Source organism: Aethalodelphis obliquidens, unplaced genomic scaffold (assembly GCF_003676395.1).
Source record: "Aethalodelphis obliquidens isolate GAN/ISIS:26980383/991018 unplaced genomic scaffold, ASM367639v1 scaffold48, whole genome shotgun sequence".
Taxonomy (NCBI): domain Eukaryota; kingdom Metazoa; phylum Chordata; class Mammalia; order Artiodactyla; family Delphinidae; genus Aethalodelphis; species Aethalodelphis obliquidens.
The window spans coordinates 210543-354721 of record NW_020837992.1 but is presented as its reverse complement, the minus strand read 5'-3'; the positions used below and the strand labels follow the sequence as shown (position 1 = coordinate 354721).

At 44.5% G+C, this 144179-nt stretch overlaps 3 protein-coding genes and 1 pseudogene across 11 annotated transcripts; 1 reads left to right on the top strand and 3 right to left on the bottom strand.

Annotated features, from left to right (window-relative positions):
* Nucleotides 1–26850: 26850 nt before the first annotated feature.
* LOC113607349 (annexin A2 pseudogene) lies at nucleotides 26851–27791 on the bottom strand (annotated as a pseudogene).
* Nucleotides 27792–69052: 41261 nt separating this feature from the next.
* On the top strand, nucleotides 69053–71965 carry MYOG (myogenin). The gene is made up of 3 exons (XM_027082628.1): nucleotides 69053–69594; nucleotides 70370–70451; nucleotides 71065–71965. The coding sequence occupies exons 1-3, from the start codon at nucleotides 69124–69126 to the stop codon at nucleotides 71184–71186; spliced, it is 675 nt and encodes a 224-aa protein (XP_026938429.1). The 5' UTR covers nucleotides 69053–69123; the 3' UTR covers nucleotides 71187–71965.
* Nucleotides 71966–79372: 7407 nt separating this feature from the next.
* Nucleotides 79373–113280, bottom strand: PPFIA4 (PPFI scaffold protein A4). The gene is made up of 28 exons (XM_027082645.1): nucleotides 112655–113280; nucleotides 110511–110612; nucleotides 109953–110117; nucleotides 109564–109638; nucleotides 109243–109332; nucleotides 108476–108667; nucleotides 108030–108176; nucleotides 107626–107760; nucleotides 105664–105747; nucleotides 105236–105367; nucleotides 104808–104870; nucleotides 104030–104121; nucleotides 101823–101931; nucleotides 100058–100266; nucleotides 98285–98525; nucleotides 97787–97822; nucleotides 97436–97569; nucleotides 96972–97138; nucleotides 94997–95090; nucleotides 94429–94510; nucleotides 93696–93896; nucleotides 92931–92993; nucleotides 92305–92331; nucleotides 90401–90576; nucleotides 86829–86926; nucleotides 85902–86077; nucleotides 83340–83408; nucleotides 79373–79843 (listed from the first exon to the last, which is right to left on the bottom strand). The coding sequence occupies exons 1-28, from the start codon at nucleotides 112886–112888 to the stop codon at nucleotides 79619–79621; spliced, it is 3618 nt and encodes a 1205-aa protein (XP_026938446.1). The 5' UTR covers nucleotides 112889–113280; the 3' UTR covers nucleotides 79373–79618.
* A 12811-nt stretch (nucleotides 113281–126091) lies between these two features.
* On the bottom strand, nucleotides 126092–141234 carry TMEM183A (transmembrane protein 183A). 9 transcript variants are annotated; one of them, XM_027082658.1, is made up of 8 exons: nucleotides 141012–141234; nucleotides 140728–140817; nucleotides 139742–139909; nucleotides 134750–134909; nucleotides 133687–133867; nucleotides 131193–131273; nucleotides 129433–129588; nucleotides 126092–128084 (listed from the first exon to the last, which is right to left on the bottom strand). In XM_027082658.1, the coding sequence occupies exons 1-8, from the start codon at nucleotides 141118–141120 to the stop codon at nucleotides 127899–127901; spliced, it is 1131 nt and encodes a 376-aa protein (XP_026938459.1). In that variant the 5' UTR covers nucleotides 141121–141234; the 3' UTR covers nucleotides 126092–127898. The 9 variants fall into 9 exon arrangements, with proteins under 9 accessions (XP_026938459.1, XP_026938456.1, XP_026938457.1 ...); XM_027082655.1 differs by having other exon boundaries at nucleotides 131161–131253; nucleotides 141012–141199; XM_027082656.1 differs by having other exon boundaries at nucleotides 131161–131253; nucleotides 134750–134906; nucleotides 141012–141199.
* Nucleotides 141235–144179: the final 2945 nt, after the last annotated feature.

The window sequence follows — 144179 nt, the reverse complement described above, 5'->3', positions numbered from 1 at the left end:
ACCTCTTTGTCCTGCTTCTGTCCTCCCAAGGCCCCTGTCCCGGGTTTCTCCACTGACCCTTCACACCTACAGTCTCTGCACTGGGGGAAAGGGTGGATAGGGGAGAGGGAGGGCTGATGTGGAAGCAACTCCTGAGGGGCAGCCCTGCATGTCTTCCTTCCTTGAGTTCTCCAAACTGGGCTAGGCACCCCACGTCAGGAAGGGGCCTGCCCATGGAGGCTGAAGCTCTCCCAGTCACCCCTCAGGACACCAGCAGGGAATGGGGGTGTCAAGGCTCGGCTCAGCTCCAGGTGGGTAAATGAGGTTTTAGGATTCTCCCCTTCCCAACAGCAGGAGGTTATTTTGGTCCTTGCCTTATTTTTCAGCATTGTTCTGGGCAGCATGTGTATGAGGAGAAGGAGGAAGAGGAGCAGGGCTGGGAAACGACAGGCAGTTTGAAAGGAAAAGATTTCTGGATGGCAGGGAAGCTCCTGGCCTTTCCCCAGCGGGGCCCACCCCAAGCCAAGTCTGCCTCTGCAGCGGCTTCCCTGAAGTTCCCTTCCTCTCCTTTTTTCCTCTACCCTTCCCGCTTCAGATTTGGAATCTAAGTCTCTCTGCCTCCTTCTCCCTCCCTTGTCCTCTCTCCCTTCTCCAGGATCAGGGGCTCCTATGGGGGGAGATGCTGGGTCCGTAGGAAGTAGTGTCGACTCAGGCTGAGTATTCCCTGTGGATCGGTGTGTTTGTGAGGTCAGGGGGCCATGGGATAAGTCAGGGCCAGTTAGTCCAAGTCCCTCCAGACAGCACGGAACTGTTCCTAAGTCCTGAGGATGTCACCTTCATTTCTTCTTAAACCCATTGTTCATTCATTCGTTAATCCATTCACTTATTCTATTCAACAGACATTTATTGAATGCCTTTTGGTGTATCAGACAGTGAGATGAGCACTGGGGATATAGAGATAAGAAAACCTCCCAGTCAGGTGGGGAACAGAAGGCATAAACGACCCCAAAACACAGTCCCTCCTGTGAGGATTGGGGAAGATGTTTTCTACTTCGAACCTCAGTCTTTCTACCCCCACTGATGAGTACTTCCTCCTATTGAATTTCAGCAGGCATGGAAAAGAGCTCATGCCAGTGCTAGAAGGATCTCTATGGTACGATAAACAGAGAATCCCCTCAGGGCTTGGCAAAGGAGCCTCCAAAGGCTGGGAAGGAGGGTCAGGTTTTAGGGGTTCATAGAGCTGCTCCTGTTTTGGCTGTTTTGACTTATATGACATATGGGTTGCTGGTATAAGATTTTATTAGCCATGTAACTTAAAAAAATCTGAAAATCTGAGCTTCAACTCAACCTGTCCATTGTATAAATAAGAGAACTGAGACCCAGAAAGGCAACAAACTTGTCCCAACCCATCCATGAGTTGGGAGGCAGAGCCTGGTGCCTGGGGAGATGTCTGGAGGTGAGCCATGCTCAGAGAATCCCTCAAGCACCAGTGCTTCAAACTCAGAACTTGGTTGAGTGAGGGTTTTGGCTTTCACACCCTCCCCATCTCACATGGGAGGGAGGCAGGCTGTGAACATACACAGGTGGACACACATTTCTACAATAATTAATCCCCCTCACAGTTGCACAGCACCTTAGTGTTCACACAAACACACATTATGCCTCACATAACAGCATCTCATTTAATGCTCACCACACACCTGGGAAATAGCAAAGGGTATGTTATTAGACCCCAATCATAGATGAGGAAACCAAGGCTGAGGGTAGTTAAAGGAGAGCCTTGCAGCAGAGATGAGACTGACCCAGATGTGATGTGCTTTACTCAGGGAGGTGTGTGTGAGGGTCAGGGGGTGATTAGAACCACTGAACCAATTGGTCTGAGAGGGGTTTCTGGAGGAGGAGAAACTCCAGCAGCCCCATCCATTCATTTACTTGCTCAGCTGGTTTTTATTACGGACCTCCTATGAAGATGACACTATTCTAAGGGGCCATCCAAGAGCTCAAAGCTTGGGGACTGGAGTGTCAAGTCTGCTCCAGAGTGTGTTCTGAGTGCCATAGACAAAAGAGAGAGCACATGGGGCCAGCAAGGGCTAGTAGCGACCTTGGAAGATGGGGAAGACGCTCTGTTTTTATGCAGAGGGGCTGGTGGCATGGAGGAGAGTAATCTGGGCAGACAGCAAGAGCAAACAGCCTGAGCAAGAGAGGTATGTTTTGGGCAAGGCCAGGGGCTTGGCGAGAGCACTGGTCTCCAGCTGGGCTGATGGGTAATAGTGAGGGGTTATGTTTCTGAAAGCTTCCCAGGGGAGGCTGAGAAGACTGCAGTGGGCAGTGCACCCACGTAAAGCTGGAAGGCCTCGGTGCCTGTCCCCGCTCCACACTTCAGCCCTGAGGGAACCCCCGCAATTCACCACATCTCTCTGAGCCTCAGTTCTCTTACACATAAAGGAGGGACAATCACACTACCTATTTTGTTTATTTGAAAGCATTTTTCAGGTTGTAAATCACTAGGCAGATATCATGGTCTATTCTATTGGTGATGGAAAGACTTTGTAGATTTTTGAGCAGGAGACTGAAGGATCTGAAAGAGGCTCTGGAAAGATCATTCTGTGACTCTGCAGAGTGAGATGGAAGAGGGAAAGGGTAAAAGCAGGGAGACCTGTCAGAGGTAACAGCAGTCTTGGTCAAAGAAGATTAAAAGCCAAACATAAGAGGAAGCAGTGGGAACAGAGGAGATGAACAAGAGAGATGTCGCATAGGATTCCCGGGCTCCTTGGCCAGTAGAGCAGAACAGCCAGGCAAAGATCACCCTTGGATTTCAAGCTTGAACTCCTGGGCAAATGCTGAGGCCTGTAAGGGAGATAGGGAGCAGCAGAAGCTGGTGGGGCCTGGAGAAGGATGGGAAGTCCACTCCTGGACAGGTTGGTGGGATGTGCCTATGGCAACATCCAGGCACAGGGTCCAGCAGGCTTGTGGAAATGGCGAAGGGGACAACTGGAACTCCCCTTGATGTCTGGGTCATCTCAAGTGTGTTCTGGGAGAGATGAGATCACTCAGGGAGAGGATGTAGAAGAGAAGTTGGAAAGAAGCAGGGCTGTGCCCATAGCACCAGGGAGGGAGAGCAGCCAAAGTGGGGAGCAGGCTAGCAGGTATTTCAGGAAGAAGGGTCCTGGGGGGGGTTCAGGGCTGGAGAGCAGCTGTGAATGATACGAGGGGGAAGTGGTAAGATTTTGTGACAAGAAGGGGGAAGAGTGGGGTAGAAGTACCATCTCACAGGTTAACACTGGAGCAGGCAGGAAAAGGTGTGGGTGTGGGTGTAGATGAGGCTTTGAAAGGGTTTGGCAGGGAAGAGAATAAAAGATGGACTGTTAGCTGCAAGAGAGTGGGGTCAAAAAGAGGTTGGTTTTAGATGGGGAGAACTGAGCATGCTCACAGCCTGAGGGAGGGATGCAGTGGCAAGGAAGAGATGAATCAGTGAGAAGAGAGACTGAGAAGAGACCCTGCTTGTCAAGGTCCTAAGTGCTTAATGACGGCTGTTGGGCACAGAGTTTTGGATGCTCAGAAACTTGGAAGTACTAGTGCTCCAAGCCCCTGCCCCCACTGAATCTTGAGGGGAGGCTCCCAGGTCTCCTGCCCCAGCCTAGTCTCTCCGAAAAGCCCCTCCACTCCCCTGCCCCCACCCACACCCGACCCTAAGCCAGCAGTCTGCCCTGCCATGTTGCACATCAGTTAAAGAACCAGCCTTCTCTCGGCATCGGTTCCTCTTCATCTGGGCCCCCGGCCCAGCCCCCACTCCTGACCCCAGCCCACAGGGTACTTGCTATGAATTTCTTGGCTTCTCTGGCCCTTGACGGCAGCCAAAAGGGCGCCTCTGGGCAATCCATCTGCCACCCCACCACAGGCTGGAAGACCTGGAGTTGACTACCATGAGAGCTCACACCTCCCGGCACAGCCCACCCCATCCTGGCCAGAATATTCATGCCCAATTTCCTGGACCCCTCAAACATCACCTCTAAGGGTGCAAGGCAAGGATTCTCTGCTTCCCCTTCCCTCAGTGGGCAGAAGGAAAAATCAAGGCTAGAGCCAGGAGTCAGGAGCCAGGAGTCAAAGCACTAGGCACTCACCCCATCACACTGAGGAGACAATATTCCTGGGAAACAGCTCTGGGAAAAGAATGGACAGGAGACTTTTATTCTGGCTTCAGCTCATTCTCTCAGCTCCAGTCTTGTCCTGGCCCTAATTCCCTGATCTTAAGCAGAGCTCTTAATATTCCATTCACATCTGCCTTGCCCCTCTGCCCTGAGCCTAAGACCCTTTCACCAAAGAGCACTGGGAGTGTGAAAAGACTGCGCTAAGTATATTTTCCTGAAGTCAGGATGGATGGAGAGGTAGGCTGTGCCCTGGGCTCCCTGGCCCCTCTGTGAGCCCACCCCAAAGTGCCAAATTCCAGGCCATGAGAACAAACAGGAGCTTGCCAGAGGTGTCCATCTATACCTAAGAGACATCCACTCCATCCAGCTGATCAGAAGAGCTCTCCAGGTGCTGGACTTTTCTATTTCAACCACTGTCCCTGGCCCAAGGGTTGGAGGGATTCCATCTAAGGCTTAAAATCACTCCTGGTACACAGTAGAGCTCAAGAAGCATTTATTGAATGCTGAATTTTCAGAATAATATAGTACAAGACTACAACAACAAGAAGTCTAGCAATGCTTTCTTGTTTATTTAGAACTCATTTAACTCACAGCATTGCTGGTGAAGTAAGTATAATTATTTTCTCTTTTCCAGAGCAGGAAACTGTGGTGCAGGGAGGTGTGTGGATATGCTCTGAGAAGGGATCCAGAGCCAGAAGAAGCCACCCAGCTCAGGACTGTTGCCTGGGGCTCAGGGTCCCCCTGCTGGCTGCCGGAAGCCTGGGTATGGGGTGAGGATCTTGGAAGGGCCGGCTTCCACTCCAGCAGCAGAGGCTCCCTCCCTGAGCCGGCTCTGGGCTGGGTTCCTGAGGCTGGGAGGAGGCTCAAGCCTAGGAGGACCATCAGATGCACTGTGAAAGGCTTCAGGTGGGATGCTCCCGGGTAGAATGGACAAGACCTGTGGGAGACAGACAGAGCTCATGCCCCCTAACCTTTCTAGGCTTTGCCCATCTCCTCTGGAGAGCCCACCCAGAGGGAATGCATAGACTGAGCTCTCCTGACGCCCAATCCAAAGTACTTTGTTCCCCTTTTTCTAGGCAAAGCCTTCTAAACCAGCCCAAAGCAATGGGATGGCTCCTATCCAGAGAAATCTCTAGAGAAGAGGATTTTCCAGCTTCCTTTACTTTTCACCACACCTCATCTAGCAGCTCTCAGTTCTGACAGTGAGAAAGGCTAGCTTAGACCCATCCACCTCTTGTTCCTTCTGGAGATGGTGGGTCTGCTGGCTTTCCACTGGATTTTTGTTAATTCAATCCTCCTCAAGGATTATGAGTTTAGTCTGTAGTGTCAAACAAATTTGGCATCAAATCTCACTTCTGTCCCTTCTTAGTGTCTGACTTTGAGCACAAAACCAAGAAACCTCATTTTTCTCACTTATAAAATGGGCTTAACTTTCATAATGGGTTGTTGGGAATATTCAGTGATATATCATAAAATCAATAGCACTCTGCATATAGCGTGTTCAGTAAATGTTATTAATAATTATTATTGGGCTTCCCTTGTGGCGCAGTGGTTGAGCGTCCGCCTGCCGATGCAGGGGATGCGGGTTCGTGCCCCGGTCTGGGAGGATCCCACATGCCGCGGAGTGGCTGGGCCCGTGAGCCATGGCCGCTGAGCCTGCGCGTCCGGAGCCTGTGCTCCACAATGGGAGAGGCCACAACAGTGAGAGGCCCGCGTACAGCAAAAAAAAAAAAAAATTATTATTATTTTCATAGTTCTTTTACCTTTCTTACTCTATCACTTAACTAAAGAGGAGTGGGATGAGGGGTACAGTAGTCAGGTAGGAGTTCTGGACAGAAAAGTGTGGCGCATCCTGTCATGTGCTTGAAATGTCCCCAACCTGGTCACCTCCTTTTGCTCCTACCCTTGTCTGCAAAGGGAGGGGTGACAGCTGCTCTCCCCACACCTGCCCAGGCCCTGACCCAGCCAAAGGACTGGCACAGCTGCTGGAACGGCTCAAATGCCTTGGATTTAGGGCTAGGTAGAGGACAGCTGAGGATGGGGGAAGAGGGTGAAGGGCCAGATAAGGAACACTCTTTTCTCTCATTATGTCCACTTACCCTGCAGCTTCCTAAGCCTTTCAGGTCAGCCTGGGACCTCTGACCTCATGCCTGCTCCACCCTGGGGGTTGGACAGGAGGTGCTCCCCCTCTTTCCCTCCCTTGTCCTCTGCCCTCTCATGCCTCCGCCCACATGGCTGAACTCGCCCACCCCACCCCCATGCCCCTGCTCCCTCCCCCACCCATGTGCTGCCCAGCTGTCACTGGCCCTGAGCTGGGCACTCTGCCTGCCTGTACCACTCATGAATTGCCACTATTCACACTCTGGCTCCAGGGTCTCCACCTGTTCCCCTTGGTTGGCACAGCAGGACAGTGTGGCCTCATCTGTTGTCCTCCATCCAGGACCCAGTGCAAGAGACTAAACTTAAAAATTCCCAACTTCCACCTGCCAGGACTGGGGTAGGGAGGACTGGCTGAGAGGCAGAGTCTGAGTAGGGGCACCCTCATCTCCTGGAAGACCAGGCCTGGTTCTTGCCTGTCCCCGACCCACCAGCACTGTCTGAAACAACCTGCAGTGCAGTGTGAAGAAAAAGCAAGAAGCCCACTTTTCCCAAAAGGACATTTGCATATTTCATAACATTCTCTTATTATGTTGCATTTATTCGTGGCCAGGGCCTGAATCAGGGGCTGGTCAGTGTACAATGTGAACAGAAAGAGACACAGTGGCAACATTTTAAAAATTAATTTCTTATTATACAAGCAATATGTGAATACACTTTCCTTGATTGGGAGAATGAAACCATTGCAGTTCAGGCTCACATTCCCTTTGATCAATCCTCTAAATCCAGACCATTTCCCCTAAACACAGAGGTGACCACTGTTACCAGCTTGTCTATATATTTGCATAATATATCCATAGAAAATATATAATTCTATCGTGTGGGTTTGGGTTTTGCTGTTATTTTTTACATAAATTGTAAACTACAAATATTTTGCAACTAAATTCACTAAAAAAGGTCTTATCTGGGCTTCCCTGGTGGTGCAGTGGTTGAGAGTCCGCCTGCCAAGGCAGGGGATACGGGTTGGTGCCCCAGTCTGGGAAGATCCCACATGCTGCGGAGCGGCTGGGCCCGTGAGCCATGGCCGCTGAGCCTGCGCGTCCGGAGCCTGTGCTCCGCAACGGGAGAGACCACAACAGTGAGAGACCCGTGTACCGCAAAAAAAAAGAAAAAAAAAAGGTCTTATCTAAGTCAGTACATATAGATTTACAACAATCTCTTTAAATGCTACATGATATTCCTAGCATAGACACATCACAGTTTATTTAGCCATCTCCCTATTGATAGACATCAGGTTCTGTCATTTTCTCCCATTATAAACATTGTGTTCTGTCACATGCTTGAGGCTTCTCCAACCTGGTCCTGCCTGGTCCTATGTTCCTACCCCTGTGAAGAGGAAAATTTATCATTTATACTGTTTTAAGGGTGCAGAAATGGCAAAAGTGTCCTTAGGAGTATTTTATAACAAATGTTTAGTAATTTAAAAAATCCTGGGTCCTATTAAGATGATCTCTACATCCACCTGAGGACAAATTACTGCTCTAGGAAAGAGAGTGCACCCAGTGAGGTAGAAGGAGAGGCAAAAGAGAGTGAAGAGAGTAGAAAGTGAAAGAAAAGTGAACAGAAAAGAGCAAGAAAGAGAAAGATGTAAAAGGGCACATATATGACAGTGCTCTCTGCAACAGGATAAAACTGGAAATGTCTACTGGAAAAGAAACAGTTAAGTAAAATTTGTCATATCCATTCAGCAGAATATTATGTAGCCATTAAAATGATAATTATGAAGACTATGTAGGAGTATGAAAAATGCTTCTGATATTAAGTTAAAGAGTAGAGTACAAAATTAAAACTGCATTATGATGGCAACCATGAAAAATGATGGGAAGGGAATATAGGCAAATAAAACAATTTGATTTGTTGTAGTAGCAGAATTGTGGGCATACTATTATTATTGCTTACTTACATTAATATTGTCATAATATTGTTTTGCAATATATGATTAACGTTAAAGTTAAATAGCAACAGGAAGAAGGAAGGAAAGGAAAATGAATTTTTAAAAAAGGAGAAGAAGAGAGGGAGGGGAGAAGGGCATGGAAGAAGAAATGAGAGGAGAAGAGAGATGAAAAGAGAAGGATTGGAGTAAAGCCCATGTTTTGAGGGCTGGGCCATCTTTAGCAGCCACCTCAGCCATAGTATTGACTCAGGCTCTTCTTCCAGGCTCTTTGGACTGAAAACAGTTTTCACTGTACACAGAAGATGTTCACCTCCCACCCTCTTCCCTTCAGTACTTTTTAAAGCCTATTAAGGAGTTAGGGATACCAAGCTCAGGATTTCAAGAAACTCAGATTCTAGTGGCTAGAGAGAGATAGGGGCATAGATGTGTGAGCAAACAATTACAGCCAATCAACAAAAGCTCAAATAGAGGTCTAAAACTCTGTAGGTGGAGGCCGTAGGCTCGCAGAAGGCTTCATGAGCAAGCGACATTTGAGCTGCGTTTCAAAAACTGGGCAGGAGATTATCAGACAGAGAAAGGGGGGGTAGCATCCTAACATCCTAGGGAGAAGGCACAAGTGCAAAGGCATCAGGGCCTAAACACACACACACACACACACACACACACACACACACACACACACACACCCCACATATACTACCATTTAGTATGGCTAAACATAGGATTCAGGAGGAACAGAGGCAAGAGATGAGGCCTTGAATTTATCCTAAGGGCAATGAGAAGGATTAAAGCGTTTAATCAGAGGAATAGCACACTCTAATTTGTGCTTTAGAGAGATGACTGTTGAGGCAATGAGGAAAGTGGGTGGTAGCAGGGCAAAGTGGAGAGAAGGAACATAAATTAGGAGGTTATTGTAAGAGTTCGATAAGGAGTAAGACCCTAAACTGGGGCAATTAATGGCATAAGGTAGAGGGATTAACTCAAGAAATCTTTATGTAGAAATAATAGAACTTTATTCATTAACTCATTTAGTGAACAACTTTTGAGCACCTCCTATGGCATTGGGTAGTCAGTGATCAAAGACAGTGTCTGTCTTAAGAGGGGAAGATAGACAGAGGGACAGCTGCTTACAGATCAGTGTGAAAAGTGCTATGATAGAGATAAGCCAGTGAGGGAGAGGCCTTGAGAGTTCAGGAATAAATGGGATATGGGAAGGGAGGGAGGAGGGGTCTAGATGACTTCCAGGTTTCCACCTCAGATGTTGAGTGGAGAGTTGAACCACTGGCTAAGGTGAGGAGCACAGGGTAAGTGTGTGTCTGGAGGCACATGGTCATTTTGATTTGGTTCTCTCAATTCTTCCTTTGCCACCACCCCATTGAGAAAGGCCAATTGTGGTTTAGGGAACCTGTTGTTGCCTTCCCAGTTGGAAGAATTGCATGGAAAACACCTAGTATAGTTCCTGGCACGTAGTAAGTGCTCAATAAATGTTAAGTAAAGAAAACTAGTAAAAAGTGCAGAAACTTAAAGCAAGATTCATACTTACCATGCTGCCTCTCTCCATAAAACCGTTGAGGGATGTGTGGCCCACTGGCCCTGAAAGGCAGTCCACCAGAGACTTTTGACAGAACCTCAGCCTCCCAAGAAGAGGTTGTTAAAGAGAGTACGGATATAAATATGCAAAAACTGAGCTCACTGTTGGTAGATTGGGCCCCCACAAAGAAAAGGATAGATGCGGCAGAGGGATCTCAGCAGTTTATTCCCATCAAAAGGCATCTGCATTGCATCATTTGTTTGAAGAATATGTACTGTGAACTTTGAAACCCACCTCATTGCATGATACCATGGAGGAAGTCAACAAAGTTGTGAATTTTCTTTGTTCTTGTGCTTTTACTATTGTCGCTTTACTGAAATTTTAGAAAAAGATGAAGCAGAGTATGGAGACCTTGTTTATGTCGATGCTGTTGGGTAGTAAAGTCATGGAAAACTTGTTGAAAGATTTACTGAACTGCTTCTCCACCACAGGGAATTAAAAGGCTTTGAGGGACCCAACTCATCAGACCTCAGGCAGCTCATGTCTTCCAGATGTGACAAGACTTGTAAACACTCTAATCTTGAAAGTGAAACACTGCTGATGCATTGGATGGAGGAAGTGCTCACGTTGAGCTTAAGCCGGACATGTGGACTAAGTGACTGACAACTAGAACCTGCTTTCATTTCTTATTGCTTCACTACATTAAGTGCAATGAAATCACCAACAGTGAAGAAATGCGGTGCTGTTTGATGGACATAAAGTCACTTTTTAAGAGAAATTCTCAGATCTGGGTAAGTATGAACCTTGCTTTAAGTTTTATATTTTTTTACCTTTTTGAAATTTACATGTATTGAGTGCTTATATGCTCCAGGGACTAGCCTAGGTGTTTTACATGTACTCATTCATTCCAGCCTCACAACAAACCTAAGAGGTAGTTTCTAGCATTATTCTCATTTCACAGATATTAACAGTGAGGTTAAGAAGAAAGACTTTTAAGTGGGGGAGCCTGGACTCTACCCTGGCAGTCTGACTTCTGTGCTCTTAACCACTCTGTGCAAACTTGAAGATGTGTCTAATCACCAAGCATCAGTCCTATCAATGGGGCTTCATTTCCAAGGAACTGATTATAGTGAAAGTGAATTATGCTCACCAAGAAGACTCAATTTTCCTAGAATTTTAGAAAGCACTGGATAAATCCCAGAGTCTAAAATATCCTACTCTGTGGTCTAGCTCTGGGAAACACTTGGGTCCATTTTCTTTTTCTCATGAAACCACTGAGGGCAGTGCTGAGAAACATCACTAGTAAGTAAATCTAGAGACTGTGTTGAGAGGTGCCCTGATGCAGCACCCTCCACAACTCCATTTGTTTAAATTCCTGTCCTCATGGACTTCATCAATGCTCTCAAATCAACCCACATCTAGCATAGGCCTATAAGAGTGCACTTTTGTATAAATTATGTTAATCTAACTGCTTTTATACTGCTTTTGTGTTGTTAAAAATCCATAAATTTGTTCATCCTGCTTCACTATTGTTATTAATTTTTAAGTTATGGACTTCATGTTCTGAGGTATAGCATCATACGTTGTTTTTAAAAATTTTTTTTATTGTAGTATAGTTGCTTTACAATATTGTGTTAATTTCTACTGTACAGCAAAGTGAATCAGCTACAGGTATACATGTATCCCCTCTTCTTTGGATTTCCTTCCCATTTAGGTCACCACAGACGACTGAGTAGAGTTTCCTGTGCTATACAGTAGGTTCTCATTAGTTACCTATTTTATACATAGTATCAATAGTGCATATATGTCAATCTCAATCTCCCAGTTCATCCCACCCACTCCCCTTCCCCCCTTGGCATCCATATGTTTGTTCTCTATATCTGTGTCTCTATTTCTGCTTTGTAAATAAGATTGTCTATACCAATTTTTTCAGATTCCACATATACGTGCGAATATACTTCTTTTTCTCTTTCTGACTTACTTCACTCTGTATGACAGTCTCTAGGTCCATCCACATCTCTACAAATGACCCAATTTCATTCCTTTTTATGACTCAGTAATATTCCATTGTATATATGTACCACATCTTCTTTATCCATTCCTCTGTTGATGGACATTTAGATTGTTTCCATGTCTTGGCTATTGTAAAGAGTGCTGCAATGAACATTGGGGTGCATGTGTCTTTTTGAATTATGGTTTTCCCTGGGTGGGAAATTCCAGTAGTGGGATTGCTGGATCACATGGTAGTTCTAGTTTTTTAAGGAACCTATATACTATTCTCCATAGTGGCTACATACTGTTCTCCATAGTGGCTGCATACTGTTCTCCATAATAGCTGTATCAATTTACATTCCCACCAACAGTGCAAGAGGGTTCCCTTTTCTCCACACCCTCTCCAGCACTTATTGTTTGTAGAAGGTTTGATGATGGCCTTCGGACCAGTGTGAGGTGATACCTCATTGTAGTTTTGATTTGCATTTCTCTAATAATTAGCAATGTTGAATATCATTACATATGTTTTTTTGCCAACTGTATGTCTTCTTTGCAGAAGTGTCTATTTAGGTCTTCTGCCCATTTTTTTGATTGGCTTGCTTGTTTTTTTGCTATTGAGCTGCATGAGCTGCTTGTACATTTTGGAGATTAATCCTTTGTCAGTTGCTTCATATTTTCTGCCATTCTGAGGGCTGTCTTTTTGTCTTGTTTATGGTTTCCTTTGCTGTGCAAAAGCTTTTAGTTTAATTAGGTCGCATTTGTTTATTTTTGTTTTTATTCTCATTACTCTGGGGGGCGGTCGTCAAAAAAGATCTTGCTAAAAAAACATCAGATTTATGTCAAAGAGTGTTCTGCTTATGTTTTCCTCTAAGAGTTTTATAGTGTCTGGCCTTACATTTAGGTCTTTAACCTATTTTGAGTTTATTTTTGTGCATGGTGTTAGGGAGTGTTCTAATTTCATTCTTTTACATGTAGCTGTCCAGTTTTCCCAGCACCACTTATTGAAGAGGCTCTCTTTGCTCAATTGTATATTCAGGCTTCCTTTGTCATAGATTAGGTGGCCATAGGTGCATGGGTTTATCTCTGAACTTTCTATCCTGTTCCATTGATCTATATTTCTGTTTTTGTGCCAGTACCATACTGTCTTGATTACTGTAGCTTTGTAGTAGAGTCTGAAGTCAGGGAGCCTGCTTCCACTGGCTCTGTTTTTATTTCTCAAGATTGCTTTGGCTATTCAGGGTCTTTTGTGCTTCCATAAAAATTGTAAAATTTTTTGTTCTAGTTCTGTGAAAAATGCCGTTGGTAATTTTATAGTGATAGCATTGAATCGGTAGATTGCTTTGGATAGTGTAGTCATTTTCACAGTATTAATTCTTCCAATCCAGGAACATGGTATAGCTCTCCACCTGTTGGTGTAGTCTTTGATTTCTTTCATCAGTATCTTATAGTTTTCTCATACAGGCCTTTGCCTCCTTATGTAGGTTTGTTCCTAGGTATTTTATTCCTTTTTGTTGCAATGGTAAATGGGATTGTTTCCTTAATTTCTCCTTCTGATCTTTTGTTATTAATGTATAGGAATGAAAGAGATTTCTCTGTATTAACAGCGTATCCTGTGACTTTATTAAATTTGTTGATTAGCTCTAGTAGTTGTCTGGTGGAATCTTTAGGATTTTCTATGTATAGTATCATGTCATCTGCAAACAGTGACAGTTTTACTTCTTCACTGCCAATTTGGATTCCTTTTATTTCTTTTCTTCTCTGATTGCCATGGTTAGGACTTCCAAAACTATGTTGAATAATAATGGTGAGAGTGGGCACCCTTGTCTTGTTCCTGATTTTAGAGGAAATGCTTTCAGCTTTTCACCATTGAGAATGATGTTGGCTGTGGGTTTGTCATATATGGCCTTTATTATGTTGAGGTAGTTTCCCTCTATGCCCACTTTCTGGAGAGTTTTCATCATAAATGGGTGTTGAATTTTGTCGAATGCTTTTTCTGCATCTATTGAGATGATCATATGGATTTTATTCTTCAATTTGTTAATATGGTGTATCACATTGATTGATTTGCATATATTGAAGAATCCTTGCATCTCTGGGATAAATCCCACTTGATCATGGTGTATGATCCTTTTAATGTGTTGTTGGATTTGGTTTGCTAGTATTTTGTTGAGGATTTTTCCGTCTATGTTCATCAATGATATTGGCCTGTCATTTTCTTTTTTTGTAATATCTTTGTCTGGTTTTGGTATCAGGGTGATGGTGGCCTCTAGAATGAGTTTGGGAGTGTTCCTCCCTCTGCAATTATTTGGAAGAGTTTGAGAAGGATAGGTGTTAGCTCTTCTCTGAATGTTTGATAGAATTTGCCTGTGAAGCCATCTGGCCCTGGACTTTTGTTTGGTGGAAGATTTTTAATCACAGTTTCAATTTCATTACTTGTGATTGGTCTATTCATGCTTTCTGTTATTTCCTTGTTCAGTCTTGGAAGGTTATATCCTTCTAAGAATTTTTCCACTTCTAGGTTGTTCATTTTGTTGACATATAGTTGCTTGTAGTAATCTCTTCTGACCCTTTGTATTTCTGTGGTGTCCATTGTAACTTCTCCTTTTTCCTTTCTCCTTTTATTGATTTGAATCCTCTCCCTTTTTTTCTTGATGAGTCTGGCTAAAGTTTTATCAATTTTGTTTATCTTCTCAAAGAACCAGCTTTTAATTTCATTGATCTTTGCTATTGTTTTCTTCATCTCTATTTCATTTGTTTCTGCTCTTCTTTATGATTTTTATTCTTCTGCTAACTTTGGGTTTTGTTTCTTCTTCTTTCTCTAGTTTCTTTAGGTGTAAGGATAGGTTGTTATTTGAGAGTTTTCCTGTTTCTTGAGGTAGGATTGTATTGCTATAAACTTCCCTCTTAGAACTGCTTTTGCTGCATCCCCTAGGTTTTGGATTGTCATGTTATTTGTCATTTGTGTCTAGGTATTTTTTGATTTCCTCTTTGATTTCTTCAGTGATCCATTGATTATTTAATAACATGTTTATCCTCCATGTGTTTGTGTTATAAATAGCTTTTATTATGTTGAGATATGTTCCCTCTATACCCTCTTTGGTAAGAGTTTTTATCATGAATGGATGTTGAATTTTGTCAAATCCTTTTTCTGCATCTATTGAGATGATCATGTGGTTTTTGTCTTTTCTTTTGTTTAAGTGGTATATCACATTGATTGATTTGTGTATGTTGAACCATCCTCATGAACTTGGGATGAATCCCATTTGGTCATGGTATATGATCGTTTTTATGTGTTGTTGGATTCAGCTTGCTAATATTTTATTGAGAATTTTTGCATCTATATTCATCAAAGATATTGGCCTGTAATTTTCTTTTTTGGTGGTATCTTTGTCTAGTTTTGGTGTCAGCATGATGGTTGAGTTTGAGTTTGGAAGAGATTGAGAAAGATTAGTATACATTCTTCTTTGTGTGTTTGGTAGAATTCCCCTGTGAAGACATCTGGTCCTGGACTTTTGTTTGTAAGGAGTTTTTAAATTACAGATTCTATTTCATTTCTAGTGGTTGGTCTGTTCAAATTATCTATTTCTTCCTGATTCAGTCTGGTGGGCTGTATGTTTCTAGAAAGTTGTCCATTTCTTCTAGGCTGTTGAATTTGTTGGCAAATAATTATTCATAATATCCTCTTATGGTGTTTTGTATTTCTGCAGTATCAGTTGATATTTCTCCATTTTCATTTCTCATTTTGTTTGTGTTCTCTGTCTTTTCTTCTTGGTGAGCCTAGCTAGAGGTTTGTCAATTTTTTCTACTCTTTCAAAGAACCAGCTCTTCGTTTTATTGATTTTTTCTTGAATCTCTATTTTATATATTTCCTCTCTTATCTTTATTATTTCTTTCATTCTGCTGACTTTAAGTTTTGTTTATTTTTCTTTTTCTAATTCTTTTAGGTGGTAGGTTAGGTCGTTTGAGATTTTTCTTGTTTTTTGAGGAAAGCCTGTATCTCTATGAACTTCCCTCTAATACCTGCTTTTGCTGCATCCCATAGATTTTTTTATGGTTGTGCTTTCATTGTCATTTGTCTCAAGGTATTTTTAAATTTCCTTTTTGCTTTCCTCATTGACCCATTGGTTTTTTAGTAGCATGTTATTTAGTTTCCAAGTAATCTTTTTTTTTCTCATTTCTTTTTCTGTGATTGATTTCTAGTTTCATGCCATTGTGCTCAGAAGAGATGCTTGAAATAATTTCTATACTCTTAAATTTGTTGAGGTTTGTTTTGTGCCCTAGTATGTGGTCAATCCTAGAGAATGTTCCATGTGCACTTGAAAAGAATGTGTATTCTGCTTTTTTTTTGACGTAATATCCTGAAAATATCAATTAAATCTAACTGTTCTATTGTATCATTTCGGATCTCTGTTGCCTTACTGATTTTCTGTCTCGAAGATCTGTCCATTGATGTGAGTGCGGTGTTAAATCTCCTACTATTATTGCATTCCTGTCATTTTCTTCTTTTATGTATGTTAGCATTTTTTTAAATGTACTTGGGCACTCCTATATTAGGTGCATATATGTTGATGAGTGTAAAATCCTCTTTTTGTATTGATCCTTTTATCAATATATAGTGTCCTTCTTTATCTTTCTTTATGGCCTTTGTTTTAAAGTCTATTTTGTCTAATATGTGTATTGTGAACCCTGCTTTCTTGTCATTTCTATTTCCATGAAATATCTTTTTTTATCCCCTCACTTTCAATCTATGTGTCTCCTTTGCCCTAAAGTGGGTCTCTTATAGGCAGCATAATGTAGGCTCTTGTTTTTCTTTCCAGTCTGCCAGTCCACGTCTTTTGATTAGAGTACTTAGTCTGTTGACATTTAAGGTAATTATTGACAAACATGTATTTATTGCCATTTTATTTTATTTATTTTTTAGCATCTTTATTGTAATATAATTGCTTTACAATGGTGTGTTAGTTTCTGCGTTATAACAAAGTGAATCAGTTATACATATACATATGTTCCCATATCTCTTCCCTCTTGTGTCTCCCTCCCTCACACCCTCCCTATCCCACCCCTCTAGGTGGTCACAAAGCACCGAGCTGATCTCCCTTTGCCATGCGGCTGCTTCCCACTAGCTATCCATTTTACGTTTGGTAGTGTATACTACCACTACCACTACCACAGTGTATATCCTCAAGTCCATTCTCTAGTAGGTCTGTGTCTTTATTCCCGTCTTACCCCTAGGTTCTTCATGACCTTTCTTTTTCTTCTTAGACGCCATATATATGTGTTAGCATATTTGTTTTTCTCTCTCTGACTTACTTCACTCTGTATGACAGACTCTAGGTCCATCCACGTCACTACAAATAACTCAATTTCGTTTCTTTTTATGGCTGAGTAATATTCCATTGTATGTATGTGCCACATCTTCCTTATCCATTCATCCGATGATGGACACTTATGTTGCTTCCATCTCCTTGCTATTGTAAATAGAGCTGCAATGAATATTTTGGTACATGACTCTTTTTGAATTACGGTTTTCTCAGGGTATATGCCCAGTAGTGGGATTGCTGGGTCGTATGGTAGTTCTATTTGTAGTTTTTTAAGGAACCTCCATACTGTTTTCCATAGTGGCTGTATCAATTTACATTCCCACCAGCAGTGCAACAGTGTTCCCTTTTCTCCACACCTCCAGCATTTATTGTTTCTATATTTTTTGATGATGGCCATTCTGACTGGTGTGAGATGATATCTCATTGTAGTTTTTATGTGCATTTGTCTAATGATTAATGATATTGAGCATTCTTTCATGTGTTTGTTGGCAATCTGCATATGTTCTTTGGAGAAATGTCTATTTAGGTCTTCTGCCCATTTTTGGATTGGGCTGCTTGTTTTTTTGTTATTGAGCTGCATGAGCTGCTTGTAAATTTTAGAGATTAATCCTTTGTCAGTTGCTTCATTTGCAAATATTTTCTCCCATTCTGAGGGTTTCTTTTGGTCTTGTTTATGGTTTCCTTTGCTGTACAAAAGCTTTGAAGTTTCATTAGGTCCCATTTGTTTATTTTTGTTTTTATTTCCATTAATCTAGGAGGTGGGCCAAAAAGGATCTTGCTGTGATTTATGTCATAGAGTGTTCTGCCTATGTTTTCCTCTAAGAGTTTAATAGTTTCTGGCCTTACATTTAGATCTTTAATCCATTTTGAGCTTATTTTTGTGTATAGAGTTAGGGAGTGTTCTAATCTCATACTTTTACATGTACCTGTCCAGTTTTCCCAGCACCACTTATTGAAGAGACTGTCTTTTCTCCACTGTATATTCTTGCCTCCTTTATCAAAGATAAGGTGACCATATGTGTGTGGGCTTATCTCTGGACTTTCTATCCTGTTCCATTGATCTATATTTCTGTTTTAGTGCCAATACCATACTGTCTAAATTACTGTAGCTTTGTAGTATAGTCTGAAGTCAGGGAGCCTGATTCCTCCAGCTCCATTTTTTGTTCTCAAGATTGCTTGGGCTATTCGGGGTCTTTTGTCTTTCCATACAAATTGTGAAATTTTTTGCTCTAGTTCTGTGAAAAATGCCAGGGGTAGTTTGATAAGGATTGCATTGCATCTGTAGATTGCTTTGGGTAGTAGAGTATTTTCACAATGTTGATTCTTCCAATCTAAGAACATGGTATATCTCTCCATCTATTTGTATCATCTTTAATTTCTTTCATCAGTGTCTTATAATTTTCTGCATACAGGTCTTTTGTCTCCTTAGGTAGGTTTATTCCTAGATATTTTATTCTTTTTTTTGCAATGGTAAATGGGAGTGTTTTCTTGATTTCTCTTTCAGATTTTTCATCATTAGTGTATAGGAAGGCCAGAGATTTCTGTGCATTAATTTTGTATCCTGCTACTTTACCAAATTCATTGATTAGCTCTCGTAGTTTTCTGGTAGCATCTTTGGGATTCTCTATGTATAGTATCATGTCATCTGCAGACAGTGACTGCTTTACTTCTTTTCCGATTTGGATTCCTTTTATTTCTTTTTCTTCTCTGATTGCTGTGGCTAAAACTTCCAAAACTATGTTGAATAAGAGTAGTGAGAGTGGGCAACCTTGTCTTGTTCCTGATCTTAGTGGAAATGGTTTCAGTTTTTCACCATTGAGGAAGATGTTGGCTGTGGGTTTGTCATATATGGCCTTTATTATGTTGAGGAAAGTTCCCTCTATGCCTACTTTCTGGAGGGTTTTTATCATAAATAGGTGTTGAATTTTGTCGAAAGCTTTCTCTGCATCTATTGAGATGATCATATGGTTTTTCTCCTTCAGTTTGTTAATATGGTGTATCACGTTGATTGATCTGTGTACATTGAAGAATCCTTGCATTCCTGGGATAAACCCCACTTGATCATGGTGTATGATCCTTTTAATGTGCTGTTGGATCCTGTTTGCTAGTATTTTGTTGAGGATTTTTGCATCTATGTTCATCAGTGATATTGGCCTGTAGTTTTCTTTCTTTGTGACATCTTTTTCTGGTTTTGTTATCAGGGTGATGGTGGCCTCCTAGAATGAGTATGGGAGTGTTCCTCCCTCTGCTATATTTTGGAAGTGTTTGAGAAGGATAGGTGTTAGCTCTTCTCTGAATGTTTGATAGAACTCGCCTGAGAAGCCATCTGGTCCTGGGCTTTTGTTTGTTGGAAGATTTTTAATCACAGTCTCAATTTCAATGCTTGTGATTGGTCTGTTCATATTTTCTATTTCTTCCTGGTTCAGTCTCGGCAGGTTGTGCATTTCTAAGAATTTGTGTGTTTCTTCCAGGTTGTCGATTTTATTGGCATAGAGTTGCTTGTAGTAATCTCTCATGATCTTTTGTATTTCTGCAGTGTCACTTGTTACCTCTCCTTTTTCATTTCTAATTCTATTGATTTGAGTCTTCTCCCTTTTTTTCATGATGAGTCTGGCTAATGGTTTACCGATTTTGTTTATCTTCTCAAAGAACCAGCTTTTAGTTTCATTGATCTTTGCTATCATTTCCTTCATTTCTTTTTCATTTATTTCTGATCTGATCTTTATGATTTCTTTCCTTCTGCTAACTTTGGGGGTATTTTGTTCTTCTTTCTCTAATTGCTTTAGGTCAAGGTTAGGTTGTTTATTCGAGATGTTTCCTGTTTCTTAAGGTAGGCTTGTATAGCTATAAACTTCCCTCTTAGAACAGCTTTTGCTGCATCCCATAGGTTTTGGGTCGTCGTGTCTCCATTGTCATTTGTTTCTAGGCATTTTTTTATTTCCTCTTTGATTTCTTCAGTGATCAATTCATTATTAAGTAGTGTATTGTTTAGCCTCCGTGTGTTTGTATTTTTTGCAGATCTTTTCCTGTAATTGATACCTAGTCTCATCGCGTTGTGGTTGGAAAAGATAGTTGATAAAATTTCAATTTTCTTAAATTTACCAAGGCTTGATTTGTGACCCAAGATATGATCTATCCTGGAGAATGTTCCATGAACACTCGAGAAAAATGTGTATTCTGTTGTTTTTGGATGGAATGTCCTATAAATATTAATTAAGTCCATCTTGTTTAATGTATCATTTAAAGCTTGTGTTTCCTTATTTATTTTCATTTTGGATGATCTGTCCATGGGTGAAAATGGGGTGTTAAAGTCCCCTACTATGAATGTGTTACTGTCGATTTCCCCTTTTATGGCTGTTAGTATTTGCCTTATGTATTGAGGTGCTCCTATGTTGGGTGCATAAATATTTATAATTGTTACATCTTCTTCTTGGATCGATCCTTTGATCATATGTAGTGTCCTTCTTTGTCTCTTCTAATAGTCTTTATTTTAAAGTCTATTTTATCTGATATGAGAATTGCTACTCCAGCTTTCTTTTGATTTCCATTTGCATGGAATATCTTTTTCCCTCCCCTCACTTTCAGTCTGTATGTGTCCCTATATCTGAAGTGGATCTCTTGTAGACAGCATATATATGGGTCTTGTTTTTGGATCCATTCAGCCAGTCTGTGTCTTTTGGTAGGAACACTTAATCCATTTACATTTAAGGTAATTATTGATATGTATGTTCCTATTCCCATTTTCTTAATTGTTTTGGGTTTGTTATTGTAGGTCTTTTCCTTCTCTTGTGTTTCCTTTAGCATTTGTTCTAAAGCTGGTTTAGTGGTGTTGAACTCTCTCAGCTTTTGCTTGTCTGTAAAGGTTTTAATTTCTCCATCAAATCTGAATGAGATCCTTGCTGGGTAGAGTAATCTTGGTTGTAGGTTTTTCTCCTTCATCACTTTAAATATGTCCTGCCACTCCCTTCTGGCTTGCAGAGTTTCTGCTGAAAGATCAGCTGTTAACCTTATGGGGATTCCCTTGTATGTTATTTGTTGTTTTTCCCTTGTTGCTTTTAATACGTTTTCTTTGTATTTAATTTTTGTCAGTTTAATATGTGTCTTGGTGTGTTTCTCCTTGGATTTATCCTGAATGGGACTCTCTGTGCTTCCTGGACTTGATTAACTCTTTCCTTTCCCATATTAGGGAAGTTTTCAACTATAATCTCTTCAAATATTTTCTCACTCCCTTTCTTTTTCTCTTCTTCTTCTGGAACCCCTATAATTCGAATATTGGTGCATTTAATGTTGTCCCAGAGGTCTCTGAGGCTGTCCTCAGTTCTTTTCATTCTTTTTTCTTTATTCTGCTCTGCAGTAGTTATTTCCACTATTTTATCTTCCAGGTCACTTATCTGTTCTTCTGCCTCAGTTATTCTGCTATTGATTCCTTCTAGAGTATTTTTAATTTCATTTATTGTGTTGTTCATCATTGCTTGTTTCCTCTTTAGTTCTTCTAGGTCCTTGTTAAATGTTTCTTGCATTTTCTCTATTCTATTTCCAAGCTTTTGGATCATCTTTATTATCATTATTCTGAAATCTTTTTCAGGTAGACTGCCTATTCCTCTTCATTTGTTAGGTCTGATGGGTTTTGATCTTGCTCCTTCATCTGCTGTGTGTTTTTCTGTTTTCTCATTTTGCTTATCTTACTGTGTTTGGGGCCTCCTTTTTGCAGGCTGCAGGTTCGTAGTTCCCATTGTTTTTGGTGTCTGTCCCCAGTGGCTAAAGTTGGTTCATTGGGTTGTGTAAGCTTCGTGGTGGGGGGAAGTAGTGCCTGTGTTCTGATGGATAAGGCTGGATCTTGTCTTTCTGGTGGGCAGGTCCACGTCTGGTGGTGTTTTGGGTTGTCTGTGGCCTTATTATGATTTTAGGCAGCCTCTCTGCTAATGCATGAGATTGTGTTCCTGTCTTGCTAGTTGTTTGGTGTAGGGTGTCCAGCACTGTAGCTTGCTGGTTGTTGAGTGAAGCTGGGTGTTGGTGTTGAGATGGAGATCTCTGGGAGATTTTCGCTGTTTGATATTACGTGGAGCTGGGAGGTTTCTTGTGGACCAGTGTCCTGAAGTTGGCTCTCCCACCTCAGAGGCACAGCACTGACTCCTGGCTGCAGCGCCAAGAGCCTTTCATCCACACGGCTCAGAATAAAAGGGAGAAAAAGTAGAAAGAATAAGGATAAAATAAAATAAAGTAAGATAAAATAAAATAAAATAATTAAAAAATAATTATTAAGAAAAAAAAATTTTTTAAGTAAAACAAACAAACAAAAAACAGATGGGCAGAACCCTAGGACAAATGGTGAAAGCAAAGCTATACAGACAAAATCTCACACAGAAGCATACATATGCATGCTCACAAAAAGAGGAAAGGGGGAAAAATAATATATCTTACTCTCAAAGTCCACCTCCTCAATTTGGGATGATTCATTGCCTATTCAGGTATTCCACTGATGCAGGGTACATCAAGTTGATTGTGGAGCTTTAATCCGCTACTTCTGAGGCTACTGGGAGAAATTTCCCTTTCTCTTCTTTGTTCACACAGCTCCCGGGGTTCAGCTTTGGATTTGGCCTCGCCTCTGCATGTAGGTCATGGAGGGCGTCTGTTCTTCGCTCAGACAGGACGGGGTTAAAGGAGCAGCTGATTCGGGGGCTCTGGCTCACTCAGGCCGGGGGAAGGGAGGGTAGAGATGTGGGGCGAGCCTGCGGAGGCAGAGGCCAGTGTGATGTTGCACCAGCCTCAGGCGCACCATGTGTTCTCCCAGGGAAGTTGTCCCTGGATCACAGGACCCTGGCAGTGGCGGGCTGCACAGGCTCCCGGGAGGGGAGGTGTGGATAGTGACCTGTGCTCACACAGAGGCTTCTTGGTGGCAGCAGCAGTGGCCTTAGCATCTCAGGCCTGTCTCTGGGGTCTGCGCTGATAGTCGCAGCTCACGCCCGTCTTTGGAGCTCTTTAAACAGCACTCTTAATCCCCTCTCCTCACGCACCAGGAAACAAAGAGGGAAGAAAAAGTCTCTTGCCTCTTTGGCAGGTCCAGACTTTTTCCTGGACTCCATCCCGGCTAGCCGTGGTGCACTAGCCCCTTCAGGCTGTGTTCACGCCGCCAGTCCTCTCCCTGCGATCCGACCAAAGTCCGAGCCTCAGCTCCCAGCCCCGCCTGTCGCGGCTGGTGAGCAGACAAGCCTCTCAGGCTGGTGAGTGCTGGTTGGCACCGATCCTCTGTGCGGGAATCTCTCTACTTAGCCCTCTGCACCCCTGTTGCTGTGCTCTCCTCTGCGGCTCCAAAGCTTCCCCCCTCCACCACCCACAGTCTCCGCCCACGAAGGGGCTTCCTAGTGTGTGGAAACCTTTCCTCCTTCACAGCTCCCTCCCACTGGTGCAGGTCCCATCCCTATTCTTTTGTCTCTGTTTATTATTTTTTCTTTTGCCCTACCCAGGTATGTGGGGAGTTTGTTGCCTTTTGGGAGGTCTGAGGTCTTCTGCCAGCGTTCAGTGGGTGTTCTGTAGGAGTTGTTCCACATGTAGATGTATTTCTGATGTGTCTGTGGGGAGGAAGGTGATCTCCGTGTCTTACTCTTCAGCCATCTTCCCACTCTCTCTTTTTTTTTGCGGTATGCGGGCCTCTCACTGTTGTGGCCTCTCCCGTTGCGGAGCACAGGCTCCAGACGCGCAGGCTCAGCGGCCATGGCTCACGGGCCCAGTCGCTCTGTGGCATGTGGGATCTTCCCGGACCAGGGCACGAACCCGTGTCCCCTGCATTGGCAGGCAGACTCTCAACCACTGTGCCACCAGGGAAGCCCTTCCCCCTCTCTTTATTGCCATTTTAAACCTATTTTCCTGTTGATTCTGTTTCTCCTTTGTTCCTTTCTTTTTCTTTTTGTAGTTTGATGATTTCCTTTTATTTTATGTTTGTGTTCTCTTCTTTCTGTTTTTTGTGCATCTATTTTATGTTTGTGATTACCCCTTTTTTCAAGTATGTTAACCCCTTCCTATATCTGCTTCCTTTAGACTGATAGTTATGTAGGCTCAAACAAATTCTAAAAAAAGATAATAAGAATCTACATTTTTTACTCTCCTCCCCCACACTTTATGATTTTGATGTCCTTTTTTACATCTTCATGTTTATCCTTTTGCTGTTCCTTGTGTTTATCATTGTTTTCACAGATGGATTTCTTTTTTCCTTTTTGATCTGTATACTGGCTTATTTAAGTGATTTACTTCCAATTGTGATTTCCTATTTCTTCTTCCTTCTTTTCTGTTTAGAGAAGACCTTTCACTATTTCTTGTAGGATAGGTTTAGTATTGCTGTATTCTTTTAGTTTTTGCTTGTCTGAGAAATTCTTTATCTCTCCTTCTATTCTAAATGATAATCTTGCTGGGTAGAGTATACTAGGTTGCAGATTATTCCCTTTCAAAGATTGTTAACTTTTGTCATTTTGAGTATAATGTGTCTTGGTGTAGGTCTCTTTGGGTTCATCTTGTTTGGGATTCTCTGTGCTTCTTGTATCTGGATATCTGTTTGCTTCTTTAGGTTTGGGAAATTTTCAACTATAATTTCTTCAAATACATTTTCAATCCCCTTTTCTCTTTCTTCTCCTTCTGGAATCCCTATTATGTGTAGATTGGCTTGTTATATTATCCCATAGGTCTCATATATGGCTTTCATATTTCTTCATTTGTCTTTCTGTCTGCTGTTTTGATTGGGTGATTTCCATTATTCTATCTTCCAGATCACTTCTTCATTCTTCTGCATTATTCTGCTATTCATTGCCTTTAGTTCAGCTTTTGTCTCAGCAAATGAATTTTCTAATTTTTCTTGCCTCCTCCTTATATTTTCTCATTCCTTTTTACAGTACTCTGCATTTCTGTTGATAGCCTTTATTAATTCCGTCAGTGTTTTCATTACCCCTTTTTGACTCTGGGTCTATTAGACTGAAGAGGTCTGTTTCATTGTTTGTTCCTTCAGGGAAATTCTCTTGGTATTTTAAGTGGTAGTGGTTTCTCTGCTTCTTCATTTTACTTCCGTTTCCCTTACTCCATGAGTTTAGGAGAAACAGTTATCTACTGTAGTCTTGGAAGGCTAGATATATGTGGGAGCATCCCTGTGTAACTTGTGTGGGTTTAATATTTTTGGCATGAGAGCTGCTTTTAGTTTGGATGCCTTCCACCTCCTTCCTCAGCATGTCCTGGCTGTTAGCCCCTTGATAGGGGGTGTGCAGATGTGGTGTCTCATGCATACTCCCAGGGGCTGCAACAGCAGGGGCAGCAATCAACTCTTGCTCATGGGTCTCTCAGCAGTGGCAGCAGTCTGAGCACACTCCCTGGGCCCATGACAGGGTGGGGACAGTGATTGGCACTCACTCTCGATTCTCTCGGAAGTGGCAGGGACCCACACCCACCTCCGAAGCCCATGATGGCAGAGGGGGCTCATGCCCACCCCCAGAGCTTGTACAGGCCGTCCTGTTACCTGACAACCTGAATGGGGAAAGAATTTCCTATGTGGTCCCACCCCTCTCCTTGAGCACCCCCCAACAATGGTGCCTTGCCACTCTGGCTGGCTCAGGCTTCTTCTGCATATACCCTCAGTTGCAGCCACACCCTGCTCCAGCCCCTTCAGGCTGTCTCCACTCAGCCAATCCCAGTTCTCTCCCCAAGTTGACCTCTGAAGCCCACGCTTTAGCACCCAGCCCCCGACCACACCGGGGACAAGTGTTTCAGGCTGGGGAGTGCACAGTGGTGGTATTGACCATCTGTGAAGGTCTCTCTCTGTTTTGCCTTCCACAGACTGGTTGTCATGCTCTCCTCGAAGGCTCCAAAGTTCCCCCTCTATCCTGGCTTGTCTCCCCGCCAGTGAGGGGACTTTCCAGGGTGTGGTAACATTTCTTCTTCCATGGCTCCTTCCCAGGGGCACAGGTCCTATTCCGATTCCTTTCTCTCTCTCTCTTTTTCTTTATTCTTTTGTCATACCTGGTTACATGGAGCTTTTCTTGCCCTTTCAGAAGTCTGAGGTCTTCTGCCTGTGTTCAGTAGATATTCTATGAGAATTGTTCCACACAGAGATGTATTTTTGATGTATTTGTGGGAGGAGGTGAGCTCCACGACCTACTCCTCCACCATATTGATCTCCCTTCTGTTTTATTTTCTAATATAAGCATTTAAGATTATAATTTTTCTCTAAAGTACCACTTTAATTGTATTTCACAAGTTTGACATGTAGTGTTTTGTCTCTAAGCCTTTCTAAATATTTTTAATTTCAATTACTCTTTACTCCATGAGTTATTTAATGTTTTTAGATCTCTTTCTTTCATGGATGTTATTTTCACTAAGTTTAATAATTCTAGGAATAGACTTATTTTTTCTTTAGCACATTAGGAATATTGTTGTACTGTTCTCTAGCTTTCACTATTGATGAAAAAAGGAGTTAATGTAATTGTCATTTACTTGAAGGTTATATATCTTTTCTCTCTGACTGCTTTTAATATCTTTTCTCTTAATTTTTAAAATAAAAATTTAGTTTATCATCTATTTATGACAAGGTACACAACAGGCAAAGTGTTTCACATCATAGATTGCACTTCCAACTCCTTGGAATATTCATTTCTTTGGCTGAAAGAGAGACTAGACAGGAAAGGCAGGCAATGTTTAGGCAACTAAAATAAGGTTGGGGCCAAGGGGAGCAATACTAACATCATCCTCGCAGGGAATGGGCACAAGGGGGCTGTTAGTAGCAAGCTGATTTTCTAGAACTGTTAGCTAGAAGCATAGAAGCACTACTTCTGGACATTCAGACAGTCTCAGGCTTCAGTCATCCCCACCACACAGGTACAGAGCACTTTCTGGTAGTCACTCTTGGTGTCTTGCTGGATGTAGTAGTACAGCAATTTGGAGACCATGATTCTAATCAACACCTTATAATGAGTCCCCTTGCCTTTCATGGAGCAAAATGCAGGGGCTTATTATGAATACACTAGGCCAGGTTCAGGAAAGCATTTTCCTGGTCTCCTTTGACCTCTTTCTTGATGCTCTTTAACATGTTATAAGGTCCATAATTCTTGTACCTTTCAAATACTTTCTGGAGGTGACACTTGATCATGATGCTGATCCATTTGAGAACCTCAGTTCCTCCCCTCTTCTCTTTAGTACAATAGAGATCCAAGGCATCTTGGTCAATCAATACAAAATCAATGACAGAGCCATCCTCTCCTCTTCTACCCTTTGCAGGGGCAACCGTCCGCTTGCAGAAGTCACCAGATATGTCAGAAACAATGTCCTTCTCCAGATCAATCTTATACACTTCCTTGTAGACTGTTAATTTCCTGTAGCCCCTGGTTGGTCCTTGAGCAAATGGTCTCAATGAGGCAGTCCTTATCAAACCCCAGCCCCTACATGGAGGCTTTCAGTTCAGAAGCATAATACTGAGCATGTGTTTTCAATGGGCCTCAAATCACCATCTTCAGGTGGCTGGACAAGGCTGACTTCAGTGTTGATGCAAGTTCCTTTTTGGTCTTTCTCTGGTAGGCAATATCCTGTCTCTGTTCATTGCTGCATTTGGTCAAGATGTTGATGATGGTAACTTCATCTATACCTTTGGTCCTGATGGCTGTTTCAATGTTCAAAGCATTCTACTCAGCATCAGAGTTGTACGCTTTGACTGACCTGTATGTACTTGAGGGTGTAATGTAATCACCCTTCAGGTTAGGTTTGTACAAAATTTCATAAGCAGTAGACATTTTGACAGAAGCTGGGCCACGTACCACGTACGTACAAAATTTCATAAGCAGTAGACATTTTGACAGAAGCTGGGCCACGTACCAAGAGCTATGAGCAGGCCATATGTGGACTTCTTAAAAAAATTTTAGACATTCTGAAAGTTTCACTATGATGTGTTATAGGTGTGGATTACTTTTTATTTAAACTGCTTGTGATTACTTGGGCTTCCCAATTTTGTCAGTTATCTATTCTTCAGTTCTGAGAAATTTTTAGCCATCAACCCCTTCAAATACTGCTCCTTTTTTGTCTCATGTCTTTTAGAATTCCAATGCAATCTTTCTTGCCTACTTTTTATCTCTTTGTCTCTCTGAACTGCATTCTGGACAATTTCTTTAGATCTGTCTTCCAATACAGTAATTCTCACTTCAGCTTCTTCTAAGCTGCTGTTAAACCTGTCCACTTCATTTTTTAAACTTTTTTTTTACATTGAGAATATGTAACACAATTCAGAAAAGTGCAAAAATATAAATGTATAGCTTAACAATTAATTATGAAACAAATACCAAATAATCACCCTATAAATGGAACATTATCAGTAGTCCAGAAGTCCCTTGTGTCTCTGTTTCTGATCCCCAACCACCACGGCTTCCACCAGAGATAATCATCACTGTGACTTTAGTGTAATCATTTCTTTGCTTTTCTTTATAGTTTACCAGCTATATATCAATTTTTGTTTGTTTTAATGTAACACTCTGTATTATGGGTCTTGCATCTTTTATTCAACATAATATTTAAAAATTAATCCACGTTTGTACCCGTGGTTCACTAATTTTCCCTGCTGGGAAGTAGTATAGTTCATGAGAATATTACAATTTTTTATTCTATTTTTGAAGAATATTTGGATTAGTTCTTTCCCCTTTTTGTGGAGACTATTTTCAACAATGCTGCTATGAACATCATTGTATATGTATATTGAAACATATGTGCATAAATTTCTTAAGGCTATGTATTAGGAGTGGAATTTTTGGGTCACAGGTTATGTATACCTTTAATTTTACTAGATAATTCCAAGCTATTTTTCAAAATGTTTGTTCCACTGAAATTTTTATTTCAATTGTTTTACTTAATTCATTTTTAGAAATTTTATTGCATTCTTCAAATCTGCTTGATAATATATTCCCTTGCTCTTTATGCATATTTTAAATTTCTCCTTTCATTTTCCTTAAGTTTATACTTATTATGTATGTTTTTTTCACATGATTCCAAAATAGAAGCTTTGCAGGCATGATTCTGATATCTCAGGGTTTCTCAGTGTTAGCACTATTGACATCTTGAGCCAGATAAGTCTTTATTGTAAGAGGCTGTCCTGCATATTAGAGGATGTTTGACAGCATCCCTGACCTCTACATACTAGATGCCAAGAGCACACACATTCCCCTCCCAATTGCGACAACCAAAAATGTCTCCTGGAGGGCAAAATTGCCCCAGCTTGTGAACGACTATATGTCCTCTACTTTTTCCCTTATGGGACCTCACTCATGGTGTCTTGTTTCCTTGTGTTTTGTGATTTTTTTTAGGTAAGCTCATGTTTCTTAAACCTATATCTGTGGGAATTCTCTGATGCCTAGATTGAAATGTTTTCCTTTGGGACTGTTTTCCATTTGCTACTGCCAGGCACCTCAGGACACTGACAGCTCAGGATCACACAAAAAATAAATATTTGGATGTAGGTTTTTTGAACCATCAAGATAGTGTGAATTTTGTGCAGCAAATCTGCACAAGGGCTAGCTGGTAGTTACTAATTCTCAAGAGAGATGTTTTTCTCCCTTCTATTCAGTGCCAGGTTTAAGGCAGGTTGGTAGAGCACAGACTTATTTTTAATTCATCCTTATGATGAATTGTAGCCTTTGGGTTCCAGGTTTATGGGATTATACTGGGAGTGTGGACTCCTGTTAGACTTTTTACATTTGACAAGTCCTCCATGCCTTGCAAGATTTGTGAAAATTGAAACTCATTATAAATGCTGAAATTAGTACAGGCTTATATTTCTGTTTTTATGTGATGTTAAGGCTTCTAAATTTACCTGTAATTTTTTCCCAGTCTATTGATGCATTTAAAAATAGGTTTTAATTATTTTGTCCAGCATTTTTAGGTTTCCTTAGTGAGAGGATCAATCACTAAAGTACTATGCTGGATTTCACCAAGATGGTGGAGGAGTAGGAGAATGTGGAGTTCATCTCTCTCCAAAAATGCATCAAGAATACATCTGCAGATGGAACAATTCTCACAGAACACCGGCTGAACACTAGCAGAAGACCTTGGACACTGGAAAGGACAAGAAAGATCCCCGCATAACTGGGTAGGACAAAAGAAAGAAGGGAAAAAGAAGAGGAGAGGAAATGGGATGGGATTTGTACCCCTGGGGGGGAACTGAGGCAGAGAAGAGGTTCCCTAATTCAGGGAAACCTCCTCACCAATGGGGAAATCAGTTGGGACAGAAGGGGAATATCTGTGGCTGTCAGAGGAGGGTGAAATGGACAGTCTCTGGCAGGCAGGACAGAGTGAGACCTACACAGACAGTCTGTGACACAGCCTTGCATGCCCCAGACTGGGACATGTGTCCACCAGTGCACACTGGGGCTGAGAGCTTGAACATGGGGACTAGAGAGAAAACCCAAGGGGAGAAAAGCTGTTGGCTGTGAGGAGACAGCCTGAGGGGACGGGAGGGAGGAAATCTACAACTGGAAATGCTTGTGGAAGAAACCCAGACTGCCATAGAAGCAAGGCGCCACTGTTGAGTGATGCACAGGGGGTGGAGCTGCCATTGCAGCCTCTCTCTCCCCACATGTCAGTCCCCTGCCCCACCAGGCACTAGGAAATGCTCCCACTAGGGCTGGCCTTCTTTCACTTGCTGCCAGGCACTAGGAAAAGCCCCCACCAGGGATGACCTTCTCGTGCTGGCTGCCAGGTGATAGGAAAGTCTTCCACTAGGGCCGGATCTCTCACATCCATGGCCGCCAGCTTTCCTGCATACCTGCTGCCACCAGGAACCCTATGACACAGGCAGTCATGCAATCTCCATGCCCTGTCCTCACTGGGGCAGACCAGAGTGTTCCAGGCAGCCTTGGGAGCAGACTCCTGTGTATGGCCCACATGCAGAGGTGGAGCTAAAACCACAGCTGAGTCCCAGGGGCAGGGCAACTAATGAAGAGGAATGAAAATCTTTCTGTGACACTGCACAAACTGCAGTTTAAAACCCCACAATCAGCTTGGTAAACCCTGCATCTATGGAATATCTGAATGGACAATGAGTGTTCCCACAACTGAAAGTGGTCTAGCTCTAGCAGCTGTGGACTTTGGGGATTAGTACCCATGAAAGTTGGGCCACGTCAGAGTCTGAGACGCACCCATAGTGCCCACAGAGGGACTAGAGACCTACCTAGAGGTTTTTGAGGGCCTCCTGGGGAGGTGGAAGTTAGCAGTGACTCACAGTTGGGTCAAGGACAGCTGCAACACCAGAAAAATGTAATTTTTACTATTTTTTTATGCTTTGTTCTGTTCTGCTGTTGTTTTTTTAATTATTATTTGTTTTTATTTAGTTTTTTAATTTTTTTATATTTCTATTTCTTTGTTAACTTTTTGTTCTGTGTTTTTTCCTTGTTTTTTTCTTTCCTTTGTTCTATTTTGTTTTTATCTTTTTTCCCCGTCTTCTATGTGTTATCTTTTTTAATCATTTTTGAGAGTTTTGCTTTCTTTCCTTTTACCTTCAGTTTGCATTCTGCTTTTCTTTGTTTTTATGTTTTGTTTTTAATTGATTTCATTTGGGGGTCCTTTTGTTTGTCTGGTTGTTCTCTTGTTTTTTTGTTTTCTCTGTTTTTGTTTATATTTCTTTTTTGTATGTGTGTGTTTTTTTGTTTTTGTTCAGTTTTGCTTTTACCATTTATCTGGGGTTTTGTTAGTTTGTTTTTAATTATTGTTGATGCTGTTTGCTTGTTTTGCTATTTGTCTTGGGTTTTGTTTTTCTGTTTGTTTTCATCCTGACCTTTTTCTCTTCTTTTTTCTTTTATTTTTTTCCCCTTTTTAACCAAGATGTGTGGCTTGCAGGGTTTTGGTTCCCAGGCCGGGGGTCAGTCCTGAGCCTTGGGTTGGAGTGCCAAGTCCAGGAAACTGGAAATCCAGAGAATTCCCAGCCCCAGGGAACCCCAGAGGTCTCCATCTCAACTCCAAGACCCGGCTCCACCCAACTGCCTGCAGGCACCTGTGCTGAATGCTTACACCAAACAACAAGCAAGACAGGAACACAAACCACCCAACAGCAGACAGGCTGCCTAAAGGCACACAAAGCCCACAGACACCCCAAAACATACCACCTGATGTGGGCCTGCCTATCAGAGGGACAAGCTCCAACTCCACCCACCAGAAGACAGGCACCAGTCCCACCCACCAGGAAGCTTACACAAGCGACTGGACAAACCACACCCACTGGGGTCAGACACCAGAAGCAAGAGTAACTACGACCCAAGCCTCATCCACCAGAGGGCAGACAGCAGAAGCAAGAACTACAATCCTGTAGCCTGTGGAACAAAAACCACATTCACAGAAAGATAAACAAGATGAAAAGGCAGAGAGCTATGTACCAGATGACAGAACAAGATAAAACCCCAGAAAAACAACTAAATGAAGTGGAGATACACAACCTTCCAGAAAAAGAATTCAGAATAATGATAGTGAAGATGATCCAGGACCTTGGAAGAAGAATGGAGGCAAAGATCGAGAAGATGTAAGAAATGTTTAACAAAGACCTAGAAGAATGAAAGAACAAACAAAAAGAGATGAACAATACAATAACTGAAATGAAAATTACACTAGAAGGAATCAATAGCAGAATAACTGAGGCAGAAGAACAGATAAGTGACCTGAAAGACAGAATGGTGGAATTCACTGCTGCAGAACAGAATAAAGAAAAAAGAATGAAAAGAAATGAAGACAGTCTAAGAGACCTCTGGGACAACATTAAATGCAGCAGCATTCGCGTTATAGGGGTCCCAGAAGGAGAAGAGAGAGAGAAAGGACCAGAGAAAATATTTGAAGAGATTATACTTGAAAACTTCCATAACATGAGAAAGGAAATAGGCACCCAAGTCCAGGAAGTGCAGCGAGTCCCACACAGGATAAACAGAAGAAGAAACACTCGGAGACACAGTAAATGAATTGGCAAAAATTAAAGACAAAGAAAAATTATTGAAAGTAGCAAGGTAAAAATGACAAATAACATAAAAGGGAACTCCCATAAGGTTAAGGTGATTTCTCAGTAGAAACTCTACAAGCGAGAAGGGAGTGGCATGATATACTTAAAGTGATGACAGGGAAAAACCTTCAACCAAGCTTACTCTACCCAGCAATGATTTGATGGAGAAATCAAAAGCTTTACAGACAAGCAAAAGCTAACAGAATTCAGCACAACCAGAACAGCTCTACAACAAATGCTAAAGGAACTTCTCTAAGAGGGAAACACAAGAGAAGAAAAGGACCTGAAAAAACAAACCCAAAACAATTAAGAAAATGGTCATAGGAACATACATATCGATAATTACCTTAAACGTGAATAGATTAAATGCTCCAACCAAGAGACAGGCTTGCTGAATGGATACAAAAATAAGACCCATCTATATGCTGTCTACAAGAGACCGACTTCAGACCTAGGGACACATACAGACTGAAAGTGAAGGGATGGAAAAAGATATTCCATGCAAATGGAAATCAAAAGAAAGCTGGAGTAGCAATACTCATATCAGGTAAAATAGACTTTAAAATAAAGAATGTTATAAGAGACAAGGAAGGACACTACCTAATGATCAAGGGATCAATCCAAGAAGAAGATATAACAATTATAAATATATATGCACCCAACATAGGGGCACCTCAATACATAAGGCAACTGCTAACAGCTATAAAAGAGGAAATCGACTGTAACACAATAATAGTGGGGGACTTTAACACCTCACTTACACCAATGGACAGATCATGCAAAATGAAAATAAATTAGGAAACAGAAGCTTTAAATGGCACAATAGACCAGATAGACTTAATTGATATTTATAGGAGACTCCATCCAAAAACAGCAGATTACACATTCTTCTCAAGTGAGCATGGAACACTGTCCAGGATAGATCACATCTTGGGTCACAAATAAAGCCTCAGTAAAGTTAAGAGAATTGAAATCATATCAAGCATCTTTTCTGACCACAACACTATGAGATTAGAAATCAATTATAGGGAAAAAAACGTAAAAAACACCAACACATGGAGGCTAAACAATAGGTTACTAAATAACCAAGAGATCACTGAAGAAATCAAAGAGTAAATCAGAAAATACCTAAAGACAAATGACAATGATAACACGATGATGCAAAACCTACGGGGTGCAGCAAAAGCAGTTCTAAGAGGGAAGTTTATAGCTATACAAGCCTACCTCAAGAAAAAAGAAAAATCTCAAATAAACAATCTAACCTAACACCTAAAGGAACTAGAGAAAGAAGAACAAACAAAACCCAAAGTTAGCAGAAGGAAAGAAATCATAAAGATAAGAGCAGAAATAAATGAAATAGAAACAAAGAAAACAATAGCAAAGATCAATAAAACTAAAAGCTGGTTCTTTGCGAAGATAAACAAAAAATTGATAAATCATTAGCCAGACTCACCAAGAAAAAGAGGGAGAGGACTCAAATCAATAAAATTAGAAATGAAAAAGGAGAACTTACAACAGACACTGCAGAAATTCAAAGCATCCTAAGAGACTACTACATGCAACTCTATGCCAATAAAATGGACAACCTGGAAGAAATGGACAAATGCTTAGAAAGGTATAACCTTTCAAGACTGAACCAGGAAGAAACAGAAAATATGAACAGACCAAACACAAGCAATGAAATTGAAATTGTGATTCAAAATACTCCAACAAACAAAGGTCCAGGACCAGATGGCTTCACAGGTGACTTCTATCAAACATTTAGAGAAGAGCTAACACCCATCCTTCTCAAACTCTTTCCAAAAAATTGTGGGGGAAGGAACACTCCCAAACTCATTCTAGGAGGTCACCATCACCCTGATACCAAAACCAGACAAAGATACTACAAAAAAAGAAAATTACACACCAATATCACTGATGAATATAGATGCAAAAATCCTCAACAAAATTCTAGCAAAGAGAATCCAACAAAACATTAAAAGGATCATACACCATGATCAATTGGGATTTATCCCAGAGGTGCAAGTATTCTTCAATATATGCAAATCAGTCAATGTGATACACCATATTAACAAATTGAAGGATAAAAACCATACGATCATCTCAATAGATGCAGCAAAAGCTTTTGACAAAATTCAACACACATTTGTGATAAAAACTCTCCAGAAAGTGGGCATAGAGGGAACCTACCTCAACATAATAAAGGCCATATACGACAAACCCACAGCAAACATCATTCTCAATGGTGAAAAATTGAAAGCATTTCCTCTAAGATCAGGAACAGACAAGGATGTCCACTCTCACCACTATTATTCAATGTAGTTTTGGAAGTCCTAGCCATGGCAATCAGCAAAGTAAAAGAAATAAAAGGAACACAAATTGGAAAAGAAGAAGTAAAACTGTCACTGTTTGCAGATGACATGATACTATACATAGAGACTCCTAAAGATGCCAACAGAAAACTACTAGAGCTAATCAATGAATTTGGTAAAGTTGCAGGATACAAAATTGATGCACAGAAATCTTTCATTCCTATACATTAATGATGAAAAATCTGAAAGAGAAATTAAGGAAACACTCCCATTTACCATTGCAACACAAAGAATAAAACACCTAGGAATAAACCTACCTAGGAAGACAAAAGACCTGTTTGCATAAAACTATAAGACACAGATGAAAGAAATTACAGATGATACCAACAGATAGAGAGATATTCCATGTTCTTGGATTGGAAGAATCAATATTGTGAAAATGACTATACTGCCCAAAGCAGTCTACAGATTCAATGCAATCCCTATCAAATTACCAATGGCATTTTTTATGGAACTAGAACAAAAAATCTTAAAATTTGTATGGAGACACAAAAGACCCCAAATAGTCAAAGCAGTCTTGAGGGAAAAAAAACGGAGCTGGAGGAATCAGACTCCCTGACTTCAGACTATACTAGAAAGCTACAGTAATCAAGACTATATGGTACTGGCACAAAAACAGAAACATAGATCAAAGGAACAAGATAGAAAGCCCAGAGATAAACCCATGCACCTATGGTCAACTAATCTATGAAAAAGGCGGCAAGGATATACAATGGAGAAAAGACAGTCTCTTCAATAAGTGGTGCTGGGAAAACTGGACAGCTACATGTAAATGAATGAAATTAGAATACTCCCTAACACCATACACAAAAATAAACTCAACATGGATTAGAGACCTAAATGTGAGACGAGACACTATATAACTCTTAGAGGAAAACATAGGAAGAAAACCCTTTGATATAAATCACAGCAAGATCTTTTTTGATCCACCTCCTAGAGTAATGGAAATGAAAACAAAAATAAACAAATGGGACCTTATGAAAATTCAAATCTTTTGCACAGCAAAGGAAACCAAAAACAAGAGAAAAGACAACCCTCAGAATAGGAGAAAATGTTTGCAAACGAATCAACGGACAAAGGATTAATGTCCAAAATATGTAAACAGCTCATTCAGCTCAATATTTAAAAAACAAACGACCCAATCCAAAAATGGGCAGAAGACCTAAATAGACATTTCTCAAAAGAAGACATACAGATGGCCAAGAAGCACATGAAAAGCTGCTCAACATCACTAATTATTAGAGAAATGCAAATCAAAACTGCAATGAAGTATCACCTCACACCAGTTAGAATGGGCATCATCAGAAAATCTACAAACAACAAATGCTGGAGGCGGTGTGGAGAAAAGGGAACCCTCTTGCACTGTTAGTGGGAATGTAAGTCGATACAGCCACTATGGAAAACAGTATGAGTATGGAGGTTCCTTAAAAAACTAAAAATAGAACTACCATATGATCCAGCAATCCCACTACTGGGCATAAAGCCAGAGAAAACAATAATTCAAAAAGACACATGCACCCCAATGTTCATTGCAGCACTATTTACAATAGCCGGATCATGGAAGCAACCTAAATGCCCATCGACAGATGAAGGGATAAAGAAGATGTGGTACATATATACAATGGAATATTATTCAGCCATAAAAAGGAACGAAATTGGGTCATTTGTTGAGACATGGAGGGATCTAGAGACTGTCATACAGAGTGAAGTACGTCAGAAAGAGAAAAACAAATATTGTATATTGATGCATATATGTGGAACCTAGAAAAATGGTACAGATGAACCGGTTTGCAGGGCAGAAATTGAGACACAGATGTAGAGAACAAACGTATGGACACCATGGTGGAAAACCATGGGGGGATGGGAGTGGTGGTGTGATGAATTGGGTGATTGGGATTGACATGTATACACTGATGTGTATAAAATTGATGACTAATAAGAACCTGCTGTATAAAAAAATAAATTAAATAAAATTAAAAAAAGCGTAACTACGACCCTGCAGCCTGTGGAAAGGAGACCTCAAACACAGTATTTTAGACAAAATGAGAAGACAGAGAAATATGTTGCAGACGAAGGAGCAAGGTAAAAACCCACAAGGTCAAAAAAATGAAGAGGAAATAGGCAATCTACCTGAAAAAGAATTCAGAGTAATGATAGTGAAGATGATCTAAAATCTCGGAAACAGAATGGAGAAAATACAAGAAACGTTTACAAGGATCTAGAAGAACTAAAGAAAAAAACAAACAGTGATGAACAACACAATAACTGAAATTAAAAATACACTAGAAGGAATTGATCTCAGAATAACTGAGACAGAAGAACAGATAAGTGAGCTGGAAGATAGAATGTTGGAAATAGCAGCCACAGAGAAGAATAAAGAAAAGGAATTAAAAGAATTGAGGACAGTCTCAGAAACCTCTGGGACAACATTAAACACACCAACATTCGAATTATAGGTGTCCCAGAAGAAGAAGAGAAATAGAAGGGTCTGAGAAAATATTTGAAGAGATTATAGTTGAAAACTTCCCTAACATGGGAAAAGAAATAGTCAGTCAAATCAAAGAGGCACAGAGAATCCCATATAGGATAAATGCAAGGAGAAACATGCTGAGACACATATTAATCAAACTAACAAAAATTAAATTCAAAGAAAAAATATTAAAAGCAGCAAGAGAAAATCAACAAATAACATACAAGGGAATCCCCATAAGCTTATCAGCTGATCTTTTCGCAGAAATTGTGCAGGCCACAAGGGAGTGGCAGGATACGTTTAAAGTGATGAAAGGGAAAAACCTACAACCAAGATTACTCTATCCAGCAAGGTTCTCATTCAGATTTGACTGAGAAATCAAAAGCTTTACAGACAAGCAAAAGCTAACAGAATTCAACACAACCAGAACAGCTTTGCAACAAATGCTAAAGGAATTTTTCTAGGCAGGAAACAGAAGAGAAGAAAAAGACCTACAAAAACAAACCCAAAGCAATTAAGAAAATGGTAATAGGAACATACATATTGATAATTGCCTTAAATGTAAATGGATTAAATGCGCCAACCAAAAGACACAGTCTGGCTGAATGGACACAAAAACAAGACCCATATGTGTGTTGTCTACAAGAGACCAACTTCAGACCTAGGGACACATACAGACTGAAAGTGAGGGGATGGAAAAAGATATTCCATGCAAATGGAAATCAAAAGAAAGCTGGAGTAGCAATTCTCATATCAGACAAAATAGACTTTAAAATAAAGACTGTCACAAGAGATAAGGAAAGACACTACATAATGATAAAGGGATCAACCCAAGAAGAAGGTATAACAATTGTAAATATTTATGCACCCAACATAGGAGCACATAAGGCAAATGCTGACAGCCATAAAAGGAGAAATTGACAGTAACACAATAATAGTGGGGAATTTAACACTCCACTTACACCAATGGATAGATCATCCAGACAGAAAATTAATAAGGAAACAGAAGCCTTAAGTGACATATTAGACCAGATAGACTTATTAGATATTTACAGGACATTCCATATGAAAGCAGAAGAATACACTTTCTTCTCAAGTGCACACAGAACATTCTGCAGGGTAGATCACATCTTGGGTCACAAATCAACCCTTGGTAAATTTAAGAAAATTGAAATCATATCAAGCATATTTTCCAACCATGATGCTATGAGATTAGAAATCAATTACAGGGGGAAAAAACTGTAAAAAACACAAAACATGGAGGCTGAACAATATGATACTAAATAACCAAGAGATCACTGAAGAAATCAAAGAGGAAATAAAAAATACCTAGAAACAAATGACAATGAAAACACGATGACCCAAAACCTATGGGATGCAGCAAAAGCAGTTCTAACAGGGAAATTTATAGCAATACAATCCTACCTCAAGAAACAAGAAAAATCTCAAATAAACAACCTAACCTTATGCCTCAGCAACAAGAGGAAGAACAAACAAAACCCAACATTAGTAGAAGGAAAGAAATCATAAAGATCAGAGCAGAAATAAATGAAATAGAAATGAAGAAAATGATAGAAAAGATCAAACTAAAAGCTGTTTCTTTGAGAGGCTAAACAAAAAATTGAAAAACCTTTAGCCAGACTCATCAAGAAAAAGAGGGAGAGGATTCATATCAATAAAATTGAGAAATGAAAAAGGAGAAGTTACAATGGACACCATAGAAATGCAAAGGGTAATAAGAGATTACTACAAGCAACTATAGGCCAATAAAATGAACAACCTAGAAGAAATGGAAAAATTCTTAGAAAGGTACAACCTTCCAAGACTGAACCAGAAAAAAATAGAAAATATGAACAGACTAATCACAAGTAATGAAATTGAAACTGTGATTAAAAATCTTCCACCAAACAACAGTCCAGGGCCAGACGGCTTCACAGGCAAATTCTATCAAACATTCAGAGAAGAGCTAATACCTATCCTTCTCAAACTCCTCCAAATAATTGCAGAGGGAGGAACACTCCCAAACTCATTCTAGGAGGCCACCATCACCCTGATACCAAAACCAGACAAAGATATTACAAAAAAAGAAAATCACAGGCCAATATCACTGATGAACATAGACGGAAAAATCCTCAACAAAATGTTAGCAAACCAAATCCAACAACACATTAAAAGGATCATACACCTAAGTCAAGTGGGATTAATCCCAGAGATGCAAGGATTCCTCAATATATGCAAATCAATCAATGTGATACATGATATTAACAAATTGAATAAAATCCATATGATCATCTCAATAGATGCAGAAAAAGTGTTTGACAAAATTCAACACCAATTTATGATAAAAAACTCTCCAGAAAGTGGTCATAGAGGGAACCTACCTCAACATAATAAAGGCCATATATGACAAACCCACAGCCAACATCATTCTCAATGGTGAAAAACTGAAAGCATTTCCTCTAAGATCAGGAACAAGACAAGGATGTCCAATCTTGCCACTTTTATTCAACACAATTTTGGAAGTCCTAGCTACGGCTATAAGTGAAGAAAAAGTAATAAAATATATCCAAATTGGAAAAGAAGAAATAAAACTGTCACTGTTTGCAGACGATATGATACTGTACATAAAATTTCTAAAGTTGTTACCAGATCAAACTAGCCCTGGAATTTTTCACAGAACTAGAACAAAAAATTTCACAATTTGTATGGAGACACAAAAGACCCTGAATAGCCAAACCAATCTTGAGAAAGAAAAACGGAGCAGGAGGGCTTCCCAGGTGGCGCAGTGGTTGAGAGTCCACCTGCCGATGCAGGGGACGTGGGTTCATGCCCCGGTCTGGGAAGATCCCACATGCCTTGGAGAGGCTGGGCTCATGAGCCATGGCCGCTGAGCCTGTGGGTCTGGAGCCTGTGCTCCGCAACAGGAGAGGCCACAACAGTGAGAGGACCACATACCACCAAAAAAACAAAAACAAAAACAAAAAACAGAGCAGGAGGAATCAGGCTCCCTGCCTTTAGAATATACTACAAAGCTACAGTAATCAAGACAGTATGGTACTGGCACAAAAACAGAAATATAGATCAATGGAACAGGATAGACGGCCCAGAGATAAACCCACACACATATGGTCACCTTATCTTTGATAAAGGAGGCAAGAATACACAGTGGAGAAAAGGCAGCCTCTTCAATAAGTGGTGCTGGGAAAACTGGACAGGTACATGTAAAAGTATGAAATTAGAACACTCCCTAACACCATACACAAAAATAAACTCAAAATGGATTAATGACCTAAATGTAAGACCAGACACTATCAAACTCTTAGAGGAAAACATAGGCAGAACACTCTATGACATAAATCACAGCAAGATCCTTTTTGACCCACCTCCTAGAGAAATGGAAATAAAAATAAACAAATGGGACCTAATGAAATTTCAAAGCTTTTGCACAACAAAGGAAACCATAAACAAGACCAAAAGACAACCCTCAGAATGGGAGAAAATATTTGCAAATGAAGCAACTGACAAAGGATTAATGTCCAAAATATGTAAATAGCTCATGCAGCTCAATATTAAAAAAACAAACAACCCAATCCAAAAATGGGCAAAAGACCTAAATAGACATTGCTCCAAAGAAGATATACAGATTACCAACAAACATATGAAAGAATGCTCAACATCATTAATCAGCAGAAAAATGCAAATCAAAACTACAATGAGATATCATCTCACACCAGTCAGAATGGCCATCATCAAAAAATCTAGAAACAATAAGTGCTGGAGAGAGTGTGGAGAAAGGGGAACACTCTTGCACTGTTGGTGGGAATGTAAATTGATACAGCCACTATGGAGAACAGTATGGAGGTTCCTTTAAAAACTAAAAATAGAACTACCATATGACCCAGCAATTCCACTACTGGGCATATACCCTGAGAAAACCATAATTCAAAAAGAGTCATGTGGGGCTTCCCTGGTGGCGCCGTGGTTGAGATTCCGCCTGCCAATGCAGGGGACGCGGGTTCGTTCCCCAGTCCAGGAGGATCCCACGTGCCACGGAGCAACTGGGCCCGTGAGCCGTGGCCACTGGGCCTGTGCGTCCAGAGTCTGTGCTCCGCAGCGGGAGAGGCCACAGCAGTGAGAGGCCCACGTACAGCAAGAAAAAAAAAAAAAAAAGAGTCATGTACCAAAATGTTCATTGCAGCTGTATTTACAATAGCCAGGACGTGGAACCAACGTAAGTGTCCATCAACAGATGAATGGATAAAGGAAATGTGGCACATATATACAATGGACTATTACTCAGCCATAAAAAGAAACAAAATTGAGTTATTTGTAGTGACGTGGATGGATCTAGAGTCTGTCATACAGAGTGAAGTAAGTCAGAAAGAGAAAAACAAATACCATATGCTAACAGATATACATGGAATCTAAGGAAAAAAATGGTCATGAAGTACCTAGGGGCAAGATGGGAATAAAGACACAGACCTAGTAGAGAATGGACTTGAGGATATGGGGAAGGGGAAGGGTAAGCTGTAATAAAGTGAGAGAGTGGCTCGGACATATATACACTTCCAAACGTAAAATAGATAGCTAGTGGGAAGCAGCCACATAGAACAGGGAGATCAGCTCGGTGCTTTGTGACCACCTAGAGGCGTGGGATAGGGAGGGGGGGGGGGAGGGGGATGCAAGAGGGAAGAGGTATGGGAACATAGGTATATGTGTAACTGATTCACTTTCTTATAAAGCAGAAACTAACACACCATTGTAAAGCAATTATACTCCAATAAAGATGTGAAAAATAACAAACAACAACAAACAAAGATGTTACCAGAAAACTACTAGAGCTCATCAATGAATTTGGTAAATCTCAGGATACAAAATTGATTCATAGAAATCTCTTGCATTCCTATACACTAACAACGAAAGATCAGAAAGAGATTAAGGAAACAATCCTTTTTACCATCGCATCAAAAAGAACAAAATACTTAGGAATAAACCTACCTAAGGAGGCAAAAGACCTGTACTCAGAAAACTGTAAGGTACTGATGAAAGAAAGCAAAGATGACACAAATAGAGGGAGAGATATACCACATTCTCGGACTGGAAGAATCAATATTATGACAATAACTATACTTCCCAAAGCAATCTACAGATTCAATGCAATCTCTATCAAATTGCCAAGGGCATTTTTCACAGAATTAGAACAAAAAAATTTTACCTTTTGTATGGAAACACAAAAGACCCCGAATAGTGAAAGTAATGTTGAGAAAGAAGAATGAAGCTGGAGAAATCAGGCTCCCTCACTTCAGACTACACTACAGAGCTATAGTAACCAAAACAGTATGCTACTGGCACAAAAATAGAAATATAGATCAATGGAACGGGATAGAAAGTTCAGAGATAAACCCATGCACCTATGGCCACCTAGTATATGACAAAGGAGGCAAGAATATACAATGGAGCAAAGACAGCCTCTTCAATAAGTGGTGCTGGGCAAACTGGACTTCTGCATGTAAAAGAATAAAATTAGAACACTCCCTAACACCATACACAAAAATAAACTCAAAACGTATTAAAGACCTAAATGTAAGGCTGGATACTGTAAAACTCTTAGAGGAAAATATAGGCAGAACACTCTTTGACATAAATCACAGGAAGATCTTTTTCAATCCACCACTAGAGTAATGAAAATAAAAACAAAAATAAAGAAAAGGGATCTAATTAAACTTAAGAGCTTTTGCACAGCCAAGAAAACCATAAACAAAATGAAAAGACAGCCCTCAGAATGGGAGACAGTATATGCAAATGAAGCAATTGACAAGGGATTAATTTCCAATACATACAAACAGTTTATGCAGCTCAGTGTCAAAAAAAAACGAACAACCCAATAAAAAATGGGTGGAAAACCTAAATAGACATTTCACCAAAGAAGACATACAGATGGCCAACAGGCACATGAAAAGATGCTTAACATCACTAGTTATTAGAGAAATGCCAATCAAAACTACAAAAGGTATCACCTCACACCAGTCAGAATGGCCATCATCATAAATCTACAAACAATAAATGCTAGAGAGGGTGTGGAGAAAAAGGAACTTTCTTACACTGTTGGTGTAAATGTAAATTGGTAGAGCCACTATGGAGAACAGTATGGAGGTTCCTTACAAAACTAGAACTAGAACTGCCATATGACCCAGCAATCCTACTCCTAGGCATATATCCATAAAGAAACATAATTTGAAAGGATGCATGCACCTTGATGTTCATTGCAGAACTATTCACAATAGCCTAGACATGAAAGCAACAAAAATGCCCATCAACAGAGGAATGGATAAAGAAATGTGGTACATATATACAATGCAATATTACTCAGCCATAAAAAGGAACAAAATAGTGCCATTTGCAGAGACATGGATGGACCCAGAGACTGTCATACAGAGTGAAGTAAGCCAAAAGGGAAAAATAAATATTGCATAATATCGCTTATATGTGGAATCTAGAAAAATGGTACAGATGAACTTATTTTCAAAGCACAAGTAGAGTCACAGATGTAGAGAACAACTTATGGTTACCAAGGCAGGGAAAGGGGGTGGGACGTATAGACAGATGGGGATTGACATATATATCGATGTAAAATAGATAACTAATGAGAATCTACTGTATAGTACAAGGAATTCTACTCAATGCCCTGTGGTGACCTGAATGGGAAGGAAATCTAAAAAAGAGTGGAGATACGTATACGTACATCTGATTCACTTTGCTGCACAGCAGAAACTAACACAACATTGTAAATCAACTATACTCCAATAAAAAATCAAAATAAAATAAAATAAAAGCTATTTATGACAAACCCACAGCCAATATCATACTCAACAGTAAAAACCTGAAAGCCCTCCTGCTAAAATCTAGAACAAGACAGTGATGCCCACTCTCACCACTTATTTTCAACGTAGTATTGGAAGTCCTAGACACAGCCAACAGACAAGAAAAAGAAATAAAATGTATCTAGGGCTTCCCTGGTGGCACAGTGGTTGAGAGTCCGCCTGCCAAGGCAGGGGACACGGGTTCGTGCCCCAGTCCAGGAAGATCCCACATGCCGTGGAGCGGCTGGGCCCGTGAGCCATGGCCGCTGGGCCTGCGCGTCCGGAGCCTGTGCTCTGCAGCGGGAGAGGCCACAACAGTGAGAGGCCCGCGTACCGCAAAAAAAAAAAAATGTATCCAAATTGGAAGGAAAGAGGTAAAATTGTCATTATATGCAGGTGACATGATACTATATATAGAAAACCCTAAAGATTCCACACAAAAACTACTAGAATTGATCAATGAATTCAGGAAGGTAGCAGGATACAAGATTAACATGCAGAAATCAGTTCCATTTCTTTACAGTAACAGTGAAATATCAGAAAGAGAACGTTAAAAAAAAAAAACCTTTTAAGATTGCACTAAAAAAAATACTTAGGAATAAACCTGACCAAGGAGGTGAAAGAGTTATATGCTGAGAACTGTAAAACATTAATAAAGGAAACTAAAGATGATTCAAAGAAATGGAAAGATATTCTGTGCTCTTGGATTGGAAAAATTAATATTGTTAAAATGGCCATACTAGCCAAAGCATTATACAGATTTAATGTGATCCCTATCAAATTACCCATGACATTTTTCACAGAACTAGAAAAAATAATCCTGAAATTTATATGGAACCACAGGAGACCCAGAACTACTAAAGCAATCCTGAGGAAAAAGAACAAAGCATAACCCTCCCAGACTTCAGACAATGCTACAAAGTTACAGTAATCAAAACAGTGTGGTATTGGCACTAAAACAGGTATACAGATCAATAGAACAGGATAGAGAGCTTAGAAATAAACCCACACCTATGGATAATTAATCTTTGACAAAATAGGCAAGAATATACAATAAGGAAAAGACAGTACCTTCAGCAAGTCATGCTGGGAAAGCTGGACAGTTGCATGTAAATTAATGAAGTGAGAATACACCCTCACACCATACACAAAATGGCTTAAAGACTTAAACATAAGATAAGACACCATAAAACTCCTAGAAGAGAACTTAGGCAAAACATTCTCTTATATAAATTGTACAAATGTTTTCTTAGGTCAGTCTGCCAAGGCAATAGAAATAAAAACAAAAATAAACAAATGGGACCTAATCAAATTTACAAGCTTTTGCACAGCAAAGGAAACTATAAACAAAACAAAAAGACGAGGTATGGAATGAGAGAAAACATTTGCAAACAATGCAATTGACAAGGGCTTAATTTCCAAAATATACAGACAGCTCATACAACTCAACAAAAACAAAAAAACAAACAACCTAATTGAACTATGAGCAGAAGACCTAAATAGACATTTCTCCAAACAAGACATACAGGTGGCCAACAGGCACATGAAAAGATGCTCAACATTGCTAATGATTAGAGAAACGCAAATCAAAACTACAATGAGGTATCACCTCATACCAGTCAAAATGGCCATTATTAAAAAGTCTACAAATAACAAATGCTAGAGAGGGTGTGGAGATAAGTAGTAGTATTGCCACCTACACCATTGGTGGCAATGTAAGTTGGTACAGCCACTATGGAAAACAGTATGGAAGTTCCTCAGAAAACTAAAAATAGATTCACTATATGATCCAGCAATCCCACTCCTGGATATATATCCAGACGAACCTATAATTTGAAAAGATACATGCACTATTCACAATAGCCAAGACATGGAAACAACCTAAATGTCCATCAATAGATGAATGGATAATGAAGCTGTGGTACATGTATATGAGTGAATACTACTCAGCCATGAAAAAGAATGAAATAATGCCATTTGCAGTAACATGGATGCAAGTAGAGGTTATCATACTAAGTGAAGTAAGTCAAAAAGAGAAAGACAAATACCGTATGATATCACTTATATGTGGAATCTAAAATATGACATAAATGAACTTATCTCCAAAGCAGAATCAGATTCACAGACATAGACAACAGACCTGTGGTTGCCAAGGGGGTGGGATGGAGGAGGGCTGGACTGGGAGCTTGGGGTTAGTAGATGTAAACAATTACATATAGAATAGATGGACAACAAGTTCCTACCATATAGCACAGGGAACTATGTTCAATGTCCTTGGATAAACCATAATGGAAAAGAATATAAAAAAGAACCTATATATGTATACATTAGTCACTGCTGTACAGCAGAAATTAACACAACATTGTAAATCAACTACACTTCAATAAAAAAAAACAGACTGAAAATCGATGTTTTAACCTTTGAACTTAAGAAATTCAAATCACCTCACACTCATACCTGTCAGAGTGGCTATCGTCAGAATGACCACAGATAACAAATACTGGCAAGGATGTGGAGAAAAGGGAACCTAGAATACTGTTAGTGGGAACGTAAATTTTTGCTGCCACTATGTAAAACAGTATAGAGGCTCCTCAAAAAACTACAAACAGAACTATCATATTATTCAGCAATTCTACTCTGGGTATGTGTCAGGAGAAAACAAACAAACAAAGAAAACAAATCTGAAAAGATGTATGTACTCCAAAGTTCACAGCAGCATTATTTACAATAGCCAAGATATGGAAGCAACTTAACTGTCCATCAGCAGATGAATGGATAAAAAATATGTCGTACATATATACAATGGAATATTACTCATTCATAAAAAAGAATGAAAATTTTGCCATTTGCAACAACATGAATGGTCCTGGAGGATATTATTCCTAAGCAAATAAGTCAGAAAAAGACAAATACTCTATGTTATCACTTATATGCAGGATCTAAAAAATGAAACAACGAATGAATATAACAAAACAGAAATAGACTCACAGATATAGAGAACAAACTAGTGGTTACCGGTGGGGGGAAGAAAGGGGGAGGGGCAAGAGAGGGGTAAGGGATTAAGAGGTACAAACTACTATGTATAAAACAAATAAGATACAAGGACACAGTGTACAGTACAGGGAATACAGCAAATTTTTACAATAACTTTAAATGGAGTATAAATTATAAAAATATTTAATCACTATGCTGTACACCCAAAACTAATATAATATTGTAAATCAATTATAATTAAAAAATAAATAAAAGAAATTCAAGAAAGAACAATAGATTAAACCCAAAGAAATTGAAGGAAGAAAATGATAAGAACCAGAATTAATAAAATAGAAAACAATATAGCGGATCAATAATATCAAATTTTGTTTCTTGAAAAGTCTAATAAAACTGCTGAAACTCTGGCAAGAATGATCAAGTGAAAAAAAGAAGACACAACTCAAAAATATCAGGAATATAAAGGGAGGACACAAATTTACATAGGCTACAAGGGCTTTAAGAAGATAATATTAAGAAAAATTTTGTGCCAAATATTTGAAAATTTAGTTGAAATGGAAAATTTTCTAAAAAAAAAAAAAACTTACCAAAACTAACTCAAGAAGAAAAAACTCTGAATAGTCTTTTAGCCAGTAAAGAAATTGAGTCAGTTCTACCAAAAATTCAAGAATTAAGTAATTCCAATCTTACAAAAACTCTTCCAGAAATATAAACAATGAAAAATTGTGTACTCATTTTATGAACCTAGAATAATCTTAATACCAAATCTAGATTTTAAAAAAGCATGAGAACAGAATTTTAGGCCATTTTGTTTATTAACACACATGCAAAATCTAAACAAAATATTAGCAACCAGATAGAGCAACATGTAAAAATGTACTACATCTTGACAGAGATAGGTTAATCCTAGAAATAAAAGTTGCCTTATAATTGTTTTAAAAAAATAATTAATACAATTCACCATATTAACAGACTAAAGGAGAAAAATCATCTTACTTGCTGCTTAAAAAGGCATTTGATTGATTCTCCATTCATGATAAAAACTCTCAGCAAACTAGAAGTAGAAGGAAATTGATAAAAGATAGCTTTTTAAAACTCACAGTGGGGCTTCCCTGGTGGCGCAGTGGTTGAGAGTCCGCCTGCCGATGCAGGGGACAATGGGTTCGTGTCCCGGTCCGGGAAGCTCCCACATGCTGCGGAGCGGCTGGGCCCATGAGCCATGGCCACTGAGCCTGCGCGTCCGGAGCCTGTGCTCCGCAACGGGAGAGGCCACAACAGTGAGAGGCCCACGTACCGCAAAAAAAAAAAAAAAAAAAACCTCACAGTGAACATTACTCTTAATGGTAAATACTTGAAATCTTCTCTACTAGACCAGGAACAAGAGGAGAATGTACATTATCACCCCACTGACCTAGAAGTTTTAAGCAAGACACAGAGGAGGGAAAGGAGAAAAGGAAGAGAGAGAGGAAAGTTATAAGAATTAATAAGGAGGAACCAAAATTGTTATTTTTCACAGGTGATAAGATCATCTATTGGCAAATCCTAAGAAATCCACAGGTAAATGATTAGTATAAATACAAGCGTTTTGCCAGGTTACTGGCCAAAACAATCAATATACGAAGATCAATTTCACTTAATTTTATTTCCATGAACCAGCAAAAACAGATAAAGAATGTAACCTTTAAAACTATAGCCATTTAAAATAACATCAAAATATAAGTAACTAGGAATAAATCTAACAAAAGACTGCAAGATTTTTATGAAGAAATATTTAAAACTTTATTGAAAAAAACATTAAAGGAAAATTATTATTTCATGTAACAAACACTTGTGCAGAACCCACTGCATGTCAAGTAATTCTAATGCTTTACAATTATTAACCTAATAAATCCTCATAACCACTCCTATGAGAAAGGGACTTTTATTATAATCATCCCATTTACAGTTAAGGAAACTAGAAAATATCACAAAGTTACAAATCCACTGAGTGACAGAGGTAGGATTTGAACCAAAGCAGCTTGGCTATAGAATCTTGTATTAGGTTGTCTTTCTTGGTGAAAAAAATAAAAAAATAAATGGAGAGAGACATCCTATTTATGGTTTAGAATACACAAAATATAAATATATCAGTTCTCCTCAAAATTATAAGGATGCCAAATTCTCCTCAAAATTATTTTATAGTTTCAATGCAATTCCAATAAAAATTCCAAGAGATGCCATTGTGGTTCAGGTGCAGCATCCAACAAGGTTTTGAAGTTCACCTGCAGTGCAGGGGGCAAATCAGATAACTGCTGTGACCCATGTAGAAGCCAAGGACTGGGCTGTCCCATTTATTAAGCACCTACTATATTCTAGTCACTGCTCTAGACACTAGGATACAGTGATGAACAAGATAGACAAGGTACTTGCTCTCATTGAGTTTTTCATCTAAGAGGGAATATATGTCTACCTCTGGAAAAATAACTGGCATCAGATTACTCCTCAAACTGAGAACTTTAAAAGCTGGATTAAAGTGTTTGAAGGCACAAAGCTGGCAGCCATGACTTGAAGAGCCAAGGTCCAAAGCAAAGGGAAATGTGCTCCTTTGAGCCCAACACTCTAAAGACAATTTTCTATCAAGACAAATGTGCCTAAGTTGCACACATGTGAGGAAAAGCTTCAAGAAAGCAAGTAGAAAACAATAAATGCTGGAGAGGGTGTGGATAAAAGGGAACCCTCTTGCACTGTTGGTGGGAATGTAAATTGATACAGCCACTATGGAGAACAGTATGGAGGTTCCTTAAAAAACTAAAAATAGAACTACCATACGACCCAGCAATCCCACTACTAGTCATATACCCTGAGAAAACCATAATTCAAAAAGAGTCATGTACCACAATGTTCATTGCAGCTCTATTTACAATAGCCAGGAGGTAGAACCAACCTAAGTGTCCATTGACAGATGAATGGATAAAGAAGATGTGGCACATATATACAATGGAATATTACTCAGCCACAAAAAGAAATGAAACTGAGTAATTTGTAGTGAGGTGGATGGACCTAGAGTCTGTCATACAGAGTGAAGTAAGTCAGAAAGAGAAAAACAAATACCATATGCTAACACATATATATGGAATCTAAAAAATAAAAGGTCATGAAGAACCTAGGGGCAAGACGGGAATAAAGATGCAGACCTACTAGAGAATGGTCTTGAGGATACGGGGAGGCAGAAGGGACAAAGTGAGAGAGTGGCATGTACATATATACACTCCCAAATGTAAAATAGATAGCTAGTGGGAAGCAGCCACATAGCACAGGGAGATCAGCTCGGTGACCACCTAGAGGGGTGGGATAGGGAGGGTAGGAGGGAGGGAGATGCAAGAGGGAAAAGATATGGGGATATATGTATATGTATAGCTGATTCACTTAGTTATAAAGCAGAAACTAACACACCATTGTAAAGCAATTATACTCCAATAAAGATGTTAAAAATAAAATAAAATAAAAAGCAAAAAAAAAAAAAAAGAAAGCAAGTAGAAACTTTTGGTAATGCTTGTGGATCAGGGGAGACAAAATTAGAGTTCAGGGCCCCAGGCTTTCAGTTTAGCCACCAGATAGCCTAGAATTAAGGATAACATGGAAACAGATAAGTCTCAATTGGATCAAGTTAATCTGATCATAACCTACCACAAGACAATTAAAGCCTTACTTGGAGGAAGTTAACATCATTGAGTGCTTCTACAGTTTCTGAGAAAAACAATATCCAGCAAATAATTGAAAACTGACAAAATAAGAAAGATTAAAATCCAAGAAAAAGACCCCTCCCTCCAAAAGAAAACACAGACACATAGGTGATTCAGATTTTTTATTTACCAGATACAGACTTTAAAATAATTATGATTAATGTATTTAAGAAAATAATTTGAATTGAATGGAAGTTCTGGGACTGAAAAATACAATACCATAAATTAAGAATTAATTTGATGAGTTTAACAGCAGATTAGACAAAGCAAAAGAGAGTATTGGTAAATTGGAAGATGAAGCAATAGAAAATATTCAGATTAAAATACATACCCCCAAAAGGGTGGAAAATGTGCGAGACATATAGTACATAGTTAAAATCCCAACATAACATGTAATTGGAGTGCCAGAGGAAAGGGAAAAGAATAAGACAGATGCAGTATATGAAGAGATACTTCACATAGAAGTATTCCAAATCTTAGAATATTTCAAAATGAAACCACAGACTGAAGAACATCCATAAAACCACCCTCCCCCCCAAATCTAAATATATCATAGTAAACTAGAGAAAACAAAACCAAAGAGAATATGTTAAAAGGAGGCAGAGTAAAAACAAACATTGTTGCAAAGGAGCAACTATAGTACAATTAGTGAACTTTTCAAGAGAAACAATGAAAGCCAGATGACAATGGAATGACATCTTTAAAGTGTGGAAAACAAATAACCATATGTAGCATTTTACAAACAGCAAAAATAACCTTGGAGTGACATCAGCAAGATGGCAGAGTAAGAGATAGCAGCACTTTTCTCCCAACAAATAACAGACAGCTATCTACAAACAAAAATAGCTCTGGGAGGGCCCAAGAGTCCAGTTAAGAACTACAGCAACACCATGGAACAAAAAACAAAGATAATCTTCCACACCAGATTATTAGGGAGATTATTAGGGAGATTGGCTTGACTGAGATGTCTGGAGATGACTAGGAATAAAGGAGAAGGGAAGGAGCTATAAGTATCAGTGTCATCACAGTTCCCAGTGGCCTGCTCTGTGGAGAACTCTGGAAGACTTTGTCACTAAGGACCTCAACAGCTCCCATGACAGCTGCAGGCTCCCCACAACTTTCACAACAGAGGACCCTGTAGTGTTCATTGTCACAGATCTCAGAGGCCTGCTCCACAGAAGACATGGACAGCTTTCATCACTGAGGTAACCAACAGCTTCACATCACACACAAAACTCAGTTCCAGACAAAGAGACCTAATGTAAAGGTTAAACAATAAAATTTCTGGAAGAAAACAGAAAAGAGTACTTTCATGACCTTGCAGTAGGCAAATATTTCTTAAATAGGAACTAAAAGCATTAACTCTAAAGCAAAAGAAGTGGAAAGGCATCTTAAGAGAGTGAAAAGGCAAACCAGAGTGGGAAAAGATATTTGTAATACATATATCTGACAAAGGACTCCTACTGAGAATATATGAGGAGCCCTTAAACACCTACAATCAATAAGAAAATGACAAACAATCCAATGGAAACATGGGCAAAATACTTGAAGAGGAATTTCACAAATGAAGAAATCTGAATAGCCAAAGAAAAATCTCAAAAAATATTCATTAGTCATCAGGGATATGCAGATTTTAACCACAAGAGATGCCATTTTGTTCCCTCCAGATAAACAAACAAACAAACAAAAATTAAGTCGGAAAATATCATCATTAGTGGAAGTATAAATTGGTGCAAATACCTTGGAAAACAGTTTTTACATTATCTATCAAGGTTTAAGATGCATATACTCTGCGAGCCAGCAATTCTATTTCTATGTATATAGCCTAGAGCAACTCTTCCACATATGCATCAGCAGACATGAAGAAGAATATTCGTTGTAGCATAGTATTCAGTACTCTCAAACTGGGAAACAATTAGTTTCTATCAGCAATAGAATTGAGAAGTTAGTTGTGATGTATTCACACAATGGAATTCTGCACTACAAAGAAAAGAAAATGAATTGCAGTACACATAACACAGATGAAAGAAGTTAGTCACAAGAGAAGATGTACACTTTGACTCCACTGATAAAGTATTCAGAAACACATAAAATCAAATATTATGCCAGTTAGGGATTAAAAACATGATAAAACTGTAAAGAAAACCAAAAGAATTATAAGCACAAAATTAATGATGAGGGTTACCTCAGATTAAGGAGGGAATGGATGAGATCAGGGAGGCATTCAAAGGCAATGCTGTCATGTTTTCTTTTTTAAACTGGATGGTGGGAATACAAGTGTTTGTTAAATTGTTTTTATACTGTATACCTTATAAATAAATAATAATTTATAATTAGTAAATTTTGATACAATTAAAACTTTGTCTTTTATGTGAATATATGTAAATTATATATTTACATATAAATATATATAAAATATAAATCTTTAATACAGATTTCTCATCATGTGGCTCATGATGGAAAAAACATGGCTGCCTCTGTATCAGGTTTCACTAAGGAGCAGACCACAGTTGTTGACATTGTCTCCAGGAAGGCCCTGTTGAAATGCTCTTCCTAAGAAGAGGGAATGTTCTAACCATTCTGTTTATATAGAATATAACACTGGCTCAGGCTGCCATAACAAAATACCATAGACTGGGTGGCTTAAATAGCAGAAATTTATTTTCTCACAGTTCTGGAAGCTGGAAGTCCAAGATTAGGGTGCCAGCATGTTCAGATTCTGGTGAAGACTCTCTTCCTGGCTTGCAGACATCTGCCTTCTTGCTCTGGTCATATGGCCTTTTTTCAGTGCAGGTAGAGAGAAAGCAAGTTCTCTGGTACCTCTTCTTATAAGGGCACTAATCCACTCATGAGGGTCCCACCCTCATGACCTCATCTAACATTTCCTCCCAAAGGCCCCATCTCCAAATATCATCACATTATCATATCATTCACATATGAACTTGGTGGGGACAAAACATTCAGTCCATAACATATGGTCACCCAGATTAGCTAATTATCACTTTGGCAGGTTGAGAGGAGCTGAGGCGCAGAGGCCTTATGCAGAATATGTGTTTTTAGGGGTAGGGAATGAGAGTGAAGAAAGATCTCAAGGTCTCTCACCTTATTCCCTCCAACAAGGCTGAGGGCTTGCTTAGCTCTAGGGACTTAGAAAGCCATTGCTTCTGAGTCCCTTTGCCTTGGGTGATACCTGTCTCACAGTCCCCTCACATTTTCTGTGCACATTCCATCTGCCTTGCAGCTGCTGGTCCTGCCCGGCCAAGGGTTGAGGAGGGAGTACACCGTTTCCATGCAATTTCCTTAAACGGGCACTTCCTTCTTAAGAGAACTGTTCCCCAGAGATTTCCTCAATATTTGCAATGACAGAAAGTCCACACACAGGCTTGGGGTTGGGGAAGAAGGCACAAAAGGGAAGAGATTTAAATTCCAAAGCAGAGAAAATTAAAATCCTGCCAGAAGCAGAATAAGATGGGGAAGGATAGGGAAGCTTCTGCTTTTGGTCTCAGTATTGGGGTTTCAGAGAACAGATGGCTGGGGGTTATTTATAACTTATAACAGGCAGAGCTGAGATCCGTGAAATGCCAGTGGCTTGGCTGACAATGGATGAAGCCAGGGTAAGGACTGAGACCTCCACAAGGACTCCTAGAATGTGGGTTTTGGTGTATTTGGCGAGGGGGTGTTCCACCATGGAAAGGTTATGGAGCCTGAGCTCCATCCTCCAGGTTAGGTGGGAAGCCCTCCCAAGAATCACTGCTTTTAGGAATAATAATAGTCCCACTAATAATAATAACTAACATGTTATTAGCTGACTGGGTGCCAGGCACTAAGGTAAGTGCATTTATTTGTAAAATGAGAAAACTGAGGCTTAGCAAGGGTAAGTAACCATCCTAAGACCTCATAGCTGTAAGTAGTGAAGTTCTCTGTCTGGCACCCTGGCTTGTGTGGGACGGGGGAGAGGCAAAGGGTCTAGATATCTTCCCCTGTCACATCAGCCCTTAGCAACCTAAAGAGGCAAGATCACAGGGATAGAAATCTGGACCAGGAACGTTGATGGGGGTGGGGAAGGGGCCAGGGAACTAGCAGACCCAGGAGATGCGCAGAAGGGCAGCTCTGAACAATGCACGTGTGTGTGTATATCCAGGTGATCACCCAGATAAAGGCAGTGTGATTATAAGTAGAAGACATTAAATGCTTATTAAATAAATAAATCCTGGCTCTTGAGGACAAGGCAGGCAGGGGTTGAAGCCCAATATGGCTTATTCCATTCTGCCATCTGTCACCTCAGGCAGGCCACTTCCTCCTCTCTAGTTCTCAGTCTTTCCTCTTTAAAACAAGACAGTTGGTCTAAGGTTCTTCCCAGCTCTGATTATCTATGCATCTATGATTTCACTGTAGTTAGCAAATGTGGGGAAGAGGAGTGTTGGGGATATCGGAGGTCAAAAGTCAAGATCTTGGCTATCAACCTCCAAGGCCAAGAACCAAGCCTTGGCAAGAACAGCCAGCAAGAGCAAAGCGAAAGGAAGACAAGTCAGGAGGCGCCATCTGTTCTGTGTGGCAGGGAGTGAGGTGCCATGAGCACCACTGATCATGCCAACATCCACTCCCAGGGCTATGCGCTGGTGCCAGGCATGCCCGCCAATTGGTGGATAGAATGCTCCCAAATTCATGACTCCAGGAGCGAGGCTGGCTGTCTCAGAATAAACAAAGTGCCAAGGCAACTTGATGCAGCTCATCTACTCCTCAGAATGCAACAATCCTTTTTAAGATCAAGGTGTCGGGCTTCTTGCCTCTATTAGTCTACAATTCTATGTCCCTCTGAGTCACATCTTCGTTTTTATTCCCCAAAGGGTATCAGTAACATCCAAAGGGCCAGGAATTCACCCCAGGTCACAAAGCACGTGGGCCATGATGTTCAGGTCAACCCAGAGGAGAAGTGACCCTGAACTCTCACTCTGTGCCATAGAAGGGACTTGCTTTGATGGGTTTCATTGTTTAGCTCAGCTAATTAGTAAGCATGTAGTGTGCAGCCACCATGTGCACTTGCTGGGTACCTACTATATACCCAATCTGAAGAGGAGTTGGTTACCAAGGTCATCCAAGGCCTGAGTCTGAGGTAGCAGACCATAATGGAAAAGACTGTCCACTGAATTTGAGGTTGGTCAGGCTGGGTTCTAATCCTGCATCTATCCTCAGTCAGTACCATTAGAAAATTTCTTAACTAGAACTCGCAGTCTGAAAATTGTAAGATACCTGCTTCATAGAATCATTGTAGGGACAAAATAGTGCCTGGCAAACAGGAAAGTCCTAAATGATGATGTAGCTGTTGATGATGACATGGTGATGATGGTCACATTGTCCCCCCTGAGTCAATCCTACTTCAGGCCCAGGGTACTTCCCTGACTATCCAACACCCACTGGGTGATACTAGATGGAGAATGCAGCTGGCTATGGGTTCAGGAATACAAGAAAACATTTCCCCTCACTCCTGGACCAGGAAGCGTGAGATCTTCACTAGCAAACAAAGGAAACTGTCACTTTCAGAAATCTGGATACAGTCAAGAAAGATGAGAAAGACAACTGGAGACTTCGGAAGCCAGACACAGGTTTGTGAAAGCAGCCCTATTAAGAGAACAGGGTTGAAGGAACAGGGTGAGGGAAGGGCAGGTGCCTGAGATCCTATCCCAGTCTAGTCCCCTGACCCACCTCCCAAGACCTCGACTTCCCCATCTATAAATGCAGAAAAGCAAACTATAGGCTGAAGTGGCTATGGCTAGAAATTTGAAGTCAGGGCTATGTCTCCATCATTATGGAGCCAAGATGGGGTGGGGACATGGAACATACGAGCTGGTGAACGTTTTGATGTGTGAATTCCATGGGTGGTCTGAGAGTGAGGCTTGGAACTTTAGGAATGGAAACAGCCTGCTGAGGAAAAGTCCCTGGACCCAGGAAGCAAGTTTAACCCAACTACACATTTACTTCCAGGAGGCCACATGCTTTCAGAGGCAGAAAAGCAAATGGGTCCTGCTTTGGGCTGGCCCAAGCTCCCACAAAGAGGGGAATGCAGAGATGCAATATGGCTCAGGGAAAATACTCCAGGCACCAGGATCTGGAGAGTGGAATGCAGTGTTCCCACAGCTCGCTATGCAGGGAACGTAGCAGATGGAACTGCCCTGACTTGGGGAAACATTTGGGTCCTTGTCACACTGACTCACTGTAGAGGATTGTGAGGAGGGCCTGGAGACAGACTAACAAAAGAAAAGGTCAGGAAAGGGAAAGCCAGGAAGCTGTGCTGAAGTTTCCTAGGATCCTTCCAGAGGCCTTGAGCAGGTAGTGACAAAAGGTCAAACTGGATGGGACCTTCCAGAACACCGAATCTAATTCTTTCATTTTACAGATCGGGAAACTAAGGCCCCTAGAGAAGTCAGCATAGCACAATTGAAAGAGGCTGTGGAGTCAGGGAAACATGAACTAACCGCTTAAAAGCTGTGTGATTTAGTACAAATTTCTTAACTTCTCTGAGCCTTAGATTTCTTCTTCGTAAAGGGACTGTGTCACTTGTAAGAAGTGAGTGAGGTAATGTATGTAGACCACTTAGCATAGTGGCCAACTCACAGTAGAGACTCAGTAAATATTAGCTTCTGTTTCTCAAGGTCACATTGGGGTTATCAGCAGACCTAGGACTAGAGTATAGATGTCCTGACTCTTGACCCAATGAGTTACACATTCTACCATCCAGCTACAGAAGAGTGTCGAAGACAAAACATGCCTGTGATGTGCCGTTAGAGATGGGGTAGGGAGGGGATAAAGCGATGTTAGAAGGGATTTTCTCATGACCAAAGAATGGGAATGTATTACCAAAGGTTCCATTTTGGGAACTTATTTAAGTGTGTGCTTGGAATGGATTAAAGGCTGCGAGTGAACTAAATGTCATCTTGATGACCTGTTTGGCTCACAGATGCAGGAATCAACTTACCAGAGGCAGGGCTGGTTATACTGTTCTCTAAACCCCCCAAAAGGAAGGAAATGAATATGCAATCATTCATTCAACAAACATTTATTGAGTACATGATATGCTCAGAGAAACAGGGTTTCTAGTTACCATTTTGCCTATGAGGAAATGAAAGTTCCAAGATATTAAATGAATAAAAGGCCATACAGCTAGCAAGTGTCAGGACTAGGATTCAATGCCAACTTGATCTGATCTTTGCCCTGCACCACATTGCATCTCCTGTCTTCTGACAGAGAGAAAGGAGTAAGATTGTGTCTGGGGCTGACATCCTCAGAATGGTGTGCATGGACAGAAGGTCTAGGGAGAACACCCGGCTTGCCCCTTCCTAAGAGCAGAAGTAGTCCTTGGAGGCTGCCTTGTGACCTTGTCCCTGGAGCTGTGAGCTTGCTGTGGGGGCCACCCTGCCCTGGGTAGGAATCTCTGTCTAGAATCCCATGGCTTTCTCAACCAGGATAAGACATCTCCCAGGACCACTCTCCAAGACAACCTCGCTGCCCAGGAGCTCCACTGGGACTGACATATTCACACCCAGAGTGATTAGGGGCAGGCAAAGAAGGAAATTCAGGCATAGACACAGTTCCTGTGTGAAGGGAGAGATATCAGGTAGCTCTCACTCTTTAGGGAGATTCAGCCCCTTTCCCCAGAGAGCTCCCAGGAATAGAATAAACACTACTTGTGCTCTTAGAGAGCTCCCAGTCTGATGGGGGACGCACAGACAAAGGTACGTTCAATAACAATCATGGAGCTAAAGCTTACTGAGTACATACTACATGAAAAAGCATTCATATAAATATGAACTCATTTAATCCAAACAAGAACTTTATGAGAGAGGTCTTATTTTTATCCTTGTTAAACAGATGAAGAAATGGAGGTACAGAGAGGTCAAGCCACTTACACAGCTAGAAAGTGATAATGCTAGGATTAAAACCCAGGCAGTCTGGCTCAAGGGTCTCTAAAATAAAAGAGAAAGAAAAAGCAAGCCCCTAGGCAGTGCTGGACAGTCTGGGGATACTCTAACTACTGGTGATTCCAGGTGACCAGCAACAGTGGTTCTGGTCCAAGAAGGCTGCCTCAGGAGCATGGGCAGTCTTAAGGCTTGTTTGGAGCTCAGGGCCCAGGGATAAGGGTCAGAAAGCAGGCCTGGGGCAGAAAGCAGGGCTGCTGAGATTAGCAAGCCAGAAGCGAGGGCAGTGAAGGTGAGACTCCTAGAGGAGGAAGACCAGGTAGTCTTGTGAAAAGTTTAGATAGAGCACCTGAGAAAGGCCCATGAGCCTGCCATGGAGAGAGCTGGCTAGGGACAGAGGAGCCCCAGAACAGAGAGGAATTAGGGTTGGGGAGAACACAAGGAAACATCCAATGGGAGATTTTCCATAGGGAAGGCTCTTGAGCACCAAGCCTGAAAGTAATATTGGGGATGGGGAGTTGATAAGGAGACAACAGCACGTCAGCAGCTGAGCCACATACTCCCCTAACCCCAAGCCCGACAAGCCCTCTCTCTGAGGCACCCATCTCAAATGCTCTAACTAGTTGACTGCTAAATAACATACTGATCATGAGCTGGGCATTGGCATTAGAGAGATATGAGTTTCTGGTCCTAGCTTTACGACTCACCAGCTGCCTACCCTCTCTGAATTCTGGGTCCTCATCTGCAAAATGGTGGTAATAGTAACTTTAAGGAATTATTGCGAGGATTAAATGAATTACAGGTTATCTAGCACTTAACATAGGGCCTGGAAGAAAGGGCTCAATAGGTAATGACCCATGAGTTATTTAAAAGTTTAATTTCCAAATATTTTGGGGGTTTTCTAGAAATTTCTGTTGTTGATTTCTAATTTAATCACATTGCGGTCAGAGCACATGCTCTCTATTATCAATATTTTTAAATTTATTGAGACTTGTTTTGTGGTCCAGCATATCTCAACCTTGTGCAGCTGTTGTTGGGTGGAATATCCTACTAATATCAATTGGCAAAATTGATTGATAAAGTCGTTTAAGTCTTCTATTTCCATGTTGATTTTATCTACTTGTTCTATGAATTACTGAGAGAGGATTTTTGAAATCTCTAGCTAAAATTTTGGATTTGTCTCTTTCTCCCTTCAGTTTTGTCCTTATGTATTTTGCTTTATGCATTAATTTTTGCTTTATGTATTTTGAAGGTCTGTTATTAGGTACATATACATTTAAGACCAACATGTTTTACTGATAAATTGAGCCCTTTATCATTATATAATGTATCCCTTTATGCCAAGTAATATTTTGTTCTGAAACCTACTTTTTCTGATATTAATACAGCCACTCCAGGTTTCTTATGATTAGTGTTCTCATGGTATATATTTTTCTATCATTTTTCTATCTCAACCTATCTGTGTATTTGTGTCATTAGTTTCTTCTAGACAGCCTATATTTGGATCTTATTTTTTTTAATCTAGCTGATTTATATTTAATGCAATTATAGATATGGTTGGGTATAAATCTACCATCTTGCTAATTGTTTTCAATTTATCCTATTACTCTTCGTTCCTTTTTGCCTCTTTTCCTGTCTTCTTCCAGATTAACTGAGTATTTAATATTCCAATTTATCTCCAGTATTGACTTATTAGCTATAGCTCTATGTTTTATTTTTTAGTAGTTGCTCTAGTTTTGACAATATTCTTCTTTAACTTATTACAGGTAATGTTACACCACTTCACATATAAGTAGCATTACCTGCTACTTTCGGGTAATGTTACACCACTTCACATATAAGTAAGAACCCTACAACAACAGTATACTTCTTTTCCCACCTCCCATTCTCTGTGCTATTGTTGTCATATATTTTATTTTTATGTTATAAACCCTACAGTACATTGTTATTATTTTTGCTTTAAATAGACAACTATCTTTTAAAAAATTTTTTTAATGAGGGGGGGAAATTCTTTTTATATTTACCCGCATGTTTACCACTTCTGATGCTCTTCATTCCTTTATGTAGATGCAAGTTTCAATTTTGTATCATTTTCCTTCTGCCTAAAGAACTTCCTTTAACGTTTATTATAGTGAGTATCTCCTGATGATAAATTCTGCCAGCTTATCTTTATTTGAAAAAAAGTCTTTATTTCACCTTCATTCTTGAAAGATATTTTTTGTTGGGTACAGAATTCTTGTTTGATAGATTTTCTTTTCTTTCAGCACTTTAAAGATATTGTTCTACTATCTTCTGTCCCTCATAGTATCTGATGATAAATCAGCAGCTTTAAAAAATCTTTGTTCTTCTAGACATAATGTACCTCTTTTTCTCTGACTGCTTTAAAAATTTTCTCTTTATCACTGATTTTCAGAAGTTTGATTATGATGTTCCTTGGTGTGGTTTTCTTTCTTTTTATCCTTTCTGGGGTTCATTAAGTGACTTAGATTTGTGAGTTCATAGTTTCCATTAAATCTGTAAAAATTTTAGTCCTTATTTCTTCTAATATTTTTCTGTCCCTTTCTGGGACTTCAATTACGTGTCTGTTAGTCCACTTGATATTGTCCCACATGTCAGTGAAGCTCTTTTTTAAATAATTTTTCTCTGTGTTTCATTTTTTATTTTTCCTATTGCTTTGTATACAGATTCAATGAACTCTTTCCCTGCAATGTCTCATCTGCTATTAATCTGTTATGAACTGAATGTTTGTATTCACCCCCCTCCCAATTCATATGTTGAAACCCTAATCCCTCAATATAATCAACGTAATTGTATTGATATTTGAAGATGGGGCTTTGGAGAGTTAATTAGGTCATGAGGGTGGGGGCCTCATCTCATGGGATTATTACCCTTATAAGAAGAAACACCAGAGAGCTTGATCTCTCTTTCTGTGCACCAGGGAAAGGTCATGTGAGCACACAGCATGAAGGTAACCATCTGCAAATCAGGAAGAGAGCTCTCACCAGAACCCAACCATGCCGGTACCCTGATTACAGACTTCTAGCCTCCAGAGCTGTGAGAAAATAAAATTCTGTTTAAGCCATCCAGTCTACGGTATTTTGTTATAGCAGCCAAAGCAGACTAATACATAATCCTATCCAGTGAAATTTTGATTTCTTTTTATATCTTCTATTTCTCTCTTCATTATGCTCATGTTTTTCTTTAAATCCTTAAGCGTATTGAGCATATTTATAATAGCTCTTTTAATGTCCCTATCTGCTAATTCTATCATCTCTATCATTTCTGGGTCAACTATTTCAATTTACTAGTTTTTCTCCTGATTGTAAGTCACATTTTTTTCTGCTTCTTTGCTGCCTACTAACTTTTGACTGAATAACTGACATTGTGAATTTTATATAACTGAGTGTTGAATTTTATCATATTCCTTTGAAGAGTGTTGGACTTTGTTCTGGCAGGAAGTTAAGTTAGCTCGACCCTTTGCTTGAGGCTTATTTTTAAACTTTTTAAAAGCAGATCTAGAGTACCTTTTACTTCATTTTACTACTAAGGTGTGACTGTTTTGTGAGGTTCTTGCTAAAACTAGTGGAAGTTCAAACAATTCCTGGCTTTATGTGAAGCTAGGAATTGTTAAGATACAGAGGGGAACAGAGGTTGAGGGGTTTTTGACTAATTGGATTTGGAAGGATAAGAGATAGAGAGGAACTACTGGGTGGTGGCATTAGTCATCTACAGTAAATAGGTGGCAAAACCACTATGGTTGGCAAGGAAGACAGTACTCATCATCCCCATTTTAAAGATAGAAAAATGAATCCCAAAGGGGAAGAGATTTGCCTCAAACCATACAGCCTGGGACATGGCAGAAGAGATCCTATCCCCTACACCCGGCCACCTGACTTCCTATCCCACAAGGTTCCCTCCATATCAGTCTAGAGCCTTGCGCACCCCTGCAGGAACCTAGGAAAAGCTGGGTGCCTGAGTTCCAGAGAGAGGAATGCAGGGAGGGTCTTCTAGCACATTCTGGGAAGAGGTGGCTATTGGGAGAGGTATTGGGGAGGAGAAGACAGAGCTGGGAGAAAAGCAAAGGCACCTCCACCCAGTCAGCAGCTGCTCCCAAATATGTCACAACTTGTCAAAGAGGCAGAAATAGAAGCTGTCCAGGGAGTAGAAGGGGGGTGGGGTGGCATGCTAGGGCTCTCGGCCCACAAGGAGGGCAGAATTGAGAGGCTGGAAGGGAAGGGAGACAGGAGAGGGGCTGCGGTTCAGAGATGAGTATGACAAATACATGCCAGGCAGTTCTAGGTAGGCTGAAATGGGTCCAGAGAACATTCCAGTTGCCTTTCAGTGAGATTAAATATGGGAGCAGAAGTGGAGATGGGAAGGGACAAAATATCCAAGGAAACCTGCCCTCTCTGATCCTATGAGCTCACCTTCAGAGCTAGGTCTGATTCAAACAACACTCAAAACAGCCCTCCTACCCCCGACCCCAGGAGCACTTCCTCCAGCCCCACATGCTGAGTCAGAAAAAGAATGTCACCTCTCAAAGGGCCGTTTGAATCATTCAATCCAGTATCTGGATTTACAAACAGGGGAGTTGAGAACCAGAGAGGAGAAATGACAGTAATATGCCCTGACTCCTTATCCAGGGTTTCTTCTTCCTCTTTCCCTGAACTTTCTCACAGTATTTGTCTCAACCAGGAGCTGAAGTTCCAGCCCTCATAGGGATTTCATAAGAAATCCTCACCTATATTTCCAAAGGCCCTCAGGTTCACACTGCCACACACTCTCCTAAGCTCTGGTCTGGTTATTTAAAAAACTAGTTCTGTGCTTTGTGTCTACCAATCACCTCTCCATGACCCTAACTTCCCGAGGACCTATCCCCTTCCACCTCCAGACCTGCACTTCCCCACCCCAAGGCCAGAGATTCTTGATGAATGAGCCTGGCTCTGAGCTCCAGATTCCAGGCAGGGACGGATTTCCCAGCGGTTATTTGATGCGCAGTTCTCAATGGAAACAATGTGTGGCCTCTGGAGGCCTGGAGCCCTCCCCTCCCCCTCATCTCTCCACCCTGGCTCCCATCTGCCTCCAAACCTCTCCTCCTGTCTCAAGCCCTCAGGATTCCCCCTGGTCTCCCCAGCCTATTGTCTCTCACCCTTCTCTTGTGTCTTTTTTTCATCTCTCCATCACTACCTCTCCTGATGTCTCTCTCAACGCTCCATTTGAAACCTAGAGCACCTCCAGTTCCCTCACTGCCTCCCACCTGTGGCCTCAGGCTCACCTGGAAAGCATGTACTCACCTGAAGCACCCTTCTTCACCTGTCAGCCTCAGAGAGGGAGAGGAGGCACCTTCATTCAGCCCCGAGGCCTAAGAGGCAGTCCAAGAGCTTTAGGTAGTCCAAGAGCCAACACTCGTGTTCACACTTCTGACATTGGTGCTCTGTGCACCCAGTATGTAGAAGGAAGAAGGTGCACTAGCTGATCCTTAGACTACCTTACACCTCTGACATTCTATGATTCTGTGATCTGTTCTCACCCTGCTACAAAGCCCCACAAATAATGCTGATTTGCATGACCTGTTCTTGCATCTAGGTCCTATTGAAATTTACATGCATTTCCACCACCCACCTCCCGCCTGGTCCTCATCCATAATACCAGAGAACTAGCCTAGGCAAACAAAATGTGGGGCCTGTTTGGAGAAGCCAGAGGCTCCCATTCTTCCAGAACCTTCTCCTTGATCCTCTATACCTAGGCACGTGAGACTCTGGGATGGGAAACTTGCTTTGATGCGAGTCAAGTAAACTAGCAGCCCAGGTCAGCCCCCCTGTGAGGTCAGTAGGGACTGGAAGATGCTGGGAGTCGGAAGGTTGGGACTGGGTATGCAGCAGATGTGGAAGGATAGAGTCAGGAGCAGGTGAAGGGGATCGCTGAGCATTTTGAAATCCAAGCACTACCATGCAAATGAGATCAGCCCAGCATGCAAATAGACAGAGTCCAGTTGAGACAGTCAGGGTGGGGGCACAAACAACCTGGCCCTGGAGCCCGAGCCAGGGATAAGGGCTTCCTCTGGAGGGAGCAGGACTGCTGGAGGAGGAGGCTACAGTCAGAGCAGGGGGCCCTGAGTGCCCAAGCCAGCAGGGGTGAGGATTAAGGCCTGACGCCCTGCTGTCAAGTTAGAGCTGATGGATCACCACTGGTGGCAGAGCACAAAGGCTGTTCTGTGCTTGGCACCAATGTGTTCCCATCCATCAGAGGGCAGTTTTCATGGGGTGGAGGAATATGCAGGGGGAGCCTCTAGGGGCAGCTTTTCCTCAGCTCAGTTCTAAGAGAGGAACAAGGAGAGAAAAGGGTCAATCGCTCCATTAGGGTTCTGAGGTGAGAGACACCTGGGCCACCCTATCTTCTCAGTCCTGGAAGGGTCTGTGCCTCACAGCTGGGACTTAACATAGTCCCCAAGCCACTCACTTAGACAGACATACACAAACACATCCACAGACAGGGAGGGATTCATTGAAACCTAGACACACAAGGTCACCCCTAACCTCCCAGTCCTGCCCTCACATTTGGTCAGAGGCAAAGGTCACACAGATCTAAGGCCAAACTCACACCCAGACTGAGGGCAGGGACTGATCTTATTTGCTGCTCTTGCCTATGTCCAGTCATGCCTGGGGAATAATAGAGAGTGGGCTCTCAGGAAATTGAGTTGAGCAGAGAAAGGAGTAAATGAATAAATTCCTTCTCTGGATTATAGTAGCATTTTTCTAGCCTACTCTATTATCACCTACTTTGTATAATCATCTTCCTCACTCAACTGTGAGTACCTGGCAGGCAGAAAGACCACATCTTATTCACATCAGTGACTCTCACACTCAGCACAAGGTGCACAATACCTGTTCCTTGAATGAAAGAGTGAATGAATAAATATATACACACGTGGGGTGGGGCCAGGTTTTCCCTGCTGTTTTGGTCCCCTAGAAGCAATGAAGACAGCTAGGGAAATAGCCTGAGGGAGAGGCCAGGAGTGGAGAAGAGGACAAAGCAAGTAAGGGGACTAATGTTTTGGAGGTGTTTCCATGTGCCAGGTGCCCTTTCATCAATACAACAACCACTCCCCTATAATACACATGTACCATCCCTTTACCAGCTGAAACATACATCCTCTCCCAGCTGAATCCATCCCCTTGCCTCTGAGTGGTTTGTTCAGGTCTTCAGCGCTTCACTCCGGGGTCATTGTCATGGTCTTCTATGCCATCTCCTTGCCTCAGATTTTCAAGTCCCTCCATTCTGCCTAGGTGGGCCTCCTCTCGTCTTTTGCAGGCTTGTCCAATCATCCACTTACCTGAACCCTAAGCTCCATACAAACCCATCTACCCAATGCTCCCTTCACCCTCCTCTCCTCTTCTCATCCAAATCCTACCTTTTCTCCAAGACCCAGCCCAGGGCTCTCCTCCCCTTCCAGCCTTCGGTGATTTTGATTTTCTGTAAACTTCAACACTCATTTGATGAACCCACTCATTTACAATTGGTCGTGGCCCCCATGTTTACTGCTGAATTAAAATAGCTCTCTCTTGCATTGTAATTTAACATTCACACAGTGTCCACACTCATCAACTAGAGAGTAAGATCCTAGAAATAATCACAGAACAAGCCCAGTTCTCCTGCTTCCATTTTTAGAGGATGTGGGCACATTGTTTAGGGGCGAGGCAGACTGGATCCCAAAAGGACAAAATAATGCAATTTCTGGGTTTCTATAGTAACTTCAACATCACTTTTTTTCTCAGCGCTCAGAGGATTAGAGTGTAAACTGAGACAAGGGTTTTCTTTTATTTTTTCTTTTCTTGATGGGATGTATGTTAGAAATAGAGATTCTTCTTCAGCCTATCTGGTCTGAGTCAAAGCAAGGTTTACAACCCACAGCCCCCAGGCTGCCACTCTGTATCACAGTGGTAAGGCCAAAAACCAAATGAAGACCTTGCTGCTCCCCCTCAAAATGCTTGGGTTTTTAAAAAAAATTGTCTAGTTATGTCCCCTCCTCATCTCTGTTCCTTACCCCAAAAGGACATCGGCATTTTCCTGGCTCCTCACCACAGACAATGAGACGGAGGAAAGCTGGGTTTTTCAAGCTCCATTCAGATCTCACCTTCTCTGTGAAGTCTTCCCTGAGTCCCTAGCACAGTTCCTCTTCTTCTTGTTATCCTTGCCACTGCTTGGAACTTATAACATCAGCCTCACCTGTCTTAGGAAGAGGAATCAGACTTAGTCCAGAGTGTCCTAGGGAAAAAAACTGGGACCACAGGACAGAAGATAGTAGAGGGAGCAGATTGCGGTTCAAAACCCAGAAGGTCTCCCTGCACATCAGTGGAATGGGCTGCCTTGTGAGGACAACAGATGTCGGACAATGGCCACCTGGGAAGGGGATTCGGACATCAGGGGTTGGGTAGAACCAGGTGACCAGCAGGGTCTACTAGATGGTAAGGTCCTCAAGGGTAGAGACCCTGCCTTGAGCATCGCTGTAATCCTTCAGTCCCAAGATTGAGCCTTGTTCACTGCTGATTTCTGAGGCCCCCCTACTATATTGGGACCACTGTCCTCTCAGACCCCAAATCTTCTGCTGAGAGATGGCCGTGGACGAAGAAGCCCGAAGATTAAGTAGTCCCTCCTCCACCTGATATTTGAGATCTGCATGATATATGTAAAGCTGATGGCTCAGAAGGGAAGACCAGAACAACCAAGCCAAGTGGTCAAGGAGAGGGCATATTTAAACTGAGTTTGAAGGTCTCTGCTTTCTCTCCTTTCTACCCCACCCACAGTGAGGAGCCAGGAAAATCCTGGTGTCTAAATGGGGCAGGAAACAGAGCTGAAGAGGTGCCATGGGAGGACAGATAAATGATTCAGAGTGAGAAAGGGAGGAGACAGAGGGCTCAGTAGATCTTGACCTTGCCTCTGTGGGGAAGGTGGAGATGTGTAGACTGCTAAGTTCTAATCTCTGCTCTGACCCCGGCCAGCTGTATTAAAGAGAAAACTTCCACTGACACATACCAAAAAAGAAAAATAAGACCAAAAAATTCCTTTTGCCTCAATTTATCCCCAATCACATGAGACTTAAGTGACATATGATGTCAAGGCTTCTTTGAAAACCCAGAAGTTGAATCCATCTGCCAATCCTTGTTACCTCGGACACTGAGTATCAATACATGCCCCAAATTTAAAGCACTCTCACCCTCTGGGAGGGGAATCTTTCTCAGAGTTTCATCTGACTGATATAGTCTGGGTAAGGTGCTGTGAGGAAGCAGGGGGATGAATAAGTTGACTTCTTAAGGCCCCTTCCAGCCTAAACCTACCCCTTCCTTACTCCTCCCTCCACCCCCATCCCGCCTCTTTGGGACTAGAAGCAGGCAGGCCGCCCAGCTAGGAGTAATTGAAAGGAGCAGATGAGAGGAGAATGTGTGTCCTCCCCCACCTCCCCAGCCCCCATGGAGGCTGTTGAGAAATGAAAACTAGTCAAATTACACCCTATGGCCTCCCTACCCGTGCACAAGAGCCGGATGGGGGTAGGCTGGCTGGGGGCAGGGGTGGGGGCGCACAGGGGGAGAGGGAAGGGGAATCATATCTAATCCACTGTAAACGTCTTGATGTGCAGCAACAGCTTAGAGGGGGCTCAGGTTTCTGTGGCGTTAGCTATATTTATCTCTGGTTCCATGCCAGCGGGGAGGGTTTAAATGGCACCCAGCAGTTGGCGCGAGGGGCTGCAGGAGCTTGGGGGCTGGTGGCAGGAACAAGTCTTTTCTGACCCCATGGAGCTGTATGAGACATCCCCCTACTTCTACCAGGAACCCCACTTCTATGACGGGGAAAACTACCTGCCCGTCCACCTCCAGGGCTTCGAGCCACCGGGCTATGAGCGGACTGAGCTCAGCCTGAGCCCCGAGGCCCGAGTGCCCCTCGAAGACAAGGGGCTAGGGACCCCCGAGCACTGCCCAGGCCAGTGCCTGCCGTGGGCGTGTAAGGTGTGCAAGAGGAAGTCGGTGTCTGTGGACCGGCGGCGGGCGGCCACGCTGAGGGAGAAGCGCAGGCTCAAGAAGGTGAATGAGGCCTTTGAGGCCCTGAAGAGGAGCACCCTGCTCAACCCCAACCAGCGGCTGCCCAAGGTGGAGATCCTGCGCAGTGCCATCCAGTATATCGAGCGCCTGCAGGCCCTGCTCAGCTCCCTCAACCAGGAGGAGCGCGATCTCCGCTACCGAGGCGGGGGCGGACCCCAACCAGGGGTAAGTGGCCACCCCACCCACCTGCCCCAGGGGGGAGGGGGGGCAGCAGGCACCTGGATAACCTTGGAGGACCCCGCGGTGGGGCTCAGTCAGATGGCTAGACCAGGAGCCAGACAGGGTCTTAGGAGGCTGCAGCATGCCTTCCTTTGTTAGAGCTAGGCTGCCCAGCTGACCTCCTGTGTCTCTGTGTCCTTTCCAGACAAGATAAAGGCAGTGGGGAGAAGAAGCATGTGGAGGGGGGTGGAACGGGACTGACGGAGGGATCCAGGAGCAAGTCCAAAGTCAGCTGGATGAGGGGGAAGACAGGGCCTAAAAGTCAAGGCCAAGTGTACCTGAGAAGACTGCTTTGCCCCTCACCCGACCCCCTCCTGGGTATGGCTGAGCAGAGAGCAAACCCACTCAGTCTCTCTCATGGAACCCCAACAGGCCTGCACAAAAGCGGCCCTGGTTGGGCCAGACATTCTGCCTCCTTCACCCTTATCCCAAGGTCAAGAAAACCACAGACCCCCTTAGGCTGGGTGTCCTATGAGGGCAGAATCACCACGCAGAATGGATGCTAGGAATGGCCCTGAAGCAGGGGTTCTGTGGCCAGAGAAAGGCATGAAGGGAGGTGATTTTGAAGATTCTGGAACAGGGGGTGGGCCAGGCTGGAGGGCTGCAGCTTGTGGCCCACCCTCCAACCCCACCACAGGTACTTCTGCCCATTGGGACTGGACGAAGAGACACCACCAGGAATGGCAGTGCCCTGACCTTGGGCCTTTGCCCTGTCTTGCAGGTGCCCAGTGAATGCAGCTCCCATAGTGCCTCCTGCAGTCCAGAGTGGGGCAGTGCACTGGAGTTTGGTCCCAACCCAGGGGGTAAGTGAGACCAGGACCCTGGTTACTTTGACTCAAACCCCACAGGCTATCTCTAAGCCCAGTTCTCCCCTCTTATCTTACTCCCTGCTCTAGTCCTCTTCCCTTGGCCTCTCTAGGGACCTTTTGAACCCAGGGCCCCAAATGGTGGGCTAGAAGGCCATGTGTCTCCATGAAGCCTTGACCAGCTAAGGAGTTGTCTAGGACTCCTGCAACTCCCCAGCTGGTGCCTGGTAGATGACCTTCCCCACGGAGAGGACAATGTCCCTGCCCCAAGGGTCCCTGGGAATTGCTGAGTCAGTGCTGCAAAACTGGGCCAGCAAAGGGCAGTTCTAGTCTCCCAGGATACACCATTCTGGCTCCACTTCAGAATAACTGCTTCCGAATTCTAACCCCACCAGGGGATATCAGAGAGGACACACTGACGTTCACACACACATCTGCATACACACGTGCACATAGCACTAGGAAAGGCATGGGCTGGGGAGTAGGACCCTGAGCTTTTCTCACCCATCTTTCCGGGAAAACCTGTGCCACTCCAAAGGGCTCAGCCCCTGTCTTCGGTCTTAACACACTTTTATCACCCAGGTAACATCTTCCTACCTTCTCCTTACAGATCATCTGCTCACAGCTGACCCTACGGATGTCCACAATCTGCACTCCCTCACCTCCATCGTGGACAGCATCACCGTGGAGGATGTCGCCGTGGCCTTCCCAGATGAAACCATGCCCAACTGAGATTGTCTGCCAAAATGGGCAACCATGAGAGCCCCCCCAAGCTGGCCACAGATGCCACCACTTCTGCAGTAGGGCTCTCCTAAGCCAGGCTGTCCTGATGCCAGGAAGCCAGCCTTGGGGCTGCCAAATGCCAGACTATCGCCCTCCTCATCCATGTAGGTTAACCCACCACCCAGAGAGGGAATGGATGCTCTCATTTAGCTAACTCCTTAGAGCAGAGAGCAGTTCTGTTTCCAGGGAAATAAAGCAGGGGACCGGAGTGCCCCCTTGTGTAAGCCCCCTGGCTCAGGGGGCAACTCAGGAGCTTCCCTTTGATCATAATGCAGCCTCCAATTCCACCCCCTGAAAAGATACACTTTGAGAGACGAAGACAGTGTCCTGACCTGGACAGACTATGTACATCTCCTGTTGTTGTCTCTTCCTATGCCAGGGTTAGGCTGGGCCTGCCCTGAATTGAGAGAAGGGAGAGGAACAATCCTCTGTTCCCAAGTCACTGGGGGGGCCAAGCTTTTGCAGTGAATGCTGGGAACCTTCCAATGGTTTTATGTTTTGTTTTGTTTTGTGTGTTGTTTGTAAAGCTGCCATCTGACCAAGGTCTCTGTGCTGACATTGCCAGGGACAGGTGGGGGTGGGGGGTGGGCAGGGACTCCTGGGGTGATTTATTTTGTTAACTAAGCATCGTGTGGTTTTGCCATTGTTTTGTATATTTTTTTTTCTTTTTTTTTGCTAACTTATTTGGATTTCTTTTTTAAAAAATGAATAAAGACTGGGTGCTAGAAGAGTGTCTGTGATGATATAGAGGGAGGAGATGACTAATGCTATAGCCTCTCCCACCTCAGTGGTCCAGACACGTGGCAGGGCCAGGGCTTGTGGAGCAGATGGGGCTCCAAAAGCGTCAGAGGCACCATGTTGCTGGTGGTCACTAGGCGCTGGGATCCCTGCTCTTTTTACCATTACAAAGGAAGCCAGGTCTGGTCCATTGGCCGGACGAAGACAAGATTCTACAGAAATCCTTGTGGGACATGCAGGAAATTCTGTTGAGCATTCTGTTGCACTCTAATTCATAGACACTGTTCACAGTCTACTACACTCCATCTTATATCCCAATAGGTCCATTCCCTTCCAGTTAACTGAGCATGCTCATATGCCTAGCACTTAGACCACAGCCAGCAGACAGGGGTGTAGAGCTGGAATTTGTGGGTTTCCCCTCTCTAATCCCTGCCTCTCCTCTGGTGCCACATTAGCAGGAGTCCTGTGAGGAAGTGGGAGGTAATTCAATCAGGGTGACTAGGGTCAGACACTATCACTTTCTTCCAGGCCAACTAGCATGTCCCCTTACCACACCCTTCCATTCCTCCAGGCTGCAAGAGATTCTGGTCCCTGTCTACAGCTCAGAGAATGAAGGCAATTCTGCTGGGGGTAGGGGAAGGGGCTTACAAAGGAAACAAAGCTGGGGCTCTCTTCATGTGGGATGCTATCTTCCAAAGACTGGCTTCCTGAGGGGGAGAAGGTGGGTGAAGAATTGGGGAGAAAGAATTTGGATAGAGATCGCATAATATTAACTGAGAAGGCATCAGGAGCTAGAATTTGAATGGACTAAAACCTTTATTAATTCCAACTGCTTCACGCTAAGTGTGATCTGATTTATTGCAACTTTTAAGTTTCAGAATCATTACAGAAGTCAGGGGATTCAGAGTGTGGTACATTCCATCCTGCATTCAATTCCTCAGGGCCCTTTATAAAACACTTAACCCAGTTTTATCAACCAGGCCCTCTTACCCATTCTGCACTTGCTCTGGGCTCAGCTGGGCCGTCTCTACCACACCTGTCCTCTTGATTTGTTCCTGGAGAGGGGAGTCAACACACTGCTCCCAGAGGTTTCTCCAGAAACTCCATTTAAGCAAAAGGTGAAGTAGGCTCACAGAACTCAGGTGAGGGTGCAGAAGGGAGGGTCCCCCCCGGGGCATGCTCATCCCAAACCACCAGTCAGGGCTGGGCCTGTTGGGAATCATAAACTGGCCTAATCTGTCCCCGTTTGTGGGATTTTCTTCTTGGGTTTATGTCATTGTGTTTACAGCTGTGGACAGGGAATGTTGCCTGCCATCCCAAGAAACAACAAACGTTGCCTGCCATCAAACTATCATCCACTGTAGTGGCAAGGTACTCCCTGAGGGGAATCCAGGATGGAGAAAAAACAGGAAGCATTCTGTGCTTCGGATACTGGCCCTAGATTGTTAAGATGCACACCTAAGGAATAATTTCAGTGAGCCTGGACTCTTGCATCTTCCCATACATAGAAAAGCACTAAAATCATTAATTTGATATGCCTGTTTTTTGTGATTAGCAGTAATCTTTGACATCTGACTACATTTTTTTTTTTTCAGCAAAAACTCCCATATATCCTGGCTCCTCCCTTAACTCTTCAGAACAGTTCCTCAGAGCTATCTGAGAGGCTGTCTCCTGGGCTATAGTCCTCAGTAAGTTCCCTGAGTAAAACATACCTTGCAACTTTTAGGTTGTGTGTTTTTCTTCAGTTGGCACAGTTCTACCTTCTTGGAAAGGCTGGAGAGGAATACCTAGGTCACTGCCACAACTCTTAGCTCTCCCTGGCTCCCTGCCCTTGGAGATGAGGAGAGTAACATGTGTGGATGGCAACACCTTGGCTCTCCAATCTATACTCACTCCCTTATTATGCACCAATAATACTGAACTACCCATTCAAGGGGGATCTTCTCCCCTCGGGTTCATTTCCTCTGCCCCTGGTACCTCCCAAGCTCCTAGGGTAGATACAAGCCTGCTGCCTTCAGTTGCCCTCCTTCTTACTGTGGGCTCGGTCTGGCCAAGAGAAAGGCACTCATCTCTCCTAAGGAACTGATAGGCTCTCGGGTTGCCAGATATATTTTTTAAGTTTATTCCTCTTCAGTTATCATGTCAATTGGAATCTGAGGTTCATATTCATAATCTGTTACGAATGAACAGTTCTAAGCAATGGCTATTAAGGTCGATTGATCCTGACCATTGTCAGGTGTAGTCATTGTCTGCTTATTTCTTTTTCAGTCTTTAAGTCCTTAAGCCTCCCACCAGGAAGAAACAATTTGCTGGAACTTCACATGTGTGAATGGCAAACTTTGCCAAACTGGAGCCCAGCCTCACTCATTATTTTCACAGAAGAAACATTTGTCATCAAAGCACAGGGACTTTCTTAAATTAACAAATGCTTGACCTGCCCAACTGAATTACAGATAAGACTCCAATTAACGAGTAATGAGTGATAGTTCTTTGGGGAAATTAGCTTACATCTGGTCTCCCGTGGAAGCACATGCAATAAATCAAAGTTAAACAAATGTTGCCTAATAACGGACTTTAGGGAATCTGCTAGAATAAAAAGATAAGATTTGAAATTGACCTACCAATTGTCAGTGTGGAGAGAGGAACTTCTTGGAGTGTTTAGATAGTGTGAATTGCAGAATGCTTAAAGTACTATTTGCTACACTCCAATAAACATCCTTAGGTATCTAACTTCTCAAAGTAACCTATTTGGCAGACTGAAAAACCTTTTTAAGTGCTGCAGGTATAGTAGTAGGAGGTTGGACCAACTGGAGACGGAGGTAAAGGGGGTAAAATGGAGGGTGAGAGAAGAGGAGCCCCCTCAGCTCGGGTATCTGTTTCTTGGATAAGACCCACCATGTCACGTCCCCTGGACTTGTCTGAATTCCTGGTTTCCGGACTCCAGGCTAGGGCAGAGATGCCTGGAGGTGAGCTAAAGCTCAGGAAGAACTGAAGGCTGTGAATTGGGCTAGGATCTTGGCTAAGGAGGCACCACCTAGGCCCAAATGGGATCCCCAAACCCCACAGCGATTCTAGCTGTCCCTCACTGCTCAGCCACAGGCAACCACCTGATCCAGATTCTCTGCCTCTCACTCTGCTGGGACCATTCCTAAGGAAGGCAAAGGAAGGTGTTCTAGGAAAGAAACCTAGAGTCTTCTTTCTTTTTTACAAATGCTGACAGAAACATGATGTTGGGGTCTCATCTCAAATGCAGCATGTCCAATATCAAGCTCACATTTTCACATGAGCCTGTTCCCTCTACATTCCCCAGCCCAGTAGATGGCAACTCTGGGAAACTGTAGTTTTCCTGGATTCCTTCAGATCTCACTCCTGTAGCCAGCTGGTCACCAAGGCTGGTCAACTCTACCTTTGATCATTGAGAGGGTGGGAGGGGACCCCCAGAGGCTTGTAGGCACTAGGCCAGCATCTTCCCTTGCCTGTTTGGCCTCCCTGAGTCACAAGTTGCCTTGTCTTACTCCCATCCTGCCATCTGTGCCCATGGACTCTACCATCCTGTATCATCAGCGGGTCAGTTAGCCTTGGAGAGGATACAAGGCTGGATGGTGGATTATGCTGCCCTCAGGGAGTTCACCATTCAGATGAACAGAAGAAACAAGCCTCCATGAAAATCACAGGAGCCAAGTACCGCATGAGTGGTACAGATGTAAGAGTTTGAGAAAGGGAGCTGCGAGAGGCTTAACTTCAGCGTAAGGTCTTGGGCTCACTTAAAAGAGAAGCAAGTAATATCTGTTAAGCACTCCTGGTACCAGGCCAGAAGTTTTAACAAACATCTGCACATCTATCTCACCAGCTGCACGGTCTCAGCTTTAGAATTTCCTGTTCTGCAAAATGGTGATGAGGATACATCACAGGGTTGGGAGGATTTAATGGGCCAATACATTTAGCATGCTTAGAACAGTGCCTGGCACACAATAGTTCTCAATAATTTTTAGCTTTATTTAATAATAATCCTTATAAAAACCCTCTGAGATAAGGTTGGTTCATTTATTCATTCAAGTATATACCTAACCCTAAAGGAGCTTCCCCACAGCCCAGTGGGAAACAGACAAAGAGAGGACAATGGCTGGGCAGAATCACCATGTGCACAGAGTGCCAGGGGCGCAAAAGGTTGCTGGTTATCTAATTCTTCTGAGGAGAGGCAGGCAATGCCTCCCAGGTGATGCTTGAAGTGGGTCTGGAAGGTTCACAGCTGCAAAGGCAAGGGAAGAAGTATTCTGTGCTGCCTTCTGGTGATGGGCCTGGGTAGACGCAACATTTCTGAGTTAGGTGGACTCAAGACTGTTGGGAGGAGAGGGCACTGGAAGAAGTTATGATGGCCTCTTGTCCTACACCGAGGAGTTGGACCTCAGTGTTGGGGAGCTGCTACAAAAGCGAACAGCAGCGTGATATGACTAATGGGTATTTAGCTTCAGTAACTCTTGCATCAGTAGGAAAGTCTATGAGGATAGTGAAGCAGGTGTGTACAGAGGAAGAAAAAGAAATAAATCAATCCCAGCAGTCAGGACTCCTCACTCCTTTTCCTATACTCCCTTGGCACAAGTAGCTCAAACACTAATCTATCAACCCATGGTTATGTAAGTAAACAGAAGGTTATTGACTACAAGTTTAAAAAACTCTGATATTTACTTTCCAGATTACAGCAGCCCTTAGGACTGTGGAATAAGCTAGATGTATCAGGTAAGCTCAAAGTTAAAAAAAAAAAAAAAAGACCAAAGCCATATGTATGTTGTCTCAAAACCAGGTTATTTATTGGTATGTACACACACACACACACACACTCACACTCATACAGACCCATACACCCATTCCTGATGCACTGTGTCGGCAGTACGGTACTGAGAAGGGACCTGAAAAGATACAGGAAGCTGGTGAGGGGGTATGGGTCACAAGTGACTCCCCAAATAAAAAGTATATTGACTGTGAGGCAAGGGATACACCAAGACAAGAGCCTTCCATCACTGTACGCATCACCTCCCTGCAATAATCCCAAGATGCCCCGAACAGACCTGGGTCCTGCCAGCAGCTGCCTTATGACATGACTAATTAAGATAGGGTTGAGTTGTAGAGGAGAGGCTGGGGCTGAATTTCCCACTATGCTAGCCTATCAGAGTTCCCTGAAGGAGTCAGATGGCCTTGTGGTCTCCAACTTCACCAATCTTAGGAATCTGGGGTTTCTCCATAATCTTAACATCCATTACCCAGGGATAGGAGCTCTTTCTCTCCATCCAACTTATTTTCTGCTCAAGAACTCCTCCAGCTCCATTCCCAGTGGCCTGACAGACAGGAAGGGCAGGGAACAATGAGGGAGAGCAAGGGAAGTTGGATGCCTTGCCCATACCCATGGGAGCCCACCCAGCCCCACCACTGGTAGACCTCTCCTCTACTGAAAAGCAGCAGAAACCTGTAAGCCTGGTACTGCCCCAGGCTCCAGCACTCCTTCTGGACAGGGTGCTCTGACCCATCATCCCACCTGCTAGCCTAGCCACCACTCAGAATCCAAGTCATCAGCTTGCAAACCAGCTGCTCAGCCACCTGCAGGGTAGAGCTTCACTGGCTCCTCTCCAGGAAACATGCTTCAGGCACTTTTCCTCTCCTTTCACTTGGATGAAACCTTAGGTTCCATCAGCTCACCCTGAACTTGGGTCCCAGACACTTCCAGGCACCTTGGCAGGATGAGTACATGGGTTAAGAAGAGGGATTTCTTGGAAATAACATTCCTACCAAAGCAGGACCTGTATCCCTCAGCCCTGGATGCTGCCGTGCTACTGGGGAAAGCAACTGAAACTGGGCAGGTCTCAGGAATTTCTGGACGAAGCAGTCCCTGCACACCAAAAGAGCCCTGAACAAGGGGGTAGTGGTGTGGGGACAAGCAAGAGAATGACAGTCTTCACCAACACTGGATTTCCTGGACCTAGGACATGATTCACTACAGGGGAATCTTTATTTTCTTCCTGGGAGATCAGAGGAAGGAAGCCTCAGATTACCTTTTTCCCAAACCAGACTTTAAGGTCAATGTATATACTCAATCCACCCATTAGGTATATTCTTACGGGGCTGGAATTATCAAAGAAGTGGGGCAGAGGGGGACAGAAAGGGAAGGAATACTGGGAGCATAGCTGGCAGTGCAAGGTTAGCTTGATCCACAGCCAAGATCCACACAGTTCTCTCTCCCCGCAGCCCAGCAGCAGCTCTACCCTACAGCTGGGGCAGGAGGCATTCCCGCTGCCATCTGGGCTTAAGGCTGCCACAGGCCATTGGCTCTCCCTCTAGCTGACCTGCCTGCACCTCTCACTGGGCAGGAGGGCTGAGTTTCCCCATCCTTATGTTTGGTGTTCGGGATTCAACTTAAACCAGGGCCTAGAATCTCCACCTTAGCCTTCCCTCTTCCCAGGTTCATCATCCTGAGGAAGAATGGGGCCTTCTACAGCCCTTCCCAGCCCCCAAGGAGGTCCTGGAGGTGAGGCAGGAGCTGCAGCTATGCAGATGAGTTGGGGGAGGGATAATGGTGAAGGTGCCAAGAGCAGATGTAGACCATCTAGTACAACCAAGAGGCGGACAGAAACCAGAAAGCCCAATAACCCAAGCAAGGCAGTCTGGAGTGCCGTTTTCTCGAAAGGGCCATCCCCAGCCCTTGACGCTGTGTCCTGGTCTCTGGTGGAGTTTGCAGTCCAGACCAGCTAGATGCAGAAGAGGGAAGGTGGAGTCCATCCATCTTGGGCTGCCTTCCTCTCCCTCCCGCAGACCCACAAGCATGGACAACCTGGTTGCCTCCACAACACCAGGAAACCCAGCCACATCCCGGAGAGCCTTACAAGGGACACACGTTGGACCTGGGGTACAGGGATGGCTAGGGGGTAGACAGTATATTCTGAGATATGAGACTAGGAGCCGTGGGAGTAAGGTGACCGAGCAGGAGGGTTAAGGGCTCTCCGAGCCTGTGAAACCAAGCAGAAGGAAGCTGGCCTTGGGGGCTGTAGCTAGTCCCGGAAGGCGGAGAGCATGTGTCCGTAGAGATAGTGAGAGTGTGCTAAAAGAGAGAGAAAGAGACAGGCGTTGCGCGGTGAGCTGGCAGTGAGTCCCTGAGAGACGGGTTTCAAGGTATCTGCGGCGTGCTCGCAAGCTCCAAGCGCCCAAGGCCAAAGAATGCAGAAGGGGTAAGCCGGGCACTGGGCGCGAGCAGGGCGGGAGCGGCACTGCCGGCCGGAGGCCAGGGACAGGTGCGGGGAGGCCTTGTGCGGGCGGAGGGCGGGCCGAAGAGCGCCCGTGCCCAGGGCCTGGCCCACTTACCCCGAGCCACGGGCACAGCCCCGTCAGACCCGGGGCGGGAGGCGGGGTCAGCAGGAGTAGGTCCGAACCGTGGAGGTCTCCAGTCTCTGCGCCCCCGCCGTCCCGGCTGGGAGGAGTCGGCAGCCGCGGGAGAACACAGAGCGGCGGGTTAGTGCGCGCACAGCTCGCCCGTGGGGCCTTCCCGGCCGCGCCTGCCCGCGGCGGCCGTTAGTTAGTGCAGCGCCGGCGCGGGAGCTGTGCACCCGCCTCGGCCTCGCCTGAGCGCCAGCGTCCGTCCCACTCCGCCGCCCGGGCACCTAAGTCCTGCTGGGCCGCGGCCATGCCCAGCCAGCCTGCCACTCACCTTCAGGCATGATCTTCTTTGGCGGGGCCGGTGGAGGCTGCAATGGCCCCAGGGTGGACACGCGGAAGCCTACCGGGAGCGTTTCGGCAGAGGCGCTGAGCATGGCGCTGCCATGATGGTCCCGCGGCCGGAAGCGTTTCCTCCAGGAGGGTGCGCGGCGGAACACCTTGTCCTCCCCCTGCACCGTGGGGACACGCAAAGGACCAGGGCTACCTTGGAACTGCCACCGTCACTCCCTGCCTGGGGTAGGACAGTCAATGGCTGGTTCTAGGGGTACCTTTCTCTTCGGAAAGAAGCAAGCAAGGTCACGTCCGCTTTTAGGCCCTCAGCTTTTCCTTGTGTAAAGTGAATGGGGCAAGTGGATGACTCTGGGGAGCCCTTGTGACTCTGAAGTTCCCTGTCTCTTGGCTCGCGGGGTGGGGTCCCCCTGTTCGGATGTGGCATCCTGCAGTTGAACTCTGTTTCTCTGCCCACCCCAATCATCTCAAACTGGGCTTGGGGTGCCCATTGACCTTTAAAGTATTCCTCCTCTCAGGCTCATCCATGGGAAGTAGTCACCAGCCAGCCTCCATTCACTCCTCCCTGCCTTTCTGGGGCCTCAGTATGGCTGCAGCACCGGTGTGCTGAACGAGTGCTGGGTCAGGAGTCAGGAGACCTGGCTTCCATTTTATCAAAACTAGCTATGTGACCCTGAGCAAGTAACCTCTCTGAGCTTCAGTTTCCTTATCTGTAAATGTGAAATAGGAATAACAGCATCTGCCCTACCTATTTCTCAGGCTGCCTATCCCTGAGGGGATCAGGGGAGAACATTGACCCATTGATAGTGATGGGTCAGGCAGATGGCCAATCAGAGGCAGGTTCCTCCAAAGGCTCCTGCTGTCTGCCCTCTCACCCATGCCAGCCAAGTCTCCAAAATAACTATCTCTGCCAGAGGGCACCCAGAGCCATAACTCTACAGGATGTCCCTCTGCACAAGCACCCACCCCACCCTTCAGAGCCCACATCCATCCTGCTTGGCAGCCATGCCTAATCCCCCTCAATGCTTATGTTCTTGGAACTGGTGCAGGTAGACCGCTAGCAGCAGGAATAAGAGACACTAACCCACCAGTTCTCACCTAAACAACCTCTCCCAACCCCATTAGGGTTTGTTGTTTGTGCTCTGAGTAGGCCAAATGCCCCCATCAGTTCTTAGCACCATGTATCTCTGTCATAGCATTCATCATAGCATTTTTAAATGTACTTATGAGATTATTTCATCAATTCCTTTCTCTCCCTCTCTTCCTCCCCCCACCCCACCCTTTCAAATTCTATGCTTCATGGGACAGAGATTATGATCTTTTTTGTTCCAACCAATATATCCGCAGACCTGAGTAGTGCCTGGGAACACCATAGGCCCTCGATAAATATTTGCTAAATGGCAGCTGGCTCCCTAGGCAGGCATCCCATCCCTGAATTTATCAGGAACTTTCCTCATCATTTCTGTCTTCGCCATGATCCTATCTTTAACCTAATCTAGAGACCCTTCTCTTCTGCACGCTCTCTCTCTCTCCATTTCTATCTTCAGCCAACCCTAAGGACTTGTTTCTGTTTTTCTCCCCTGTCCCCTGTCAGATGTTCTTTGTGTTCCTCATCTCCTCATTTCCCTTGAGTCCTGACATCCATGCATGGGAGAACTGGATATAGCCCTCCAGGGCCTTGAAGCTTGAGAGGGGAGACTGAGAACCAGAATTGTCAAAGGAAACAGTTGAAAGAGATAGCTCAAGGTTGCTGATGGTGTGCTGGATGGCTGGACAGGAGGCAGTCTCTTGGATCTCCACCCTCCCACCTGCCACTCCCCCCACCCCCAAATCTCACCTTATTCCTAGGACCTGGCCTTCTACTTAAGCTTCCTTTTAAAGAATCAGTTCCCTCCAGCACCACACCTAGCTGCATCCCAGAAAGCCCACTACATTGCCAAGATGATGTCACCTACTCAGTAACCACCCCAATGCCTGAAGCCTGATAGGACAGCTGTCTCCACTTTTAGGAGGCAGCAGGAGGTAGGAAAAAGAACACAGGAATCAGATACACTTTTCCTCCAGTCTGGCTCTGCCACATGTCAGCCTGTGACTGCAGGTAAGTTATCTGTGACAGCAAGTAAGTTACCTCTTTGAGCTTCAATTCCTCATCTGTAAGATGGCATAATAACCTGTCTCACATGATGATTGTTAGCATAAAATAAGATGTCTGTCATCACTGCACCGCCATGCCTTGCCCAATGCCTGGCCCAGAGTAGGGATTCAGAGAATATTTTTGTTAGGATTGAAGGGGTAAAGAGTTTTCTAAATTAGAAAGCACCATTTAAAGATATATGGGAAAGCTGTATCAAAGAAAGCTTAGAACCTAGTGGGTGGGGAATAAGTAGGAGGGTCCACCTTGCAGGGGCATTGGGAAGATTCAGATCTCACAGTGGGGACATCTGGTGGGGTGTGGCAGTTTCTCTCCTTGAGTGGAATACACACACATACATATGTAATATGTGTGTGTGTAAATAACACACTCCAAATTTCAAGGCACCTCTGTGAAGAAAACACCCCTCCACAAATTCTGTATGTTTCTGAGTCTGTCCTATCTACCGAGGTGCAGTAGTCATTCCACAAAGGTGGGGTTTAGCCCTGTTAAACCCAACTAAGAAGAGACTAACTGATAAGCAGATAACACTAATGGTGTCCCACAAGGAGGCCCAGAAGTCTAAACAGAGGCATTGGTAGAGGTAGGGGTGCTGCAGAGAAAATGGGGATCAGAAAGAGTTCTGATTGAAGATGGAGAAGCTAAAAATAAACAGTCTGGGCTCTTTTTTAACTTGTTTGGAACCAAGGCAGCTAAGGCAGACCTGACAGGGAAGGCAGGCAAGGTTAATGGTAAGAAAGGGAGGAGGGAGGAGGGAGGGGAGAGGAGGCCAGGGCTGGGGAGGGGGCTGTGCCCTCAGGAAACACGTATGTTTTAGGAGGAGCATTGTGCTAGGAGCATCAATCTAGCATCCTAATGCTAGATTAGGAGCATCTCTAACAAGAGCATTATGGCTAGAACTTCGGAGTCTTCCAAGACATAGTCCAACCTGAACTCAAGGAGAAGGCCTGATGAAACTCAGTTGGAAGGGACTGTTTCTTCAGTGACCTGGGGCATAAGAGTAAAACTAGAAAGGAAGCTGGGATGATAGAGGCCTGAGCCATGTGTTTAGCTGTGTCAAACTGCACTGAGGGACATGTGAGCAAACCTGTCATTTAATGACCTCAGAATAATGTCTACCTCCAAACAACCACACTATTGGATGGGTGGGAAACTTAGCAGGCTGGAGATATGCTGTGCTCACAGCCCTGAAGAGAGGGGCTCTAAAAGATAAAGAAAAAGGTATGATCCCAAAGAGATGACCTTTGGGGAAAACCTCTGATCCTGTGTGGTTAGGAGGTTTAGGGCACAGAGTTGGAAGAGGCTAGAGGTACCCAGAAGGAGTTTCATAGAGACTTCTCCAGGCCTATTGCTAGGCCTGTCCCTGCCTCCCCAACCCCCTGATATCATGCCCATCCTCTATGACTCTCCTCCCTTAGGCCACCCCACCAGTCATTAGCCCGAGGAAAGCAGAACTCATGAACTCCAACAAACCAACAGTGACCAGTTCACAGCCAGGTACTCACATCATCCAGTTTTCGGTCTGTGCCTAAGGCCAACAGGTTGTTGAACTCTCTCTCCATCACCTGGCGTGCCTGGAGTCCACAGGGTGAAAGGGGGAGAGAAGGGAGGGGCTATAGTTAGTGACCTCTAATGCCATCTTTCACCTGTTTCCTAGGGGGTCCAAGGGCAGAGATGGGGTTTTCAGTGCATTTAACCCATTAGCCCTTGATGCCGCTCCTTTGAGCTAACCTCGGTGTCCTCTGAGAAGTCAAAATGTTAACCTTACAATTTTTTTCATATGGAGCAAATTAGAAAACTATAATTTTTTTAAAAAGTAGGATCATAGAACACGTGGATGGACAGACTTCACCTACTGGGGAAAAACCCCCCACAGTTTGTCTCTGTAAGGGAATATCATGCCATACTATCTTTCTGGAGGGGTAAATTAAGCATGTAGACCATGGATAATGAAGATTTAACTTATTTAGATTATATAAATGTATTTTATAAAGTTCCACATCAAAAATTAAACTTAGGAAAACTGCTCAGTCATGGATATTGGTGGCCCTTGGGCTGAGTGGGGCATAAAGGCCTTCTCTATAGGCCTCCCAGCAATTTCTCGCTAGGAGATTTGAGAAATGCCAGAAACAAGAAAATTTTCAAAATTACCACCAGATATTCTGAACCATTTTTAATGAAGGATTCCATATTGGGTCAGATCCTACTTCCCCTAATAGCTAAGCTAAATGAACGGGTCAGAATAATAAGAACGGTTAGAGAGCAACAGAGAGTAGCCCTGCTACTCTTTACAGATGTACTGCTGTCCACAAAAACTGGATGTATTTAGAGATAGGAAATGAGAGAAAAACAAGCCCATTTCTGGGTAGATAATATTAACCATAGAATTCTGTGGGGACAGTCTTTGTTGGTATTGGGAACATAATATTTTTTTAAGTGATCAGAAAGGAGAAGCATAGTTAATTTTCAAGTATCCAGGTGACACTGTTCCTCTGGGTAATGAAAGGTGACTATGACATTTACAAACTTCAGAAACATTTCACAAAGTTGTATGAGTGGGCAAGAAAGCAGCTGATGGGGTTGGAAATGGGCAAGCATAGAAAAATTGCATTGGGATTTCCCTGGTGGCGCAGTTGTTAAGAATCTGCCTGCCAACTCAGGGGACATGGGTTCAATCCCTGGTCCGGGAAGATCTCACATGCTGTGGAGCAACTAAGCCCATGTGCCACAACTACTGAGCCTGCACTCTGGAGCCCACGAGCCACAACTACTGTGCCCGCGTGCCATGCAGCCATATATAAATAAATAAATAAAATTTAAAATGACTCCTTGATTAAAATAAGAAAAATTGCAGCTTGGGGGAAATCTCAGCTCTTCCTAGAGAGCGAGGGGAATCTGTGCTATCCATTCTGACTGGTTGGGATGGGTCATTGCAGAGAGACTGTAGGATGCCCTGGCCCTGTGTGCTGCCATCACCCCTAAAAGGCCAACACTCCACCCAAAATTACAAGACAACTCAGCCCTATCCTCACACAAGCGAAAACTCGTCTGCTCCCAGAATAGCTTGTGCAGCTCTGGTGGCTGAATTTCAAGAGATCTGACAGCTGCAAACAGTCCAGACAAGGGCAGCTAAAATGATCAGGGCATGGAGACAAGTCTATATGAGGAAAGGCTAAAAGAATTAAGACCACTCTGTCTGAAGAAACAAAAGCTTGGACCCAGAGGCAACACAATCAGAGTTTATGAAATCACAGAAGGTGAGAGCTAGTCAAATACAAATACCCGTACTAAATCGTAGACAATTAGGATGAGGCAATTCTCTTCCCCGGGGGAGCCGACTGTGGGTACATTTAGGACAAATAAAATTAGGTAGTACTTTACACAACAGGTAGTAATTCTAGAGTCCATTACCCACAGGAAGTTAAAAAAGCCAAACATATAAATAGGTTCAAGAGAATTTAGGTATATTCTTAGATGACAGCTCCATAATAATTATCAAATGTAATGGAAGGAGATGTCTAATCTTTTGAGCTGTTGACAGGGAGGCAAAGCCCTGGCACGGAGAAGCTCTGGGCTGTGTTATTTGGTATATTTAACTTTCTAAAGCCTAGGGACCCAGGAACAGATCCCTGGGGCGGGGGGTAGGGGGGGGGAACAAAGGGGATATGGGTTCTCTGGTCCTTGTGGGCCCCAGCGCTAGTTTTCTTCTATGAATAGTCAGGTCAGAGAAGCAAGTAGAGGAAAAGTCTCAGCCGTAAAGATGGGGCTGGGAGGAGATGGGGGTGCTCACTGCAGTGTGGGGATTAACACAGTATTCCAGGCCTGTGCTGAACGTGCTCTGTATGTGAAGGGCACTTGTTTCCTAGGGGGGCTTGGTTATGCACAGGGACCACTTGGAGGTTTGAGGACATTTGTGATCCCCTCTAGAACAGGCCTCCAGAAAGCCCTCCCACCAATCCATAAACTTGCGCATATCAGAGGGAGAGAGAGCAAGAGAGTGGAGGAAAGGGAGAGACCAAGATTGAGACTGATGACCAAGATCAGACTGATTGAGACTTACAGCCTACCTGGGTATTCTGCGTGGGTATCTGGAGGACCAGGGCCAACGTGTTGTGGTCGAAGTTCTCGTCCAGGGCCAGCAGAGCACCATGGACACCACTCTCATGCAGGTTTCCTGCATAGTCCCGGAGCCCAATAGACTGGACCCAATGAACCACCTGGTCGTTGGTCCAGACCAGCACATCTGGAGGGCAGGGGAAGAAAAGGAGCAGAAAGAGACAGGTTTGGCCAAGGCCCCTCCAGGGACAGAAATAGAGGTTCCTAGACCCAGAGCCCCAGTCCACCCTGTTCTCTTGGCTCCTAGCCACCCCTACCCCCCTCAACTTTCCACATCTTCTTTCTGTCCTCCCTGGCACCTGGGCTCTTGGAGAACCAGCCCCACACCACTCCATTCTTGCCAGCCTGCAAGACTCAGGGTCAGGCTAATAGGCTTTCTCCCCAGAGCCCCTGTACCAGTCATCCACTGCCCCCAGGCGGGAATGGCCCTCTTCTTATTCTTTCTACCTTCAAGGTCTCTCCTAAGACTTGCCTTTCTTTCCTGTCCAGCCCCACCCAGATCACCAAGTTCCACGAGCACTTTCTCACACCAGTCTGTAGCACTAACCCAAGGGGATCACTGCATTTGTCTCGTTGGTGGCCATCGTCTAATGTGTTGGGGAGGGGGATGTTGCAGCTGATTGGGCAGGGGCTATTTTTCCTCCACCAGATGGCAGCATCCTTTGGGCATGGATTGTGTCTCCCTCATCAGACTGGGAGCTCCCTGCTCCCTAAGGGCTGTGTCTTCCCTCTTAGATTTGGAGCTTCCCTGTGGCACAGAATGCCTCTTCTCCCTTCACTCAGCCCAAGGCAGGGATCAGTGAGGCAGGTCCCTGCTCCCCCAAGGCCGCTCCCACCACAACTTTCAGAGGAGGCTCTATTGAGCCTGACAAGCTTACCCTTGATCTCATGCTGGCTTTCTTCCTGCCTCTTCTCCAGCTCCTTCCGGTCATAGTTCAGCCTCTTCAGACACATGATGCCATACTGAAGACTGGTTCTGCAGGCACACAGTCCCCCTGAGCCAGAGCCTCAGTGGGGCCACGTTTCTACCACATCTGCCCCATATCCAGCACCAACCACAGCCCATCAAGACCTATATGCTCCAGCACAAAGAGCATCACAGCCCACTCCTTCTCCTCCTTCCCCCAGGGCTTAGACATAATCCATCACAAGGCCACTTCCCTCTCTCTGCCTACCCCAAGCCCTCCCTCTCAGCCAGGGTGTGGGCCTGCTTGACAAAGGAAAGTTCTTTGAATGATAGCAACATATCCCTCCCTCTCCAGGCACTGGAATGACAAAGAACCCTACAGATATTCTTTTGTGTCCCCATTTCACTCAGAGTCCTTACAATGGCCTACAATGTGATACATGATCTGCCCCTATACTGAGAGCCCTGCTGTTCCTCAAACATGGCAGGAACGCTTGGCCTATGTGCTTTGGGGCCTTTGCAGTGGCTGCTCCTTCTGCCTGGAACACACCCCCTCCCTGCCCCCCAGTCTGCTACATGGCTTACCCCCTTGTCTCCTTTAAGTTTTTGCTCAAATGTTATATTTTAAATTCAGTAGTTACCTTGTCCACCTGATTTAAAACTGCAACATCACCAGCACCACCAATCCCCCTTACTCTGGTCTAATTTTTTTTCTACCACCTTTTATCTATTAACATTCTATATATTTATAATTCCTTGTCTGTCTCTCCCAGTTACAATGTAAGCTCCATGAGGGCAAGGAGGTTTGTTTTGTTCACTGATGTATCTCAAACACCTAGGATCGTGCCTGACACATTCCACAAATGTAAACACCATAAATGCTAAACGAATGATGTGAAATAATTCACATAAAGTACTAAAAGTACTTTAAACTGTACCAGGTGCATAGTAAGCACTCAATAAATAATTACTAAGCCAGGCCACGAATCAAAGAATCCGTAGGTTAGAAGGGACCCCACACACTATCAGTCCAAGCTCCCCACCTAATGCAGGAGTCACCTCTGTGACAGCCTTCTGAGTATTATGAACACCTGTGCCTAAATACCTCTGGTGACAGGGAACTCACTACCTCTTGATGCAGCTCATTCCATCTTGGGCAGCTTTCCCTGTAGTGTTCTTCTTTAAACTTGAACACTACTCTGTCATTCAGCCTCTCTGGGTTTTGTCATCTACAAAGTGGAGGAATAAAATAGGACTCTCCCAATTCCAAATACTTTTGACTCTATCATTGAGGCCATTGCTTTGTGAGATTAAATTATGCTTGATTTCTCCCTACTTCTCTCCCCTCAGTTCTACCCAGGTAGCCCATCTGCCTAGAACAAACCCTTATAGCTCAGAGACACCACTTCTAAGGAATCCTGCTCAAGGCCACTGGTTTAATCCTTGGTCCCCTGGAGGGGGCAGATGCACACATACCTCCTAACTGGAAATGCCTCTAATTTCAATCTCACTTACTATAATTTTCAGTTCAGTTCCTATGACTTTCAAAGCTGTTGCACATCTTAGCAAAAATATAAAGGCCTTAAAGTCAGATCAACCTGGATCTGAATGCCAGCTGTGCCACTTCCCAGTTGAGTGGCACTCAGCATATGTGAGATGGGGGTCATAACTCTCCTGCAGAGTTACTGTGAGCATTAAAGGTGATCCTGTATGAAAGGGCTTAGACCAGCCCCTGAACATCAGAGGCATTCAGTAATGGTACCACTTTTGGGAGGACATTACTAATTATTGTGTGTGCTTTTTCTCCTATCAAAATAGGAGATTCTCATGGAAACCTGCTCAATAGAACACTATGGTCTAAGGAAAAGAGCTCTGAGTTGGGTGTCAAGAAAGAAGGATGCCGGCCCCATTCTGTAACCACTTGGCTGAGTGACCTGGTGACACTCAATCTCTATTGGACTTGTTTTCCCCATCTGTGAACGGAGAGTTTTTAAATAACTCTTTCTCATCGTTAAAAAAGTATGATTTAAAAGAATTTTTAAAGATATAAGAACATGCTTATGAAATATTAAGTGGAAAAAAAGCAGTTATATACCTAATTGAGGTAAGAAATGTGGAAATGTTTTAGAAACTGTGAAGTACCCAAGATTTAGAGCTAAATCTGGAACCGTGTATATAGGCTGAGAGTCTCTCATGGGCAAAGGGTCGGGGAAGGACTTCCATAATGCTGTATAGGGTTGGGCTGCCTGATCCTCTAGCAGCCGAGCCACATCTCAGCTTGGTGGGGAATGGCCCTTCTCTCCCCAGCCCTATCAATCACTGAGGGGGGAACAGGTGCAGCTAGGCCTGGCAGCCTCCCAGATTGACAGAAACAAAAGATTCTCTTTCAGCCCAGGTGGTGAGGGAGGGGTGGTGCTCAGGGCAGACACAGATGGGGGTTCCAGCATAGGTGGCTCTGCAATGTGGTGGCAAGAGAACTGGGTTTCAGTCAGGAGACTTGCATTTTGGTAGCATCCCTGCGTGACCTCGGGCCGTTGCTCCTTCCCATGCCTCAGTTTCCTCACCCATAAAATATGGAGGCTAACTAGATCCCTTCCAAATATAACTTTCTGTTGTTTGTGAGTTGGAGAGACCAAGGGACACCTGCAGAGCCCTAAAAGAACCTTGAAAAGCCACACTCCCAGCTCCACCCTTTGTCACATTAACTACTCAAGATAAAAGACCTGGCTCAAACAGCAGCCTGTGTGATTTGAAGTTGGATGTTAAAAAGGACTTCCTAAAACCTATCAACTCCTGGAACCATTACCGAAAACCTATGTCTTAGGAGGGCTGCCTCCCTAGCTCCAGCTGGTTGTTTCCATGCTGGGATGTGCCCATAGAGCTTTCTCTTTTTCAAGAGAAGCCAGACATCCAGAATTTTGTTTAACATTTCCTAGTGTTTAAATATTGGCAGCTAAGGTCACAGTTTTAAAAATACAATGTAGGCCAAACAAATTACATGTGTGAGCCAAATTCTGCCCTCAGGCTACCAGTTTGTGACCTCCACTGCAGATACTTTTGCACAGAAGACCTTTTCAACAAAGAGGAGGAGAACACTGGATGACTTCCTGTACAAAAGGATGTGTGTTTAAAACTGAGAGGCTCAGATCTGGGATGTTGGCAGGGCAAGCATCCAGAAAGAACTTTCCTCTCATCTTGAAAGGAATTAGACACCTAAAATAGATGCTGGGTTCAGTGTGAGTCTTCTCAGGGTAAATGTAGAGAATTCAGCAAGCTCAATGACAAGAAATAAAATTCATATCTAGGGGGGAAATTTTCCAAGTGAAGCTAAAGAGAAATGACTGTGTCTTAAGGGTTGAAGGTGAGAGGACTAAACCCTCAAACTGCAGGGGAGACAAAGATTTGGCTTTCCCCAAAGGGAGACCTGTTACCACCCAGAACAGGCAAAGAAAGAGATGGAAGCACCTCTATTCCTGGAGACAGACCCCCAGAGTTGGGGGAGACCTGTGTAGGGAGGTGGCCCCGGGTTCCAGCCTGGCTCACCGGTGGAAGCTGTCCACCATCTTCAGGTGGACCCGCAGGTCCTTCTTGGTGAGGTGATCCAGCATGCGAGCGTCCACAAGGCACTCCATGAAGTAGCTGCGGTACTGGGGGAGCCCCAGGCTGGGCAGCCACTGGTTCCCAATCCACTCGTGGTTCATGTCCCCATAGGCCAGGGTCTGGAGAACAAGATGGAGGAGGCTGGGGGCAAAGGCAGCGCAGGCAGGTTGCAGCTAGCAGTTCAAAAAAAATTCAGCTTACTTTCACTGAGGGGCTGGTAGAGGCGGGAGGTGAGGATTTTAAATGGAGCTTTTTAAGATCCTGGAATGATATATTCCCACTCACTTATCAATTATCTACACTAATGAACAGAAGCAGCCACCTAGGCAGCAAGTCATAGGAAATCCTTCCCATCGACTCTGAAATGCATCTGTGGTGCTGTAAGGCAGACTCGCCTTCCTGATTTTCAGTCAGCCTCAAGCCTGCTGAGCCCAGCGGATAGGCTGCATTACAGAGGGCCTGCAGAGTGACAAAGAAAGCCAGTCTCACTTGGGAAACTGGCCTCACACGGTCCACAGGGAGTTACGTTTGGCTAAAAATATAAAAAAATGAAGTAAGGTGAACTGCGCCTGCCAGCGCTCTTCTCTAAGGCTTGGTTGTCTCTCCAGAGATTCTCTAGGTCCTTCGTGTGCCGCCTCCCCACCCCACCATACACTGTGTGCCCCACCGCCCACCGAGTCTGGTTCTGAGAGGCCTGCTCCACTTAGTCGTTGCCTCCTGCCTTGAGGGCAGGGACCTCCTTAACCATCTATCCTTAGAACGAATTTTAATGGTAACCCTCCATCACTCTCTTTCCTTACCCACCTTGATTTTTTTAGAATTGAACATTTTATTTTGTTATCTTTTAAAATAAAACGATTGATACATATAAAACATATGTAGCGTATGTTCATTACTAAGCATAAAAACGAAGTTGACATCCTTGGACACCATCCATGTTATCCACACTGTTGCATCCATCCTTATGCTCTTTTTCCCCATCTTATGCCCTACTGCCCCCCCTAGAGGTAACCACCATGCTGAGTTTTCTGTCCATGATGCCCATGCTTGAAAAAATGTTCTTATAGTCACCAAGGTATATTTCTCTAAATAATATGTTTAAATTTGCTTGTTTTTGAGTTTTAATAGAAAATCTTTGGGGACTTACACTTTTCACTTTACACTATATGTCTGAGTCATCCATTCCCTTTGCTAAATAGTGTTTTACTGTGAGAACATACTGTAACTGATCTGTCCAGTCTCCTGTTGATGGGGTTGCCCAACAAGTATGAACAGTGCAACGTGCTTCATTTTTATTCATGGCACTTACATCTATCTGATATATTATCCATTTATTTGTTTGTTTACTGTCTGTTTCTCCCCTAGAATATAAGCCCCATGAGGACTAAGTTTGCTCACTTCTGTATCCAGAGGGCATAGAAAGGCCTAACACCTAGTAGCTGCTCAATAAATCCTTGCTCACCAAGTGAATGAATGAAAGCCCTTTGCTCAGCTCACCAGGGGTACCCCTGAGAGGGACAGGAAGAGGAAGAGGATTCATACTAATCTAAGTCTCATTACTCCTGGAAAGAGGGTCGAACTGAGGGGAAGAGGCAGGCATGCTGGGGGCACAGCCCTCCAAGGCCCCTCACCTGCCATGGTGAAAAACCAGAAGTAGCTAAAGGGGAATGAGGAAGGATGGAGGTGGGTGGCTTCAGCGGAGGAGAGAACCTGTGCCCAGGACTCTTTGTGTGAAGAGGGACCTAAAAGACTGGGGCTCAGAGAGTCCTGCAGGGGAGCGAACCTGCTGGGAGAACACTACCCCAAACTGCTGAGAGTTGGTTCTGGACAAGAGGAGGGGGTCTTACCTGAGCCCAGCTGCCCTCCTCACTGTCCTAGGAATGAGTGCAGCATGTCAGGGGAAACAGGCAAAGTCAAGAAACCTAGCAGTCTCCACCCAAGGTCCCATCAAGAAGGAGGAGCAGACACCCCAGTAGCTGAATGGGTGACTAGGGAAAGCTTGTTGGGAAGGTTAAGAGAGCACAGAAGGCTGGTGCACGCGCCTGTGTTTGCAGTGAGAGGGGATCAAATGTGTGTGTGGCAGAAACACAGTCTGGCGAGGTGCCAGGTCCTCCCAACCCTCCCTGTTCCTCCACCAAGGTTCAAGCACAAGGGTTAAGGACTCTGTGGCTTCATGACAATAGCAGGGCAAAACGCTCCCAAGCCCTGCTCTTCTTCACTGGAGTATACCAGTAGCCCAGGGTGAACTTGTGACCCCCTGGAATAGACCACCCCCACACACACACAAACTGTTTCCATTCTCACTTCTTTCCCACCCACCCACCACCCTGAGAACAGAACTCCATCACACATCAGGGATACCAATCTCGTATTAGATCAGCTACAAGCCCCTTTGACTTCCCACAACCTTTCCCTCATCCTCATGCAAGTCATCAGCCCTAACCCCAGGCCCAGGGCCCAGGGCCAGACTCACTGTTTTAGTGGATGTTGTCAGAGTTTCCATCTCTTCATGGGTGACCCAGACATTCCCAGAAGACTGTAAGCAGAGAGGAGACCTAGCTGGTCCTGCGTGTGAGCTCCTAGGCTCCCCATCAGGCTGGGAGCCCTAAGGACAAGACATAGCTCCCTTCCCCTGAGTCCTCCCACAGGCCCAGCCCAGAATTCTGCACATCGTCTAGCTCTGAGCAACTCTCTTTTATTACCGTATCTGCACTGCTTAGCACAGTGCCTGGCACATAGAAGTACCCAACAAATGTTTCCTGAATGAATATGAATAAATGGTGTGAATCTGGAATAAGGGCTGACCCCAATCACAGAGATGGACTACAGTGAAAGATTTTACCCTGGGGGTCCATGGAGAGGTTTACATTCTTGTGGAGAGCTTAGGGGACCAGAATTTACAAATGCCCTACTCCCTCTGCTACCCCAATCTGGCAAAAACACAGAACCCAGAAGTCCTGTCTTTGGAAACTCTGCCCAAAGATCTAAAATTACCGGCAGGGTAGGTATGGGGAGATGGAGCTCATGAGTGGTACGTGGGAAGCAGGGAACTAGGCCTGCTGGGATTCTGCTAGCAACAGTGTTACCTCCTCTTGGAGACCCGGTGGAACCCTTTGTGGGGATGGGAAGTAAGGGGCAGGACTCAAATGCTACCATCTTCCCAATGACCAATATGAAACTTTGTAAACACTATTTTGGGGCTTCTGAAAATGTCCTGGGTGAGGGAGAGGCCACTCACAGTCCTGGAGGTGGGCGGGGCAGAGGGGCTGGTCAGCGACACCATCTCCTGGATAGCCAGCTGGAGCTTGAGCCGGTGCAGGGCATTGCTGATGCCAATTTCCCGCTGGATCTCTGTGTCCGAGAGGGCTGACATGATGGCCCCACTCTTGACGTTGGCCCGGCAGGCTGCCACATACCAAGCAGGCATCCCCACCCAGAGCTGCAGATATGGGGCACAGAGGGTAAATTCAGCCCCTTTCCCGAGATCTGGGCTCCACTGCAAAAGTCTGGCAATACTGAGAGGCAAGGGCCAGGCCTCATCCATGGCCTCAGAACAGCAAATGAAGAGCAGAGGAATTTAGAAATGTGGAGATGACCATCATCAAATGCCTCTTTTTCCCATTTTACAGATGAAAAATCTGAGGCCTGGGAAGGTGAAGGGACTTTACCAACATTGCATGGGTGATTAGCTCCTGGGGGCACCTATAGGAAGAATGAAACCACCTGTGAAAGTCTTAATGGCTCAGTGAAGATTAATTGCCCTTATCCAGACTTAGCTACTTGAGAGGCATGAGTATATAGCATCGATTCTGGCTAAGTGCTAGGTATGGCACTGTGCACTTGGCACGGGAGAAACATGCTGGGAAAATTCTAGAAATACCACCCCTTTGCCCAAGGAGTCCTTGTCCCAGTCCACACATCCTTCCCACCAGACCCCTGAGTAGACTTAGACTCCCTTTGCCCAGGTTTACCTCTAGCCAGGAGACCACAGTAGGGCCGTCCCACTGGGCAAAGGGCATTCCTTTTCTGCGGGCATCTTCAAGCAGCTGGTGTCTTTCAGGAAGAGGAACAACAGACTCACTAGTCCTTCCTTCTTTCTCAAACAAGCTTACTCCCAGGGACCATGGGCTGTGCCAAGAGTTGGACTCCCACTACCCCTTCTCCCCACCATTGGACTGCCACCCCTGCTCTATTCCTGAAGCAGTGTGACACAAGACATGAAGCAGCAACACCTCTCCATTCCCAGAGGTGAGGGCTCTCGCTTTGTTTGCACATGGCCTGAAACACATTCTACTCTGCTCTGCCAGAGATCCCCAGATGCTGGGTCACTCTCCCACAGCACCCTTGTCTCCTTCTCACTCAGGTCATCCTAAGAACAACCTCCCAAACCCTGCTGTGCCCACTTAGACCAGACCAACTCAGTCCAGAAAGGGCCTTGCTGGGCTCTGGCTGCCTGAGCTCAGTCCCATGGCAGTCCAGGGAAAAGAGTGTGTGAGGGGTTGGACCCCACCCTGGCAGAGACTGGCCAGTGGCTCTTACTTCTTCTTCAGCCGCCGGTCCTTTTCTGCCTGGGTCCCCAGCTTGGTAGGTACCATGGGCTCCTGCAGACCGAGCTCAGAGTCTATTAGCAGAACTAGAAGGGAAGAGATGGCATATCAGCGAGGCCCTCTCTGCTTCTCCTCCCTTGGCCTGGGCCAGGACCGGGGAGCAGACCAGCAAGACCTCAACATGTGACAACCCGAGGGTCTGATGGGACAACCCATTATTCCTGGAGCCTCCACATGACATCCCTACAACCAGGCAGTCCCACAGTGGCATCGAGTGGGTCACCCCAAGCCCAGAGAGCCTTCCCCTGGGAGCCTCAGCCCTGGAGGTGTTTTTCAGCCAGACGGATGGAAGTCGTTCCACCCTAACGGCAGCGGAATCCTAGACAGAACTTGTCCCTCCTCCAAACCAAGGGAAAAAGGAAACCCAGAGAGCCAGAGTGGGCTTCGAGGCTCAGACAGAATTATCCTGACCTGGGTTGAGGGTGGGGAAAGAGGCACGTTCAGAGATGTGTGTCTGGGCCTCTTTCTCAGGGCCACTCACTTGCACAAATCTCAAAAGGGAACATGCATAGCTCTGTCCTCTTCTGTTAAGGATCTCCTGAACTGATGCTAGAGTTCATGGCAGGGGCAGCATTTTACAATTCATTTAAGCCCTGGTCACTCCTCACAAGTGCACAGAGGACCGAGGGTGTTGGTAATCCAGAAGCCAATCTGGGATGCTGTCTTAGGTTTAGGTGCCAATGTGGTGTGGGGAACATAGGAAATCATAAGGCTTCAACACGAGATCCCTCGTCCACTGACCAGACCTTCTCAGTCCTGCCCCCTCCCATGTGTGGCTGGCTCCACAATATATTTTGCAAGGCCCTTATGAGCTGGCCCCAGCCTAGGGTCTAAACTCACCTCTTCTGCTCCCCCCACCCTCTTCCCTCCCCACTCTGAATAGACTCAACTGCTTACAAAACTCTCACACCCATGAATCTTTGCCTTTCTCAGACCCCCCCTACCCCCCGCCTCTTCCACACACACACACACACACACACACACACACACACACCTCTTCTTGGCTTGGCTAATTCCCACTTAGCCTTCAAGCTTCTGCCCAGGTGTTGCCAGCAGAGAAAGCTTCTCCTGTCGCCCCCACCACTCCATGGCTGACCTCTGAGTTCCAGAAGCACCCAGAGCCTATTGCTATCTTAATATTGTTTTAGAATCATCTCTTTATTTTTTCCTTTTCATTAGAAACTGAGCTCCTTGAAGGAATGCACTATTGCTCCGATACCTAATACTAAGCCTTGTTTACAGTAGTTACTCAATACGTGTCTATTGAACAAATAACTGAATAGATGAGGGAAAGAGAAGAAGGAAGGGAGGGAAAGGAAGAAAGGAAAGAAGGAATAGGGGAAGGGAGAGGAAGACAGCTAACGTTCATTGTGTACCTACCACACACCAAGCACACACTGGAACTTTATATCGTCATAGAGGTGTTAATAATGCTACCCTTGCCCAAGCACTTACTTGACTATAATGTCTACAAAGTCATGATTAGGCATTGTGATATTTTGAGTCCTGAAGGCAAGATATACTAGGAATTAAGAACTGACTCTCTTAGAGAAAGAACTAAGAAATTTCTCCTGAAGGTCCTGAGCACAGTACCTCAGAAAACCTCCAGATTGGAAGAAACCTCAGAGGTCCAACCTCACACTGAATACAGGAACCCCTTCTACAGCATATCAAATAAACAGCCTGACACTGATGCCTGACACTTCTCGTGGCAGGAGCTACCACCTCATGAGGTAGCCCTTCCCGCTGTGAAATAGCTCTAACAGAAAACTTCTTCTCCGGAGCTGAATCTCTGTGTCTGTGGCTTCTGCCCACTGGTCCCTGGGAGGCAGGCAGAGAAGACTGGATCCAAGGATACTCTCCTGCTTCTGCCCTCTACTCGCACCCATTTACTAGGAGACAGAGACCATGGCCCGTGGCTCCGTCCTGGCTCAGCTGGATCAGCCTGCCTTTCTCCTTCTTCCCAAACAGGCGGCCGATGGATGATTTGATGCCCTTGCGCTTGGTGCCCTTGTGCAAGGAGTCCTGGCTGCTGTTGCTGCTGCTGGGGTTGCTGCCTGGATCCTCCAAAGCACTACAGGATGACAGCCAGGAGCGGGTGGAATGAGAAGAAACATACTTAAATTACAGCATGAGAGATGGAAGTTAGACTTCAGGAAGAACTTACAGTAAGTGTCAGAGTTGGGAGGGTTAAGGGGGTATGATCAGAGCATGTGACCAAAGGAGACATGGAACTGTCCTTCCCCGATGGTGTGACAAGTGAGATGTTCAGACACCTGGGACAAGTGAGATGCAGCCTGTTCAGAGGCAGAGAGAGGGATGAGATAAACTTGGGAATGGAGAGGCTCGATATGGGGTCTGCTCCATTTACCTCTTGCCTTCTTCCTGGCTCAGGGCTGGGTGGCCAAGCTTCTCTAGCTGCAGCGTCCTGGGTGAGGAAGGAGGAGAAGTCTCACATTTTATGGTGGCTTTATCCTCTCGGTTCTCTTCCCGAGACACTGGTGACTGAACAGACAGTGAAGCCGTCAGGGGATAGAGGGAGAGATCTGGGGCCTGCCTACCCAGCCCAGACAGGCAGAGGAGCATGGAGAAAAGCAGAGGGGAGGCCCTAGGGGCCTCTCAGACTTCAGACTCAGATTCAAGGGCCCAGTGGGGAGAAGCCAAAAGGGAAAGGCCTGGGAGAATTAACCTATTAGTACCTGCGTCATCATGCAGCACTCACCAGCAGCTTCCTCCTATGCTTTCTTAAGTCACTGGGCTGGAAGAGAGAGTGAAGGGTGAGCTTGGACTCACCCTTTGGTTGCTTGAAAGTCTACCCCAAGGGGAGCCCAGTGGTCTTAGGATGAGAAGATAGGATTCAGTGCCTCACACAGGCCTGAAGAGAATATCACAGCAAAACAAAACAAAGCAACAACAACAACAACAAAAAACTGGCTTGAAAAAATAAATCAGGGCTACCTCTGGAAGAGAGAAAGAGGTATGGGCATTGGGTGAGTTTCTTAAGCATTACCCAAGGGAGAGGGTAAGGAAGATACTACATAGCCCTTTCCAGACCCAGAAGGACATGCTGGTGACCTGGTATGCCAGGGTCTGCACACATCATGAGAAGACGACGCTGGGGCCCAAATGAGAGAGAGTGAGCCCTGCTGTGCCTTCTCAACTCCCCTCGGCCAAGCCCAGTGATGACAAGGTTGTTCATCAACTGCCCCAAGACTCTCACCAAGGTCATGACCCCCATTCGGTCCAGGTCCTGGGTAGCACTGCGGGAAGTAAGCTTAGGTGTGGAGCGGCCGCTGAACAGAGGGGATGCGCTGGCCAGGGACAGGGCAGTCAGAGAGGTGGGGATGGAACCACGTTTGCGCAGCTGGGTCAGATTTAGGGCCTCCATGCTGCCACTAGTCACTCGTGTCTCAATCTCCTCAGCACGGAGCTCTGTGGACTCCTTCTCTTCCTGGATCATCCTGGGAGGCAGGCAAAACCAGATCTCATGATTAGCCCCAGAGAGGACGAGCAGGAGGCAGATGTGGGCACTGCCTGCAGTCACCACCCAGTGACCCCAGGTAGAAGGCAAGGCCAGGTGTGCCCCATTGTTTTCGGCATTGCAGGGACATACAAGGCCCTGTGGGCAGAGTTGGTTCTATCCCACTGCAGCTTAGACAATTTTCTCTCTTTCTTGTTAACTGGCCTAATGTAACAAAACTCCCTAATTTAACAAAAGCAGTTGCTGGGAAAGAAGGCAATTTAGTCAGTGGAATATAAACCTTCATGGAAGTCAGAATTCTTGACCTACCACTATCTATAGGGCCTCGGTTTCCCAATATACCCAATGTCAGGAATGGTCTAGGCCAGTATTTCTCAAACACAGGAACTTTAATTGATACTGATCCCTGATGGAGCCTTTCCTGTTCCAGGGAAAAATTAGAATAATAGTGATAATGTTATGTGTATGAAGGGGGCACTCAGAGAGGAATGTGTGTGTGCACACTCACACACACGCACACACACTCTCTCTCTCTCTCTCTCACACACACACACACACACACACACACACAACTAATGTAAACATGCCAACTATCCTTTAGGAACAGGACCTATCTTTATTCTCAGAGCATGTCTTTCCAACTTTAGGGATGTTAAAATATCCTTTCTTTTGTAGAATGGTTGTGATAGGAAATGGTAATTATCTTTAATGTTTCATTCTGCAGAATGAAAGTTGGCAGTCCTGTGTTAGTACCCTTCTCTTTGTGTGTGTGTGTGTGTGTGTGTGTGTGTGTGTGTGTGTGTGTGTCCAGTGTTTTCTTCTTAGCTGGTCTGTGAAATCCAAAAGTGTAGGAACCATTGAACCAGATGGCCCCTACAGCCCTGTAAAGCTCTGACATTCTCTGGTTTGGATTTTCTCTTGCTGTTTGTCACAAACATTAATAAACTCTCTACAAAGGCAGGGTGAAGTGCAGGTCTTCATAACATTCCCTGCCAATGGTTTCTGTTTGATGCCTCATTAGAGACCAGAGGCATGACACAGTGCACTGAGTTTAGACCCGAGTTTGAATCCTGGCTCTGCCACTTACTGCATCGCTTTGGGCAAATCACTTAATCTCTCTGGTTTGTTTCCTTGTCTATAAAATGGAGATAATGCTGTCTCCTCCAGTGACTGTGATTAGACTGACCAAAGCTCTCACCCTGAGTTGGCCTCAGTATGTGGGAACTACACTCATAATGGTTATGTTTAGCTTCAGGAGCTTCAGGAACACAGTCTCCATAGACCTGGGAGAGAAAATGAAGCCTAAGAAGTCAATCTGAGGTCCTACCCCTCTCTGTCCAGCACTGGGCCAGAACCTTGCCTGATGCTCCACACAGGGTCCCTAAACTGTGGCACTCTAAGGTCCAGCTGTAAGAGACAAGCAAACACATGTAGAATCTCTCCTGCAGTGACCAAACACAAAGAGCCTCTGTCCTTCAAGGAACCTCCCAGGCCCTCCACCCCTGCCCTAACCTGATCTCCTCGTTGATAGCATCCAGCTGCTCCTGCAGCATCATGGCCAGGGTCTGGGCATCTGAGTGGCTGCTGGGGGAGACAACGTCCACGGAGCCCACCAGACCCCCTGGCTCATCCTCATCCACATCAGAGATCTCAGGGTCACTGTCAAAGGCAGGGGTGGCTGTGGGGACCAGCACCCCAGGCAGTGGAGATGGCTCCCAGTCCTTAGCAGAGAAGGAGGGTAGAGGAGTAGTAATAAGACACACCAGATGACTAAGGAGCAGGACCCTCCCAACCTATACCAGCAGCATTGGCATCTCCTAGGAGCTTGTTAGATAAGCTAAATCTCTGGCCCCATCCCAGACCTACTAATTCAGAATCTGCATTTTAACAAAATCCCGGGTAACTTACTTGTATGTTAAAGTCTAAGAAATACTACGCAAACTCAAGGAGCCAGATAGCAGAATGGTTAGGAACAGATTCCAGAGACTGCCTTGCTTTGAATCCTGGCTCCACCCAATACAAGCTACAAGAGAGTTGTTTCACCTCTCTGTGCCTCAGTTTCTTCATCTGTAAAGTGGGAATGGTAATAGTACCTACTTCATAGGTAGCTCTGAGGATTAAATTAGGAAATGCATGTAAGGCACTTAGCACAGGGTCTGGCACCAAGTCAGCATTATGTAAAGGCAATCTGTTTCTACTCACACAAAAGGTGACTAGATATAGGGAACGAGAAAAAGCCAAGCAGGCATGACTGTCTTGTGTCTCAGAGTTTCAGCATATTACAGGACCCTCCAATCAACCCTCAGAGGAGGTAGCTTCTCAGAAATCATTCTACAAACCCCTTCGGTAGACAAAGGTCCAGAAGCAGAAAGAGCACAGAACTGGGCTGGGAGTGTGAGAAGAGCAGCGGAAGAAAAGGAAAGAGGTAATCTCTAACCCCATCCTGTATGACCCAGACCCCCAAGATCCCCTTAGGGCTCTTTTCCCACTCCTGCAGCCTTTAGACTGAGGTCCTGGGTAGCTGCTGTGCTCTTATAAACAGAGGAAAGGGAGAGAGGGGAGAGAGAAAAGAGATGACTTCCGACTTCAACTCCCCCCTCACACTAGGGGTTTCCTAATGGCAGAGATGAATCTTCCGCCATCAGACTAGGAGTTCCCTCCTTCTCCACCTATATCTTCTAGTGCCCTAGAGCATGTAGAGGATCTGGGCTCGAGACAGAGCACGGTTAACAATTATGGGGCTAGGAAGGAATCAGACTTCCCCAAAAGATCGAAGTCAGTCCTTTTCTGCCCCTAATCTTTCCTGTTCCCTCTAAATCTCCCTAGGCAGACTCCACATGAGCTACATGCTTCTCAGAAAACTTCAGGTGCCGTCCCATGGCCAGTTAACCTGTCATCCTCTCTCACCTACCCATAAACCACAGCTTTTGTTCCAGAAAGCTTGCCAATTCCATCTTGCCCTTGCATCCCCCAGCCCAACCACTAGAAATACGTGCCTGCACACCCAGGTACACATGCACAGGCTTCAGTGGGGCCTCAGGGACTAGCTGACCACCCACCAGCCTCTACCTCTTGCCCACCAGGAGGTCGAGGCGAGACACAGCTGTTGCAGTGATGGCCCCAACCCCAAGGCTGCAGCTGTCGTTGACACGGGGGAGGGTAGGGGGAGGATTTGCATCACACCAGCCGTCTGTGAAACTGGAGCAAGGCGCGTGGCTGAACTGACCCCAAACTCCCCAGGGTAGACCCATCCACACTCACCCCTCCACCCCCTCACCTTGGCAGACTCTTCCCGCAGTGCTGAGTAGGAACGATGCAGACCTTGAGGTGCGTGGGCGGTTGCGCTCAGGGAGAACCGCACATCTGCTGCACTGCCTATGTGCGCCCTTGAGTGGCGGATGGGGGAGAGAAGACGAGCCCTGAGGACTGACAGCCCCAGGTTACACCCACTGGGCCCAAAGAGTTAAGGGATCTTCAGCTGGGAAAAGAGAAGTCTTAGCAGGACATGAGCTTCTGTTAATGCCTTAAGGGCTGCCACGTAAGCAAGAGATTAGGTTTATTCTCTGGTGCTCCAGGGATCAGTATGATCCAGGGGAGAAAGTTCTAGGGAGGCAGCTTTTCACTTAACACAAGAGGCACCTTCAAATAGCAAGAGCTGGCTTATGATGCAACTGGTAGCTTTAAAAAAGCTGCACTCCCCTCAGAGAGGTATTCAGGTGGAGACCCTCTGGCCACCTGACAAGAATGTGTGGGAGGGATCATGGCACCAAGAGAAGTTGGAAGGAATGAGCTCTAAAAGTCCTTTGAATTCTGAGCGTCTTTGTTTCTTGGTCTTCTCCCTAGCAACTACCTCTGGTCTTCCTCTGGACTAAATCCCTGGCCAAAATTCAAGCCAGGCATACTCCCTGTCCCCAGGAAGCTTCAGAAGGCCCTGACACTGTATCAGAGACATGGGCTAGAGAAAGCATTTTGACTGCCCCAAGGGTCTATCCCAACCCTGAAATTTTAGGATCACAGTAATGATCCTCTGGAACATCTGGAGCCTCCCCTACTGACATCTCTTCCCTATGCCTTCCCAGTTTAGAACTTGAGGGAGCCCAGAGCAAAGGGACAGGGTGAGCCTACAACAGGTTACACAAGCTATCTGGAGGGATGGGGGAGTTTCTGCTTATTCCCCCCTTTTCCCTGCAACTCAGTCCCAATTCCATGATGGGGCCAGTGCTTCTACAGTCAAAGCCAAGAACTCCCAACCACTAAGGAAAGCAAGCAGTGCTAAATAGCTTGGTGTGCTCTGGGCTGTGCCTTCTTAGTTGGCGTAGGGGGTTGGTCTCTTCTGAGCAACCTACAGGAAGGGAGAAGTAGGAGGAATTCCAACTACCATTTTCTGTCTCTATTCCCTGCTTCTCTCCACACTCCTATACAAATATTCCTAACAAACTTGAAATTGATACCCAAGTCTCTAACACCCCAGAAACCCACAGGCTTCTCTTCTTCACGTTCAACATCTCTTTCCCTAATTTAAGCCCTACCCCTCTGCACATATACATGTACAATTTTCCTTTAACCTCTCTTCAAAGAAGCTGATCCCTATTTCCCTGATATAACGAGAGCATGACCATAGGGAACCTTATGTGTTCTGATCTAAGAGACTTTGGTTTGGACAGAAAATATCCAGGAGCCATGAACCTTGAGTGGCATCATCCACTTCAGTCTCTTCGATCGTCAGCCTGCCTCTCTGGGCAAAGAACTGAGCGCAGGTTTGAGGTCTGAGTTCACTGCCAAATGCTTCACAAAATATGAAGAAAAATCCAGAAGTTCCCTAAAACATGGGCCTAATTTAAGCATTAGGTTCAGAGCCGTAAATAAGGTGTCTCAAAGTAACTAGAGTGGGACTTCCCTGGTGGCGCAGTGGTTGAGAGTCCGCCTGCCGATGCAGGGGACATGGGTTCGTGCCCCGGTCCGGGAGGATCCCACATGCCGCGGAGCGGCTGGGCCCGTGAGCCATGGCCACTGAGCCTGCATGTCCGGAGCCTGTGCTCCCCAACGGGAGAGGCCACAACAGTGAGAGGCCCACGTAATGCAAAAAAAAAAAAAAAAAAAGTAACTAGAGTGAACCAGATACTCCCTGTGAGCAGGCCCTGTGGGACGTAGGTGAGCATGTAACTCAGCAGACCCCTCTCAAGGGCGTGCCCTCTGTCGAGGAAGCAGGAATCATGCCCTGTGTCTCATGGCAGTGGCGAAGGATCATCCTGTGCTTTAGTTGCCTCTCAGCATCCCTCAGAGGACAGGTGCTCCCTTCTAAACTGCCCAAGTGAGCTGGGTGACTTTACAAAGTTCTCTAAGCCTCAGTGTCCCACCCTGAATGTGAGCAGGACCCTGAGATCCTGGGCAGTGTTTTGGTGGGAGGAAGTCTCCTCCCCCAGGGCCCATCTAGGTCTGTCCAGGACTCCATCACAGCACACTAAGCCTCCTGAGCTCCAGTACCTGGAGTGGATGCCATCCACAAATGGCCCTCCTCGACCCTTCAGCTGGTCCACCTCTTGGCGCAGCTTCTCAATCTCTTCAGACAGGCGGCCCTGTGCCAGGCAGAGCCATGGTGGGGGTAGGGGCGAGGGAGGGGAAGAGCGAGGAGAGAAGGACCAAGAGAACAGCAGAGTTGGGGAGAAGCAGAAGAAAGCACTGCAAAGTCCAAAGCCAGGGACCCAAGGCCAAGCCCACAGATGACACCAAAAGAGAAGAGGTCCAACTGGAGAGTGAGTAGAAGGGTTGGCAGGGGCAGGGCCAGAAGGAAGGTCTGTCTGGAAGGACTCTACCAGAACAGGCCTGCTGAGCCCTCACTAACAAGCAAATGCATGACAAATAAGGCTGGGCAGCAGAGGGGCCCTCAGTGAACTCCCAGACCTCACAGACATTGCTAGCATAAGGATAGTGGCTAATCTGCCCCAAATCACCAGAAAGCAAGAGCTTCACCAGGTTTGCGGCCCCACCAAATCCTTCTGTCGAGTCCTTCACAGCGTCCCGCCTCTCTGCTACCCACTCTGCCCTATGCTTACGGCTAAGTTTCTTCTTTACAGGTGGGTGGGTGATGCATCTACTACGATAGGCTTTAGGGAGGATTAGTGAAATAATGTGTGTACATGGACTAACAAACTGGCTAGCACAGTGCTGGGTTTTAGGGCAGCTGCTTGAAACACAGGCGTGTTCCTTCCTCACAGCAAGCTCAGCCCTCCCGGGCTGGCAGGGCTGGCCAGCAGCTGGGTACCTTGTCATGCTGCCGCTCTTCAATCTGCCGCTGGGAGCTCTCCAGCTCTTGGATCAGTGTGTTCTGGGGGAGAACAGCTGTGAGCCAAGATGCCCCCCTTCCCCTCTACCCCGGCTCCTCTACTCAGGCTCAGGCCTTCCCCTTCCAGCAAGATCTGCCTTCCGGTCTGCTCTCCCAGCCCTACCTCTCCTTGCCAGACCGCCCCACCCCCAGCCCAGGCTGCTCCTCTTCAGCCTAACTCCACTCCACAGCCCTCCGCACTCCCCGCCTCGCCCAGCCCCCCAGCCCCGCCCGCTCCCGACTAAGCTCTCACATCCCAACCATTCCTGCTCGCCCGGCTCCACCCACACCTTTACCCACCCCGCCCCTTTCCGCCAGCGCCGTCCTTCCGGGCAGCACTGCCCATCCAGGCCCGCCACCCACAGCACCTTCTCCTCCAGGGCCGCCATGCGCTCCTTGAGGTGGAGCTGCAGGCGCTCATTCGACTCGCTAAGCAGTCGGTCCACGGTGTCTGACAGTCGCTTGCCGTGGTCCTCGTTCATCTTCTCCCGCTGGCGCATCTGCATAACCAGACCACCTTGCACCAAGCCACCCCAGGGCCATCTCACTGCAATCCCAGGGAGCCACTCATTCCTGCTGTGGTTCCAGCCCACTCACCTGTCCCCTTCTTATCCTCCGGGGGCCCCTGTCTGCAGCTTTCCTGACCACCTCCTCCCACCCCTCTGTGGCTCTGTCTCTGTCCCTAGCCAGGTCCTTCCCTAGCTCTCACTCTTCCTCCTTTCCCTACCCACAGACCATCCTGGGATGCCGCCCTGGGGTTGAGAGGAGGCTCGAGAGTCTGGCCCGGTAAGCTCACCCTTGCCAGCTCTTGGTTCTTTTCCTGCAGCTGTCCCTCCAGCTGCCGCAGGTGCTCCTCAGTGCTGCCATGCCGCTCTTCAGCCTGGAGGGAGGAATGGATCAGTGCAGCCCGAAGATCATCTGCCTTCCTGCTCAGACCTTGTATCCCATGCACCCAGGTGCCAGAGCGGCCCTTGGGAATCAGGGCCTCAGGGACCAAGGAAGCCAAGCTCTCCACTTACCATCTTGGAGCATAATTGCCACCACCGTTGCCTTTCTTCCCAAGTACCCCAACCCTGCCGCTTCCCCCCACCCTCCATACCCTCTCCTTCCTGCTCAGGGCTATAGCCTTGAAACATCCCAGAGCTGGCAGCTCAAGAGGCTAAATTCTCCCTATGCTTCCAGAAAGAAACCCCACTTGAAAGTATGAGCGACCATAAATCTCTATGCCTCCAGATAGATGGAACTGCCCTTAAGAGCATGGACTCAAACCAGACTGGTTCAAATCCTGGCTCCCTCCCTTCCCAGCTGTGTGACCTTGGGCAAGTTACTGAACCTCTATTGAGCCTTTATCTCCTCAGTTGTAATAACAGCACCTATGCCCATGGCAAGGACTAAAGGAGATAATCCATGGCAAACACTTAGGACACAATGAGCACTCAACAAATGGTAGCCATGGTGATTACCTTTGTTATTAAAGCAGCCTGGGTGGAGTGGTCTCCCCTTCGTTCATGCATCTTCAGAGATGGAGACCCCACTGCCTCTTCTGACAAGGTATTCCAGACTATCACACATCTTGCAGTCAGGAAATCCCTCCTTAAGGCCCTTCTACTATGACTCCCTTGAACATATTAATCACTTCAGTCCATCCCTTCTTGTCAGTTTTGAGAGTTACTAAAACTGACTGCTCAGCATCCCACACATAATGTCTTCTGCTGCACTTTAAACTCTGCCCTTCATTCCTAGGGGCCTGAAAGGCCTTAGAGACGACCAAATTCAACCCCATCATTATAGAGATGATGACATCATCACAGAGATAATGACACAGACGCCCAATTAGGGAGGGAGTGACTTTTCCCAGGTCACAGAGCAAGTCAGTGGCAGAAGCAAACGTGGTCCTGGGTCTACCGAGGTACAGCCAGGCTGCAGGTTCCATCCCCAGAGCCCCCAAGCTGCCACACTGGCACAATGGCCAGCCTCTATCCTCCAGAGGCTCTGGGGTCTGATGCTTATTAAATATTGGTTTTCTTCTCTCCATTGCTTGGGTGGGTAGCTATGGTGATCCCACATGAGGCACCCCTGAAAGCCTCCGACCCGCTGTAAACACTCCTAAATTCTCTTGATTAAGCCACCACATGTAGATGTCCATGCATTTACATAGCTCTTCCAGACCTAGGATGTTTTCAGCCTGCATACCTCCATAAAGTTAGCTATCCATTGGGTAAAATTATATTCCCTTTTATTTGTCCAAAAGCTGAAGCCTTCAAACAGCTAGGGATGGTCCCTAGATCTAGAATGCTTCAATTTGACAAAAAAAAAAAAAAAAGATATGCTCAGCCTAAACTCCCACCCCATTCAGAGATGTATAAACTTTGATCATATTTCCTCTCAGATTTCACCTTTCCAGAAATGAAAGTCCTATTTTTTCCACTTCAGACCCCCCCCCAAAGGAAGTATTAACTACAATGGTGTAAATGATAATAAAAATATTTTGCATCAGCACAGTTTCTTCTACTTATTAAAGTACTCTTACATCCCTTCTTATGGGACTGTCACATCCCTGTGGGGTGATGAGGGCAGGGATTACTCTTCCATGTGACAGACACAACAACAAAGTGTGTTTCCTGGAGTCATGCAATGAGAAGCAGTTTCCTGGCCCCCAGCCCAACGTGCCTCCCACTCTCTCCATTCACTGCCTGGCTACATAAGAGCTCAGGAAGCAGGGAACAGAGGAAGATTCCCAGGCCCTTGGCCCACTTGCCTTGGTGAGGGCTGCAATTCTCTGGGCCAGCTCAGCCTCCACCTCTGGCAGCGTCTCAGCCTTGCGCATCGTCTGCTGCAGTTTCTGCTCTGCTACCTCCAGTAGCTCCTGCAGATGCTGGGCTTTCTCCTCACACTAGCAAAGTAGGGGGTGGGGAGAAGAGTCAAGAGGGAGTACTGAAGCTTCCCCCACCCCCTGGCCCATCCTCAGTAGAGAGCAAGTGATAGGTCAGAAGCCGCAGGGAGCAATCTTGATTCTTGGCTACCCAGAGATACCTGACTTTCCCTTTCCCAAGGCGGCCAGCACCTCAGGGTCTCCTGGGCCACCAAGGGGAGGTTCCAGCATGATCATTAGGACCTCCAGGGTCAAGTACAGTGTCCCCCAACCCCATCTGCAGGAGTTACCTGGTGGTGCAGGGACTCCTTATTGGCCAGCTCATTCTCCAGTTTGTTGTTGAGGTCATGAATCGATGTGGCCTCACGCTGAGCAGCCAGGTAGCGCTTCTCCAGTGTGGTTATTCGCTTCTCCACGTCCTCCTTCTGGGCTAGAGCCTGAGCGGTACAGGAGAGGATGAGATGAAGGTCATCAGCTTTTTCCTGCCCTAATCGTGTCCGCACCTCCCCACCAAATCTGGCTGGCTATATCTCATCCACATTACCCTATCAGTTTCTGACCTTGACCCATCCCTCCTACCACTCGTCCCCACATTGGACCCTACCAAGTGTTCAGTCTTACACACCTCAGCCCTTGCCTGGCTCTCCCTCTACACCCAGGACATCCAGCAGCTACCTTCCTGAGTGCCAAATACCTGCACCCAGAAAGATAGGGTCGGGCCCAGGCCCTTGCTCACTTCCCGGAGGTCCCGCTGATGTTTGCTGCTCAGCTCCTCCGACTTGATAAGGTCCCGGCGGGCTGTGCCCAGGTCCTCCTCAAGTTCGGCCACGGTTGCTGTCAGGGTGACCAGTCGCTCCCGGGCCTGGCTCAACTCAAAGTTCTGCTTCTCCAGGAGCTCCTGCAGCTCTTCTACCTGGCCCGCGTCATGCTCCAGAGACAGTGAACTATCAGTCAGTCATCAGAGCCTTGAGCATCCCATTCCCCTGCCCTGCCCTGGGGAGGTGGGAAGAGGGACAGCACAACCAGAGCAGATCACAGCTCTGCCCCCAATTTTAGAGCACACCTCCAGGTACACCCTTCTTCCTCTGGCCTCCAGAAGCTCATTCCAGACAATGACCAAACACTCTCACTCTCCTGTGTATCTCTTGAAAAATAATCATGCCTAGTTTTACCTGCTATTTCAGCCTCTTGTAACCTAGGAAGGGGCATGACTAGGGGAACAGAGGCTCAGAAAGAGAAGTGATCTCTTAGGTACATGGCACCTAACAATGCAAGTGAACAAACACATTATATGCTTAGCAGTGTGTGTACTGGGCACTAAAACAAAAATCTGTAGAGTTCTTTGCAGATGGGGTAGGGGGAAGAAGGAAAGAGAGATGGTACCATTGGAGAAAGCTCCAAGTTTAATTCAAGCAGTTGCTCTACTGCACTAAGGCAGGGCAGGGGCCCCACCTCCTGTCTGGGGTAAAACATGTCCCCTCTATGCAGCTCCCCATGACCCACCTTCCACAGGCATTTCGGTCCCTTTTCCACAGTCCCCTCCTCTTCTGCCACTCCATCCTGAACCCCTGCCTCCTGCTGTAGGGCAGACACCTGTAGGGCACAGTCCCCAGGGCAATGAGTCAAAGAGAAGAGAACCTCCTATATATTCCAGACCCTTCCAAGTCTCCCACCTCCTAGAGAGAGATGTCTCCTGTTGGCTAACAGTCTCCAGTTGAGACAGACGGGAGAAATCTGATGAGGAACAGAGTGGGGAAAAGGGGTAAACCAGCCTTGGCTTCCAGGAGCTGTAGTCTACAGATGGAGGGAGGGCAAGCAGCTTACCTGCTGGTGGGCACCTGCCAACTGCTCTTCCAAGGTGGTCACTCTCTCCAGGGCCACCCGGAGCCGCTCTCGCACCTGTCCAAGATAAAAGGGGAGATGAAGAAAGAAACAGGGACCCCACTGGACTCAAGTTGGAGAAGCCTGGGCTTGGTCTACCACCACTGAGCATAAGGCAAAGAGAAGGACCTGCCAAGGGGCAAATTTCTGAGAGGGAACCTAATAGGATGACATGGAAATTGGATTAATGGTAGGAGGGAGCCAGTTATGAAGCTAGAAGGCAGTTTTCCCTAAACACAGGATTCAGAAATCTCAGAGAAGGGATGCATGGAGGCTCTGGGGAAGGCTGGCTGGATTGGGGGTGGAGGCAGGCTGTGGGCCAGCCTAGGTACCTTCTCATCCAGGGCCTTGTGGTGCACAAACAGTGACTTGAGAGCCTTCAGCACCTCCACCTCACTGGAAACCCCTGAAGGTGACTGAGCCTGACGCTTCACCACAGTCATCCTCAGTGACCGCTCATGACGGGACACTAGGCACTCCAGATGTTCCAGAAGCAACTGGCAGAGAGAAGGGGAGGGCAAGAGGAAGGGCTGTGAGCCTATGCCCCAGGGGCTATAAGCAGGGTCCACACGAACACCCAGCAGACACGAGTACTGCCATGTGTACCATTGTCAGAATGGTGAAATACTTCTATGTGGGTAAACAGCTGCTGCCCCAACTGAATACCTGCCCTAGCCTCTCTCCCAAGACCCCGACCTTTCCCTTGACCCCGAACTAGAGGTGAAAAGCCTAGCACTGATGGTTGAACAAACTGACTATCACCCCAGGGTGATATAAGGCAGGAGGAGGTTAGGATAGGGCTGGGGATGTGCCGGCCCTGGCCATGCCTGCTCCCTTGGTCATACCCCCCACCCCCAAAGCACAAACACACGCCAGGTCACCCCACTTACCCTCGTGTTATTCCGCTCTGCTTTCAGCTCTGATATCTCTTCCTCCCTCTCTAGAAGCTGCTCCCGACACATACTCAGCTCCCGGGTTAAGGTGGCAAATTCCTGAAAACCCCCAAGGCCCCTCAGTGCTTGGGGATCCACCACCTAAGCAGTATCCTGCACGCCCGAGTCAGTGGTGGGATCCTCTCACTTGTCCCTTACTTCCACCAACTGTCCCCAGAAATATCCCTATCCATCCATACTACTAGCATGTGCTTCTCCAGAGGGGAAGCATTCCAAGGGTGTGGTAGGGTGCAATGGAATACAGTTGCATAGAAGAGTGAGAAAGCCACCAGGTCTGCTCTGCGCCCCTTCCCCCTCCAGCCACCAATATAACCTGATTATGTCCTCCCTCCCATTTTGTACTTCTGTTTCTCCAACAATCCAGTGACATTTCCCTTTAGAAGTGGATGGAGGGGAGTTTCACTTCTGGTTTGGCATTAGTAACGTCCCTCCCCAACTCTAACCCCTCTGACACACTGCTGCCAGGGTAATCTCCCAAAGCACAGTGTTGTTTACACCGTTAAATACAAACTTATTATCCTGGTTTCCAGCTTCTCTCGCACAGTTCCTTTCCATACACCCTAAGACCTGGTCAACCTGGGTAACCGCTGTTTACAGTCACTAGTAAACTTCTTAATTCCACACCTTTGCTCAGTGGGCTCCCCCGACCCCTGAAAGCCCAATCTTCTGTCAACACCTGATCTTTCAAAGTCCATCTCAAAGGACACACCTCCTTGGGACCTTTCCAGACTTCCCAGTGGAAGGCTTTCTCCCTCCTCTGAAAACTGTTACGAACACAGGCACTCTGAGCACCTACCATGTACCAGCTCCTGTGCTGGTCACTGGAAACACAGTAACAGAAAAGACATAATCCCTGCCCTCATGAAGCTCCCAGTGAGGGGTTGAGATCAAATCTCAGGTCTGCCCGTTGGTGACCTTGGACAAGATACCTAACCCCTTTGAACCTCTAATCCGAAAGACAATCCTCCCTCAAGTGTTGCTCTGAGGATCAATTATCTGGAAGCTATTTTAGGTGTTGACACTGTTTTAACAATCCTTTGGGGGCCCTCTTCTCTTCCTCCACATTTTCTTCCTATCATTTGGGCTCTTGTCTATCTCCTTTCTAGTGTTCGAGCTCCCTGGGGGCAGGGACTGGCTCCTTCATCCTGGGGGTGCTTGTTCAGGGCTCCAAACACAGTGGGATAGGATGGGCCCATCTCCCACCCCAATTCCTCACCAGGGCTCCATATTCCTATCTACAGAGCATCACAAGACTCTGCCCCCCGAACGCTTCTGGACCCTGGGTAGGAAACTCAGCCACTCTGGTTCTTCTCCCCACACGTGGGGAGAGGGCCTGGAGCTGAGTCCTGAGCTGTGTGGCCCCTCAGGGCTGCCTCCCTAACCCTTGCAGCACCCCCACAGGCAGGGTGGCCATGAGCAGTTTACCAATCTCCTCAAGTTTCAGCTTCATCATTTGTAAAATAGAGATGATGGCGATAACAGCACTAACTTCAGCACTGTGGAATTTAGTGAAGGAAATTCCAGTCAAAGTGCTTAGCACACAGAAAACACAATAAATGGTGACCATTATTGCTAGTAGTCATGTTGATTGAGGAGAATAAGAGGGGTATCACAGCTCTGCCTATAATATTCCATGTGATGCCTCTTGTTTTTTTCATCTGTGCAATGAGAGGTGGACTAGATAACCTCTAAGGCTTCTCCCATCTCCATTCTCTGTGGTTCGCCACCCACCACTTCCAAGAATAGGACCCTGGTGAGGAGCCTCCATGGTGGAGGTGTCTTTCCAGTATAGCCTGCCACCTTCTGGCTGCATGGGTTCACTGCAGTTGGCAACTAAGGCTGGGTTTTCTTCCTGCATCAAAGTCCATCCTTTTCTCCAGGTGGAGCCAATTTCAGCCTGAGGCGCTTGGAAGTAACAGGGAAAAGTATTATGAAGCAAGGCGAAGGAGAGTAAATGCTCTGTGAATTCCATTTGTTGAGATGCTAATAGACGAAGAGAGCTGAGGGCCCAGAAGCTGAGGGCTCTGAAAGGCTGGGTGAGGGGAAGGGGATGAGGGAGATGCAAGACTATCGGGCCTTACCTGGGGAAGGGCAGAGTTAAGGTGGCACTGGAGCTGGTCTCGCTCATGCAGGGCATCCTGGAGCCGGCTCTGTGTCGCCGCCAAAGTCTCCTGATTCTCCCGAAGGGACTCTAGCAACTTCTCCCGCTCATCCAGCATGTTCACCATCAGCTGCTCAAAGTTGGCGTCAGCATCCGTTCCATGGGGAGACCCCAGGGGGTCCCCCTCGTTGATTGTGGGCATCACTTCACACATGGTGGGGGTGGGCAGGGCCTTCTCAGTGTCAGGGCACAGGGGAGGGTTTCACAGGGTTGGCACCTCCAGGGCGACCCGTGTAGGGGTCTCAGAGCAGGCAGTACCAGGTGAGTGAACAGATGGGCAGGGGCTTCTCCCATGGCATCAGTTGCTCTCGGTCTGAAAGGGGACTGGTGCCCAGAGTGCCCCTGTGAAATGGAGTGAGAGGGCCTGGTTTAACCTCTCAGCGCTGGGGCTGGGTGCCCTATGTCCCCAGGCAAGCAGGCAGCAGCTGAGTGTGGCCATGACAGGCAGGGAGAGCAGGGCTGGAAGAGGGCCCTTTCCTTAGACTGAGCACTGGAGCCTGGCAGAGTCCCAGCTGGGTCCAGCAACAACCATCGTTTCCGGAGGGCAGTGATCTGTTGGAGAAGAGACTGCTGTGAGAAACAGCTGAGCAGAGAAGGGCATCCAGGAGGTGGGTGAGGGGAGAGGAGGCAGGAACGTGGACCAGAACGTGGGGAAAGAGGGTGAAGAGTTGGCGCATGCCCCTTCTCCGGGCTTACTCACTCAGATGGTGCCTTCCTTAGTTCTCCCAAGAAATGCACATGCCCACTGCTGTAGCCTCTGTCACCAGCTTCCCCCACCCACAGCTGTCAGAAGTGCAGCCGCAGTGGAGTGGTTCCCCCTCCCACGTGGCTTGCTGGCCAAATATAGAAATAATTCAGTAAGCGGCAAGGGAGCAGCCGGAAGGCTGCCCAGAGTCCTCCCGAGACCTGGGGCTGTGAGAGTGGGAGGAGAGGAAATAGGGTCCCTGCCCCACCCCATAGGTTTCTCCCCCACATTCAGGCCAAGGCAAGCACAGAACGGGTTAAAGGGCTCTTAGTGGGTGTGAGTCCCATACAGGATGGACTACTGGGCTCATAGGAAACAGGGACAGAGTACCTCCTACCCTGACCACTGGCACAACATGGCTCCTTGAAAAGGCACAGGCTGGACACTGGGGCAGGCAGACAGCCCTGACCTGCTCCATGCCCATCATTCAGGGAGGAGGCTCTGGCTCAAGTCATCCCCTACTCCTGAAACCTGGCAGACAGCAGGCTTCCATTCTGAACTCATGGCCTACCACCTCTGGGTTGGAGCAGAGACAGAATGATGTAAAGGATTCATGTTGGTAGGTGGGGGAGATGTTACTCTCCTAGGGCAGGGCTTCCATGTGGGGCCCCTGCTCGTGTCTGGGAATCTTCTCCCTCCATGTAACTTCCCAATGCTGGCACTGTCAGAAAGTCACCAGCTAGGGTGGTTAGCATGTTGACAGCCTGGCAGTAACGCCTTGAGCCTGGCACAGGGAAGCCCAGTGGTCAGAGCAAAGGAAGGTGAACCGAGGAAGGCAGCATGCAGCTAGAGATTTCTGCCTGCCATCAGCTTCCAACCTCCCTGCTCACTGCTGGAAGGCCACCACCTTAATCAGTTTTCAGAGGGAGCTGTCTTCAGAGCTCCTGTTTTATGAGAGATGGGATGTGAGACACCCAGCACAGTAATGGGCACTCAGAGAAGCCCCGTAAATGCTGCTTTCCTTCCTTCCCTACCCCATCCCCATTTGGGAGACACAGAGACAGCTTCCTGTTCACCCCTCAGGTAGCAGACTGGGGAATAGGCAGACTGGGAGGGTCAGGGAGAGGACAGGCGGCATTTGGACCCAGTATGAGGTGAAAAGTCAGACACAGGGAACCTCTGGCCTGTGGCAGGATTGAACCTAGCAGGGGAACCAAAAACGGGCCGTGTCTCTTCTACCTGAACCCCCCTGTCATCCCCTTATCCCCTCCCCCAGAAACGGGGGATAGCCAAGGTGAGGCTGGGGAGGAACTTGGGCATGGATAAGATAAAAGTTAGAGTGCCAGCTTGAGAACTCCCAAGCTCATACCCACAGCCATTCCCAGAGGGCCCAGTAGTTCAGGCAGCATGTGGGCGTGCCCACACAGGCACACAGGGAGACACAGGAACTTGGAGACTTAGGACATACACATGTTCCCAGACACAAAAACTGGATACACACTCTGATCCAGGGATCCATTCCCCAAGCCGGACAGCCACCATAAAGGGCAGGGTTCCAAGAGGTGAAAAGTAGCACCTTGGTCTGCACCCTACCTTACACCAATATCGCTGCCCCACAGAGCAGCTGGGAGCAGGTAGGAGGGGCTACTACCCCAGTCTTGCCAGAGGTGCCATCTCACTAATGCTAATAACAGCAAGTCCTCTGATTCTCCAACCCACTTCACCCTAAAGCTCCAATCTGTGAGGTTTAAAGGCCACACTGGCCCCTCATACCTCTCCAAGCTCATCAACAGCTAGGCCCTCATCCCTTCCCACTCCCCTACCCCCATCCCAAGAAGAAATGAGAAGCAGAAAAGAAGGCCAGTCTGGGGAAGGGGCCCCCTATGGCAGAGGCTGTCTTTTGGAGAAGAGTATAGTGTGCTCAGGAGCTCAGGGACTCAGTCCAACAGATCTCCAGGCAGCCTGCAGTGTAATATAGAGGAAGGAGCCCAGAGCGGGGACTCTGGAGACCTGAGCTGCAGTTCTGCCAGACCAGCTGAGTGATCTTGGGCTTGTCATGACCTACTAAGGCCTCTACTGTAAGAACCCACAGCCCTTATTTAGTCCACCTCAGAGGGATGAGATCATGGATAAAGAGTTTGGAGAAGCACCCCACAATTGTAGGGGAGTATGAATTACCTTAGTAGTGGGCAAAGGCGGGCCTGTGGGTGGGTTTTGCCTCTCACTGTTGTGGCCTCTCCCGTTGCAGAGCACAGGCTCTGGACGCGCAGGCTCAGCGGCCATGGCTCACGGGCCCAGCTGCTCCGCAGCATGTGGGATCTTCCCGGACCGGGGCAAGAACCCGTGTCCCCTGCATCGGCAGGCGGACTCTCAACCACTGTGCCACCAGGGAAGCCCTGTGGGTGGGTTTTTTATGACTCCTTATGGGAAAGGGGTTGGGAAGTTCTCAGGAAGGAAACATAGGACCTCAGGCTGCCCACAGTGATGTGCTGGCCATTTGGACTGACTTGGCCTCCTCAAATCCTCCTAGTCATTCTGGTAACTGAGAAGCTGGCTTCAGTGCCATCAGCCCTTTCCCAGCCTCCTTCCAAACCGAGAGCCAGGTAGCGACTCCACTTACCCTAGTGAACTGGCATCATGTAGAGCAGGTTGAAGATGAGCCCAGAGATGTATGCCAGACAGATGCCCCTGAGATGACTGTCCAGGACTTCCTCTCCCTGTCCCCACAAACTGCACAAGCATGGTGAGCAGAAGGGAGCTTGAAGACAGCCACATCAGGACGCCTGGCTTTTCCTGGTTCCATGGCCATCTTTAAATAGCGCAATTATCATCTCAGCCTAACACAAGCCTCCTCAACTCCTGCATAATTTCTAAGTAACACTCACAAGTCCTGATTCAGAGACGAAAGCTACCAGCCCCCAAAGCAAACATATGTGAGGGGTTTTGCCAAGTGAGGAGTGTGGGCAGGCTGTGACACAACAGAGAAGGGCTCCAGACTGAGCTGATGTGTGTGTGAGGAGGGAGGGGTCAGATGAAAACCAGGCCTCTGGGCTTTTAAACACAGAAGAGGCAGACTCTGAGGCCTCTTTGGCTCCCCCCAAATCACCCCCATCTTTTCCTAACAAACAGGAGGGATGGGCACTTGGGTCTGATGCTCTAGCTGGCCACATGCACACACAGACAGGCTGGCTCCCCACTGCCCTGCCAGATGGCAGGCCCCACCATGGTGAGACAGCTCAGCAAAGGCAAAGCTACCAGCTCCCATAGAAGCCAAAGGGCCAGGGCAAAGCTTCCAGGAGCTGTGCTCAAGTCTAAGTGGGCCATGAGCCACACAAAGAGGGCGCTTCAAGGTAAAGAGGTAAGAGAGGAAGGTCAGATACCCACCCAAAAGGGTGAAGACCTGAGGAAATGGGGAGGGAAGTGGTCATCTAGGAAAATAATAACAATTATAATAGCAACTATGATTTATTCAATATTTACCATGTGCCAGACACTGTGTTGTCAGTGGACATATATTAACTTACTTTAATCCTCACAAGTCCTTGCAAGGAAGACACAATTCTTCTTCTCATTTCACAGATGTGAGAATTGGGACTTAAGTCATGTAATCAAGTCTATTACAGCTAGTAAGAGGAAGAGCTAGGATTCAAGTCCAGTCTGTCTGACTCCAAAGAGGGGTAGGGGATGGAGGAAGAGGGAGTGGACATGACTCCTTCTGGCATCGTATTTCTTCCAAGAGGCCAAGGCACTTGGGCCCTGGTCCTTGTCGCCTTCATCCAGGGAGATGGCAGCCTAGGGATAGCTCACCTCGGGCCTCCTCCACTGATCCTCCTCTAGCTTGAGCGAAGGCCTCTGTGTAGCAGGCATCATGGTCATGAGGCAGTCACTTCCCCACTGGAAGTGACCTGTCTCCAAAGCCTCATCTACCACCTACCCAATTCTCTCCCTCTACCGCCTAGCTGGCTCCATACTGAGTTGTAAGGAGACTGCCTGAGTTCCCCATACCATACCACATTCCCACAGGAGCTACAGAAACACATTCTTCTGAGCCCTCAGCCCCACTCACCCTGTGGCGTTTTCAGATACCATCCTCCCAGTAGCATGAAGTCTCACTCCCCACCTCTCTTTTCCTCTAATCGAGAAGCTTCTCCTCCTCCCTTGTTCCTCTCCCTATCCAGCTCAACATCCCAAGAAGATTTGCCCTCACTCATCCTCTTCTCCAAAGCCCAGTCAAGCCCTCTCTCCCCTGCTACTCCCTAGCTCTGCCCACTGTCATGCTCTCAGAGCCCACCTATTGCTCATGAGCTTCTAGCACCTCACCTGGCCTGCCTCAGTCTTCCTTTCCATGTTAGTCTAAGGAACTCCTGATCACCCTTCTAAGCTCATCTTAAATACCACTTTCTCCAAGGAGCCTTTTCTGATTCCCCCCCATACATAAGATTGGCTGTTCCACTGACCCAGCACAGCCTTTCCCTCTGTTTGTGCAACATAGACTCATCTGAAGACTCTAAGGTAAGAACCATAACCTAATTATCTTTGGATGCTCCAACACTTACCACGGTCCTGACATACAAGGAGCTGAATGGATACATGTGACAGAGTCATTCTGCGAAGTGCATCTCTGACCAACTTTAAAGAAGGGGAACTCTAAAATAGAAAAAACTGACTCAAGGCCTGGGAATAGGTTCATTTGTCTTCCCCTCTGAAAAATTAAAGCTTCTTTACAGCAAGATGGAGGCCACTCCTGCCTCGAAAGGAAGACTCTGGAGCAGGTTGATGGGCTGGCTCCTCCACTGACATGTGACTCTGGAAAGACACCTAATCTCTCTGAGCCTCCGTTCTTCATCTGTGAAATGGAGATGACAATAATATTCACCTCACATAGCTGATGTGAGGATTACTAGAGTTAACATATGCAAAGTGTTGACATCCATGTCCAGCAAACACTCAGTAAGTGTTAACTCTTAGCACCCCAGGCTCCTGAAGCACCTCAAGGCTGGGCCCACTCCAATTACAATAAGAAAACTAAAAATCTATATTAGCTACAGGAAGCCTTCCAAGAGAAAAACACTCTTGGAAAAGCTTTATTGACAGTTTCTCACTGCTGGCCACAAATCACTTCTAAATCATCCAGTTCCCTGGGCCCCTAAAAGGCCAGCAGTTAGACTTTCTCTGGGCATCAGGTTCCTAAATCTGGAAAATGAAGGTTGTAACACACAACACGATACAGTGATCTTACAGGGTGTCATGAGGGTCAAAGGAGTTAAGAGACATGAAACTGTTCTGAAAAGTATAAAATGCTACCCAAGCACAGGTTAGCACTGACTGCCAGCCCAGATACTCAACTTCCGAACATCGGTGCATTCTGTTGATTCAGGAAGAGGCCTCTCTATCTGACAGGTTCCTCTGGGCCCGTATCTGTGAAGGCCATCCCTCCAGCTGCTCCCCAGGAGTTAGTTATGAACCACCTCTTGCTAAGACATGGCCTATCATTTGGGTAAGCAAACAACTTTCTGTCCAAACCAGGATAGTGAATGGAAGCACTGTTAACAACCACACCAGGGCACAGATATAAACTGCAGCTGCCCCGGGCATGCCTAGCCGTATGGTTACTCTCATTCTCACCACCCCAGGAGGACTAATGTCAAAGGCTAGTGGGGAAAGGAGGACTGCAAGTCTCTGTGCACCTCCAAAATAGTTCCGCTTCAAAATTACAGCCATCACAACTACATCTTTAAATTAAGCCAGGGATTTGCAAACTGGGCTTTATGATAGAGTACCTTTGGGGCAGCCCGGGACGAAAAAAGGGGAAAGAGGTGAGACAGACACAAAGGGCTCTGAACTCTCTTTCCTTTCTTTAATCTCATCAACTCCAAGTCTGTCAATTTTACTGGACATGTGGTTAAGGTTTCATTTGTATAAAAGGGTTCCAGGCCTAAAAGAGGTTAGAAGATCCCTGGTAAGTATTGTCTACAGAGACCTCTGCTAAAATAGATACATGTTCTCTCAGAGAGGCAGCACATCAATGCAACAGAGAAAAAAACCTGGGAAGGCTACACAGGTGACACTGGGGGCCCACATTCTAAATGTCTAGTAGAGATAATTTATTTACAAAAGCTAAGATAGGCAGGACCTGGCTTTCGCTGAACTTACATCATTAAGTACAGTAACCCTAACCATCTTCTGCTAATCAGAGCCATTGATTAACACTTATAGATGTCCTCAAATAATGTTTGCAAAAGAAGAAACAAAGTAATAAATGTCATTTATTTGGAGGATAAAAATCTTTCAAACTAGAGGTCTGTGTGGGACAAATCTGGGTCCTCTGGTGTTCACAAAAAACTGCTCAGAGGTTTCTGCGTTTGTAGGTCAACCCATCAGATTAGAGAGCTGTCACATAGCAGAAAACAGAACTGCTCAGGGGTAATCAGGAACACCAGAAGGGAGTGCTGCCAGGTGCTGGGGTGTGAAAGGTCTAGAGTACACAGAACTACCCAGAGACATATAGGCACCACAAAAAGTGTGTATGTGTATGTGGTCACAAAAGTATGGGGGCTATATGTGGTTATGACACAGAGAGAACGTGGGGGAAGGCATGTATATTCACACAACAGAGTGTGTAAGTGCATAGTCATGAGAATTTGTGGCGTAAATGTGTAATCATGAAAGAGAAGCATGTGTGTGTGTGTGTGTGTGTGTGTAAGAGTATGGTCATGAGAATGGGGTCCTGAGCGCATGTGCATGAGAGAGCATGAGTATGTATAACGGTGAGATTGTGTGTGGATGTGTGTGGTCATAAGTGTATGACAGGGCTCATGATGGTATACGACTGTGGTCGTGAGAATGCATGTGTGTGTGCAGTCATAAGAATGCATCTGGGAGTCATGAAATCATGTATGTTCATAAGAGCTCATGGGTGCCGTGAGAGCTTTGTGTGTGTGCATGATCATGAAAGCGTATCACTGGTCATGAAAGAGTGTAAGTGTATATGTGGTCTTGAATTTCTGTGGGAATGTATGAGAGGGAAAGGAGGGAAGGATGAGGATAATAATGAAGGAATGAAAATTCCACTTGTTCCATGTGCTCTGTCCCAAACAAGGGCCAAAATTTTGGGGTACTCCACAACTGGCCTAGTGTGAGCTGAGGTCAGGGAACTGGGCCGAGCCCACCCTTCTACTTACCACCATCCATCAGAGCTCTACTGCCCAATCTCCTGAGCCCAGGGCTCCGTGTGCATTAGAGATGGCAGTGGTCACCCCCTAAGTCTCCCAGAATGCTCACTCTTCATGGAACAGTCAACGTCAAGCTCCTGACCTGGCTGCACTTCCCAGGCCCTCCTCTCAGCAGCTATCCTCTAAGCCAGCGGTCCACAACCTTTTTGGCACCAGGGACTGGTTTCGTAGAAGACAATTTTTCCACGGACGGAGTTGGCGGGGGCATTGTTCAGGTGGTAATGTGAGAGATGGGGAGCGATGGGAAGCGGCAGATGAAGGTTCGCTCGCTGGCCCGCCACTCACCTCCTGCTGTGCTGCCTGGTTCCTAACAGGCCTTGGCCTGGTACCTGTCTGAGGCCTGGGGGTTGGGGACCCCTGCTCTAAGCCAAACACAGGAAAATCCTCTTTTGTAGTAGCTGTCAAGAACCTCTATCATCCAGTGCCGACCCCCACCCCTGCCCATACTTGGAACTGCAGATTCCGGCTTGAAAGGTTTTCTGAAGTCATGCAGGCCAACCTCCCACCCTGGGAGGGAGCTCCTTCCACAACATCCCTGACAGTTCAGTCTTTACTTGATTATCCTTCAGGAATAAGGAGCTCACAGCTAAATGAGGAATCCCTCATTGTCCTAAGGAAGTTTTTCTTAAATTAAATGGAAACCTATCTCTCCTTTAAAATGACAGTTATCTATCTGAAGACAGTGGCCATGAAGTCACATCAGACATGCATTTAATTTATGAGAATAAATAAAATTCCACTGACTGGGCAAAGTGAGCAATAAAGGCCTCTAAATGCAAACCAGCTATTTCATCTGACACTTAACTACAAAATTATACTTGTACTTAAATACTCTTTTAAATCATTGTATACATTATGTATTTTTATAATTACTATATAATATATACTATATCTGTACATTAGTATTATTATTCAGAGTTATAAACCTAAACCACATACCATGGCTTTATGGGAGATTTAGGAATTTTCACTTCACTGCCTATAGAATCTAATTCCCCCACTGATGTAATACCACTGTATTGGGTCCCCAGAGGATCCTCTGCTCCTGGTTAAATATTTGTAGTTGCAAGGAGGTTTCATTGAACCCAGAGGATCTGAAGACAGATCTCTTTAATTCAATCCAACGATTACTGTCAGTAGACTTCCTATGCTGTAGTAGATTACTTACTTAGCTAGGAATTGTTATGGATACAAAAGGCAAGTAAGATACAATCTTTACCCTTAACAAGTTCACAGTCTACCTGAAAGAACTTAAGATACACAAGTAATCATTTGGGAGCAATACGGAGTAGCATGTGATCAAAGATTCAGTCTCTGGAACAGCCTGGGGGTCAGCACTGAGCACCACTTGGAATATGACCAACTGAATTAACTGGTGATAGTTTCTCCTCCAGCTCTTTGAGGATGAAGCAACCCCAGCCAAGGCCTCTCAGCCCCTGACTGACAGGCAAGAAGCGGCTCTGGATTAGAACTGACTTCACCTGGGGGAACAGAAGATACTCGAGGGAGGCGGGGGGCTGCAGCTCCCAATGCTCTCCGAAAGCAGAGCAATGAGCTGGGCAGCAATCATGCTTCTTGTGTGACTGGTGAGCCAGCGGCCAGGAGATAAGAGGGGAGTCCTCAGGCTCTGCCAGCCCTGGAATTTCATACCATCCTGGCTTAGAGCTCCTTCCCCCACTGCTATTTCCCCATGACATTCTCAGGTCCTAACAGGCCACTCCCAATTCAGAAAAGGTCCCCTAGAAACACCCCCTCTCAGAGTTCGCCCAGCACCAGCACCTCTCTGAGTACTCTTTACTCTGCTGGCCATCCCAAGTGCCACACTCCTGTGAGCCAGCACCACACGCCCTCCAGAGCTAATTATAGCTCAGTGAGCAAGCAGGCCAGGGGGGGGATGTATGGTGACTTCATGTGGCTGCAGTACACACTCACCCCTCCCTCTGACCCCACTCCCTCCCCTCCATTTCTCCCAATTCCCTACCTGGGACCTAGACTCTGCGGCAGCTTTCACTCAGTCCTCCGTGCTCCATACCAACTCCTCCTCTCCAGTACACACACACCACACACAACTCCATACCACTCAGAAACCGCACGTTGTTTCTATGTCAACCCATCCAAGGGCCTAAAGCCCCAGAGTAGAGTATCCCTGGCATAGAAAGACCTCAGCTATCTCCCCCATATCCTAAAGTCCCATTGGCCCCCACCTCCCTGGCCCTGCTCCTCTCCCTAGCTCTCACCCTGCTATCCTCAGAGGCTCTCTCTGAAAGGATCCACAAGCAATCCCTGACAGCTCTTTCAGCTCTAAGATTTCAGCAATCTCCTAGAAAGGAGACCCAGCAGCCTGTCTGCTTGCCCTGCCCTGCCCCTCCAATCTCTCCTTAGCACCCAGCTGCCAGACCTTCCTTATACATGCCACAGTTCCGGCATCATGACGTGCTCAGCTGCACATGCCCAGATACCACTGGATGAGATTTCCCTTTCACATCCCCCCACCCCTACTCTTCTATCTTCCAGAGATGGTGTCTCCCATTGTGCTGGGTGTCTAGTGCATTCTTGGCCCCCGATAACCATTGTGCCATTCACTGCTTCATTTTTATCTTGAGATACCTTTTATCCCAGGCAGCCTCCTCACACCTCAGGACAAAGTCCTAGAAAATAGCCAAAGGAAATCATTCAAACTGCTCCTTTTGCTAAGGTAGTTTTCCTTGGGACTCCCTGCTAATTAATAGTGGTAGGGGGCGGATAGGTTGGAATCCAGTTCAGACAGTTATTTGAAAGGATGTGGACAGGGCTCTGGCTTTTTCTTATCCAATAGCAATGTAACAAAATTGGGGCTGGTGGAGGGCGGGGAGCGGGGGCTGGCGGTGTGCAGAGCTGTTAACAGTGTCTACTGTGTGTACCTTTCAGGTGCTCCATAGCCCTAAATTGCCTTCAGAAGACTTAGCACCTAGGATGGTGTCTGGCATTATAGTAGGTGCCCAATTAACATTTGTTGGATGTCAAACAAAGTACTAGGTACCAGTTCCAACGGGGAAGACTGGGGGAAGAACCTGAAACGTGGCTACTGGAGGAGCCCCTTAAGCTCCCGCCAGGAGGGGATCTCCATGCTAAGCAGAGTCTCCTCCTTAACCACTTGCTCACCACATAGGACAGCAGCCCCAATTCCCCCACCCCTCTACCAGCATACCTCTCCTCAAAGGTGACTTTAGCACCTGGTGGCACCTTGTCCTCAATCCCTCCTCCTCAAAACAAAAAACCCAGCCACACCTCGTTTCCAAGTCTTTCAACCGGACCTCTCTCTTCCCACCCACCACCAAACTGTACGGGGAAAACATCCCTACTGCGTGGTCGAAAGTCAGTTCCCCACTCCCACCCTCCCAGCTCAGGAATCTGTATTCCAGCACTCTTTTATGGTTGCGCCCACACTCAACCCCACCTTCACCAGACCTCGGATTGGCCGCTCCTTCCACCCCACCGCCCTGGCACTGCAGAGATGGGGGCATCTCTGGCACAGCCTGAGACTGGCAGTTCGAGGAATGGAGAGCTAGCAATATTAAGAACGGGTGATATGAGCAACGTGGGAAGGAATAAGACCCCCGGGAAGAGCGAAGACCTCAGTACCTCTTGTGCCAAAGGAGCGGAGATGGCCCAGGCTCTTCTTCTCTGACTCTCCTGGAGGGGAAATGGGGGCGCAGTCCATCCAGTTTCCACCGGGAGAGTTGCCAACTCAGCCCCCCCGCCCCAAGCTGATGGAGCTGAAGGCGAACTCCATGCCCTCCCCGCAAATCGGGCATCGTCCCCCCATTCTCACCTCCAAGGGCACAGGGCACTACAAAGGCTGGTGAGGGGCGGCAGAAGAAGCAGTAGCGAAGTCTAAAGGAGACGACACATTTGAGTAAAAAGGTGCTGTTTCCCCAGAACCGCTACACTGAGACGCCCTCCCCAAACTGTGAGGGGAGCTGAAAGTGGGAAAAAGAGGCATCCTTCCCCAACCCGGGCTCTGGACGCTCACCTGCCTGCAATCACTGAAGGCCGGGCAGCTCGTATCCGAGCAAGAAGCCACCCCGGACCCCGGGAGCCCGACGCGTCCTAGGGAGCCGAGCAGGCGCGAACGTAGCTGCAGCCTCCACCAGCGCCGTGGCGCCCCTCCTCAAGGTCCTACCCGCTCCTTCTGCTGACAGTCCCTGGCCCCACCTCAAGGGCGGGGCCTGACCGACTCCCTCGAGGCCACGCCTCCGCCCCGGCGCTCCCTCACACGTGACAGAGGAGCCTCTTTGAGCTGCGCGCCATCTTGGTGCTGCCTGGAGAGTCCCTTACGAGGTGGCGGAGAGCTGAGGTTTTTACCCAACGCCAGTAAAGTTTCAGAGCCCAGCGGAGTCCTGCCTCCTTCCCAGTGAGGTGCAGCACATATCCCTTTGAACCTACCTTTGTCTCTAACCACCTGCTCTCTAAATTGGCCTCAGTACTGGCCTTCTGATTGTTTGCCAATGGTTCGTCACCTTTCTCTTGCGCCCATTTACTACTTTTACTCTGGTTGTACCCATTTTTTAAGTGGAGAAACCTAATCCGGATACATTTCCCTAGGGTGCACTTCAGTGAATTGTGTCGCTTGCCTGAATTCAGGTATTTGGCTGTGCTAACACTTACTATAAAATGAAATGTTTGTCTATTATAGATACATAGTACGAAGACAGTCTCAATGCCAAAATTCCTGACAAATTTTGGTTAAATCTGTACATTTTCTTGAATTGCTCCTTACCCTGTCACCGGTGGCTATTAATGCATCTTTCCCATCTGGTTTGTGAAGTATCATCACAGTGCCTACTCAATCCTTTAAAATACCCAGTACACACTGCTCCAAGTGTGAAAGATTTTTATATACATGCCATGTGTACAGACTTATACACACACATGTTCTATATCAGCAACAAATGCTGTAGTTGAGATCAGTGGCACATATAACCATTAATTAATTAATATTTTTCTTTCCCGCAATATATTCACCTTTTGGCTTAGTTTCCTTGTATCTTTGGTAGAAGGCAGGAAAATCTGAGTAATTCCGATTTATTTGAGGGGTAAGAAATGAAGCTAAGTATTTTGTTTGTCTGACCCTTAGAGCAAAATCAAGGTACATATTTAAGGAAGTGACAAGTACAAAGCAGTTTTTACAAAAGCAGTTCAGAAAGTTCCAACTCTTCTCCAGGTAGTTTCAGGTTCTCATCAAAAGGAAATCCCTGAAACACTTCATATCCTTTCACTAATGAATCAGGAATCATCCTAGAAAAGGCAACTCAGTCAGTGCAGAGGGAAGGCTGAAGCCATGACAACCTTTGATAACATACTTTACCAAGTGTTTGTCAATATTATACTAAGAGAACAGCTGAGGCAATATCATCATACCATGGAGTTTCATACAAAAACTAGGAAGATCAGTCAGAACACAATTATTAAGCCAAATTTATTTCACTCCCCTTCTAAAAGTTAACTCCTAAATGGGGGACACAAAATCCACCAGGACAACTCCCTTCTGCTCCATGGCATCTTTAATTCAGGGAACTAGGGACTGTGTGCTTCTCTCCTCTTGCCTCAAAGAGGCAACTTCTGATTGTAGAGATGGTGCATATTGTTCAGGGGTTTTTTGTTTTTATCATTTAACTGCCCAAATTCTGGTTTTCACTGACCCAGGCTCACTTTCTGTGTGAACAGCTTTAGTACCACCCTCAGTGCAGGGTAAGGTTAGCTGTTAGCAGCTGTATTAAGCAGGGGCTTCCTAAGAATATTCTTTAAATAGCAGGGGGTAGGGAATGGTAAGGAAAAAACAACACACTAATTTAGCAGTCAAGCTCATGATAATAACTACCCCCATGAGATTTTCATGTTTAAAGAATATGGTCGTAATGCCACCTCTAGCTAATATCCAGCTCCCTAGCTAATTTGGGTGGGGGGCAGGTGGGAGGAGACAAGCAGCAAACTTATCTTGTTAGCAGAAACAAAACAAAAACATGATCCTCTTCTCAGAGTACACAAGCTATACCAAGTCCTCTCACCAAGAGGACATGAGCATTTCTGCAGCGATAAAAGGCCAAGCTCTCATAGGCAGCACAGGGCAGAGCAGAGCAAAGGAGTCACTAAATTCTTATAGTGCAGGAGTCTGCTTTCAATATGAGAATGCAATTTTTTAATGAACCTTCATAATAAATGCCCTTCTAACAATTCAATGAAAATATCACTATACTTCCTGCAATAACTGTCTTGATTTGTTTTACATTTTACTTGGAAACACATATTTAAAAGATTCTTTCATCTATCTTATATAACTTTTAGGCTGATTAGGGATAAGGTATACCACAATCAACTTTTTACTCACCCTTTTACTCTTTCTATCTATGTACACTCTGCCTACTCCCCTGTGCCACCATCTACCACAAGAATAATGAGACTGACCTTTTTAATTGTGGCACAGCAAAAGGACCTGGGTCAGAATTCTGGCTCTGCCACTTATTGGATAGTATGGCCTTGTTTAAGTCACTGATTCAGCTTTTTCAGCCAGAGAATGGGAATAGTATCACCTACCTTGCAGGATTGTGAGAACTAGAGATACGAAAAGTTCCTAGTGTAGCACAAAATCATTATCATTACTATCAGCTTCATGCAAAAAAAAAATACCTAAAATCCAAAACTGGCAAAAAAATATTTATGTGACGAATATTTTTAAAGAAAGATACACAAGTCAATCTCATAAGTTTATGAAAACCCTGTCACCTGCTTTATTTCTAGAGAGGGGTAAAGGGAGAAGAGGAAATATTCACTTGAATTTGAGGGGCAGCTAAATTGGAAGCAACAGTAGCAACAATTTTAAGCCTCTAAGGTTACTCTGATCCATAAGGGAATGCTGAAATTTCCTTGTTTGGAGATTTAAGAGTTTAATTTTCCCCTAAAGCGAGATCATCCACTCTGGCTGGGATAAAAGAATAAAGAACAAACTCAGTAGCACCAAATGGGGTTTAACACAGAAAATAGGGCCAGGTTTCACCTTTCAAATGCAAAATTTTACATTAAAATATGTTTATAAATCATAATGTTTTTACTCCTGATTCAATCCTTCTCCTTCCCCTAGAAGGAGCCCCAGAAACCTGAAGAGCATGTGCATTACTGACCAGATATACAATCAGCTGCCCCCAAAATGGAATCTGATTACAAATGGACTGGCCTAGCTCAGGGCTGCCCTCAGTGATGGGAAGCAGTATCTATGCTCTCAGGGAGAATGGATACTGAGGATGCCACCAGTCAAAAAGTCGAATGCTGTGCACTGGGTCCAGGATGACTTGCACACCCTGTTCACTGCGCAGTTTCCGACCTCCATGGACAGGAGAATCTTGGAACACCAGTCTCACTCGATGATGCCGCATGTCCGTGCTCACATTGATAGTAAACTGGGAGGGAAAAATAAATTCAGTACTCAAATTAAACAACCTTGTTTTCCTATGACTCACTCTAAAATGAGACAATCTAGAAAACTGACATGAACTAGGCCACAAAATAATCTCTAAGTTATACCAACAGCACTATACTATCTTTTTTTGCAAAGATATTAAAAATTAAGGATGATTTTTATAAGTTTTTCTTAGCTTCATATATTTAAATTGTGCTAAAGAAAGCCTCTCCAATGGCTGAACAAATTAGGACACATGCACATAGACTACCTTAATGACAATTTTAAAAAACTGGATTAGAGCTATAAGAGATGACTTGAAGGGATTCTGATGAGATATTATTGAGCAAGTTAAGCAAGATGCATGAAACTGATCTGATCACATTGTTTTGGAAAATAAACCACAAAATCTCTAAATGTTTATGTATACGTAAATCTGTATAGAATTCTAAGAGTAGGAAGTATATGGAGTATAATAAGTATATAAATAAGTCATTAATGTGGCTTAATGAGAGATGCCTACAATAAAAACAGATATATGACATAATCTCAATTATACAAAATTATTTAAGAGAGTGGGTGTATACATGTATTGAATATATATTAACAGATACATTAAAGAACAGTTCCCCAAAAGTTAACTGCAGTTATAGGATAGCGGAAGTCTAAGTCACCTTCACTGTTCTCAATGTGTTTATGTATTATTTAAATTCTTCACATGAAGTATGAATTATTTATTTTACCATTAAAAAAAGAATAAAGCTATTTTCAATGTGGAGGGGGAAACATCTCTGAACATAAGCTTAAAATACAGAGAAGATAAATTACACGAACTCTCCAGTTGCCAATCCAGTTAAAAATGTTAAAAACATGGAAAATACACCAGAAGCATATTTGTTGTTTACTAATCTAATTCTTTGCTAAAATCTAATTCTTAGCTAAACCTTGAATAGTCAGAGCATCACACAAAAGACAGAGCTGGTAACCCTACATTTTAATATTCCATATATGATACCACATGCATGCCTCAGGTCCTGACATACAGTGTTCATGTATAAGCTTCATCATTAACCTTAACAGGATAATGTTTCTCAAACATTAATGAACACTACACAGGAGATGCAAAAACATTCTGTTCACTATAGAGAAGGAAACAGAAGTAAAATATTCTCAGACATAATTAACTTCACAAATATGTCTATTCCTAGTATACAAGTCTGCTTTCAGATTTTGTTTAAAATTATTCTTGAAAGATTTCTTCCTCAATGGTTAAATTTACAAATTTCTTTCAAACCCTAAGTATAGTGAGTCTATGAAAGAGCTGAGGATGACATCCTGTCTCCACTTACCAGGGTAAATATCATTCCCATGACAATTGGAATAAAGATGAAATTGAGGGTGGTGACCTGCAGTAGGCAGCAGTCCTGGTCTGGGTTGGTATGAACATCTTCGTACTGAATGGGAGGCTGCAATCCTCCCATACACTTGCTCTTTAATCTAGGGGACTGAAGAGAATTAAGAATTACTCTAATGGGTTAGAGGAAATGTTTATGGCTCTAAGACTCCACCAATGAAAATGGTATGGCTTAACTAAAGCTGCTGAGATCCATTTTTCTGTTATCTCTTCTCTCTTTAATATACGTATCAGTTTCTATACAGATCAAGGAAAATCTGAACTTTGAAAGACATGGAAACACATTTGGATGAGAAATGTGACAGTGGGTGCTTCATTTAGATGGTGTTTCCTACCATCTGGCAAGACATGGAAACTTATAGCTCTATCAGAGGCCCTCCAATGTTTGAGAGATCACAAATTCCTTGTGACTTGTCAGACTCCAAAGAACATCTGCTGCACAAAAAGGGATGGAAGCAGAAGTGGTCATCTAATTCCAGGCATCATAAAACAAGAGTCACAACTCTCAGAGCTAGAGGAAATCTTAGCATTCACTTTCCTGCAGCAGCTCTGGTCTTAGCTTGTATACATTGTAAAGATTGCCCCTCAGTTCCCTCCCAAAAAGGTGCTATGGTGGACTTTCTACCAACATCTAATGGATATCATAGATTGTGGACATCTTATTAAAAGCAAATGATCAGAGCCAAAATTCATCCCTAGAACCGTGTTTTTGAAAAAATCAATGTAAAAATATGATTTACTTTAAATACAAACTTATCTGGAACACATTTGTCATCAAGTGAGGGATAACTGTAATTCTATTTGTAATGTGTCACCTCAGTGAGATACTAAGTATGGGAGACAGATGGAGGAAATGAGGCTGCTGAGGACAAGAAGTAAACATGCAGAACAGATCCTCACTGTAGCCAAGATCTCAGGTACAGTCCAAGAAAAAGGCAGAGATAAAGGTGCAATAGTATCTACTCTTCTTATAAATAGACTCTTGGCAGTCCCTCTCCCCATGGCTTGCCCAAACTGCCTCAGATATAAAACCATATGAAGTATTGTTGTTTACAAATACATTTGCTTTGAAAAACAAAAAAATTCTTAGTCAAATAACCTCAGTACATTGTTATAACAAGTTTTTCCCTTTCCCCACTTTTAAAGTCTTCAAATATATAGAAAAGTTAACAAAACCATGCAATAAACTCCTGTATACCCTTTACCACTGCATATTTTGCCACGTTTGTTTTCTCTCTCCCTCACCTCTCATTTTATATATATTCACATATTAAGAAAAAAAACACATGAACTCTTGGGGTAGGGGAGGCAAAGCCATTTGAAAGTAACACTGGCATTCCACCCTTATTCAACATGAATAAAGATACATATATAACCTCAGTAACATTATCACACCTAAGAAAATTAACAATAATTTCATATAATCTAATATCCAGGGCATACTCAAATTTCTTTAATTGTACCAAAAATGTCTTTTATTGCTCTTTGTTCATTAATCCAGGATCCACTCAAGGTTTACTCTTTGCATTAAGCTATTAAATCTTTGTGCCTCTTTCATAGAAAACAGTTTTCTTTTATTTTTATGACATTATATGTTTTAATGTGTATTATCTGATTTTAATGAGGCAATTTTATGTCTAGTAAAATTAGAGTAATATATTACCTGAAAAGCAAAGAGATGATAAAAGCACACACCTGCTTTTTGAACTTGAAGTTGAATTCCCACATTGGCTCCTGTCTGTTCCCAACAATCTTTCTGCACCAGAAAAGTAAGCACTGTAAGAAAATAAAAATAACCGTTCTGTTTGCTAGCTCTAAAGCCAGCCACGGTCCCAATGCTGAGATTTTTTACTTTGGCACGGATAGAAACCCCCACCTCCCCCGCACCACCACTACAATTTGACACTGGTGCAACATGAAAAGAGACAATCCCAAGGCTATTCAGTAAAGAGAAGAGGTACCAATATAAGTCAACCTCAGATGCTATTGAGGTCAACCCCTATTGTTCTCATCTTTAAAGACAGAAACATGGTCTCTAGAGACTGGGGCATTATCTGATTCAGCAGGCCACTCCTCTATATTAAAATATAAGGGCAGCCAGTAGCCACCAGACAAGATGATAACAAAGCCATAAGGCAGGCAGAGACAGCCAGCCCTGTACGTAATAGGAGCAAACCACTCAGGACCTTCTGGGAGCAGACAGCCGGTATGGAAACTACAGAGGTGAGCTGAATTCAGTCTAGAGTAAGCCCCTCAAGGAAAGTCAGGCTACAGCTAGGGTTAACACAAGAAGTTAAGTACCTCCCAGGGGATAAGGGGTGGGTCGTCCGCCGTGCCAGCTGTCCTGCCCTTCAGACATGCCCTGTAGGTCCTGCTGTTCCATCAAAAATAATGGGCTTGGCTTTAAGGGGCAAACACTTCTGCTGCCAACACAACGGCTCCAGTGTCCCACACAAGCTATGCTACTGAAAAGAGAGAGAGGGAGAATCAAATACGAAAAGGTGGAGTCCAGGAACATGGGACAACTTCCCTTAGGCATGCTGGCAACTTCCTGAATGCCATGCGATGTGGTTATACTAGCAAGGCCATGCATGGGACACCTGCCACCGCAGGTCCCACATCCTCTTCAGAAGATCTCTAACAACAGGTACAAAAGCAGCAGACAGGTGGCCTAGCCTTCCTGTCTGGATTAAGACCTTAGTTATCACCACCTTGACTTTTAGCCACTTAAAAGTCACTTTTTTAGTCCACTTAAAAAACTTAATATACAATTATAAGAATATGAAGACATGGGTATTTTAGATTTAGGCAGTAGCACTTGCATTGTGCACTGGAGCCGCGAGGATGTGTCAAGCATGAGGAGTTTGCCCAATGCTGCTCTGCTCCCAACAATTGATTCACCCCTAGCATGGTTAGCTTTGGGATGATCCCCACCTCACCTGACAAGATCAAATGTTTTTTGGGGGAGAAAAACTATAAATGTGAAATGATACACTGTCCACTCATATTACAAGGAGAAGGAATGAAATTCTACTCACCCAGCATTCTAATCCTGCCCTAAATCCATCAGCTAGTGTGACATTAAATTGGCTCAGCCAATGGCCCTGACCACCTCAGTTTGCAACCCTGGGGGGAACCATGATGATCTTGGATCAACAGTACCCTTTTAATCAATATGTATCAGGTAGAATGTTATCACACTAGAGCTGAACTAGGGGAAAAGAATCATTATGTAACATCCAAAGCATAAAAACAAAACAGAAGAGAATAGGAAGTGCTATAGAACACCAGACTTTGGGTAGGAACAGAGTAGTAAAAATTATTAACAAACGCAAAAGATACAAAATTTAGACAATAGTATTAGTTGAATGAGAAAAAGGCCGAGACATCAACTTGCCTAAATAATCATATATGCTATACTAGTCTAGCTTGGCAAAGATGTGTTCACTAGATATTTCATTATGGCAGAAAAAAGGAGAGAATGGACCAAAGGCTTATAGACCTACTTACAAATCAGAAGAATGCCAGAACCTTGAATACAATGTACAAATATAAACTACTGGGGAAATTCCAAGATATAAGGAATGGCCTAGAACACAGTAAGAATTTTAGAGGGCTAAAGTCTATGAGTGGAAGTACCTTATAGTCTCTGAAACAACCCACCCCTGAGCCTGGCAATAGTGGGCACTTTGCAAATGCTGAAGAAGTCCACACCAGAATCTTTTAAGGTTAACAAGAAAGTGGAAATCCAGATGTCAAGGTCACATTAGAAAAAGAAAATTAGTAAGTCGTTTTATATCTTTGTATCATGATTTAAAGCACCTTTTAAGAATTATAGTTTACATCTACCATTTGAGTTGTGTTCTTCCTAGCCCAAACCATCAAACCATCTAAACCATCTAAAGTGGCCCAGTGTATAAGGCATGAAAATAAATTAAAATAAAGAGAATAAGGAATATGCTAAAAGCACAAGAAAGCTTTAAGGTAAAGATAACATGAGCCAACCCAGCACAGCAGGAATGTCTTGGAGAAGAGATACCCATGAGCCCTGAAAGTTTACATTAGTCCCTTAGCAGCCTGGTACTTATGGCCCTAGACCACCCCATCAAGGAAGCTGGAAACAAGCCATGATAACAGGCCCATTATACAAGAGTCCATTTGTTAAACCCCAACACTAATTGTCACTTACTTTGGAATTCTTTAATGTGCTAGGAGTGCTTTCTGGAATGGCTGGATTCTTGGAGATTCGAGCAGCAAATGGCTCATACATATGGTACAGAGATCGGATCACACATGCCCGGAGACAGCGCAGCTTCTCCATTGACTCTGGTCGCAGGCGCAAAGGCAGAGAGGCATCCAGCGTGTAGTGCCTAAAACATGACACATTACTCCTACCAATAAGTGACCTCTCTCTTCTGCTCTAGGCCAGTCTCCTAGGACTCCTGGGCTCAGTACAAATTTTACTATACTATTCCACTGGCCAGTAGTTAGTTTGTCCCTAGTGCTCTCACATACACACACACAAATCACTATCTCCTTCACTTCTTAGCTACTTTTGCGTCTCTTCTATGCAAAACCCAATATACCTTGTAATCCTGCACTCCTCTATTCATTTAAAAATTTTAAATCCTCACTATTTCACTTTAAAAAAGGGGCAAGTCTCTGACTTTATACCAGTACAATATACTTCAGCTGCTCAAAAAGAACCTGCACTGGGGAAGATCCACCAAGTTCTCTTGTCACATGTCTCAGAAAGTTCTTTACTCCCTGATACCTCACCATCCCCTTCCACCACATTCTTACTGACGATTTACAATCTTCACTACACTTCTAACCCTGCATCAAAAGTCAGCCCTCTTACTAATCACATCATTCACTCCCTCTTCACCACTACAACTATACACAGAGCAGCATAACTACAAAGACTATATGATACTTCAAGATGACTAGCAAATCTAAGAAACAACAAATCCAGTTGCAAAGATAAACAGATGGGCATCTATAACTTTTGAAAATTCTAGCTAAGATAAACCGCTGAAGAAAAGTGGGTAACCATAGGGAAGACAATTACCAGATGAATTAATAATATCAATTTTAAATTAAAGAGGAGCTCAAGGAATTCAAAGCTAGGTTCATGCCCAGGCATGCAGTAGAGAAAGTGAAAAGAGGTCACCATCCAGAGAGTAGCTCCAAATCAAAAACAACAAGAAATAAGCTACACAGATAACACAGTGAGCTCTCTGTGGTCGCACCTTCGGTACAACCTGGTCCAAAAGGCAGCAGTGCAAGTGACAGTCCAGGCATTCTTACAAATCAGGGAAAAATTCACAATGTCCTCAGGACGGATATAGGAGGCCAGTAAGAGCCAAATATCCATGGGATACTCTTCTCCTCCAGCCCCATCCAGATCTTCTGAAACAGAAAAAAGAACTATAACTTTTGATCTTCTATTATATGCACATATAAAGATCCCCAATCATTTCAATTCTCCCAGGGCTTGCACAGTTAAGAAAATGGTTTAAATAGGTCCAAGGAAGCCTCTCAAACTCATCATTTCCTGCTTATTCTAGCTGCTGAAAACTTTTGTTTCCTGTTGCCCAAGTGAATAGGTCTTGTTCTTAAGGCCTTTATTTAACCACTATTTACATACTATTTTGAAGTTTTCAAAGTACCTTTGCATACATTATATCATTCAACTATAATAATTTTTCAGAGGAAATAAGGAAAATATTATTGTGTCCATTTTACTATAAGAAAACAGAACGTTGCACGTATTCAAGGTAAACAGAACCCAGTTTTCTCCAAAGTCCAGCTTTTCACTATAAATTCTGCCCTTGATTTCCCTTGCAGTCCCCATCCACCAAACATTTTCTTCAATTCAGTCACTTAAAAAATAAAACTGATTTGAAGATGGTATGAGGAAACCTCAAAGTACAAACTAAATAAAAAAAAACAAGTAAGTTACAGTGTATTTTCATTACTCAGTAATTGCCTTAGATATGTGTCTTCTGGTTTCTTCTTGTTTCATTGTCAGCTTGATCTACAATTCTGGCCACAAGCCTCCAGTGTTCAAGGATACCCTGTGATGATGTATCCCCACCTCTTCCTCCTTCAGACCTCATTAGGGTTAATTCTCTTGACCCTGAGATCCACTATACATGTCAGGTTCAAATAAAAATTCACACTCCACAGAGATACCAGAATCTGGGCTAACCATAATCTTTAATTGAGACTTAGTTATATAGCTATCCAAAACACAGCTTTTTTCTTTCTGTTTCCTGAGCAAAAAGCCCCTACAACTACCTCCCTGAAGCTGCCTCTGCTTTTCTAGCTGCTTCCTGCAGCCCTATGACTCAATCAGGTTCTTGCATTAGGTTCTTCATAACAGAGACCAATGCTTCTAAAACAACATCGTCTTTTTTGGTTCTTATGCTTCTTGATATCTCCAGTAACCATTTAAGGCTCAGCCTACCACATTTGGGGCCCCCTTCTCCCACATTAAATCTCTCTCTAAAAGAGAAGGCAAACAACTATCAGAATTTCCTCCACTGAGACCCATGAGGACTTTCACAAAGCAGAGTACTATTAAAAATTTTCTGTTTTTAGGGACAAAACTCAGTAATTATAAAAATTGCCAATGTTTTACACACAATTATTAAGAAATTTCAAAACGTAGGAAATGGAATCAGTAAAGGAAAGCTTCATGGAGATAAGTTATGAAGGACAAAAAATTTGATATTCATAGGTTAAGGGGAAAAGTATTCCAAGTGAAATAAACAGTTAACATGAAGCCTGGATATTTAAAAAAACAAAACACATGTGAGGGCAATAAAGAGACAAGTCTAACAAGATTTTGATGATATTAAGAAATTACTGTTGGGCTTCCTTGGTGGCACAGTGGTTAAGAATCCACCTGCCAATACAGGCCACACGGGTTTGAGCCCTGCTCCGGGAAGATCCCACATGCCGCAGAGCAACTAAGCACGTGTGCCACAACTACTGAGCCTGTGCTCTACAGCCTACAAGCCACAGCTACCGAACCCGCGTGCCACAACTACTGAAGCTGGCACGCCTAGAGCCCATGCTCCTCAACAAGAGAAGCCACCACAGTGAGAAGCCTGCGCACCTCAATGAAGTATAGCCCCCACTTGCTGCAACTAGAGAAAGCCCACGCGCAGCAACGAAGACCCAACACAGCCAAAAATAAATAAATAAATTTAAAAAATAATAATAAAGTAGCTTTAAAAAAAAAAGGAAATTACTAACTTTTTTAGATGTGATAATTTTTTTAAGAGCATTTATCTTTTGGTGATAACTACCAGAATATTTACAGACATAAAAATGGAATATCTGGAAATTGTTTCAAAATAATCAAGTGTGTATGGTGTGTGTGTGTGTGTGTGTGTGTGTGTGTTGAGGTGGGGGTGAGGGGGTAGTGGCTGAAACAAAAGTGACCATGAGTTGACAACTGAAGCTATGTAATAGCCACATTGGATTCATTACACTATTCTCTCTTCTTTTGTATATGTTTCATTTTTAAAAAGCTAAAAGAAAAAAGAGGGGGAAAAAAAAGACCAGTTTGATGAGAATGAAGGACCCTAATGGGGGTAAAGTGCAGCAAGGAAGTAAAAGATGAATTATAGCTAAGAGTTTGTAAACCACAAATCATGTATCTGATTAAGTGACTGGTCTCCTGAATACATAAGAATTCTTACAACTCAGTAATATAAAGATAACCTAATGTAAAAATGAGTGAAGAATTTGAATAGACATTTCTCCAAAGAAGATACACGAAAGGCCAATAAGCACATAAAAGATGCTCAACATCATTAGCATGCAAATCAAAACCATGAGATACCACTTCACATCAACTAGAATGCCTATAGTTTAAAAAGTTAGACAATAACAAGTGTTGAGGAGGATGTGGAGAAACTGTAACTCTCATTCACTGCTGGTGGGAATATAAAATGGAAACTTCATAAAAAACTTGGCAGTTCCGCAAAAAGTTAAACATAGTTACCATGTGATCCAGCAATTTCACTCCTACCTGACAAAAATGAAAATATATGTTCACACAAAAACTTGTCCATGAGTGTTCATAGTAGCATTATTTATGACAGTCAAAGAAAAAGCAATAAAAAGGAATAAAGTACTGATATATGCTACAATATGGATGAACCTTGAAAGCATTATGTTAAGTCAAAGAAGCCAGATGCAAAAGACCACATATTATATGATTTTGTTTCTATGAAATGTCCAGAATAGGCAAATCTATAAGGACAGAAAGTAGATTGGTGGTTGCCTGGGAGAAGGGATGGGTGGGAGAGAGTGTTGGGAGGGAATGAGGAATGATACTAATAGATTTGAGTTGATAGAAATGTTCTAAACTTAGATCATGTTGATGGCTACACAACTCTCTTGCACTGCTGGTGGGAATGTGAATTGGTACAGCCACTATGGAGAACAGTATGGAGATTCCTTAAAAAACTACAAATAGAACTACCATATGACCCAGCAATCCCACTACTGGGCATATACCCTGAGAAAACCATAATTCAAAAAGAGTCATGTACCAAAATGTTCATTGCAGCTCTATTTACAATAGCCAGGAGATGGAAGCAACCTAAGTGTCCATCATTGGATGAATGGATAAAGATGATGTGGCACATATATACAATGGAATATTACTCAGCCATAAAAAGTAACGAAATTGAGTTATTTGTAGTGAGGTGGATGGACCTAGAGTCTGTCATTCAGAGTGAAGTAAGTCAGAAAGAGAAAGACAAATACCGTATGCTAACATATATGGAATCTAAGGGGAAAAAAGATGTCATGAAGAACCTAGGGGTAAGACGGGAATAAAGACACAGACCTACTAGAGAATGGACTTGAGGATGTGGGGAGGGGGAAGGGGAAACTGGGACAAAGTGAGAGAGTGGCATGGACATATATACACTAGCAAACGTAAAACAGATAGCTAGTGGGAAGCAGCCGCATAGCACAGGGAGATCAGCTCGGGTGCTTTGTGACCACCTAGAGGGGTGGGATAGGGAGGGTGGGAGGGAGGGAGACGCAAGAGGGAAGAGATATGGGAACATATGTATATGTATAACTGATTCACTTTGTTATAAAGCCGAAACTAACACACCATTGTAAAGCAATTATACTCCAATAAAGATGTTAAAAAAAAAAAAACTCTGAGAACATACTAAAACTACTGCATTGTACACTTTAAAGAGATGAATTTTATCTCAATAAAGATGTTTTTAAAGTCTGTAAGCTCTTCTGTGGAATGTGCTCAAAACCAAAAAGGAAAATCAAGAGAAATATCTAATACAATGATGATGATGAGTAGGGATTTAAATCAAGAAATTAAGGAACAAAGAAGTGTGAGGGATGTCTATTAACATTCTTGGTTCCGGAAAAGAGTGGTATCACTGACAATAATTGGTATAACTTCAAAGCAAAGTCAGCTCATTAATTTATTGATTATTTCAATATATTTTAACATATGCAAAAGTCTGTCATCTGATTCTCAAGTATATGTGAAAGTTCTCAGAGATCTGAGACCAAAAATACACATATCATTTATTACATTAGTTTCCTCCTAACTCTAGCTGATCATCAGAACCACTTTAGCTTTAAGAATTCTGGGCTCTACCCCAAGAGTCTGATTCCTTAAGTCTGGAGCAAACCAGTGAATGATGCATTGGCACATTGTATACCATTTGTTTACCTTTCTTTGTTTCATTTGTGTAAGTTTTATTGCCACTAATACATAAACATCACACATTTCTCTATTTCCTACAGTACCTACTAGACACAAAGCAGGCATTAACAATTGCAGAGCACTTAAAAGTCCACGATAATAATCTAACTTTCGCTGAAGTGAAATTGGTTATATACAATCCACATATTTGGGAGAGAGAACATTTTTGTCACAACTCTGCTTCCTTACACATTCAGAAATCCAGAAATGCAAAGGCTTTTTGTTTTCCTGTTGCTACATGGATTTTACCTGATAATGATATGTTCTCAATGAATGGCTACTACTGTTACCAATCTCCTTTCCTCTCAACTTTAGATATAAGTAGAAAGCCCTGGTATATTGAAGTCCTGTCACACTAGAAAGATCCAAACTCTGGTTCTCCACTGGTATCACCTCTTGTGCTACTGACAAAGTGACAGCTTCAAGTTATCACCACAGATAGGACTAATAATCCAAAAGAGAGCGAGCCCTGTACCTTTGTGCCTCTTGCTTTTCTTTTTTCTGGAGGCAGTTCTCTCATGGATGCTTTCCTCCTGGGCATCAATCTCATCACTGCTGTCAATGATGTCACAGGGCTCACCAGCCCCAGAGAAAGCTTCTACTGCAGGAACCTGGGAGGCTTCCAAGCCACAAAGAGATTTTACTAGAAGAAAATAAGAAGAGAATGAGATGGCAGAGTACCATGGCTTAGGCAGGATATCAGCATCCATAAGGAAAAGAAAAAAGAAAAAAAAAGCAAAAGCTGTGTGAGAGTCTGCTAAAGGAAGCTGAGAATCTTAAAAAAAAAAAAAAAAATAGCATTTTAAACACAAAAAATTGGAAAGTAATGAGCAAACTGACTCCAAAGTTGCAGAAACTGCTTAAGACCTGAAGAAAAAGGGAGTGAATTATTCTCCACTATAAACCCTTCAGGGTAAAAGCAAAAGGTGAATGCTATTTTCATTTGCATAAATTCTGAGGAGCAGTGTTTGAGAGGAATTAAACCCAATTTAACCTTATTCCTGGGCTGGAGACAGTACATATCATGAAAACACAAGCTTCACGGACCCCTGAGTAAGAAGCTTGAAAGTAAGAGAAGCATGAGAAAAGGAAAAGAATACTTCAAGGTTATTACACAAAGAAGCAAACAGCAGAGTTAAGTGGAGAATATATGTGAACAACAGGAATAAGATTAATAACCAGGAAGAAAGCTGTGGAAACCAAAGAAGAGTACACAAAGGTTTTTTTTTGTTTGTTTTTTTATGGGAAGACAGAAATAAAATATTTCTGCTACAGAAACTGCTACTGCTCTTGACTAATGCTTCCCCTCCCCTGAATATATGAGTAACCATCGAGGAGAGCAAACATGTTTACAGGAAGATGCCTAAAGGATTGCAAGAAAAACACTGAGGCAGAATCCCAGGAAAATAAAGCACCTAGTTCTCTCTTCACTGAGTCTGAAAAGACTCGTCGGAAGCCTACCTTCCTGCTGAACAGCATTGGCGACGGCTTTCTTGACCCTTCCAGACCTCACGACGGCCGGATCCGAGTTGGCATAATCCGCCACAGTCACTGAAACACAGCACCAAACCTCAAAGGAGGAGGCCTTCTCTCCTCAGCTTCCTCCCCACCAAGATTTCCTGCTCACTCCAAGTCCCCAGTCCAGCCGCCCTCCCGTCGCAGGCAGGCGAGCACTCGCCTCGGTGCTGTCCAGCCCCCTCCCTGCTTCCAGCCCCAAGCCTTTCAACGCCCCCGCCCTCGCCCACCTCGCCCAGAGCAGGCGTCTTGGGCCCGGAACTTGAGTCGCTTTCCTCTCTTGGGCATGGCGACTGTGCCGGGGCGAGGCCGGGTTAGCGGGCCAGGACCCCGGGCCATGTTTCAGGCCAGAGAGCGGGAAGCAGGAGCCAAAGGCCAGCTCTGCCCGGCTCCGCGGCCATCCCGCTCCAGGACCGCAGCTCTCGCGAGGCTTAGGACAGGGCTCCGCGTCGCACTGGCGGCCAACCCCCCTCTTCAGAAACCAATCACCACCTGGTCTAAGGCAGTACGTCATCACCCAGCGCCTAAGGATCAACCTGCATCTGGTTCCCTAAGGGTAGCTGCCCGTTCTGGGCAGTGTGGGTTTTTTATCATACGTCTTGTAAGGTGATTTGGTGTCTCAGACCCGAAACCCACAACCCCGTTGATTAGAGCTGAGTTTACATTATGGTCTCCCCGATTTTTCTGCTACTGCCTCTGTCCACACTCCAGGTTCTCTTCAGTATCCCAAAAGCACATCTATTGTCATCTTCGTGCTCCATCTCTCAGGCCACGTAGACATAGTCCAACATGGGTCTAAAAGAGTCTTAACTCTAATTTCTTATACAAAAGCTGTAAATTTCTGAATTCTCAAAGTTGGGGGAGGGGTTCTTAAAAGTTTATTAATTTACCACCATACTCCAAACTTAATACTAGAAGGATCAATGAGGAAAGAATGGTGTCTTTCCTTTGTATTGAGAAAAAACCGAGCGAAGGTTACAGAACTGTGAGGGAGCAGGATCCTGGTCTAGTATCACCAGTACGAATAAGTTATTGTGTGTCCTAAGTTAGGTTCTTTGTCCTTCTAAGTTCTTTGCAGCTCCCAAAATGTGCTAATCCCTGGCTTGAGAAGCATGGTACTTAGGGACCAGGAATCCAAACTGTTGGACCCACCAGACAGTGCCACCCTAACATATTTAGAAGCAGACTTCTGTTTTTAATTACTCAATATATAGACATTCATTAGGCGCAAACCACTGGCCTTTTACTAACATCGTGTAACAGACTATCGCTAGAGATGGTGCTAATAGGGTTGAATCAATTAGGAATTGTAATTGAAACTGAGTAATTGGTTATAGTCGTGAACTATTCAAATTTATCTAAAGTTATAACATGAACAAGGGTCTAATAGACTGAACTAAAAGAAAATTGTTTCAAATAATTTTTCCATGATTGATGTTTGTAGTCAAAACACAGCTGGTAAAGCACCAAGCCTTCTCATTTCACAACATTAATAAAAAGTTCATAACGCCCACATGCATGTATATTTCTGCTAATGTGATACCCTGTTGGAAACACCGAGACATTGAGACTCTGGAGGAAATCAAATGTGCAAAAGAAATAAAGCCTATTTTTATGCCGTCACTATTGGAGACTTAAAGGTTTTAACTGAAACATTCATTTTCAACCGTATAATTACTATTTTAATTCATTGGAATGAAAGAAGTGCTAACCCCAAAACTGTTTATCTTTCAAATTTCAAGAATATGAAGATCTAAAGCAAAGCTCCTCTTAAGTCCTTTGGCCACATTAATGGAACCGAACACATGTAAATCTTTTATTTCACCTTTTACTAAAAAGCAGCAATTTTTAATTAATGACACTGCTAAATTCCAAACTCAAAGATACACATTCTTTCTAGAGAGACAAGTTGTAAAAGTTACTAAAAGAGCTGTTATGTTTTTTCAAGTTCCAGAAAGAATTTTATTGAAAATTTTTTTTTAAATTTCCTTCAGCTTATAGACTTGATTTGGGAATGAATTGACATCTATATACTCTTGAGTCTTTCCGCTCAGGAACTTGGTATGCATCTCCATTTAATAACATCTTTTTTTATGTCCCTTAATTTTTTTTTACACAAACTTATTGTTTATTCTTGTCAATGTTTTAGTTATCTTTTTATTGAAGTATAGTTGATTTACAATATTATATTAGTTTCAGATGTACAACATAGTAATTCAATATCTTTATATATTATACTCCATTTACAAAGTAATGGCTATATTTCCCTGTACTGTACAATATATCCTTGTTGCTTGCTTATTTTATACATAGTAGTTTGTGTCTCTTAATCTCATACCCCTATCTTGCCCCTCCTTCTTCCCTCTCCCCATTGGTAGCCACTAGTTTGTTCTCTGTATCTGTGAGTCTGTTTCTGTTTTGTTATTACATTCGTTTTATTTTTTAGATTCCATGTATAAGTGATAACATACAGTATTAGTCTTTATCTGACTTATTTCACTAGGCATAATCTCTAGGTCCATCCACATTACCGCAAATGGCAGAATTTCTTTTTTTTTTATGGTCAAGCACTATTCCATTGTGTGTGTGTGTGTGTACACATCTTCTTTATCCATACATCTTTTGATGGACATTTGGGTAGCTTCCATATCTTGGCTATTGTAAATAATGCTGCTGTGATAATTAGCGTGCATGTATCTTTTCAAATTAGTGTTTTCGTTTTCTTCAGATATCCAGCAGTGGAATTGCTGGATTATATGGTAGTTTGATTTTTAGGTTTCTGAGAAACCTCCCTACTGTTTTCCAGAGTGGCTGCACCAATTTAAAATCCCACCACTAGCGTACTAGCATTCCCTTTTCCCCACATCCTTGCCAGCATTTGTTATTTATGGTCTTTTTGATGATAGCCATTTTGACAGGTGTGAGGTGATATCTCATGGTTTTGATTGATATTTCTCTGATAATTAGCACTGTTGAGCATTTTTTCATGTGCCTGTTGGTCATCTGTATATCTTCTTTGGAAAAATGTCTGTTCCGGTCTTCTGCTCATTTTTTCATTGGGTTCTTTGCTTTTTTGATATTGAGTTGTATGAGCTGTTTATATTTTTTGGATATTAATCTTTTATCAATCATATCATTTGAATATATTTTCTCCCATTCAGTAGGTTGTCTTTTTGTTTAGTCAACAATTTCCTACGGTGTGCAAAAGCTTTTAAGTTTAATTAGGTCCCATTTGTTTATTTTGCTTTTATTTCTTTTGCCTTAGGAGACAGATCCAAAAAATATTGCTACAATTTATGTCAAAGGGTGTTCTGCCTATGTCCTCTTGTACGAGTTTTATGGTTTCTAGTCTTACATTTAGGTCTTTAATCCATTTTGAGTTTATTTTTGTATATGGT

Bases quoted from the DNA above. Each gene is read 5' to 3' on its own strand.
- PPFIA4 (XM_027082645.1), bottom strand. From the start codon at position 112,888: ATGTGTGAAGTGATGCCCACAATCAACGAGGGGGACCCCCTGGGGTCT. The intron at 92,332-92,930 runs GTGAGTCTGGCC...ACTCATTCCTAG, and splicing joins TGACAACATCCACTAAAACA to GACAGTGAGGAGGGCAGCTG. The intron at 83,409-85,901 runs GTAGGCTGTAAG...TGTGGACTCCAG, and splicing joins TACCCACGCAGAATACCCAG to GCACGCCAGGTGATGGAGAG.
- MYOG (XM_027082628.1), top strand. From the start codon at position 69,124: ATGGAGCTGTATGAGACATCCCCCTACTTCTACCAGGAACCCCACTTC. The intron at 69,595-70,369 runs GTAAGTGGCCAC...CCTGTCTTGCAG, and splicing joins GGGGCGGACCCCAACCAGGG to GTGCCCAGTGAATGCAGCTC. The intron at 70,452-71,064 runs GTAAGTGAGACC...TTCTCCTTACAG, and splicing joins GTTTGGTCCCAACCCAGGGG to ATCATCTGCTCACAGCTGAC.
- TMEM183A (XM_027082655.1), bottom strand. From the start codon at position 141,120: ATGGCCCGGGGTCCTGGCCCGCTAACCCGGCCTCGCCCCGGCACAGTC. The intron at 133,868-134,749 runs GTGCGACCACAG...GTCATGTTTTAG, and splicing joins TGGACCAGGTTGTACCGAAG to GCACTACACGCTGGATGCCT. The intron at 129,589-131,160 runs GTAATATATTAC...AATTCTCTTCAG, and splicing joins ATCATCTCTTTGCTTTTCAG to TCCCCTAGATTAAAGAGCAA.